At 39.7% G+C, this 133,826-nt stretch overlaps 3 protein-coding genes across 7 annotated transcripts in view; 1 reads left to right on the top strand and 2 right to left on the bottom strand.

Annotated features, from left to right (window-relative positions):
• Positions 1-4,951, bottom strand: part of CCDC171 (coiled-coil domain containing 171) — a 165,349-nt gene extending 160,398 nt beyond the window's left edge. Inside the window, exon 1 of the mRNA XM_062512985.1 lies at positions 4,789-4,951. Within this exon, the coding sequence (XP_062368969.1) occupies positions 4,789-4,835 (47 nt within the window). The 5' untranslated portion in view covers positions 4,836-4,951. The remainder of the gene's footprint in view (positions 1-4,788) is intronic.
• A 3,297-nt stretch (positions 4,952-8,248) lies between these two features.
• Positions 8,249-44,501, top strand: PSIP1 (PC4 and SRSF1 interacting protein 1). Of its 5 annotated transcripts, none has more exons than XM_062513480.1 (17): positions 8,249-8,351; positions 10,378-10,494; positions 11,417-11,493; positions 15,530-15,668; positions 21,487-21,603; positions 24,698-24,805; positions 25,617-25,679; positions 26,532-26,631; positions 28,224-28,299; positions 28,950-29,172; positions 29,778-29,896; positions 32,181-32,236; positions 33,437-33,507; positions 37,145-37,246; positions 37,895-38,114; positions 41,564-41,675; positions 43,742-44,501. In XM_062513480.1, exons 2-17 carry the CDS (start codon positions 10,423-10,425, stop codon positions 43,803-43,805), a joined length of 1,719 nt encoding a protein of 572 aa, XP_062369464.1. In that variant the 5' UTR covers positions 8,249-8,351; positions 10,378-10,422; the 3' UTR covers positions 43,806-44,501. The 5 variants fall into 5 exon arrangements, with proteins under 5 accessions (XP_062369464.1, XP_062369465.1, XP_062369463.1 ...); XM_062513481.1 differs by lacking the exon at positions 8,249-8,351 and adding an exon at positions 9,793-9,824; XM_062513479.1 differs by lacking the exon at positions 8,249-8,351 and adding an exon at positions 9,805-9,843 and having other exon boundaries at positions 10,308-10,494.
• Positions 44,502-48,663: 4,162 nt separating this feature from the next.
• On the bottom strand, positions 48,664-67,604 carry SNAPC3 (small nuclear RNA activating complex polypeptide 3). The gene is made up of 9 exons (XM_062512849.1): positions 67,381-67,604; positions 61,369-61,446; positions 60,053-60,137; positions 57,779-57,883; positions 57,116-57,265; positions 53,593-53,675; positions 52,200-52,364; positions 51,198-51,305; positions 48,664-49,507 (listed from the first exon to the last, which is right to left on the bottom strand). The coding sequence occupies exons 1-9, from the start codon at positions 67,602-67,604 to the stop codon at positions 49,360-49,362; spliced, it is 1,146 nt and encodes a 381-aa protein (XP_062368833.1). The 3' UTR covers positions 48,664-49,359.
• Between the last annotated feature and the right edge of the window lie 66,222 nt (positions 67,605-133,826).

The following is a 133,826-nucleotide window of genomic DNA, read 5'->3' on the forward strand; positions in this document are numbered from 1 at the left end:
GTCTACAGAAACTAGAAAATAAGATAGAGGAGAATCATAAGAAACTCAGGAGGGAAATTAAAGAGGACCTTCTCCAAATCTTGGCTGTACAGATCGAAAGTTCTGGCCCCAAACATAGACATCTCTCAAATGGGGAGAGAAGATACATCCCACGAGCTGAGCTGTGGTTTTTCCTCTGTGATTCTGGAGAAAACATGAAGAAGTGGGATGGAAAATCTACTGTTGCTCTAGCAAAATGGGTGCTTGAATTGCAGGACAGCAAGATGCAGAGAGGAAGTCCTACCAAAAAGGAAGCAGCTCCAGTAGCCCATAGCCAAACTGCCAGGCATGATGATGATGTCTGATCCCCTTGAAGGAACCTCCAAAACATATGCCCAGGGAAAGAAATAATAACTAGGCTTAGAGGGGTCCTGCCTCTAGCCAGGTAGAGGCTGGGGAAAACCATGTTTTTTGGACTGTGTGGATTCACTGGCCTGGCAAATCTGAGCAACAAGAATATGAGGCCTTGGTCAACACTGGTTTGCAGTGCACACACACCAAGACATGTGGAGACAGAATCTCTTTCTATCACTGGCATGGCAGGGGGATCACAGGATTTCACTTTGCTGGAAGCTGAGGTGAGTCTGACTGGAAATGAGTGGAAGAAACACCATGTTGTGACTGGCTCAGAGGCCCCACACATTTTGGGCATAGACTTCCTCCAAAATGGGTATTTCAAAGACCTATAGGGACTCAGGTGGGCTTTTGGAATAGCTGCTGTAGAGGCAGAAGGCATTAAGAAATTGAACACCTTGCTTGGACTATCAAAAAACCCATTTGCTTGAACTATCAGATATCTGCAGTGGGACTCCTGACGGTGAAGGAGCAGACAGTGCCAATTTCCACCTCCACAGTGCACCACCGGCAGTACAGGACAAATCGAGATGCCGTGATCCCCATCCACAAGATGATCCGTGAGCTGGAGGGCCAAGGGGTGGTCAGCAAAACCCACTCACCCTTCAACAGCCCCATCTGGCCTGTGCGTAAGTCTGATGGAGAATGGAGATTGACTGTGGACTATCTTGCATTGAATGAAGTGACTCCACCGCTGAGCGCTGCCGTGCCGGACATGCTGGAACTCCAGTAGGAGCTGGAGTCCAAGGCAGCAAAGTGGTACGCCACCATGGACATTGCCAATGCATTTTTCTCCATTCCTCTGGCAGCAGAGTGCAGGCCTCAGTTTGCTTTCACCTGGAGGGGCGTGCAGTACACCTGGAACCGACTGCCCCGGGGTGAAAACACAGCCACACCATCTGCCATGGACTGGTCCAGGCTGCACTGGAAAAGGGTGAAGCTCCAGAACATCTGCAATACATTGGTGACATCATTGTGTGGGGGAACACGGCAATGGAAGTATTTGAGAAAGGAGAGAAGATCATCCAGATTCTGATGGGAGCCGGTTTCGCCATCAAGAGGAGCAAAGTCAAAGGTCCTGCCCGAGAGATCCAGTTCCTGGGAGTAAAGAGGCAAGACGGGCGGCGCCAAATCCCCACTGAGGTCATCAATAAGATCACCGCGATGTCTCCACCAACCAACAAGAAGGAAACACAAGCTTTCCTAGGTGCCATAGGCTTTTGGAGAATGCACATTCCTGAGTACAGCCAGATCGTCAGCCCTCTCTACCTGGTCACCCGGAAGAAGAACGAATTCCACTGGGGCCCTGAGCAGCAGCAAGCCTTTGCCCAGATCAAGCAGGAGATCGCTCATGCTGTAGCCCTCGGCCCAGTCAGGACGGGACCAGAGGTGAAGAATGTGCTCTACTCTGCAGCCGGGAACAAGGGCTTGTCCTGGAGCCTTGGGCAGAAGGTACCTGGTGAGACCCGAGGCCAAACTCTGGGATTCTGGAGCCGAAGTTACACAGGGTCTGAAGCCAACTACACCCCAACAGAGAAGGAGATCTTGGCTGCTTATGAAGGAGTTCAAGCTGCCTCAGAAGTGATTGGCACAGAAGCACAGCTCCTCCTGGCACCCCAACTACCAGTGCTGGGGTGGATGTTTAAAGGGAAGGTCCCCTCTACCCACCACGCCACCGACGCCACATGGAGCAAGTGGATTGCCCTCATCACACAGCGCGCCCACATGGGAAACCCGAATCGCCCTGGGATTTTGGAAATAATTACAAACTGGCCAGAAGGTGAAAATTTTGGTCTCACCGACAAAGAGGACCAAGAACAAGTGACCCGGGCTGATGAAGCCCCGCCATACAACCAACTGCCAGCAGATGAAACTCACTACGCTCTTTCCACTGATGGTTCCTGTCGCATCGTGGGGATGAACCGCAAGTGGAAAGCAGCCGTATGGACACAATAGGTTGCACAAGCAGGAGGAGAAGGAGCGGGTAGATTTTGAGTTTAGTATTGCTCATTTTTGTGCTGGGAAGTGCTTTGCCTGTTAAACAAACAGGTTTTTTTCCACTTCTCTCTGAGGAAGTATTTCCTCAAACCAGTTGGGGGAGGGACTGCTTGAATCTGTTTCCTAAAGGGACCCCATTCAGAGGTTTTCTCCCTAAATTTGCCTTAAACCAGGACACAGAGAAACTTTCCTTCATTTACTATGTAGCAGCGCAATTATACTAAACCTCAGTAGTTGAAGAAGTGGTCCTGACTTCCTAACCAAAATATTCACTGAGTTTTTCTATTTCTATACAACTGGCAGGATTTTACAATCAGATTTTAAATAGTGACAAATAGCTCTCCCAGTTAGGATACACAGAATGAATTAAAGTTTACCGTAATTGTGCCGAAGATAAAACACATATCAGCTTAAAAAAATTAGAGCTATGTGCAAGACCTATAACTCTTCCCCCACAGCTACTGCAGAAAACCCTTCTGGAACTCCATGACATTGCTCCCAAATGGAGACAGAAACTACCTCTGTCATGTCTCCTATGCCCATGATGTGAGAATTCTTGCACATCAGATAGCCAGTAAGCACACCTGCAAAGATGGAGTGACTTCTACCAAAAAAACTGACAAAATAAAAAACTCCTTAACAGCAATGTAGCAGTAAGAAGCAGGCATACTTTATTTGGGCAGATGCATAAGGCAGTAGCTCCTCCTGAAGTCTTGCATGCTGAATAGAGGAAAATTTCTGTTTATATGCTATATTTTACATACATATTCACTGATTGTTCCAGAATAAAAATACATGTGATAATCACTTCCCCACTATCATTTAAGTATTTTCCCTCTCCTTTACACACACATTCTTCTGTCCTGAGGATCTCTCCAGCAGTCCATAGTGGTCAGGGACCTCAGTGTTACAGCTGACATAGTCCAGCTAGCAGGGCACTGTGGCTGGTGAACTTCCAGGTCTCCTTCTTACACAATGGCATTGTGTAGATCCACAGGCCAATGGTTTTAGGAGAACAAGCATTGTGTTAGCTCACCAGCTGTAGACAATTTATCATCTGGTAACATGACAACATCGGTGGACAAAGAAAGGGCTAGAGACAGCATTTATCTGGGCTTCTGTAAAGCTTTTGACACAGTCCTCCACACCATCCTTCTCTCTAAATTTGAGAGATGAACTTGATGAGTGGACTCATCATTGGTGGATAGGAGAATAGTTGGACAGTAGCACCCAGAGGACAGTGATTTATGGCTCAGAGTGCCAAAGGACATCAGTGATAAGTGGTGTCCCTCAGGATCCACACTGGGACCAGTGTTGTTTAGTGTCTTAATTAATGACACAGACAAAGGGATCAACTGCTCTCTGAACAAGTTTGCAGAAGACATCAAGCTGAGTGGTGCAGTTGACACATCTGAGGGACTAGGATGCCATCCAAGGGGACCTGGACAAGCTCAAGAAATAAGCCCATGGTAAGGAGGTTTACCAAGACTGAGTGCAAGGTTCCGCACCTGGGTCAGGGCAATCCCTAGCACCAACACAGACACGGGGGTGAACAGATCAGAGCAGCCTGGCCCAGAAGGACTTGGGGGTGCTGGTGGAAAAGATGCTGCAAATGACCCAGCCATGGGCACTCACAGCCCAGAAAGCCAAACATGTTCTGGCTGCATCCAAAGCAGCATGGGCTGTGGGGACAGGGAGGGGATTCTGCCCCTCTGCTCTGCTCTGTGAGACCCCACCTGCAGTGCTGCATCCAGCTCTGGGGTCCCAGGACATGGACCTGTTGGAGCATGTCCAAAGGAGGCCCAGGAAGTTAATTAGAGAGAGAGAGTACCTTTCCTGAGGTGAAGTGGTGAAAGGCTGAGGAAATTTGGTTTGTTCACCCTGGAAAAGATATAATGCTTCAAGGTGACATAATTGTGACTTTCCAGTACCCAAAGAGAGCCTACAAGAAAGATTTACAAGGGCATGTAGTGACACGATGAGAGAGAATGGCTTCAAACAAAAGGAGAGTAGGTTTATTTTAGATATTTAAAAACCCCTTTACTGTGAGGGTGGTGAGGCACTGGAACAGGTTGCCCAGAGAAGCTACAGATGCTAAATTCCTGACAGGTGCCTCAAGGCCAAGGTGAATGGGGCTCTGACCAATCTCATCTAGTGAAAAGTACCCCTGTCCAGAGCAGACAGTTCTGGAATTCAATGATCTTTGCAGTCTGTTCCAGCCCTGGCCATTCCATAATTCTAAGATCTGATGACTGTATTCACATGGCATAGCTTGCATTTATCACACTGCATCTGGTTCTTTTTCAGTTTGAATTACGTAATTTCAGGGATCTAGAAGATAAACTACAAAAACAGGAACTATATTACGAGACTTAAAAATACAGAAATTAAGCTCACCTTCTAGCTTCTGTGACAGAGTAGTTTACTGGAGAGGATGAACTCATGATGGCAAATAGGCAGCTTTTTAACCTGCATAAACTCTGGAGAATGAACTGGTGACTGTATATACATTTACTTGACAAACTTCCAAGATGATTCTTCCATATTATAAAAACATTAAAATCTGTAATAGAGACATGCTTTAGTTTATTTGGCAACATACTGAAAGAATCATTTAATACTCACAAGCAGTTAGAAAACAGTGTTACTACTACACAATAACCAACTGTAACTTTAGTTTTAGACAACTATGATAATTGTACTTCTAGTATTCTAAACTTAAACACTATAGATTAATATATACATATATAGTAACATAGCAGAATATCCCATGCCAACGTATTCAGAATACCAGTAAAAAAATATTTTGTTCACATTACATTGATCCTCCATGTCATAACAATATTACAAACTCCATTTCTCTTCAAAATAATTATACTGAAGATAAAAGCATACGCCATGATTTTATGTACTAGATTTGCTGTCTGGTAACAGACTTTACCGCAGCAAGTCTTCCAAGTGTTTCACAAACCTGGAATTTTCTATTTTAAGATTGTTCTTCAATCTACTTGAATATTGTATTTTTATTGCATTTGATGAATCAGCAATAGTTAGGACTATACAGTAGGAATACTAAATTGAACTGTAACTCCACTCACCTTTAGGAAAAAAATCATTAATTTAATGTAACAATAAAAAAGAAATCAATATAGACGACATATTTATAATGCAAGCCTTAAAAAAAATCCATTGTTTACATCAAGTTACACAGCAAACTTATTTATGATCTCTTTTCATTAATTAAAGCAAGGTAACATAAAGCATAAGCTGTATTCAACAGTTAATATTAATGAGCCATAAAGGTTTGTTTTTGAACATACCAGATGGACATTCATATTAAAGTCCAAAACAGGAAACTCACCTGGACTCTATTTTTACCATCCCTGGTTTGCAGTCACACATTCACAGAATCATAAAATAAGCTAAATTGGAAGGCATCCATTAGAATCATCGAGTCCCACTACTAAGCCTGCACAGCATGCCCCAAGAGTCACACCCCATGCCTGAGAATACTGTCCAAATGCTTCTTGAATTCTGTGAGGCTGGTGCTGCGACCACAGCCCTGGAGAGCTGTTCCAGTGCCCAACCACCCTTTGGGTGAAAAAACTTTTCAAAATACCAACCTAAACCTCCCCTGACTCAGTTTCACGCCATTCCCTCAGGTCATGTTACAGGTCACCAGAGATAAGGGATCAGAGTCTGCCCCTTCACTTCCTCATGTGGGGAAGTTGTAACTGTAAGAGGTCTCCCCTCAGTCTCCTGAAGGCTGAACAGATCAAGTGACCTCAGCCATTCCTCATAAGGATTTCACCAACCTTGTGGCCCTCCTTTCAATGGTCTCTAATATTTTAATACATTTTGTTACATTGTGGTGTCCAATAGCAGCAGTTGGTGTAATATATTAATATAAACTGATTTTATTCATTCCAGTTGCTCCACTTGAAATAAGGAGAAGAAAAAATCATTCCTGCTTCAATCTATAACTTGAACAGAAAATGCAGCAAAAATAAATGTACTTCTAAAAACTCTGAGTTGTTTGGGGTTTTTTGTTTGTTTTGTTTTTACAGAAAAGCAGTATATTCATAGAGAATAGCTAGCTGTAACCCTCGTTTTTATCAGCTTTTTATCATTTTTATCATCTACCCATCAAAATTCCCCTTGGTGTATGTGTTCATAAGACTCAAAACACAGTAACTGCCACACAATGGTCACTCAAACTCTGAGAGAAAACAACCTAGCTTTATTTCCATCTCAGATGAGAAAATAGTTGAAAATCTCATTTTCAAAGTATAAAACGTAGTATAATTTCTAGGCAGATGTTAAGTTCCATTAAATTATTGGTGACTTGCACACCGAAAACTTTACATGAGAGAAGAAAATCTCAACAAAATACTTGTAGTAACCGTACTCAACAAAAACAAAATACTTGTAGTAACTGTACTCAACAAAAATTAATTTTCTTTTTTTTCTATAAAAAAGAAAATAGGTATGCTGGTACAGGAAACTATACCTCTACCAATTGTGCCAAATTTTCACATTAAGACATAGTTCAGAACACTAAGAAACTCGTTTTTTTTACCACCCTTTTCTTACTACTTATTGCCAAAAAAATATATTTGGTTTTATACCAAAATCTGAACAGTAGAAAAAGAAAAAAAAATGGTACAACTAATTAGATGCAGCAGAAAAAAATCTGTCTCAAAACATAAGCAAAATCTCCTCTGACACATCAACACCAGTTTGAAGTTTTAGAACCTTCTGAAATTACTTTAAAGTATTTTAATCACTTTGAGGGGGAAGGGAGACAGGGAATATCTAATTACTGCTTTCTAAGCATGCTAATGATTTTGAACATGCAACATTTCTCTACTAAGATGCACATCCATGGTTTACTAGCACACAAATGGATAAATTCCAAAAGCATGCTATTTCAATTACAAAAAATAATTCAAGGGAAATGGAGTGGCTCACAAGAGCCCCACAATCAAACAAAATAGTTAAGCTTTTGCTTGAGGAGATAATATATTATTTTATTGTTACCTATAAAACTTGTGTCATATTCTCAGAAGCTTCTGAATATGCTTAACTAACTTTATGAATGCCAATGATTTAGACTGGATGTGGGGATTAATTTTTTTGTTGTGAGGGTGGTGAGGCACCGGAACAGGTTGTCCAGAGAAGCTGCGAATGCCCCCTCCCTGGCAGTATTCAAGGCCAGGCTGGATGGGGCTCTGAGCAACCTGGTTTAGTGGGAGGTGTCCCTGCCCACGATAAAGGGGTGGAACTGGAGGACCGACCTCTAAAGTCCCCTCCAGCAAATGAAATCTAACCAAGATGTACTAATTTAAAACACACAAAGCCAGGCGGAACTACCTCATCTCTTCTGCAAGCTATAAAAGCTCACCAGTTTCGGCTGAACGAGCCACTAGCTTTTCACTAAAGCAGGCTGAAAAATTTTAAGCAAGCTGAAAACCAAAGTAGCAGCACCCCTTCGCTCCGCTCGCCCCGGAGCGACGCTGGCTGAGCGCACGCTGTGCCGGCGGCTTTGGCGCTTTACCTGGCAGGAAGGGCTGAGGGAACAAGGTGAGAACCGAGCTCCAGCAGCAGCACCCCGAGGCCGCTCCGGGCAGCCGGTGCGGGAGAGAGCGCGGCCGCCGAGAAGCGCCGGGAAGCGCCGGGAAGCGCCGGGCCGTTTCCAGGTCCCGCCAGCAGGGACGCGGTCGCCGCGAGGCGCTTTCGCAACGGCAACTTCCGGCCGCGGCGGAACGTCACCAGCGGGCGGTCCGGCGGCGCGCGCAGCCCTGCACACACCGCCCGCCCGGCCCGCCGGCCCCACACCCGTTCTAGGCACCCGCAAGTCCAAAAATACAAAATGACCGACTGACGTGAGAGCCTGATTGAGATGTGCATGTCCTCAGAATCGGGGCAGCACACATCAGATTATCGAGAGAAACAAACAGGTAAATGAAATTGTGAGACTGTGGGACAAAAACGACAGCAGCATGGATGAGGGAGACTGGTAAACAAGGTTACCATTCCACTTCTGGTCGCCTCACTGCGGAAAGGGAAAAGTTCTTTGAAACATCTAGAGATTTCAAGACCTAAATGTAAACATATATGTTGTCAAACAACAGCAGCATAAGAAAGTGAGTGAATCAAATCCACCCCACCAAATCCTAGAAAAGTGGATATTACCAGTAACATGCCTGTGGTATATCCTTCAAGGTATAAATTGAAGTTTTGATAAAATGAAAAAAGGCTCCGTAATATTTTCACCCTTTTTTTTTTTAGATATACTATGACTTGCAGGTGATGCTGTGTGGGGCCATGACATAGGACTAAAGCCACAAAGAGCTGACAAGCAAGCTAATTTTTGATGTAGAACTAGAATTAGATACAACAGGACAGGCAGGCCAAAAGAAAGAAGGTAGTGGGTTTACATCTGAGATCTTCACTTTGAAAAAGAAGGGTATTTTGTGGGGAGGCTGGCAGTGGTTGATGCACTCAGGTCAGTTGACAGAAACAGGAGAGGAGGGCACGAGAGTGGCTCGAAAGGAGAGTACACGGGCAGTAGCGTCGTCTCAGTTAGTAGCAATCCTAGTTAGAAAACCAAACCAATCGACCAAACCAAACAAAATCTCCGCCAAACCCAGGAGATAATTGTGACTAAGTAGGAGGTAAGGACTCTGCTATGGACTTAATAAAACAACCATGGGTTGTTGTATGCTGGGGGAAGTGAAGACATCAAGCAAGTGCCTGAGGAGTACCTGGGCAACACGGGCAGCTTTGGGGCAGCCAGCAAAAAGGGATGAGAAGCCCGGCAAATGGACGGCTCTCCAGCAGAGGGGCGTGAGACACACAAAGGGCCCACAGGACCAGTCGCACTCGGCCGGTTTGCGAAGGGGGATGGCGCTCATTAACCACGCCATTCTGCCAGCGGCTGAGCAGGACCCACTCGCCTGTGTGCGTCCTGCCTGCAGCCCGATTGCCCCTGCTGCCGGGGGCGGTCCCACAGCCAGCTGCAGCGGCGGCACCACCTCCTACCCCTCTTTTCTTCCTCCTCGGCTACCTCCGCTCCTTCCAGCGGCGCCGCGGCCGCTCCGCCCCCACCGGAGGAGGAACGAACCACTTTTCCAACTGCGGGGAGAGGGAGCGAACGAGGGTTTTCCCTTTTCTTTCTCCAACCCTGCCTCGGGAACAGCGGGGTCTTTCTTCTCCTAACTGCCCGCACTCCCCCAGCCGTGTAGGCAGGAGCCGAGCTGTCTATCTTACGGTAGGGCGCTCGCCAAGTCCCCGCCGGCACTCCGGAGCTCCCCCGCCGGCCCGGTGCGGCGTGCCGGGTGGTACCGGCCCGCTGGCGGGAGGAGGCGGCGCGGCCGTGTTTCCCGCGGCGGGCGGAGGGCCGGGCGCCAGCGCGGTTGGGGTTGGTAGCGGTGAGCTGCACCGCCGCTGGTAAAACGGCAGGCGGGCTGGGGGGGGGGAGAGGGAGGAAAGGGGGGGGGGGGGCGGGCAGGGAGAAGAGGGTGACAGAGAGAAAAAGGGATGGAGGAGAGGATGGAGGAGAGGAGGGAGGGTGGGCGGGCGGAGTTTCTTTTCCGCGCGCTCCCCTCCCTCCCCCCTCCCGCTCCCCAGCGGCGTTCTCGCGCCATCGTGACCGCGTGCGTGAGGGGCCGAGTGGCCGGCCGGGGACGGGGGAGGTCGGGGCAAGGTGGTGGGTGGCTCTCCTGGCCGGGGGCGGCCTGGCCCTGCCCCCGGGCGGGGACTGAGACTGCGGAGTGCCCAGGTGGTCGCTTTGCAGGGGTGAAGGGCGGGCATGGCGCAGCGCACCCTAGCCAGGGGCCGCCCGCCCTTGCTGACGTACGTTCTTGTGTTGCCCTTCTGTTCGGTCCCGCGCCGGGGTGTGTTTATCCCGGCAGCGAGTGGCACCTCGTGTGGCTGAAAGTGCCTCGGTGGTTGCTAGAAGCGCAGAGCCTTTCTTTCTCTCAGTCCGGCTCGCCTGGCGGCAGTGGGGCGTCACGTCGGTGAGAAAACATGAGCCGAGATTTCAAACCCGGAGACCTGATCTTCGCCAAGATGAAAGGTTACCCCCATTGGCCGGCGAGGGTAAGGCTCCCCCTCCTCCCCCTGCCTCGTTCTCCGTGGGGTGCACTCACACACCTGTGCTGAGCAGCGCCCTCAGCTTCGCCTGTGAGGGGGGACGCGGCTGCCTTCTCGGGGGTAGAGGCGGCTTTACAGTCACATTGCAGATCTGTAACAAGTAGCCCTCTCATGTAGTCCTAATTTGTGTAACGCGGCTTTACGGGATGGAAACTGCTGTATGGTGGCGTGACGCTGGAGCTTGTGCAGGCCCCTGGAGCTATACAGAAATTATGTCCCCAAATAACTGCTCTTGGCAAAAAAGACCCCACGAATTTATGGCAAGATAGCTCCCAAGTGTCTACTGTGCTTTGTGTTAAATAGGTTAAATGTATGTGGTAAGTTATCCAGTCTTTTTTGGGGTTCTCTGTATTTCTGGGGAAAAGGCATGTGAAGTTCTGGGACTGCTGTAGGGTATTTGTTGGATGTGGGAATGGAGGTAATAAGGTACCTAAGGTGAATTGGTAGGAATTTGGTTCTTTTAAAGTTTATTACCCTTTTGGTAGTACTTCACATTTGGGCTTCCAAATGGTCAGCAGGTTATCAGGTCAGCACAAGGGTAGGAAGTCCTGGTGTTGCTTTTCCTTAAGGATGGGCAGTATGTGGATGAAATTGAAGTGTGTCTTTTACCTGTAACACATTGTCATCTCTCCTTTTAAAATAGTCATGTAAAAAGTATCTCTGTAAACTGAAAGTAATGTAATTTTCTCTTGTTGATAACAGTGGTTTTGATTCTGCTAAATTTTTTACGCACTGTTATAAAGAGTTCCTACTTTATTTCTCTGCAGCTTTTTTTATTCCTGTTTCAATGCTTAATTTTTACATATTTCTTCTAAACTGTTCTTGACTGTTACTTGATTTGAATTATAATATGCTGTGTTTTTCTTAGGTGGATGAAGTTCCTGATGGAGCAGTAAAACCTCCTATGAATAAAATGCCTATTTTCTTTTTTGGCACCCATGAGACGTAAGTCTTTTATATTTCAGGGCTGTATTTTTTTCATTTTAAAATGCTGTGACAAAAGGTTATCTTCTCTGAATGTGGTCTGTTTCAAGCTATTGTATTTATTAGTACGTCTTCCTAAATTGATCTCTTTTGTCAAGACATGATTCTCTAACATTTACTTAAGCTGTTGAAGTGAATGGTAGACCATAACCATAAAATGTATACTTTGCTCATCAGAAGAAAAAACTTGAACCTGCAGTGGTGCAGATGATTGGTTTTTCTTTCTTTCTTTCTGTAATGAGTTTAATCATAGTCCTGTATATCCTCAAAGTTCTCAATACTGTATTATTAAAGAAAGTGAAATAGGCAAAATTTGAGAAATGACAGATAATCATGTACTGAGGTGGTTTTTATTTTTTTTTTTTTCTGATGAGGTTTTTGGTTGTGGGTGGTGCTATTTTTATGAGATCTGGAGAGAGATAAGGAAGTGCAGTTAGCTTCATACCTGTCAACCTGCAAAATACTGATCTTTGAGCAGTGTTTTGAGGTGATACAATATTTGCTTTGAGAGACTGTATGTCTTCCACTTCTGAATTTAATAGAAAATATTGTGGGGCTTATGTAGTTAGGTGTTTTTGAAAATTACTGAGTTGCTTTTTTGCATGACTTGGTTGTGTTATTGTAGATTTAAGGCATCGTCAGATTCAGTGCCTCATTTGTTGTTTGAGTTGCTAAAAGAAACCCAAGCAATCTATATTGGTGTGCCTTTAGTTCTAATTAAATGTTTTTATGAATAAAAACATGCTGGATTGAAGTTGTGTAGAGAAGTTGTCCGTTTCTCACATTTTGTGGAAGGATATTGCTTTTATTCATCTTACTAAATCTATTGAAATTACTTTAATCTGGTATTTTGAATTTATCTTTAGCAAGTAGGTATCTTGCTAAGATAAGGTACATTGTTCTGTTGAGTTAAAGAGTAAGCATCCCCTACTGTTGGCATTATTTGCTATTGCTTTTCTTAAAAAGTTATTTCTCTAATGAAAAAATACCTATATGCTTGGCCCATGTATTTTTAAATTTTTTTAGCTAATCCCATCTTTCAGTAAGTCTTTTAATAACTATTTTTTTTTTAGTTTGGTTGGAGTTTTTGTGTGTGTGTGTAATTTTCTGGGTAAAGAAGAGTGCTTGGAATTTGATTCAAGGGTGCAAGATTTGTCTTGCCCATTGCTTTAATTATCGTTTTAAATGTGTTAGATTACATTTTTTTTTCTTAAATTTTTCTTGCAACCAAACTTTCTCTTCGGCAACTGCAGTGTAGTACTGCTTTGGTTCTGCTTTTGGTGAAGTGTGTGTCGTTCTGGATTGCAGTGGGGTTGAGTGTTTTAAGTTTGAAAATGCAGGTTGAATGTGAGGGAAATAACTACTCATCTCCATCTTTAAAATCGCCTGTGCATGTTTTAAAAAGTTTTATGTCCTACTTCAGATTTAGCTTCAAGCTCTTAAGAGGTGTTTGGGTTTGAAAGGTTTGCTGATCAGGGGCTTTTTTCTAGTTTGCATGAGTAATTTGGAATGTTTATGCCTCACTCTGGTGTAGTTACAAAGTTTTCCTGTGGTCTGGGTTTTGTTAGGGTCTAGGTTCCAGGTTATAACATTTAAAAAATTCATAGAATACCAGAGAAACTTCTTGCCTCTGTTTCACACACATTGCAAGGTACAGGGTGTTTCATGACCCAGCTGTCTCCCAGTATTTGTTAAGCACGTCACTTATCTTAAGATCTGCAGAATGATAATAGGTGAACCTTTTATAATTCTTGGTCTCCCTCCTTAGAGCAGATACCTGTGAATTACAACAGTAGGGAACTGATCAGGTGACAAAGAAGACTGATGTTCCATGGTGTCATTTTGTTTAGGTTTTTAAATAGTAAATAGTGACTTAACAATTTCTTGTACATTTTTAATGGGAATTAAAATACGTTTGGTTAGCTTGTTGTCTGCTGTGCTTCTCACAGCTAAGACTGACTTACACATTGTGCAGTTATATACTTTGCCTTCAGCATTTTAGCAGGCTGTGTATGTACAGTTTATCTTAATGTAAGCAGTGGCAACTCTGAAAACCCACATAATGAGTTTATTGTACTAAAACGTCCTGTTTAAAGGATGACAGGATTTCTGACTGCATGGATGGTTACAGCAAGAAAAGGAACCATGGGGGAAAAGCAAGACTTGCTTGGGAATAATTCTTACTTGACTTTTAGAAATAATGTTAATTGAGTTTATGAAATTACTGTAAATAAGTATGAACTTCGCAGTTTTTTGTTTTCTCTTGAGTTTCGTAAAAAATCTGAATGTGTCACTACCTAGGGAGCGTAATAAAATGAATACTATTTTAATAAACACTTTAATTGGGTATGTTGTGGCAGTATATCAGATCAGCACAAATTTTATTTAGTCACAGAGAAAAGGGTCATACTGAACTCGTTTCTGGACTTTCTGTATTGGGGTAATCTCTTTTCATTCAGTTTTTCTTGTAGCTTCTTCTTTATTGGTGTATGAGGATTAAACTGAAGCAGCCTAGTAACCCTCATAACCTTTTTACAGTAGCTGTTCTCGGGTGTTTTTCACTGCCTGATATGGGCAAAGGCTCAGAGACTGCAAAAATGCTTCCTTTTTGAGCACAGGGAAGAAGGCAAATTTTTTCCTAATTTTGTCTCTCCCAGTTGTTCTGTCTCCTTCCCCATCTTTTTGGTCTGGGTAAATGAGCTTTGCAGGTCCATGTTTCCCATACTGGCTGAATCCTCTAACTATCTCTTGCCAAGAGGTGGGTGATTTGCAGTCTAAGCTGATAGTGACTTACTTAATACTTCGTGCGCATAGATGAGTGTTTACTGCTGGAGTAGGAACTGCTTAAGCTTTTAATGAGATTCTATGTTTTTTTCTTTTTTCTTTCCTCTTAATGGGATGTAAGTCTGAAGTAGCTGGATTTTTTTCAGAATAATGAAGGAAATAGTGGGGTGGAGCTTAAAAGTTAAGCTCCGTCAGCCAGTACTTAAGAAAGCAAGTATCTGCAACTCTTCAAATAGTTGAATGTAATATAATTGCAATAACACGAAGTCTGGCATAGATTGAAATGGAGAATGTACTACCAAAGTGTACGTTTTTTTGTTAGCAGCAGGTGGGTTGGTACACTGAAATCCTAGCTTCAAAAGGCCATGAAAGCAGAGCAGGAATGAAATAGTCTTTGATGCTCTTCAGCATAAACCATTCTCAGAAACATGGTACCTCATTTTCCCAAGTCTAAACTTGGAGGGGCTAGTATTGAATACTGTGACTTAGTCCTATGAGAAAAGCTTTAGTTCGACAGCTTACAGTAGGGATAGGAGTGTTTTTTGTTTGTCTGGAAGAGATACACAGGCAGCATCAAGACTGTTCCAAGAGTGTCTTAAAAATAAAACAAATGTCATGATTACTTCATCAAGAAAATGACTGGGGGAGAAGCTTAAAATAAAAAAAATCTTTATTGTTTAAATTTTATAGGTCAAGTTGTGAGGTCCTATTGTTGGACCCTGAAAAACTACTGAATTAATGCTGAATTAACTACATTTTTACATAGCATTCTTAAAAATAAATGGGCAGTCAGTATATTCAGGTGGTGCTTTTTCACATCCAACACAATAAAAATACTCAAGGATGCCTTATTCTTAACGTCTAAGCATGGTTTTCTTCTGTAAGGGGACACTTGTTCTTTCTGTTTGTTTGTAAGCTACTTAGTTTTTAATTGATCCTGTTCACAGTAGCTGGTTGACTTGTTAGCTGCAGTCTTAAGATGCAGTGTTGAGCATTTCTTGCCCAGATATGCCATGCTCTGAGAAAGAGGGAAGTCTCTGTGTGGTGGTAATGGAAACCTTGGGGTGTAGCAGGCCAAAGTTTAGAAAACTAAGGACTCTAGTAGAATATTTGTTGTAGTACTAAGGAATTTGGTATTTAATAATAATTGGTGCTTACTTCTTTGGAAAGACTAACTAATTAAAATGTGAATTTTGTTCTTTCTCTCCTTAAGGGCATTTTTGGGGCCAAAGGACATATTCCCTTACTCAGAAAATAAAGATAAATATGGCAAGCCAAATAAAAGAAAGGGTTTTAATGAAGGGTTGTGGGAAATTGACAATAATCCCAAAGTGAAATTCTCTCATCAGCAGGTAAGCTATGCAGACTCTACAGATCTTTGTTGCTTTGGGGGGAGGAGGGAAAATACAGTAAGTGTTTTCATGACTCAGGGTGATGACTTATTGCTGCTGTTTAACTGCAGGTTAGACAAAATTTAATAGATTTAAAAATTTTTAAATAATGTTTCTTTTTGGTGTCTAGTATCCATAGCACAAGAAGAGATGGGGGTTGTTTAACTGGATATATATATATATATATATATATATACATATATATATATATATATATATGCTTACAACTATATATATTCCTGAAATACCTTTGTAACTGTGCAACTGTGCTTGAAAAGTGGTGGTTTTTTTGGAGTCTTAGTCACTCTGCCCTATGTATTCTAAAACCGAATTCCTATGTCCACAACTGTCCTTGTAAGATTTCAGTACATGGTCTCCTAGTGTGCAGTATTTTCGTTCTAGCAGTTGGAAGCAATGTGATGTTTGCCTTTTAGCCCCTGTCACGTGTCTTGATTCAGTTTTCATCCATCTGTAGTTCCTCGTTTCTTGCTCTTTTTGTAAGAATTCTAAGCTTAAACCAGAGCTATGCAATGCTACCCATAAAATGACCCAACTTTAATATGAAGACAAATTCTAATGCTCATTTTGTCTTTACTTGCTCTGGACATTCTGTAAGCTTTTAGTTTTGCTATGTACACTGAATGTATACTGACCTTGGCTACACTGGGTTTTCTAGGCAATGCTGCAGTAATAATAAAAGAATTGCTGTCTCCTGTTTTTATTTGCTGTTTTTGCTCAACATGCCAGGTTGCCATTTCATCACCTATTAATTCCTGCTTCGTAAGATATCCCATGTTGTGTTTCTAGTTCAAAGAAGAAGATGGATAAAGTTTCTGAAGTATTATCAGAATGTCATGTATTCCAGGTGTACACTTTCTTCTTTGGGATATGGAGAGATGTTAATCCCCACATTGCAGTAGGAAGGACTGTAATAATAAGAGACAGATTCTTTCTGCTCCTGAAAGATACAAATTGATACACCTTTTTGCTGCCCCTGTTGTGGCATTTGAAAATAGACGTTCTGTGGAGGCTTGAGGCAGTTGTGAGCTGTACCAGTCCTTCTAACTAGGTTAAAATCTGGGTATAAATAATCAACAGTAGAAAGTTTGTCTAATATTTTGTTTCACTGCAGAAATCAGTCACTTCCATTAAGCAGTGCTTTCATTAGCATCTGAGACATTCCTAGATACATATCCAATTGGGAAAAGACAGAAAACATGTTGCCAAGAGATAGGTGCAGACTGTTTTCTCAGTATAACAGCTTTTCTGAAAGATAGTTCTTTTTATCCTTTGAATTTCATTCAGGTTCTTCAGCTTCAGTGGCAGGACTTCTCAGACTGTCTTTCTTGGTCAGGTTCTGTCTAGAGCCGAAGGGTTGTCTTTGCAGTTTTTCCCCTATTTCTTTACAGAAAAGAAAGAAAAAGGTATTTTTTTCCACAGGTCATATTTAAGTCCTGTTCCTCTAAGTAGGCCATAAAATTACTGAAGAAGAAACTTCTCTTGGGATGTTTTAACTAGAGTCCTGCATCCAGTTCTGGGGTACTCAATACAAATTCAGGAGCATGAGCATGCTGGACAGAGAGACCCGTGGAAGGCCATGAATGTGATAGACTGGAGCATTTCTGCTGTAAGGAGAGGCTTAGACAGCTGGAACTGCTCAGCCCTAGTGAACTGATGTGGAATCTTCTCAATTTATACAAATATGTGAAGCAAAGATACAACGAGACTGGGTCAGACCCTTTTCAGGGGTCTGCAGTGGCAGGACCAGAAGCAAACAGCACAGACGGAAGCACCGGAGGTTCCCTATGAATATAAGGAAACTTTTTTTTTCTTTTTTTTTTTTTTTTAATTCTTCTATGAGGGTCACTGAGCACTGCTACAGGTTGCTCAGTGAGGTTGTGGAGTCTCCATTCTTAGAGACACCTAGAAGTCATCCAAACATGGTCCTGATCAGCCAGCTGTAGGTTTCCCTGCTTGGCCAGGAAGGTTGGATCAATTTGAATTACAGAAAGAATGAGGTTAAGCAGTAGATTCATGCAAATTTGCTTCTGTATTTGTCGTTTAACTGCAGACAGCTTTCCTTTTTGACAGTCTTCTCCTCTGTGCTAGGCATTATTAAAAGCTTTACTTGGAGCAAATCAAGCCCTTTAGCCAGCTTTTGTGTTTACTTGTGGGTGGTCCTTGTCAGTGCTAATAGAGTACATCTGCAAAAGGCTTTATTTAACAGCTAAGGGGTTTTTTGAGGAGTAGGACTTGGATATTTTAGTCAGGGAAGGATGTTTAAGTGCGGAATGTCCTGGTTTCCCTTGGGATAGAGTTAGTTTCCTTATTACTAGCTGGTGCAGTTCTGTTTTGCATTTGGTATGAGAATCTTGTTGAAAACACTATTTTAATTTTTACTAAGTAGTGTTTTCCTTTGTTTAGAGTAAACACTATTTAGCAGCAAATAAAAAAATCTGAGTTTTGAACATAATTCTCATACTAAATCCAAAACACAGCACTGTACCAGCTATGAAGAGGAGAATTATTTCTGTCTATCTCAGCTGAACCAGGGTCTACTGGGGAGTTTATGGGGAAGCTGCTATTTGTTTTAAGGGCGGCAGAGTGTTTGAAATCAGTTTCTGAGGCTCCACCACCTTTGCCAAAAAGAGGTATGGTGTAGGCAGCAAAACATGCGATTTGGTGCAATTTAGTTAGTTTACATATGCTTTTTGTTAATAGTTCTGTTAAAAAGAAACAAGGACAAAAAAAAAAAAAAAAGTTGGAGAAATACGCTTCTCTCCAGTCACCTCTTCTCTGGCTTTGTTGGTCCCTAGTGTCCTCTCTGCACATTTCAGTGTGTCCCCTGGGTAAGATAGTGGTGGTACAGGAGACAGTCATTTGTGGTTACTTTGTTTTTGCTGTTCCTTGTTTCTTACTCAGGTGATACAGTGTGGGCTCTTCCATGGCCTGCAGCCCTACCTGGATGTGTACCTTCTGGATCCCCTCTGCCAGTGCTTGGTGTTAAGGGAGCTTCCATGTCTGACCATCCAGGAGCCACTGTGGCAGTCACACTCACCACCACCTGAGCTGGGACTGACACTCTTTGCAGCAGACAGCTCCCGTGATCCCTTTGGGTGCCCTGCACACACCACACGCACACAGTCAGACAAGGTTTCCTTTCTGGCTGGACCCTGAGTTTCATTCAGTAGTCTCAGACAGCCAGGTCCATAAAGTAATTTAATTGTAATGCAACCACAGAATAACAACTTGAGCCGGGTGCTTCCTGGGAGGGACCCTGGTCAAAGGAAGCCTTGGACATTTATAGCTTCATAGTCTAAGCTTGGAAACGGGTCTTCCATTTGAGTCTTTGGCTCCCCATATTTCTGAGTGTCCGCTCACCTTGGCCACTGTGCCCTTTATATGCAAAGTTCAAGAACTCTTGTCTCCAGCTCCTGCCATTCACAGCTTAGTCTGCAATGACATGAGCTAGTTTCACTGAATGTACTCAACATGAGGGAGGTCCTCTGAGCTGGAGCTTGGCTTAGGCAGTGGCTTATGTGTCTCCTCTTTCAGTGTTCCTCCTTGACTCTGGCATCTCTTTTGTCTCAGAGCCCCATGTGTCCTCTGCAGGCATCTTGTTCTTAGCATGACCATCCTTCCATCCCATTTCCCCCTTCTCCCATTGCTACTTGGATGAAGGCACCATCTCTTCCCAGGTGAGGTGGGATGTTGAAGTGGGTCAGTTCGTCCCTTGGCAGCTGCCTTCCCAGTTGTAGACAGTTCAGGGCGGTGATGGACTTGGTTACACTCATGTCACCAGCAACTGCCACAAGCATGAGGGGTGAGCGTAGACAGTGAGGGATCTTTAAATTGAAGGCAGGTATTTGCTTATGAAAATTGGGACAAAAGTTAACATAGATACTGATGAGTAAATACGCTGTTTTCTCAACAATATTTTGAAGTGGAATAATGTATTACAGCCTGCAGTTGCTCTATTCAGTATTTAGGTTAATGGACACATTTCTTAAGCTGCTGTCTTGGATGTGAATGTACCTTAAGATATTCCTTGGTTACTATGTTTTATCTATATAAAACTCCTTGATTTTAAAGATTGTTAGAGCTAAGTTACACACTTTAAAAACACTGCTAGGAGGGAAGACAGTTCAGGAGTCAGAGCTTTAAAATTCAGGATGAGCAGGAAATTTTGTATTTGGGCATGCAGGAGGTGTGGTCGTATGAAGATCATGTGATCACATGAAGGTTTAAGCAAAATTGAGCTTCTAATCTGGATACAAGATGATATTAGAGGGGCAGACTTGTGAGCTCTTATTATAGAGGCATTCACTTGGAAATTTTTTTCCTCTTTTTTTTTTTTTTTTTTTCCCCTTTACTGGGCATATGTCTCAGTATGGGAGTGTTCCCTAAGCTGTCCACCCCCCTAACATGGAGGTGTGGAAATTCAAATATACCAGGAGTGAGATTAAGTGACAAGAGGTCAAGTGATGTTGATCAAAACGTTAATTCAGTTTTCTTCACTGCTAAAGAGGTGAGCAAGGAAGAGAATAGGAAAGTAGTGAAAAGCAAAGAATGACAAAAAGTGAGAAAGTAGTTGCCACCAGGAATCTGTGGCATACCGTGAAGATACTTCTTTCTTCTGTTGGTGGGCAGAGCTCTGCTGGGACTTGCCACCCACTCATTTCTGTCTCGGCTGAGCGGTGCTTTGTGGCACTGACTCAGCAGTGTCACTGCGGCGTGGGGACCCTGACAGTGGCATATGTATCGAGGTTCATGACATTCCCAGGATACACCCCTGCCCTTGGCAGTAGCACTGCCATGGATGGTCATGGCCCATTGCCACACCACATCTTCGGCTGCAGAGTGTTCTGGCACCTGGGTGTTATGGTTCACACTGTTGGCAGTTCAGGCTCGAGAAGCTGCGGACTGCTCCTGCTTTGTAAATGCTGCTATTCCCTCTGATGGACCCAAGCTGTGGCAAAATGGGTTGTTTGCTAGCAGTTCTCCACTGCATTCTTTATCTTAGTAAGGCCTTCTGAGAGACATATTTTCCATTCCATTGCCAGAACTGGAATGTTCTAAGAGCAGTATTGATACTTTGCAGATGTTTCTTGTAACTGCTAGTAAGGGAGTTGGAGGGCAGAAAGGAGATTGTAGGTTGGGCTTAAACCCGAAACCACTTCCTCAGTGGGGGAAAAAAGAGTCAGGGGGGTTCTGCCAGCTTTATTTGAAGTAGCTAGTACATAAGAGGGAGACAGCCATGCACAATGTAATGGGGGGAAAAAAAAAGAGTAATTTAGGCTTTATCTCTTCTGTTACTATGGTTTTAACTTTTAATTAATTATCTTACTGTAATCCTTTTTCTGCTTACATTTTCAGGAATAAGTAGTTAAATTACTTAGGATTGATAGTTTTATTTAAAATGCACTTCTTTATAGTAGTGTCAGAAGGTTGTATTTGACCAAGAACATTTTTTTATTATGTCTTCTCTTTCAGATATGCTAAGATATGTATTATTATACCTAAGAAAAGACATACGTTGCAATGTGGTAATGTGAAAATGAGTTGTTAGAGCATTAGAGTTTGAAAGTTTAATAAGTAAGTTGCAAATTAAAGTGAAAACAGTGGAAATTAATGAAATAAGATGTGTTTAATATTCTTGTCCTTCTAGTAAGGGGTTCCTTGACACGATGCTTTCTTCAGTAATATGTGTGGGAGAATACACCTCAGGTGAGGAGGGGATTTAAATCTCATTTTTGGTGTTTTTTTTTTTTAATTGAAGCCCCATCCAGCCATTAACACTCCTATCAATGAAACTGTTGAAGAAAGTAATCAGGAGCCTGCTGAGGGAAGTGAAGAAAAAGCAGGAGCCAAAAGGAAAAAATGTTCTGTCCCAAAAGTAAGTGATTGAATTTCTGCTTTGTTCTGCCAGAAACATTTTCAAGTCAAAACTGTATTACCAAGTCTTGACTTAAATACTTTAAAGTAACTGTGGTTTAATGTTGTAACTTTCCTGTGTTTGCTTATTTTCAGATATATTTACAGTAATGCTTTTGTCCTTCTGTTTTCCTTTTACAGTGTTCTATATGTTTCTTAAAAATTAATTTCTTCAGCCACCTGTATTTCTATTTAAACAAAATTCATACAGTACCTCCTGGGCAGAAGTTGGAAATTATAATTATAATCAAGAATTAGGTTAACTTTTCCCTTTCTGTTTTTGAAGACTTTTTCATATTATTGACAGGTATGACTGTCAGTTGTGATCATTTATATTGAAAAGCAGAACAGAGCATTAGGGTCTGTCATGGGTAAAGGGGTATTTAAGTGTGTTTGCCAGAGAAGGTTTATAAGAATCAGCTTCAATTATACCATACCCTGAATGAACTACTTAGGATACAGAGAATCTCATAGCTATATCAATTCAACTCTTAAGCCAGGAATCAATATGCAGTAGTTTATATATAGTTTAGCTTGTTTGCTTTGTAAATGTATGTATGCCTTAGAAGCCTTCCAAAACAAAATTCATTTCAGTGTGAAACATCTTTGTTTCAATTTGCTAATGCAGAACATAGTTTATACTGTAAGAGGTAAACCTTTCTAGCTTACTGTACATTTAATGATTCAGTAGTATACTGCCTTGAACTTTTCTCTCTTCTTGAATGTTCTCTTCACATGGGAATATTTCTCATATGGCATGGAAGAGATACTGTGTGTTGTCAACTCTTCTCTGTGGTTTCAAGAATGTAATTCTGTAATGACAAAAATTGTCATGCAGGATTGACATTTATGGAATATCATTTATTTGTGATTCACTTCTGGAAATTACTGCTCAACAAGATGAGCAGTGTCCTTAAAAGTCAGACTATTTTGAATAGACTTGCCTTTATTCTTGACCTCTGTTTCCATTTTGATTATTTGCCGAGATTTAATTCAGTTTTTCTTTCAGTGTTGCTGGCTCTTCTTATTCACAACTGCAACTGAAGAATTTGCATTGTGTCAGATACATAGCAAGTAGGGTTAGTGTCCAGTAGCTGTAATAGCTTAGTTATTCAAGAGTGAAAAAGTCCTTTGATGGGAGGGAAAAAAAAATTGGTCTACTGGTAAGATACTGATAGATGATGTTGAGAATTGTTTTGCTGGAGCCTGTGGAATTTTTGATTGATTATTTCTCCCAACTTCTTAATGCCTAGAGTTCCTTATTTTAGTACTTGCAAGCGTGGAATGTGAGGGCGATTTGCTATACCTTAGCAGTGTTTTGAAACACGTAATTTCCTGACAGTATTAGCAAAGCAGTGCAGCTCTTGCCTGTGCATGCTGTGTATAAAAGCATTTGTTCTTAACATTTGCTACTGTGTAGGGGAAACGTCTTTTAAACTGATTAACCAGTTTTCTTTACTCTGAATTTATGCCTCAAGCAGCATATGCTAGTGGGAATGCTGATGATGTAAACTTCCTGTTTCTCATCAAAACTGCTTTTAGGTTGTTCAGTGCTGGTACGGTGTCAGAGAAACAGGAAAACGTAGAGCCATTTAAACATAAAGATGGAATGGAAGATCCTGAACGGATCCTTTTGTATAGATATGCCTAATTAATCGTCTTAAGGCAAAATACAGAGCCAATTTTTTTTATATATATATATATATATATATACTAATGTAGCTCTAACATTCCATTAACGAGTCCTTGTACTCTGGTTTCCTTTGGTTTTAGTGAACCAATAGTTCTTCTGTCTTAAAATTGTACTCTGTAAAAAGACTCAGTGATGTTACGTATCTTCATGTAATTAGATATACTGTGTGATAGTTGCTTTGTTTGGTGTTGAAATTTTAAAAGCTAGGTACTTACAAATGGAATTTTTAAAAAGGTGCTTGACAGTGGGGTAGTAGTATTCAAACTGAGAGAACTGAATCTTAAAGACATGCAGCTCTATCAGCTGCAAGGAAGTGTTGATTATTTTCAAACAAATAATTACAAACTCTAGATTTTTCAAGTTCTAATTTCTTTCTCAAAACCAAAACTAGTATTTTAAAGGTTAAAAAAACCCAACAAAACAAGAAAAAGTGCATAAATTACAATCTCACAAATGATGAAACAACTTACTTTGTGATTTCTTTGTGGTTATTATTATTATTATTATTATTATTATTATTATTATTATTATTATTATTATTATTGTTGTTGTTATTATTATTTATTGTGTGGTGTTGTTTGGTTTCAGCTAGAATAGGGTTGGTTTTCTTCTTAGTAGCTGCAGTGCTGTGGTTTAGATTTAGTATCAGAAAAATGTTGATAGCACACTGACATTTTAGTTTTTACCAAGTAGTATTTACCCTAAACCAAAGACTTTTCAGTTTTCCATGCTCTGTCAGTGTGCAGGCACACAAGAATCTGTGAGGAAGCACAGGCACAACAGGTATCCTTAACTGATGGAAGGGTTACCGCTCAAAATCAAAGAATGGGTCAGACTGGAAGGAACTTAGTCTGGCTCCCCTTTTTGCTCAGGCAGTTATCCCAGAGTATGTTGGACAGGACTGTGTCCAGATTATTCTTGAATATCTCCAGAGAGGGAGACTGTGCAAACTCTCTGAGCAGTCTTCTACAGTGCTTGCTCATTGCACAGTAAAGAAGTTCTTTGTTATGTTGAGGTGGAACTTCTGTGCATGAGTTTGTCCCTATTGCCTTTTATGCTTGGCACTGCTGATCAGAGCCTGGATCTATCCTCTTGGCACTTTCTCTCCAGACACTTCTGCACATTGATGAGGTCCTCTGTCACCGTTTTTTGAGGTTGAACAGGCCCATCTCCCTTGGTCCTTCCTCATAAGAGGAAGTAGTCCAGTATGATTAGACTATTAATGGGTACCTAAGAAATGAATGTACTTACAGATTTAAGCTAGTTAAAGTGAAGGGCAACCTGATGGTAATTAGCATGTTCTCTTTTCGCTATAAAGTACTTTCTTATGCATTTTTTTGTCCTCTGTTGACTTGCTTTCCAGTTATCCCCTAAAGGGGATAATAACTTAACTACAGAAGCTGAAACAGAAGAAAAGGAGATGGATACTTCAAAGGAAGATGATCTACCTTCTGACAAAAACAGTAAAGAAGTGAGAGCTTTTTTCTGCATAACAGAGAACATCATAGTATTATGTTTATTGGTGTAAATCTGTTACTGAGTACTAAGACAATGCAGTTATTACTACTGTGGCAGTTTCAGGAGCTGTTTAGTTATGTAAAACTTTGTGTGTTCAGTCACATTTATACCTCTCACTGAAGCTCCCAGAAATTGAAGCTTTCATCAGAGAGGAAACTTCTAGTCTGATTTGTCTACAGGTTCAATTAAAACAGTTGGAAAACTGTATATTTTATCACCTACCACTTACGCTTACTATATTGCAAATTTACCTCTTTTAAAGACTAGATAAAGAGTCTAGATAAAAAATCACTTAGCCTGTTTATTTAGAACAGAATATTATTTAGTACTTATTTTTTTATATCTCAGGAAAAAGTCCTAAGTATTAGATAATCACAGAATTATAAAATGATTTGTGTTGGAACAGGCCTTAAAAATTACCTAGTTACAACCCCCTTGTCATTGGCAGGTACATCTTTTCCTAGACCAGGTTGCTCAGAGCCCCATCCAGCCACACCTTGAACACTGCCAGGGATGGGGCACTCAACCTCTGTGGGCAACTTGTTCCAGTGCCTCACTATCCTTACAGTAAAGAATTTCTTCATAATGTCTTAATAATTTTAGATTTTAGTAACTTAAAAGCACATAGTGTCTTCATGTACATTGCAAGAATCTTGTCTAAGCTGTGTGCCAGAGGCTTTGTTGTGTAAAAAAAAAAAAATAGAATAAATGAAATCTATTTCTGTTTTATTAAGATTCTTAGGAACATTTTTTAATCTTCACAGGATATGGTGAAAACAAATGATGCTTCTATTCCTAAAGTTGCTAGAAGAGGAAGAAAAAGAAAGGTAACAATATCTTGCTTCATGTTACTGGAATTTTTTGGATGTGGTAATACTAGATGTTATTTCCTTTCATGGACAGATTATGAATAAATTTAAGTGTTTCACATTCTGCTCCCCCTTTTCAAGCGTCTGAAAGATTCGCAAGAATGAAAGGTTTCCCAGAGTGTTTTACAAGTCTTAACTATTTTTTTACTTGATGTGGAGTATGGAGTCCTGTCTCTCCCAAACATCTCATTGCTAATAAGAAAAAACAAGATGGCTGATAAACTGCTAATAAAATAACCTGCATTGGAGCACTGAAAAATGTCTTTTGACATCTTTGTCACATTGAACTAACACCTGATTTTTGTGTTCTCTATAACCTGGGAATACAGAATTACTTTGAAAGAGACGGTTCCAGCTGCTTGCTCAGTATACGCCATGTTCTTGTGGTCACATGGCAAGCCAGAACAGGGCACTGACCCAACTAAAAACTAGAATTAAGTAGGGCAGGTCTTAATTTTGTGTTTGAAACCTTACCATCCAGAGTTACAGATGACAGCAGGGATGGGGGATGAGTATGAAGTATTGGTGACCTTAGTATGTTTGTTTCAGAAAAGTAGCATGCTGTGCCTGTACTCTAGTTGTATTTTATCCTGGACACTTAAGTTTTTGACTGTTTTCCCCATTTGGGATTGGAGAGGGTGAAGCTGTTACTTCAGAGACATTTTTTTGTGTGTACAAGCAATCATAAGATATCATATTTCCAGAAGTTTAAAGGTGTTTGTTTGAGAAAGTAATTGAGATGTTTGAGAAAGTAATTGAGATATTGGTGTTACGTGTTTTTTCTCTGGTGAAATTAATTCTTTAAATTAGTCTGAAAAACAAGCTGAAGCTGAGGAAGCAGCAGCAGGGGCCGCAGCAACTACTGGGCCAGTGTCTCCAAAAGTAAGCCCCAAAAGAGGAAGACCAGCAGGTAACTTCAGAAGAATGATTTATTTTTTTTCACCACAGAAATATTTTAGCAGAATTAATAAGGGAGTTTTCTCCTTTCCCTTAAGTACTACAGAGTATTTTTGCATGCTAAAGGCAGATTTTGCTAATGGATTGTAGGGAAAAAGTATCTCAAATTGATGAGTTCAGAACATGAATGGATTTAAATTGTTAGTATTTATGTTTAGTCTTCTAAATTAAAGACTGTTTGGTTTGGGGTCTCTGGCAGGTTTGCTGCATAAAGAGTTGTATTCATTAAAGGTCTGTAAAATACTTGAAAAAGTTACAAGATCCATAAAACAAAGATGAGAACTGGCAGAACAAGGAGCCTGTAGGTGGAGTTCAGAGGACAAGGAAAACAAAATAAGAGCTGAAGAAACATGTTCAAATGTTTAAGGTAGTCTGTGTTGATTGGTAGGCAAATAAAAAGAAAGTATAACTGATTTTTGATGTTTTGTAGAAAAGCATTCCGTGATAATACTGTAGTGCCTGTTTCTTTCAAATTAGCAATGATCTATTGTCATTTTAATGGTAAGCTTGCAGATATTCTTGGTTACTAATTACTGCTTTGGAAGACAGGTCTTGGCAGTAGTTAAGTACATTGTATGAGTACCTAGTCAAGAAAACAAATAGTTTATAGTCCTCTGTATCTGCTGACAATATAAAAACAGCAGAACTACTGTTCCATGGAATCTGTGAAGAAATTAAGTATTAATTCGTCCCCCTTTGCCATTTCATTACATTCACTAAATAGTCACTTTTAACATTTGTGGGTTTATCTTTACATTTTTTTGCTGGTTTTCACTAACTACTGTCAGTAAAAGCAGGAAAGGATCTGTAAAATGCTTTTGCCTCGTATATAAGAAATCTTTTTGAAAAATATACTACGTAGCCTTTTCTGTTGTTGATAGGATGCTTAAAAGTGATCTGTGCTAAGACCAACAACAGTTTAAACTCTGAATGTTAGGTTTTCTGACAACATAGTCACTGTGGTACTGGACAAGCATTTGAGGTTACATAAGTGCTAAGAAGGCAGGCTGTTTGTCTCACTCCTAACAATATGTGAATCTGAGGAAATGAAGAGGTTTGATCAGCACTGTAGTGTGGTGGTAGAACTTCTTGCTGGTGATTTGTTTGCCTGAAAAGGGATGGGAACCCTAAGATATGAGTAAAACTAGTGCACAACAAACAGTATAAATGAACGCATAAGTGACTGCTTTTTCATCCTCTAATGTCAGGCTTCTCATGATCTAATTTGACTCAGTTACACAACATATGAAACAAATGACAACTGTATAGATTGCAAAAAGCATGAGAATTAGTAGCCAAAGCCTATGGGTAGAAAGCATCAAAGTTTTTAATTCACCAGTCAGCTAAAAAAACTGCCAACACTTAACTTCTCAGAGATCTTGATTAAGTTTGGTATTCAATTAACTTGAATTCTGTACAGTAACAAAATTTGGGTGTATATTTTGATTTAAGCATGGCTTATATCTGTTGAGTAAGTATCTTGATACATAGACAAGGAACAGGTGGTGGCTGTGGACTAACCCGTTATTTCTGTATAACTACTAGCTTCTGAAGTAAAAGTCCCTAAACCAAGAGGGAGACCCAAGTTGGTGAAACCATCGTGTCTTTCAGAGGGTGACTTGTGAGTTTTTCTTAATATAAAGCTTCTTCATTGTCAACTGTGTTGCTCCTTTTGTTAAGAGTTTGAAAATTATTACTCCTGACAGGTTTTTGCCCCTTTAATCTTCAGTATAAGTTAATACTTGTATAGATGATTTTATAATACTAATAGAGTAATTCAAAGGACATTTCTGAAACAGGAGAGGGAAGATCTTAACTTTCCTATGTTGTCCAGTCTGTAAAAAACTCATCATATGATGGTATGCTGAGTGAATAGGCAAGATATTTATTAAGGGAAAATAAAACATCTAGCAAAAATAAAATAGCAGTTTCCTTTTTGTACATTTTTGTTTCAGATGTTTCTTTAGTTTTCCATAAATTGGCAGATGCATGGTTTTGGAATAGGAACAACTGTGTGTGGGAAGTCCACTGAGAAATAATTTCTTAGGATCTATGCGCTTAGGCCCTCCCTGTTTGCTGGGGTTTTTTTCACTCCACAGGGAGTGGGTTTTAATTTCAGAGGAAATACGATTTTTGAAGAGTCCTTACGTGAATTAACTTTGTCATTTTACTATTCTGTGGTTCAAAAACCCAGCTTCCTGAGTTAGGATGTTGTTCTTTTAAGTCACTGTATATAATGAATGTGATGCCTGAGTACTGTTCTTGTTTTAGTGTTAATGAGGAGGAGAAGGCAAAGAAAAAAGGACCAGAAGAAAAGCCCAAAAAGCAAGGGAAAAAAGATGAAGAATGTCAGAAGGAAGAGGAGAAATCAAAGAAAGAAGTTGATAAAAAGGAAGGAAAGAAAGAAGCTGAACCAAAAAGGAAAAATGTTGCAAAAGTGGGTTCTGCATCAGCTTCTGATTCTGAAGATGAAGAAGAACAAGAAGGGGACAAGGTATAATTTTGCTTTCCTGATAAATTTACTATAGAGGAAAGTAGTATCACTGGAGATCTTTCTTCAGGTTAATGCTAGATCTTAATGACGGTAGGAGTCCGGCATGGCTGGTGTAGAGATACATAGAATAAAAGTTTCAGAACTATATTTTTCTCAGATAATTATTTCAGGGACTTCTAGTATTTTTGAAGAAAAGCATCTTTTCTAAGATACCTTCTAACAAAGGATGTAAATGGCAAGAGGCTTATGGGAATTTTTTAATCTATGTTCCCTGGAAGACATATTGTTTTCCTTGGGTGCATCTGAGGAGCATGTGGCTTGAAATCACATTTTTGAAAGGTACTGTCTCTAGCCAACAATTTGTAATGTCTTCATTTTTCTGTAGATTAGTGTTGTCCTTAGCATTGTCCTCTGGTGCTTAGTATTGAAAAGAAAAAAAGGAGAAAGGATGAAGGAAATTGTGTTTAGCTTCAGGGAAAGCTGGTGTTTGTCAGGTTGCTCCTGACAAAGATATTTCAAAGGTACTTAGTTTAATCTGTTTGCAGAACAATAACTTAATAATGTTACTTTTCTCTTTCTAATCATAAAATGCCAAATGAAAACAGAAAAAAAAAGGAGGAAGAAGCTTCCCAGCAGCTCACAGAAGAAACACTGTAAGAAGCCAGCATGAGAGAGAAGTAACAGAAAGAAAGCGTAAGCAAGAGGAACAGACAGAATCTGAATTGTGAGTATATTTTAACATGTGATGCCCCAGGTTGTAGGAATATGTTTAACCTAATAGGAGGTGAAACTTCTGGAAAACTTTTGAAGTGGTATGCCCTGTGTTGTACTGTTCTCTCCTCCTGCCCTTTTTGGTTTTCTGTCTTAACTTCTTTTTGAGGGGAGGGTGAAAAGCTCCTTGAACCAAAATGTTCTGTTGTGGGAGAGTAGGAAGAATGGAACATAGAAATTAAGTGATGTCAGTTGTTCAGTGATGTAGAATCTCTAGCAGAGGACAGCTGGTGTGTTCTTTTTAGAACTAACTTAAGAATATCCATGTGAAAAGGGATCAATGTGAAAAACTGTTCAGGACAGCCATCTATTTTTCTTAAAATTTTTAGATTAAATTGGTAGGACCTGGTAGGTCTTATTAATCCATGGTTATGGATTTTTGGTGAGGTGATGGAATGGACAGGTTATCAGGAAAGCATTTCCTACTCTGTCTGACAGTTGGAACACATGCTGTCAGACAGAACAAGAAAATAATAATTAGTATTGCAAAGCCAGTTGTCTGACCAAGAACAGACTGCATTTAGATTACTCGAATCAAACATAAGAATAGAGAGACGATCCCACCAGGAACTTGGAGAGTGGGACAATAGGAAGAAATCTGACTCATTCATTATTCTGCAAGTGAATGAAGAAGCTGCACCACAAGAGCTTGATGTTCTCATCCCCACCACTGGTGGGAAGGCAGAAGAAAGGGAGAGAACAAGGTAAAACCTTGGAAGGAAGGAAGAGAATAAAGTTCCTCTTTACCTGTCTTTTTCACATTCATTAACAAAATCATAGTTTGTTTAGGTATTTCTTTTCTCATTCTCCAGCCCTTTTTGTTCTTCTTCCTGTCACTCCTCTGGAGACCTAACAAAAATACTCTTCCTACTTGTGGCAAACCTAAGGGTCTCCAGTTTCAGAGATAATAAATTGCTTTAGCATCTTTGCAGCTTTTAGTATATCACTGTTTAACACATGCTGATTTGATTTTGGGAATCCAACTGTCATACATTGATTTAGTTACAATAACCAAATTTCTACTTTTAGATAGCTATCATATTTTATGCACTGGAGGGTAGGTAGAGTTCTGTTTCAGGAAGATAAAGGGAATGCATAATTAATTTCAGTTGATGACTAATACCACAAAACTCAATATTGATTAAATGTAAAATTAATATAGGCTGATGTGTGTTTTGATTATTTTGCTTATCATTATAATTTCCATGTTCTAGTAGCTACTTCATTAGTATTTATTTAGTTAAGGTACTTTGTACACCATTCTGTATATATACAAAGTTTATCTGTACTGTTGAGATTGTGTTGCCAGTTGAAGCAGACAAGTTTTCTGTTCTTTATGAAAGAAACCTGGAAGATAAGACATGCAGGCCTACATGTGTTATGTATGCATGTTAGTACGATAGTAGCCATAGGACAATTACTCATGATATGCTGAAATGTGCAAATTCAAAAAGTAAGCTTTTAAATCTGTCAGACAAAACTGAGGGGTTGTTAAGCAGAAGTTCATGATTTTCTCTGCATAAAGAGCTCAAAAACTTGTTTCTAATATTTCTGCCTGTCTTCATCCTATAACTAAAATGGAAACAATTTTTTTGTTGTTTATTTTGAGTGTCAGCTTTTATTTTCAGTGATACAATTGTGGAAAGATCAAGGAGGTTATTACTGCCCTTGTAATAAATCTTTTTTCTGTACTATTACTTCCCTCAAGAACTTTCAAATTATTACTGATGTATTTGTGGTCAGTTGTAAGATATATATATACTGTTACAATTAATTATTTGAGAAAATAGTCATATAGGCACTGATTATGTTTAATTGATCTCTCTACAAATTCCCTGTGGTAATGGTAAATAATTTTACTCCTTTTGTCATGATAATTAAAATATTTTCTTTTTCCATCAGTTAGTTCTGTACAATGCCATTTTACCAGTTAATATGTTATGTTAATATGCAACAAAAAACAAAATACAGTTTGGAAATTATTTGGTTTTAAAATCCTTTCATTTGCAGCTTCTAGAAAAATACAGCTCTGAGTACTGAGGATTTATCAGCAGTATCCTAGCTAATTAATTTTTGTTGAATTGTTTGTCCTTAAAACCTGGGGTTTGGCTCTTTGGTTTTTGCGTGCTAGTGTTTTAGTGAGATAATACCTCAAAATACTACATCTCATCCAAAAACTTGGGGGGAAAAAAGACAGGCTTTACAACATGGTAAAAATATTTCAACATTCCTGATAGGCAGAATAAAGAAGAAGGAAAGAAGGCAGAAGTTAAGAAGATTGAGAAGAAGAGAGGTTAGTTTAAAGAATCTAAACACTAGTATTTGGTCATTTTATATTTTGAATGTAATTTCTTCCTGGATAAGATAATGTTCTGCTGAGGGTGGTTGATAATGTACTGGTGAGGGTGACTGTGTGGAATTGTGAGATGTTTGATCCATGATTTTTTTTTTTTTTCACATCTGTGAAAGAGTGCATTTCTCCCCTTCTGTGTTCTTTCTGTAGTGCAATGCAGTAGAACAGGTCTTTGCTATTCTGACTTCACTGTAATTTGAGCTTTTAAAACTCGGTCTCTTCTGTTTGTGAACACGAGAGAAAAAAAAGCTTTCATTGTTTGAAATAAATCACTTTACTTACTCTCATCATTTTTTCCTTTGTATCTTCTCATAGCACAGTACTCTGAGGGACCTCTTGAAACTATATAGTTTTACTTCTCACTCAGTAGGAGGCTTAGATTCAGAGTACTGTGGTCTTGTCTGCTGACCCATGGCTGCAGTGTGACCTTCATATGGATAAGCAATTCCTCTTTCAGTACTTCCATCTTTGAAGGCAATCCAAATCACTGTTTGTAATTCGTAGTATAGTACAAGTCCAGCGGCATGGACTCCACCCAACCCAGTGTTGCAGCAAGGGGGCAGATAGAAACTATCCAAACCCCATCCAAGATGGGTTTGACTTGAAGGAAACTGCTTGCATTATTGTTCAGAGTATGTACCAAATCCAAGCAGGCATTCAGCGTGTGAAATAGGGAATGCCATATTCATTTGTCATTCACACTTCTGAAGCATGGGTACTGGGAACATTTTACTTGGATGGATTTGGACTGTAACTTGAATCATGGCCAGTTTACTGAAAACAAACCACCAATATCCAGGTGTCTTGTCATGGAAGATCTTCCAGCTTGTTAACTTTTAATATTTATTAAAACTTCTTGTTAAGCTGACCAACAGTTACAGGGTGACAGCTGTGTTTTGGAATAGAAAATCCTTTTCAGTTGTAATTGCTAAGGAAATAATTGTGTGTGTTGCCAATAATGTTCAGTTTTAAAAACCTGTGTACTTTTTGTCTGATTGTATTTATATGTGTACCTGCATGTAGGATGCCTGCCTGTTTTCTTCTGCATGCTGTATGAGGTTCATACTTGTTTAATAACTTCTGCAAAAGCAAACTTGATGTGAATAACAAATGTTCATAAGTATTATTTTTAATCTTCAGAAACTTCAGTGGATTCTAGGCTTCAAAGGATACATGCAGAAATAAAGAATTCCCTGAAAATTGATAATCTTGTAAGTATATTTTTTAAACTGATTGATGTTTCAAAGTGCTATAAGAAATAGTTGGCATGTGTTCTTGTTTTAATTAAATGAAAGGAATTTTCTCCATATTAAAGATAACTGCTGCTTAAATGTGGTTACTGTGGGTAGTGAAAGATGAATGTCAGCAAATGAAATCTGTTTTATTTGAAAATACTACATAATAAATTATTTACCAGAACCATTCAAATAGAATTGCGTCAGATAGGACATCTGGTGCCAGATCAGCTTGCTGAGCCATCTGGAAACACCAGGACATTGGATGCAGTAGCACGATGCAAGTGATTAGGGCTGCAGTCCGCTGACTCCATTCACTGTCAGTGGAAATCTGCTGCTTGTCAGGGGGTTGGATTTGGAATGTTACTGACAGATGTTTGAGGCTTTCTTGTCCTTATGGCCGTTTATTTTGTGCTGCAGATTTTCAGGTTGGGCACCAGTGATACAGTTAGAGGACACTTTGAAAGTATCAAGCATGACTGTGTGATTCTGAGGGTGATGGTAAAGGCACAGGAGACCCAGCTGGTGATCCCTTTGTTGAGGAAAAGCCTTGCAAAGGAATGGATAGGTGTGCTAGGAGATGGCAGGATCCATCCAAAAGTGCTACCAAGGGCTGGCCAGCCTGGTTAAAGAGCATCAAACTCTAGGGACGATAGCTGAGGAGGAAATGAAGGAGTAGGATGGCAGTCAGATGTAAACAGATGTCAGCAGGGTGATGTAAACTGACCTTGTAATCAACAGAATTCCTTTGCAGAAAGGACTGAAGTGACATGACCAAAAGCATCAGCACATTGAATGAGGAACTGCTGGCAGCCCAGCATAATGAGGAAAAGTCCCATAATTTTTTTGGAATGTCAGCACAAGTGTGTTTCTCTTAGGGATGGCTGCACACCAGTACATGTAGTGTGAGGAGCAGCTGGACATCTCTTTGCAGTTGCAGTGCTGTAGTTTCATTGGTATTAGAGATTCAGGTAAAAGTGAGGTGAGCCTTGCCTAATATGCTTACAGGCTCTTTAGGAAAGATGGGTGCTTGGGAGGACAAGATGATAACTTCATGTGAGAGACCAGTTGAAATGTGTGGAGCTTTGCACTGGGACAGCTAATAAACCAACTGAGAGCTTACGGCTTAGGATTAATAGGCAAACCAAAATGAGTGACATCCTGAGAATGTCTGCTGCACATCACCTGATCAAGGAGAATAGAGAACTAAATAATCTTAAGACATTTGGGAGACACCTTTGATTCTAACTGGAAACTTAAAACATCCTGGTATTTGCCAAAGGGACATGTGGGTAACAGCAATGCTGGAAGCTTCTGGAGTTTGGTAATTGCCTAACATAAGTGACGAAGGAGCTGATGAGGCAAGACACCCTGTTAGATGTGATCCTCCAGACAGCAAAGATCTGGTCAGGCGTATGAAGGTCAGGGGCAACCTTGGCTACAGTGACTGTGATAGTGAAGTTCAGGGAGAAGGGAGCAGGATGAAAAGGATCACAGCCCTGGACTCAGGAGAGCAGACTTTGACCTCTACAGGGATCTGCTTGGAAGAATCTCTTTAGAGACCATGCTAGAGGGAAGACAGGACAAGGAGATCTGGCTCACTTTTAGGGATTACTTCCTTATCAAGGTGATTCATCTTGAAGTGTAGGAAAATATGGGTCTGCTGCTGATTGGGATAAGCAGATAGGCACTCTAGTAAAAAAGGAGATGGCTAAGGTAACCAGTGTCATCTTGACCTCAGTTTGCTTGTACAATTGTTCAGGAATCCTAGGTCCTCAGACCTAGAAGATTGAAACAAGAAAACGTTGATGCTCAGAGGGCAAAGATAAAATTAGAGAACATTTAGACAAAGTCGCAATACAGAATAAGTGGAAGAGTGCTGGAGGAGATGGATGATGTCATTGTCCATCTGCTTAATTTTGTTTTTGAGAAGTCATGGTGATAAGGGGCTGGTTCCTGGGGACTGGAAGAAAGCAAATGCCACAGTCATCTTGCAGAAGGAGGATCTAGGTTACTACAGGACAGTCAGTCTCACATTGATCCTCTGAAATGTGATGGGAGAAATCTTCCTGGACATTGTATCCAATGATATGAGGTACAGTAAGAGCTCTGAGAGTTGTCAGCGTGGGTTAATGAGATGAAATTACGGTTGACTAAAATGATGTCCTTTCGTGAGATGATCAGCTTGGTGGATGAAAGAGTGGATATGGTTTCTATTAAGATTAAAAAGGCTTTTGACACTGTCTCTCAGGGCAGCTTCAAAGACAAGAAGTCTGAACTAAAAAAGGCAGATAGAAAGGTGGGCTGAAAACTGGCTGAACAGCTGGACACAATAACCTGATCAGTGGAGTCCAGCTGCAGGCCAGTCACTAGTAGTCAATACTATTAAAATGTGTCATTAAAGACTGGGATGATGATACAAACCACACCTATAGCAAGTTTGCAAATGATACAAAACTGAAATCAAAGGTTTGATGGAAGTTTTGCCATCCAAAGAGACTTGAACAAGCTGGGGAGATGGGCCAACAGGAACTTCATCAACTTCAATGCCAGTACTGCACCTGTGGAGTGATAACCACGTGCCTCCGGCACAGCCTGGGGACTGAGTGGCTGAATAGCAGCTTGTCATAAAATGACCTAGGGGTATTGGTGGACACCAAGCTTTGCATGAGCCACCAATACAGTTCTGCAGCTAAAGTGCCCAGCAGCTTTCTGGGCTGCATTAGTGAGAGAGTTGCCAGAAAGTGGAAGTTCCCTAGAACAATAGAGGTATTGACTTACTTTAGGGAGCCCAGTATAGGGCCACAAAGATGGATTAAGGGCTTGGAGCGTGTATTGAAAAAGCAGAGGCCAAAAATCTCTCAGAGTTGGGAGTTTTCAGTCTGGCAAAAATACAAAGGTAAGAAAATAAGCATTAATGATGAATTATGGCAGTATGAAGAGCAGCAGCCTGTTCCAGCTACGGAAACAACAGAGTTGTTCTCAGTGTTGGAGGCAGGGTTCTGCTAGTGAGGGGAGAGGAACTGCCATGTGCTAGACTTAATCACTACCAGCCTGCTCCAGTGGAGGTGCCACTGCAGAGCAAGGCTGAGCCCCTCGGACTGGATGGTGGTGCATCTGTGAAAACTTAAAAAGAGGGCAAAGCATACTGGGAGGCAAGAAGTGTATGAGGACAGTTTCCTGTGTATAACTGCATGCTAGTGGAGTGTATAACTGCAGTCCATTTAAGGGGCTTTCCTGCCTTTTCAGTAGTTAATCACTTGGGAAAAATTGTGCATGGTAGAGCCTGACTTTGGTGGACAGCTTCAAGCATAGAAGTACTAGAATCATGAAAGCAGCATAAAGCTTGCTTTATGTATGTTGAAAGCATAAATTCTTGTTAAATGTTACCATTTAGTCAAACATAATCTGCCTTTTATGGGAGAAGCTAAGAGACAACAGGTGTTAAATTTTTGTTGCCAAGTTTGACTATATAAATTGCTTTCAAATTAAGTACATAGTCAAATTAAGGATATTATAGGAAGGTGTCGCTGAGCACAGAAGTTAGATTGGTATGGCTAATTAAAGATTACTAACATGTAAGTCATCAGACTAATTTCTTGTTTATATGCAGGATGTGAACAGGTGTATTGAGGCTCTTGATGAGCTTGCATCCCTTCAAGTCACAATGCAGCAAGCTCAGAAACATACAGAAATGATCCTGACTCTCAAGAAGGTGAGATTTCTTTAATGTTGGTTAAAGTAAAGTGTGTTTTCTTAAATTGATACCAGCTTTATTTACTGTTGGAGTACTCTGTCTAGTCTGGATCCCTGCAGATCAGGAGTGATGCAGAGAGACTGGAGAGGGCCCAGAGGAGGGCTATCAGGAAGATCAGAGGGCTAGAGAACCTGCCCTATAACATCACATTATTCCAGCAGTTTAAAGGGTTGCTGCAAAAAGGGGTTTCAAGGCTTTAGTCTTCACCAGAAAACATATGGGGAAGATGTAGGGCAATGGATACAAGTTGCACTGGGAAAGGTTTTATTTTGATACTAAAAAGCCTTTCTTTTTTTTTACAGTAAGAACAGTTGTTTTACTGTAACAACCTCCTCAGGGATGCCTTAGAGTTCCATCACTAAAGGTTTTCAAGATGTGATGGGATCAAGGGTGCTTGATAATGTGATCCAGGCTCCCCTTCCCGTGAAGGGTAGGACTGGGAGGTCTTTTGAAGTCCCTCCCAATTGGCAGTTCAGTGTTTCTGTGACACTTCAAGTGCAAAAATCTATTATTTCGTTGGTTAAACAAAGAGTTTAAGCTAGCATGTAATGAAATTACACAGACTAAAGGACCTAAGTGGAATTTGTTTTATTGTGTTGATTTCAGATTCGGAAATTTAAAATCAGCCAAGTTATCATGGAGAAATCTACAATGCTATATAACAAGTTCAAGACCATGTTTCTGGTTGGGGAAGGAGATTCTGTTCTTTCCCAAGTACTAAATAAATCACTTGCTGAGCAAAAGCAGCATGAAGAAGCTAATAAAACCAAAGAACAGGGGAAGAAAGGATCAAACAAAAAAACTGAAAAGGAGAAAGACCAAACAGGTAAGTCACTGTGGCTTTATTTTCTTGTCACATAAAAGATTTAGTCTCCATTAATTTCTGTGCCAGCTTCAAAATATCCTTGATGTAGAAGTTTCACCAGTCTATGAAAACCTTTTCATATCTGAAGTTGTCAAGGACAATTCTGCTACAAATAGCTTTTAATTTCAATGTAACATCTACCATGGCCATTTTATCTCAGTTGTCTAAAGGAAATGGCTTTTGCAAAGATTAAGTCATGCAAAGTTAATGTCTGTGAATTATCTAACTTGATAACGATACAGAATTTTTAAGAAACCCAAATCATTAAATATGAGGTAGAACAACATACTACCACTGTTGCGCTTTAACCCAACCCAGCAGCCAAGCCCCTCATAGCCACTTGCTCACTCCTCCACCAGTAGGATCAGGGAGAGAATCAGAACTGTAAAAGGAAGAAAACTTACAGGTTGAGATAAAGAGAGTTTAATGGGGAAAGCAAAAGCTATCTAGATAAAAACAAACCAAGGAATTAATTCAGTACTTCCCATGGGCAGGCAGCTGTTCAGCCATCCCCATGAGAGCAGGGCCCCCTCACACATAAAACAAACCATCACTCAAATATACTCCTCCATCCTTCCCTTCTACTTCACACTTCATACTAAGCATGATACCGTATGATGTGGAATGTCTCTTTGGTCAGTTTGGGTCACCTCTCTTGGTTGTGTCACCTCCCATGCACTTCTTCCCTCGTGTGGGAACATGAAAAGGCACTGTCTGTGTGTAAGCCCTGCTCAGAAGTAAGAAAAACATCTCTGTATTACCAACTTCATGTTCAGCACAAATCCAGACACAAGCCCCATACTTGAGAAGGTGGCAACTGCACCACTTAATTAGTGGCTTGTCATTTTCTTCTGTCTTCACTCAGACTCGGGATTAAAAACATAAAGAAGACAAATTTTCTCATGTTCGGACTTGATTATTTATTAAATCTTACCTACAGTACAGAGAGTTCTGAAACACTTTTAGCTACCAGCTAAAAGCTAGCAAAATGCAGGTCAATCCAGCTAGTTGCAAGGTCTTTTAAAGCTAAACAGTCCTTTAGAGAATTAACACCTACATTATTTATACTTTTGATCGAATAACCAAGCTCCTGTGACCCACAGTACAACACTAGCTATCCAACCAGAAACTACTACCTGAAATCATGAAGAAGAAGGAAGAAGACAGAAAAGAGACAACACCCAAAATCCTCCATCTTGTCCCATACCTATTACTATATTCTAAAACCTTCAAATTCGAAACCCTTCACCATGTGAAGTATGTGAAATCACATACTTCTATTCTGGCTACACACCTGTGACTTCACTCCATCACTCAAATTTGGAAGCTTTCTCTAAGGCCTCAGGTCAAAAACAGTGTTCTCCTGGGGGTCAGTGTCAGAAAGCACAGAAAGTTCAAAACTCCCAGGTTTCTGGGTTCCAACACATACCACCATGAAGAAAATTACCCCAGCCAGAAACAACATAATCTTCTATTCCTCCAGTAGCTTTTTTGTACCTAAGTTTCTGCCACTGAGGGAGAACTTTGAAACTGCTTTGTTTCCTTCATTAGCCTCTTTCTATATCATGCATGCTCTACCATGTGTAGCAGCAACTTTCAACCACTTCAGTGTTAATTCCCTCATGCAACTTCAGTAGTTCAGCCTAACAGTAAATAAATACATTCTTCTGCCGTAAATGATTATTTATGCTCTTAACAGTGCGGTTCCACATCAATCATGAGCACCTGTACAGCAGAATATCAAAAGCTTTCCATAGTAAGTGTGCTCAATAATAGCTTTAAATCAGTACTAAAATAGATAATTTTTTTTAAATAGAGGAACAAAGTGATACAGACATACTGGAAAGCTATTTTGCAGTGTAGGAGTTCTACCTATTTATTCAAATTATTTAGATCCTTAGTCTCCACAAGCATCTCACAGAAACTACATTTATTTTGAAATTGAATTCTGAGAGCAGAACTGTTTTGTTTGGGTTGTTTTTCAGAAAACCATTTATAAATTACACCACTGAGATCAAGTGGGTGGTGTAACTGAGCAAGTTACTGTGACTGAGGTGCCAAGGATTCAACACAGCTATAGTAGAAATGTCACTTTACTTGTAATTGCTGAAAAAGCAAGGATGATTTTAAAATCCAACTACTTTCTGATGAGACAATGTATGATGAAATAGAGGTTCCACACAGATCTTTCCTCGAACCAGTGATTGGCACAACTGACACTTTAACAAAGAAGTTACACTGAGACTTCCTGGGCATAGTCTGGCTAGTGAAGGCACTCTAGATAAGGTTAACACAACTTCGGCAGAACACAGTGAAATACCATCTTGTTGCCTATAGAGAAGGGGAAGTTGTTTTATCAGAATAGAGGAATATTTTATGGAAGTAATTTTTACTTCGTTTTCTGTCAAAATAAACTCTTGATTCTCACATGCATTCCTTTGCCCTTTTAAAAAATGAACTGCTGAGCCCTGACTATCTTCACAATGGTAGTCGGTACAGAATGACGCTGTAATGGATGGTACTTAATGTAAAGCATCAGATTATCTGCTTTGTAAACAAGGGAATTTACTGTTTTATCAAATTCCTCCTGTGGCCTTTGAGTTCAGAACTGATTATGAGCAAGTGTAAACAGATAAACTGTACAAATTCAGATGAATAGCATCTTGTATTTTTTTTCTTACTGTAGCTGAGTATTTTAATAGAAGAGTTCTTTTATAAATCTGAAACTTCAGTAAAATGGACCGTCAGTCCAGAGAGTGATGTTCCTCAACAATTCACACAAAATTCAGTGGCTTGTAGTACCACAGCAAAACATGTAGTAATCATAGAAATTGTATTAAGATGTAAATATTTCTGCACTGACTTCACTAAATACACCTAGCTAGTGCTGTTTTCCTGCTTGAAAAATCCATGCTATCATTAAACACTTATATAACTTGTATTTTGATTATACATAATTTGTTGGGGTTTTTTTATTACTTTTATTATTTTTTAATTACTCTTAATCAAGGGTAAATGAGATGTGATGGAACTAAAAGTTACATGACCTGGTTAGAGTGGTAAAAGAATTTAATACTGAAGTATAGTCTCTCACTGCTCAGAATACAAACAAGCATTAAGCCTATGATGTGTAGCCTAGCAAGCACAGGAAGAACTTGAAATTGCATGAAAAATGCAAACTGTTCAATTCCCATTGCTAAAATCATAGGATGGGGCACATTGCATGGAATGTTCAGAAGTTGAAGCCGTATCAGTTTGTGTCTTTTGAATTGTTTCAGCTTTCTGGGTATCAAGGTGAGGGGAAAATATTTATAGTGTTTTATTTGATTAAGGTAAAGAAATTATCGGAGGCTATTATAATACAGTTTTATTCCCTGCAAGTACCATTTTTCTGCTCTTTCATTTTAAAGGTTCAAAGATTCTGAATGGAGGGTCTGAAGCCCAGGACACCAACCAGTCACAACACAATGGAGAAAATGGTGAAGAAAAGAAAGATAGGCATGAAGTTGGCAGTAAGAAAAAGTGAGTTAATAACCTTATTGAGCTGAGGATCTGTTCTGCTCTAATTTAGTCATGTAAAATAGAAAAGCAGTAGATTGAAGTCACTTAACCATGCTGAGGTACTGTTTTCTTGACAGAGCTTGCTCTCAACTTTAGAGTAACAGCACACAAATATTCTGTTAAAGTTTTGAAAGGATATTTTAAATGTTATTTTGCCTGCCACTGTGGTGGAGGCTTAAAAAACATTACAGGATGTCCTACTATTGGAGACAATCAGCATGTGGTGGATCAGGGCAAAGTAAAAGCTTTTTCCATATTTTAGGCTATTAAGTTGGAAGAAAAGGAAGCCTGAAATCTTACAGAAACTAATGAGATTTATTAATTTTTTTTTGTGAATTCATATATTGTCATCAGTAGATAAGCCACTTCAAATAATTTTCTACAATTTGGCTATAGAATTCACCAGCAGTCTGAATACTTTATAGAGGTGGGTGCACTTACCATTTAAAACACAAAGCCATAAGAAAGCTTGAATTTGTCTGACATTAAGTATTTAAACCTTGGTGTCAGTGAAAAAAAATACGTTTTGTAAACAGAAACAACAAGCAATTAATCTCTTAGAGAAACACTTTATAGGAAGTGGAAATAGCCCAAAATTACCCTAGAGTCGAACTGTTTTGTTGAAGTACACTTGGTTTTCTCCAGGCACTCTGCACCTTGCACTCAGAGATTCTTTTTGTTCAGCAGTATGTATTGGAGCAAGCTCCTGTCATCTTGTCCTGGTTTAGGGCAAATTTGGGAGGAAATTTGTTGGATTAGATTATAGACTATCTTCATGCACATGTAGGAGAAACTGGAGCTGCCTGACATTCTTTTCACTATCTGCCAAGTTAAAATCATACAAAAGAGTGGAATATTGCCTGTTATTTACAGGAAGGTAAACTTAAACACAACAAAACAAAAAACCTTAAGATGAAAATGTATCTGGCATTTACTGTGAGGCGGCCTCAGAAGTACTGAAGTGGATTTGGGAGTTTTCAACCAGTTATGCGGAATACTTACTTGGTCTGAACAAGCATCATGCTGCAGGAACATAGTGGAGTTACAAGTGTAGGTTCTCACACAGGTTATATTATACTCCTCTGCTTAAACGAATTAAATAAATATTTCTGTCAAGTGTGTGTGGTGTTTGCTGTGCCTTTGAACTCTACACTCTAATGATCTTAAACTTTGATAAAGAAACCAACTTTCCAAAAAAGTACTGTATGACTGCTTGTACACAGGGTCTGTGAACTTACTGTTAGCTAACAGCAGCAAAAACAGATTTTTAAATAAACTCCTTGCAAATACAGTGCATGTTGAGAAATGCATCCACATGTCTGAATTCAAGCTCCAGACTCCCCAGCATACAAACTTCCTTTCATTCATTATTTTTTGTATATTTTTATTTGTAATATAGTGTTTCCTAGAACTGAAAAACAAGTATACAAAATAATTAATGTCCAAAACACCTGTGGCTCAGTCCAAGCAAAGAGCTGGTAAACCTCTCAAAATCACAGGACTGTATTCAGTTCTGAACATTTCTTCCTCTGCTAGAGGGAAGACATGTCTGTACCTTTCTGAAGATGTAATTTAGAAATTTTTGAAAGAATTCTCCAACTTAAAATTTCTGATCTGATTGGCACTTGAACATTTTTAGGGTGTTTTTGGTAAAAACACATACTGCTCTCCATGAGGTTACCTCCGTGTTCAGGGACACGGTGGATTTCAGCAGCAGGAGGTAAGGCATGTTAAGTTAGAGCGTTTTTTCCACGAACTGACAGTACAAATACAAACAGAGCTCTTAATGACCGCCCTTCACAGCCCATCACATACATCAATAGTGATGCCTCTCCCTGCCAGCTTAGCTTTAGATTTGAGCTTGTTGGTGTAACATACAGCTAGTATCACTAAAAGCCTCAGTTCTGCAAACTTCATGTACTGCTGAGTGTTCATCAGCATTGCTTGCTCTAGACTGTGCAGTCACCTGGAATAACTCTTGCTTGCTGCCTTTGTATGTGGTCAATAACATTTTATTTTGTTTCTAGGACATGTGGTGAAGAGAGAGAGCTTGAAAAGCCAGCAGATGATTCTGTCTTTGAAAACAAATGACATCACTGGAGTTTGGTTGTTTGTTTTTTTTTTTAATTACAAATTAAAGAGGATTGTTAAGTTTTGCATTTGAAATCTATAGACTGCTGAAATTCTAAATAATTTTATAAGCATAGTATTTTGAAGTTAAATTTTGTGGAATAAAAGCCCCTTTAATCTTGGTTTAAAAGTATTTAAACACTTTCGCCAAGTTATGTCCAGTATTAACAGGTAACACATTTCAAAATATTAAAATCCCAGTTAGAAAATGCTTACATGTTACAGGAGTTAGAGTTGTAGTATATTTTTAACTTACTACTGTATGTTTGTCTAGTTAATAGCAGGAAAAAGTGTAAATACTTCTAACTCTCCAGTTGCTTTATTTGTATAAAACCTCTCTTCCTATGATACTGACCTCTGCAGTTTTTCAACTCTTGTTGGGGATGTCTTTTCACTGTGTTTTGTAGGAGTTGAAAACGGCATTTTTATAGCTGTTACAATGTTTAATGTATGAGTATACGTCATTGTTTGTTTGGTTTTTTTTAAATAAGCTTAGTTCTATTCTTGCAAAATACGTTGTGCCAATTTACTGCAATGTGACTTTTATAGTTTGCTTTTGGTATAGTATACTGAAAAGAAGTGTGTTCTCACAGAACCTGTTGATGCAGAATGGCTGGAAAACACTGTCTTGAATGATTTATTAATTAAAGAATTTTAAACTGATTAAGGCATCCTTGTATAGACAGAACCATTCATAGGAAAAACATGAGTCTGGTTTTAGTACTGTTTCGATTTTACTGCTTTGGCATTAACTTGGGGACCTCTAACTAGAATTTTAATAGAAACACTGGTAAAGTGTTTTAATTCCTGGAGGCATGAAAGGGAATAGAACAGGTACAAACCTCTCAGAAGAGTGTTTCTTAAAACACAGACTTTGCCCAATTCTACAACAACTTGTATGTGGTATTTACAGAGGACAGCCTGGTTAGAAATTAGAGTCTGAAAATCCTGAGAATACACACAGAACATGCTGAGTTGAAGGGGACCCACAAGGATCATCAATCCCAATTCCTGGCCCTGCACAGGACACCCCAAGAGTCACCATGTGCCTGAGAATACTGTCCAAATACTTCTTGAACACTGTCATTACTGAGATCAGTTTCCTGGGGAGCTGTCTCAGTGCCCAACCACCCTCTGGGGAAAGAACGTTTTCTGAATATCCAGAATCTAAACCTCCCCTGACACAACTTCAGGCCATTCCCCTGGGTTCTGTCACAGATCACAGAGAAAAGATTGGTGCTTGCCTGCTCCTATTCCCCTTGATTCACTAGGTGTGTTACCTTGTCATAAACGGAAATCAGGTTTGATAAACAGAACCTTCCCATCATGAAACTATACTAGTTCTGACTTCAGGTAATTTCAAGAAGTCACAGAATAATCTGCTCCATAATTTTACCAGTCACTGAAGTGAGACTGATAGGTCTTTAGTTTTCAGGGTCATCCTTCTCACCCTTCTTGAAAACTGGAACGTTAGCCAGATTTCAGTTGATTGGGACCTCTCCAAACTCCCAAAACCATTCAAAAGTCATTGTGCGACCTTGCAGTGACATCAAACAGCTCCTTTGAGTACTCTTGGATGAATCCCATCAAGCTCCAAAGACACAAAAAGGGATCCTGCACAGCAGGGTCCACTAGTATTTGACCATTCTTACAGTCCTGGTCCTCCATCTCAGGACACTGGGATCCATCCCAATGCCCCATAACCCATATGAAAGAGAGAGGCAAAGAAGCCATTAACATCTCTGATTTCTCTGTGTCCCTGTTGGTGAGTGACCATCCCGATCCTGTAGGTAAGGGCCAATGTCTTTTCTGAACTGCCTTTTGCTATTGTTATATTAAAAAACCCAGCCTCTTTTTATTGTGCCCACAGTTCTGGAGAGCTTCAACTCCAGTTGAGCTTTGACTACATTAATGTTCTCCCTACAGTGGGGAGTACCATCTCTGTATTCCACACTCCCTGTCCTTGCTTCACCAAGCACACACCTTCTTGGTCTGCCTGGACTCAGAATATCCCTACTCAGATAACCTGGCCTCTCTCTTTGCCAGGTTGCCTTCTGGCACTTTGAGGTGGATTGCTCCAGTCTTTGAATAGCTTTCAGATCTTGAAGACAATACCTGAAGTAAAACCTGCAAGTTCAATCACCATGGCAGCTCCAGTGTGAAACTGTCTTTGGCAGTTAGCCACAATGATTGGTCTCCACAGACTGACTTTTGGGAATCTCTAGCACTTCACAACAGACTGATGTCAAGGGGAATGACTGACATGGCTGTACAGCTTGACCATCAGATAAGCAGCGTTCTCATTCAGTTTACAAATAGATGTTAGTTACTATATGCTGAATTTTGCAGATTTCCACATTCCAGCTAGTCATAAGGTGTTCTTTATTGAAACCTCAAGAAACTCAAACAAACTTCCACTTTTACCCTTGAAAGTATTTCTGTAAAGATGTTACTGAAAATCCTCACATAAAGCATTTCTCAATTTTGACCATTCCTTTTTATCAAATCTTACACCAATAAAAAAAAGGAAAAAAAGCACTCATATTTGACAAGGATGCTGAATTGCCACATCCACCTAGTTTTGACATTAAGTATTGATAACCTAACTCATCTGTACAACTGTTTCAGAAATAATGGGTCACAGTACCACTGCTTCAGAGTTGAGATTGGATGCAGAGATGAAGATCCTGACTGTATGATGCAATCACTCTGGCAATACAGCTGCTTGGGCTTTTGCTGCCTAAATTTACTACCCATTAACTAACCAGAAATAACCTAAATTTGCAAAGTCTGATATGACTGTAGAAAGGGTCATCTCACCTTCAAAGATGCCTGAGTGGCCCTAAACTCTGTTTCTTGAAATGTATAAGAGCTGAGACTGACTGGGCAGTCACTTAAATGTCTCACAAGGAATAAGGCTGGTTCTTTCTTAAGAAAAATGCACAGCTATGCACAAAATTTAAAGCAGAGTTAAGTTTATCAACAGCATCCCTACTTCAAGAATGGAGTTTACTACAGCTTAAAATACTGTGCAGCCGTGTTGAGTTGCTCATCATTCAAGTACACATGGGACTCTCATAGTAATGTTACAAGTGCCTGGATAGCAGTGGGAAGTGCTATAGCACTGTCTATATGAGTCATGTTTTGCTTTGGAATTTCATACTAACAGTAAAATCAGAGGGACCTCCCCTCTTCCTCAGAGGGGAAATAGTTTTGTATCACCTTGTCAGCAAGGCAAAAACTTTCATTAGGGAGAAAATCTTTAAGACATTTAGGAAGTTTGAAATAATTTGTAAAGGATCATACTGCCTCATCACTGAGTGTTTAATAAAAAAACATCAAATCCAAAAGCCAATTTCAGAGTCGGGTTAATGTTTTTGAGATTCAACTAGTAACACACAGACAAGGGATTATTAAAATAATTTTTTTCTCATTTTTTGTCATGATGTAATAAACCTGCTTGGATGCTTTCATCATCAATCACAGCATTTAATAAGATGTTAAATATCCAGCTGGTGTCATAGAGATGTAGCTACAAATGGGCACTGTAAACAATGCTGTATTTCACTCAGAGGACTCATTCACAAAGATTTCTCAAAACAAGACCAGATGCAGTTGTCCTGTGAGTTTCTGGCATCTTTAAAATCTATGACTTAGTATAACCTTTTTGTTCCATTTGTCATTTATGATGAATCGCTGAACATGAAATTGGACCAAGTCATACAAACAGCAAGCTTCTAATACGATTCTTCTCTGTTTTGTAGTTAAGTGCTGAATGTTCTCAACTCCCACACCCAGACTCTGACTAGCTTCTCTCCGCCTTACTAAAAGTATTGGACAGGCTCACTAAAATTTCTTAATCTGCAGGGACACCAATTTTGAAATATATTTGACCTTAACTTTTTATTTAGAAGATAAATGGGTTGTATGAGAGACAGTGTATTTGAGGCAAATGAATTTAATGAAGGAGTAAACTCAGTATTTTGCCACTCCCTTCTCTCTTATGGCTAAAGAAAAAAAATGCCCCCATGAAAAAACTACCAGTTGCTGCTTTAGAACTCAAGCTAGCCCTCTGTGTGGTCCCCAGTCCAATACTGAAGAGGACTGGGAAGTCTGTATATTTATGGGAGACACCTGAAAGAGGAAGAGATGGGGAATGATAAGGAGTAGCAACTTGTGAGGAAAATGCTGAAGTTGCAACCAGAGCTGTATAGTAGAGGACCTTTAAAGCAGCTTCTGCAGCAACACAAAGTGGCCCAGCGCCAGCAGTAGGACTTGTTGCAGTTGTGATGGGCAGGGCATTCACTTTGCTGCAGATTCCTGAAGGATTTGAGAATGATCACCACCTGCTTTTACAAGTTCGTTAAAATACAAAGGCCAACAGCTGGCTGGTTTACAAGTCAGGAAAAACCCCTCCACTTCTTTTTGTTGTTCCTAAATAAAGAATGGATTTATATTCACAACTTAATACATCACCAGAAAGCAGTAAGATATGGGAGTGATCAGTGGAGTCCTGCAAGTTCTTCGGATACCTTTTTTTCAAGACATCTAAGATAATCAAGTCAACAGTGGCAGAATCTGCAGCCACAGGACCTGAGAAGGATTCAGTTTGTCACTTTTCTGTATGTGGATTGTCAGAGTAGGCTGTCTTCCCCCAGCTAGAACTAGCTGAAGTTTTCAAAACAAAAGCACTAGTGCTAACTTCCCTAAACAACAAAGATCTCCACTAATATCCTCTTAATTCCAGAAGACTTCAAAATAAAAAGAATATCTGTCTTGACAGAGTTTCAGTTTACCAAGAGACTAAGAACTACAAAATCAACACATTTTAATAAAATGAAACATTATTTAAAATAACAGAATGATACTAAAAGAATGTGCACAATGAACACTGCATACACTGTAAACAGTTGACAAAATTATTTAAAAGGCAGGATACAATTCAGTAATGGTGAAATGTAGTTTCTTCTTTACAGAATCAGTCCTCAGAGTCAGAAACCAGGGACAGCGAAAACCTTCAGATGCAAGCTTTCATTTGTAAGAAAGACCCAAGAGTTTAACCAGCATTCTGAGCTTCTCTCCCAGAAACATTCTCCTCCCTGCAAATTCAGTGCCATCCACCTGAGTTTTCAAGGTAAGATATATACAGACCATGTTCTCATCCTCAGAGGTTTACAGAGCCTTGGATGCATAGAGCTTCTCAAAATCATGGTCTTTTGCCAGGTACTCTCAAACATCCACATTTTACAGTCCATAGCATCCAAATGACTGTAACATTGTAAAAGTGTTACTATATTTTTCCATGCCAACGTATCTGTAAAATCATACTTACTCACAAAAACACACGAGATAAACGTCAAGTGTAAAGGGCTTGTTCCAGCTCACAGGAAAGGATTACATGCCTAACCTGAAACCCAGCAGAAGGCTCAGACCTCAAGCTGTCCAGTGGTTTTAACAGCCAGAGCAACAGATTCAACAATATCATTCACTGAATTAATCCTGGTGTATGTCAATTTCAATTGAAAATCCCAGGATCAACATAAGGATATGCAAGAAACTCCCCCAGTTTATTGCCTTCTGCATCATAATGGAGCATCCGAAAACAAACATCACAGAAGAAACAAGGATCCTCGGGTGCCAGACTGTCTCTGTTGGTTACCCACCTGCAGGTTACAAAACACAAGGGAGTTTTTTTGAGTGCAACACACTTGTGGCAAACATCTCAATATTTTACTCAGGACCAGGGATGGCAGCAACAAACATCAGTAATGATTTTATATACCCAAGGTACTACCTATATTGCTTATCTCCCATCCCATGGATACAAATAATTTCCAAATTCCACACCCATTCTGCGTCAATCCCAGCAGCTACAGAAGCACTTCCTGAGAAACTCCTCAAACCTGTGTAGCTGCTACAGTGCATTAAAAAAAACCCAAAAAACCAGGAATCTTCTGTCCACCCTGTGGCTATCTAAGTCATAAAAGATAAATCTCTTTATTCCCTTAATGCAAGAAACTTAAATGGAACAGACATGTACTGACCCAGGCTCCCCTGAGTAATCAAAACCATTTGAGAGTCTAAAAGCAGGACCCAAACGATGCAGACAAGGTATGGATTGCAGTACACTCCAGCAAGCACTGAAGTTAACATGAACACAAGTTAACATGCACAAGGAGGGCTTGCCATATCACTGAGTAATTAATTTTTGATAGTATTCAAGAGGCCATGACAGCTGAAGGCCTCTGGTGATTAGAGATGCTATCTGCACAGATTAGAACACACTGGTAGCCAGCCAAAGCAGCTCTGCTGTCTATGGTTTAGCATGTCCCCACCTAAGCTTAGTGCTTAATCCTGGTTTTAATTTAATGCATTTACATCACCTCTGGTAATGCCCTCCCCATCCCATCTTTCCCCCATATTGACCCTTTGGCTCCACCTCCCCTTATGGCCAAATGCCTCACAGATTACAGGCCCTTGTGAAGGCATCCTCAGGACTCTGCTAGGAAGCTAGGGTGGACTCCCATCTCATGGGGAATTGGCTCTTTGCCTGATTCCAGAGAAGTCTAAAGCCAAACAAACAAGACAACAAAGACACAGTTGCTGTGTCAAACAGAGGCTGAAAGCATAAGCTCTCCTGAGGGAAAAAAAGGCAACCAGTGTCTTTGCAAATAAATCATTCATATCTATAAAATCAGGGAGCCTAGCTTAGTCTTTAGAGACATTTCTACTGTTTATTGAAAGTCTGTCTCATATCTAAATGAATAGCACTGAAGTGTATAAAGAGCACCAAATTAATATTCTGCTCTTTGAAGTGCAGAAAATCACAAAGAGTTCCTTTAAGAACAGCTGCAGAGCACACAGTTTTCAAGCAGAGGTTAGGAGTTTCCTGTGGTGAAAGTTAAATGCCTTTTAAAAATTTCTAGATTTCATTATATTAGAGTTGAACAGATCTATACCTCCGCAGATGCTAGCTTAAACAAAAGTGCCGTATGATTTCCGGTAAATTAATTTGAAAAACATCTTGCAAAGGAAGAACATGCAGCATTTTCCTACAAAAGCGGGATTTTCAAAAGTAATTTATGAGATAGCCAAACTCTAGATATGGAAAAGAACATGAGCCAAATAGTTAATCTCTTACTCATTTAGTTCTTTTGGAACTCCTGAATCAATTTTAAATGAACACTATCTGCGGGAAGACTTTTCCCAGTTAGGGAGGTCAACTGCTTGGAGAGTGAAGATAATCATTATGAAACATACACAGATCTTTGATTTTTACTATTTTTTTTAAGTTAGTAGCAGCACATAGAAAGACCTAATTAAGACAACAATAGCATCATGAATGTAGCATACCTTGCTGTATACATCTTGCAAACAAAGCATTTTTTGGTACATAGCCAATGTTTCTTGACTAGCAAGGGATATAGATTCCTATCCAGACAGTCATCATGATGGATAAGCCTTGAAGGAAATAAATAGATATGACACATACAATAAAGGTGTTGTCTTACTGAAATTTATCTGAACGCAAGCATGCACATTGAAGATAAGGCATGATTTAAATTCCTATGTAAACTATGACTAGATGTCTGCTTAGCATTTCTTGACACAGATGAAGATCTTGAGATAGACCGCTAGTTGCACCATCTGTGGATTTTATGGTCACAAGTAAATGCAGTTTGTACAGTAACTCAGAAGTCTTCAGACCATCTCCTTCCTGTGGTCTTTTTAAACCTTCTATCTCCTATACAGACTAACAAGTTATTGTCAGGTGAATCTTCATATCATCTATGTGTAACATCCGTGTTTTTCTCTGGATTATGTTCCTTTTGGAAAGCACAATGTATTATCAATACTTTAATAAATCAGGCTCCTGCAAACAGAAAATTACTCAGCCCACTATTTCCATTCCTCTATTCTCTTTTCAGTTCCTGCCCCTCAGCTTCAAGTTCAAGCTAATAGTCCAGTTGAGTCCAGCCACAGCCTACAACACTGCTCCCTGGTGCTCTAGAATGTAAATCTGTATGTATGTATGTAAATCTGCCACACATTAGCTCTACATAGAAAGATCTTGACACTGGTGGTTGCCACTCCTATTATACAGCAGTCACAGCTCACTACTTACAAAGTGGTCTTTATATGCAAATTAAAAAGAAAAAAGCAAGGAAGATTACTCTCCTTCTTTCGGAGATACTCCCATGTATATGGAAGAAAAATTTAAAGTCATCAGAAGGCAGCAGAATAATCATAAAGCAAATAAGATAGTCTAACAAACATTCAGCATTAATGTCTGAAGTTTGTCTGGAGAAGGCTTACTTTCATTTGCCTAAGGACTCCCAAAGAATAGTAACTTACCTTATATCTGTGATTATAACGATGTGTTCACAGTTCCCTTGGTGGCAGTAAAGGTATGGAAAGCCAATTTTGAGGGATAAGTCATTAAATACATAGTCCTCCATCTTAACAGACTGAAGATTTTCATAGCCTCTGTCATGAGATTCTGACCACTCTATAATTGTTCTGAAAACAGAAAGGTCATCAGCATAGTAAAACTATGAACCATGAATGCAGAGAAAAAGACACCTTGGGGACATGCAAAACTCTTCACTGAGACATGGTTAAAGGATGGAAATCAAAGCAGTTCACAACATTTTGTCATAATTTAAGGTGATTTCACAGCAATACTACAATACCACAGAACTGTTCACTGCTCTTATGGAATATCTGCCTTCCAGTCCTCACCAGTCAGCCTCCTGAGGAGTTTTAGTCAGTGTATGCTCCCGATGGCAGCTATCCAGGTCAGACTGTCCGCAGCACAATACTGCTTAAGTAGTAAGTCTTCCAAGAATTCAAGTTACTTGCAGGTCATTTTGCCCCCTTGGTCAATAACTTCATTTTAAAGTATTAAAAAGCTCTTTTTTAATATTGTTTTTGTCTAGGAGAAACACAAAGCTGACAAGTGCAGTTACATTTCCAAAATTTAGCAGTGGAAGGGAACTGGACAGTAAATTTCTTTTTGGCACACTCCTGTACACAAGGCATCTAATTCTACAAGCTGTGTATGCTATGACAAGCCCTTCTGTGAAGACCATTGTTCAGAAACAAAGACAAGAAGTAAAATACTAATTTCCTTGAAGTCATACACAAAGTCTGGCAGAACAAGAGGTTCTAACAAGGTCAGCTCTTCCATACCAGCCATTTTAAACATTTTGATCTCCTAAATCTCACTAGTGTAACAGCAAGAACCATACCTCCTGAAAATACCAGATTTCTTTTCTGATCACACACCCCATGTTGACTTTACAATAAAGGTATTCAGTACATTTTCAAGACTGAGCAGGACAACCACTGCCACACAGCTGAATTTGTTGTCTTTCTGACCCATTTGCTACCTTACAAGCAAATCTTTGATTGCCATCACAAGCAGGGAAGGTACTTTAAAAAAAAAGTACAAAATGCCACCTGTCACTTTATACAGAAATCCCATCTCAACAAAGGAAAACAGGACCTGCAGGTTAAAAAAATGCATTCACACTCTTTTCAAGAGGGAAGCAAATGGAAGGAGTAAGTAGAGCAAGTAAAGTTAAACTTCTCTGTAAACACCAATTAGTCATGGGAAAACAGTAGGAAAAGTCCATTCTAGCTTAATACTCTAGCCATTCTAGTATCTGTAACACCACAAGTCATAAACGAAATGAATTTTATGCTCCTTAAGGTTTTCCTTAACCAATATCTAGAAATACCATACCTGCTCAGATCTCTGCACTCTGGGTATCTTTTGTCGTTATAGAAGATGCCTTCAAAGTAGAAGAAGGCAGATTTGTAGAGATCCTGAGAGAGAGAGAGAAGTCTCCCTTAGTGTTATGAGAGAATTAACACCTTAAACAAGAACACATCAAAAATCCAAGCATTTTAGCTGTCTAAATTACATTAAGAGACCTCATTCTACAGGTGTCTAAGAAAACTTCTGCTGTGATTGTTGATGCTGATGTGACAACTAGGCTCATATGATTGCAACTACGCAGCTACTCTGCTATTGTCCTCAAGCCATTGCACATTACTTTAATGTTCTTATTTCTGTCCCCATTATAGAAGTTATGGACTTCTATAAAAACACAGAACAAGAACATCGGGATCACTGCAGTAATTCAGTAAATTGCCAGGAACTCACTTTAACAAATAATAGTATTTTAAAAAGTTAGCAAGATGCAGTGTGTTTACTTTGGGTGGCTACCAGGTAACTACCCAGCTGCTCTCTCACTCCTCTTTCTTAACAGGACTGGGGTAACAAAATAAGACAGGCAAGCTCATGGTTCAGGTAAAGGCCATTTAATGAAAAAAAAAAAAAGTTGCATGCAGAAGCAAAGCAAAAGAAAATAAGATTTATTCCCTTTTTCTCATCAGCAACTGATGGTCAGGTATTGAAATAAGCTGCTTGGAGAAGTGGTGAAATCACCATCCCTGGGCATACTGAAAAGGTGTGTGGCGCTTGGATTTATGGTTTAGAGAACACAGTGATGGCACATTAATGTTTAGCTTAGCTTCTGGAGTTGATTTGGCATCTGGTGACTCTTGCACTGTTGATATGAGTGCCATAAACTATTAATTATCTTTGACAGAAGAGAATGTTACAAATGGACTAAGTGTGACAAACTTTATAATTAAGGAAGAATTTTGAAGGATGATAGATTTTCCTGTGAGACCCTAGAAGTGAGGTGACTGGACCTTCCAGAATTCCCTGTGTGACTTGTTTATGCAGATGTGACTAGGAGGTGCTCTCGTGTAGCTGTGCATGTGTTCATGTGTGTTAGTGTGTGTGAAAGGAATACGGCTTCAAGAATTCTCCATCATTTCACTAAGAAGTACTTTGTGTTCTGATCAAATGCACAGAGAGTTAACTTGGTATGGAGTTAACTTTCCTCACAGCAGCCACTGTGCATGCTCAGCATTTTTGGCAAGGGGGAGTTGATAATACAGCAGTGTTTTGACTACTGCTGAGCAGTGCTGGAGCTGCTTGCACAGCTTCAAGGCTGTCTCTTCAGGTCTCCCCAAGAGCAGTGGGCTGGGGCTGGATGAGAGGCTGAGAGGGAATGTAGCTGGGACAGCTGACCCAAAGGACATCCCATGTCACATGATGCTGCAGTCAGCAATAAGACCTGGAAGAAATGAGGAAGGGGCTATTCATGGAGAAAGCATTTGTCTTCCAAAGCAGCCACTATGCATGCTGGCCCCAGGAAGTGGTTGGAAAAGAATCATAGAATCATTAAGGTTGTAAAAGACCTCTAAGATCATCAAGTCCAACTATTAACCTAGAATCACCATGTTCACGCAAGTGCCACATCCACATATTTTTGAACACTTCCATGGCTGATGATTCCACAACTGCCCTGGGTAGCCTGTTCCAATGTCTGACCACCCTTGCAGTGAAGAAATCTTTCCTAATATCCAATCTAAACCTTCTTTGGTGCAGTTTGAGGCCATCTCCTCTCATCCTCTCTTGTTACCCAGGAGAAATGACCCCCAACCTGGCTAAACCCTCCTCACGCTCCTTTCAGATAGTTGTAAGAGAGTGATAACGTCTCTCTTGAGCCTTCATTTCTCCCTCAGCCACTCTTCAAGGACTCTAAATAAAGATTTTCCCTCTTTATTCTAAATAGGAAAACCATGGACAAGCAGGCAAATCTCCATCACCAGACTAGTCTGGGCATGTTCATTTGTGCCCAGAGGTCTCTGAGCTATTAACTCAAGGCTGTCAAACCACAGAAAAAGCAGATACCAGGATGAAAGACAGCATTTCTCAGATGACCTGCATGAAGACACTGTGGTTGGAATGCGTTTACATTCAGACTCTTTGATTCACTTCTGTCTGTTACTGCTACACTTTCTGCTGCTGACACAAACCTGGAATAAGTGGCTGATACACCAGTTGATCCTGTTGCCAGCCAGAGGGATCTTAACAGCCCAGAGAAATGGGCAAACAGGAACTTGATGAGGTTTAGCCAGGAGAATTCCAAGGTCTTGCCACTGGGGATAAACAAGCTGATGCTCCACTGTATGGTAAGGGTCACTCAGCTGGAGAGCAGCTAGGCAAAAAGGACCTGGGGATGCTTGTGGATCCCAAATTGAACAAGAGCCAACAATGAGTCCTTGCAGCAAAGACAGCAGATGGAGGAGATGGGATCCTGTGCTGCATTAGATAAAATACCTCTAGCAGGTCAAGGGAGGCAATCCTTCAGATCTCCTCAGCCCTAGTGAGACCATACCTAAAGGCCAGTCTTCAGCTCTTCAACCTAAAGGCTGCTCAGTATAAGAAAGACATGGACATACTGAGTCCCACAAGGGCCATGAAGACAAGGGGACTGCAGCATATCTCCTTAAAGGAGTGACTGAGGGAGCTGTGAGTTAGAACCCTGAAGAGAAAGCTCAGGAAGGGGAATCTTATTAACATACACAGTACCTCTAAGGAGGGCGCAAAGAGGATGGAGCCAGGCTCAATTTAGTGATCCCAAGTGATAGGATCAGAGTCAATAAGCACAAACTGAAACACACGCATTTGCCCTGAAACTCAAGAAACACTTCTTTACTGACACAGGTGACTGAACACTGACAGAGATTGTCCAGGGATGTTGTGCAACCTCCATCCTTGGAGATATGGAAAAAACATCAGGACATGGTCATGGACAACCAGCTGTAGGTGGCCTTGCTTCAGCAGAAGGAGTAGACCAGATGACCTCCACAAGTCCCTTTCAACCTCAACCATTCTATTACATGACATATATGTCTTTTAATGTACGATCAAAGTGATCCAATTCCAGTATTTTCAACCAGATTACTTGTTTTGACCATATCCAGAGAATACATAGCAACTTTGGGAGGGAAGAATAATTTTCATCCCTACATTTAATCAGCATCCAGTTACAAACAACAAAGCATAGTGGGATGGTGTAGCTTATTATTATTAGAGGGATTAAGCTATTACTTCTAGCGTTTCAGAATACAGCTCAGAATCAAATCAGTCCACAGGAACAGTTCTAAACTCACTGCTTGTGTTTCTATTTCCTAGCAGTAGCAATGATGATGTTTTTCTCGATATTGCACAAAACAGATCATCTTGGTAATGCTGCTATGAAGTATTCATTTGCAGTGCAACCAACAGGCAGAACCAATGCAGCTGAATTTAGTGAATTTAGTTAACAAAACAAAGCTTGGCCTCCCTCTCTATGTTTTCAAGACTCCTATACATGTAGAGGGTTCCACATAGAAAGTTTTACCTTGCTGATGTGCTCTGGTGCTTGATCTGGCTGACTGCTGAACTCACCACCTATCTGGAGGTCGCTGACGCAAGAAATCGAGTCTCTTAGCTCAGTGAGCTTCTGGCTGCCCAGTACAAGGACTATTTGGTAGGGTTTGTGATCTTTATGCTACAAAGAACAGAGCATACAAACTTCAGATAAATTGTAACTTGTCAGCATCAGCACTGCTCTTCATTTGACAGCTTAAGGTCATTACTGGAAGCATCTGGCACATCACTTCTCTGAACAGCATCTTGCCACAGCCTCTCCTAAGACTGACACTTAATAGTTGTATTCAGAAACTCAAAAGTCACATTCTCCATCGGAAACTGCAGAAAATACAGCAAGTCTGAGCTCACTTATCCCAAATCCAGAATGAGTATTTTAGTTCTCCTGTATTTAGTTTCAGGTTTTGAGCTTCCTGCAAAATAAATTAACCACTGTGGTATTACTGTAAATGTTCTGTCATGTAAACCACTAACAGAATAAAAGCCAGATTCTGAAAGAGCCTTAAGAAATTACCAGAGTTGAAGAGTTTACCAGATGTCTTCAGGAGACCCACTAATTCTAACAGCTTGGGAGAGCAAGATTTTACCTGAATAGGAAAGAATCAGAATACAACCCAGAGAAATTCACACCAACCTTCTGAAATATAACAGGATAAAAGATGTTCAGAGTTAAAAGTAATTCTCCCTCCTCAATTAGATCTGTCGGATTGTCTGGCCTCTTTCCAGTTGCATGTGACTCCTGGAAAAACATACAGACACATGCATATATTTATACGTTATATTGGTAACCATATATATCTATATATATCTATATATATCTATATATATCTATATATATCTATATATATCTATCTATATATATATCTATATATCTATCTATCTATCTATATATCTATATATATATATATATATATATATAAAATAAACCCTGGGTATATATGATAAGCCTTGGGTAACAGTCCGAGAAATGCTGAGAAATGTTAACCCATTTTTGACTATGTAACCTTCTGAATTGAAAACAGCCTACTTCCTCCAATGTGGAAAGGTGAGAAACTGTTTCAATTACTGATTTCAAGCATGTTCCTTCATTTCTCAGCTTTGTTGCAAGACAGCTGGCTGCTCCTTGGCTATTGAGAGGCCACGCATAAAAGAATTAGAGGCTGCTGTCATTCTGCCCTCATGGAACCCAGCTGCTACCAACTTTCACCACTTAATGCTTTGAAATGTTTTTGGAATGCTTTCATATGTAAAGGGGGATTGCAACCCTTAACTTGGGAAACACTAACCTAGAAAATATACACAGAATGAAATATATGAAAATTACAGTCAGTGTAACACTTCCTCTTTTTAGGAACACTAGACATAGCTGGAGGCCACAATTTATCCAAAATTCAAACCCAAAACACAGCACTGCCCTTGCCATAGTACTGTGTTTTAGAAAAGAAGTAAATGCATCCCTACATTTTCATCCTGCTTTGTGTTTAAGACACAGCCCAGCTGTGAAAATGAGGGAGGGTACTTTTCTGTGGCTGTTTCCTCCTTTTTCAACAAATCAAGAGAGGATACTTCCTGCACAAAACCTCCCCTCAGCATGGAGTATTCCTCAGATTTAGTAACAGGAACTTGTACTCCTGTGAGACACAGAGATACTTGTGCTCTCTGCCTTGCGCCTGTCTTCTTTATGTGACACATTCCAAACTCATGTTTCTTACTGCTCTGCTCCAGTAGGAAGGCATCATGGTCCCAAACACAGAATCACAGCTCTGACACAGCTTGCTTAAAGAATACAACAAATGACAATGTGCTCATTCTTCAGAAACAGCAGTAAGACACCATACATTGAAACCCTTTATGAAGGTTTCTGTTGCTAATATTTTCTAATATATTCCTTGGGCTAAGAGCTCAGCAGAGTAGTTGTATCATGGTGTTTACATAATGAGCCTGGGTCTCTGAACAGCTGAAACATGATGACTCACAACAGACTAACTCATGATTGACCAGGAAACCTCAAGAGAAAAACAAGCCTAATAGTCACAAGAGGTTTTTTTCCCCACTCCACTTCTGTCCCTAATTTTTACAGCAACAATGGCTTGACTCCAGCACTTCAATGTCCCTGAGAGTTCCAAGAATGTGCATATGTGGTGCTTAGGAACACAGTTTGGTGGTGGATCTGGCAGTGTAAAGGTAATGGCTGGGCTCAGTGATCCTAAAGGTCTTTAACCTTAATGATTCTATGAACATTTATGAAATAAGGTTTTCCTGTTTAGGACTTCAATGGTTATGAAGAAATAATTTTTTAAAAAAGTATTAAGCATAGTTTAAAAATTCCAATGAGGCTTTTGAGGGGTTGGTGACTACACTCTTGGTTCCTGGCAGCTCAGAATGGCTGAAAAACTTGGGCTACAAAACTCAGAATTAGTAATTTACCACCGCTGTGCTGCTACTGTTTTCTTCTTTCAGCCCTACTGAAACTATCTTACAATCATTCACACACTGAAGCTTAGTTTCCTACAGTGGACTCCAGCAGCAAATTCATTACACATTTTGTCTAGCTCTGTGTCTAGCTGTAAGTTCACAGCACCTAAAAGAAGCAGTCATATAGTGGTAACGAGTGGAATTCCTCCTTAAGTACATCCAGTGTTAATAGACAGTTAAGAGCATACTTCCAGTCCTATCTTTCTATAAAATGTCTTTATCTTTAATCATTACCTGCAAACTTGTATCTGCAAACAATTACAGTGTACATTTCAGAATAAAAAAGAAAATAAAATAGAACAGAAAAATAGAAAAAAAAAATAGAAATAGAAAAAAATAGAAAAATAGAAAAGTAGAAAAAGAGACTAGAAAAGCTATCAGAAGTTGTATTATTTGGCTGTCTTGAGAGCCTATAAGATGACAGGCAACTTACCATCTCATAGGTAAGAGTTTCTTGTCTGCAAGCCCGATCCACAATAATTGTTTCTTCTCTCCTCTCTAAGGCTTTCTTTCTAATTCTGAGGGGCAGGAACACAAAATGTTGTTCAACAATTTCCATGTAAAATTTCAAGAATTTCATATTTTTTAATGACACAAGCTACTAAAGAGCAGCTTTCAAAGAGAAAGATTCCTGTCCATCTTAATGGCACAGACTAACTTAAAATACTCTTCTTCTGACTCTCATAAAACCTGATAGTACACAGGCCAGCTTGTGGATTTCAGCTTGTGGGCTTTTTCCCCCTTATGTACAAATGACAGGTTGTTTGTGAGTAATTTTACAGTCAAAATAAAAACCAGAAAATTGTTGTCAGAAGAGGCTGTCCTAGGACAAAACACTTTGTGATCTTTGAGGAAGCTGTTTCAACAATTCTTTCTGCTTCAAAAAAAATTGAATTCATGTTCAAGCAAAACACAAGGAAAAAACAACACATAAATATTCTTTCTCAGCCCCATAGCATAGACACTTCAGAAAAACCCAAAAGCAAACTTTCATTATCATTTGTAGAAGAAAGAGTATTTTAAGTAGAATACCTACTAAAATACATGTATTTAACCACTGCATGAACACCCAATCCTTAATATCCAGGCCAAGTTTACTTACCCTCCAGATGTTCACAAGGATCTTCAGTAACAATCAGGCTTAACACTGATCACAGTCTAAACACATTTCTTTACATTAGTACTATGTAAAGTACAGCAAAGGCCTGAACTAGACAAGTTTGACAGCTGGTAGAAACCTTACATATATTGGTTAACCTCTGAAATGCAACAGTAGTATCAATGAATTCCATGAACAAAAGAAAATTCAACAAAACACAGTGGGTTCACATAAAGAGGTTATCTGGATACAGCATCAGTACTTACAGTCTGGCTGTTACAGTGTGACTGAGAGTTATTAGAGGTATGAGACAGGTGGGTTTTTTTGGAGGAAACTCACACACAATTGTTGAATGCCCCTGCACACACCAAACTTAGACAGTACTTCAGAAGCACCTAGGTCCAGAAATCCTTTCCCAATAAGAAAGATGGCATATTCTGTATATCTTAATAAAAAAATCCTAAGCAACATTCAATCAGAACACTCACTGACCACATCATAAGCTGGTGGTTTCCACCCTTACAGTATTTTTGTGCCATGCTTCAGAAAGCATTGCCTGTAAAGGGAAGAAGCAGCCAGCCATATTTCCATGCTGATTTTCCACCCCACCCCAAATAAGGGTACCATGAGAGAGCACTGTAACAGCATACCGAAGAGTGAGCAGACTGCTGTCTTCAGGAATAACATCTGGGTCCTCTTCTTTTTCAGAAGACATTAACATATCGATACTAGAACAATAAAAAAATAACATACAGAATCATGGAATCATAGAACAGTTTGGTTAGAAGGGACCTTAAAAGATCATCTAGCTCCACTCCCCCCAGCAGCATTGGCAGGGACACCTTTCACTGGACCAGGTTGCTCATGGGCACACCCAGCCTGGTCTTGAACACTTCCAGGGATGGAGCATCCACAAATTCTCTGGGAAACCTGTTCCACTGCCTCACCACTCTACACAGTAAACAAATTATTCCTGATATCTAATCTAAATCTAGAGCTCTTTGGACATGGCAGTGATTTCTCACAGTCTGTGTAGAAGTATGAGAGGCAGGAATCTGAAGGAGTTTCCCCATTTATAAGTTGCCATTTCAGGTTATGCACTGCAGCACACCAGATAAAGAGGAATCATCATACGAACATCCCTTCCTCTGCAGTCCTTCCCAGAAGCAGTTTTCATTAATCCCAATAGAATGTTATCCAGATTAAAAATAATCTGAGGGGAAAAAATATTTTAAACAAATTCAAATGCTTTGAATAAGACTCAATTGCTTCTGTCTCTCCACTTATGCAGACTATATAGAGGCAGGGCTTACTCTAGTGCCTAAGTCCACCTGCAGTTTGAATCCCAGCAAACTCTTGTACAAACCCATCTCTTTATGGGACAAAACTACCACCAACAAAGTCCAGGAAAACCTTTTGGACTGTACCATTTATCCCCAATAGCATTTATGATTTCATTATATTCTTTCTCACTATAATCCCATCATATTCCCCATGTCAACAATAATATCACTACAGTAATAAATAATGCTTTGGAGTGAAACTGCAAATAGGAATACAAAGTAATTGAGAAGTAGAAGTCTGGAATCAACTGTTATCAGGTGACAATAAGCAAAAGTCAGAGACAAAATTTTGATTGTGGACAGATGGCTTTGTTCTGATGAGCCAATAAGTCACTCTGTATTGACAGTAATAACAGTGTATTGTTATTTAGTTACTTACCATTCAGCAACATTCAGAAAGTTTTAAACTTCCTGTTTCACAGTTTTCATCTCAAACAGAAAATATTTTTTTTAAAGTTGAAAATGGGATTCTTTCAGAAACACCATTCTAAAAGGAAATTTGCACTAATGAGCCACAACCTTCTGGAAACAGAATTAAGGGGTGAATCCTGCGTTAAATGTAGACTGAAACACAGCTGAGAAATAATAATTTAACTAACAGAAAGATGGAGAACAGCACTTTGGAGAACACAGTCCAACCATTAGCCTTTTAGATGGGACTGTTCTCCAGGCAGCACAAAGCTGTATTATGAGCAGCCCACATAATTAAGTATATTCCCCTGACACATAAATCATATCACATAAATCATATCAAAATTGACAAAATAACCAAATTATTTATCCAAAGTCTTCCAGCACATTGATCAGTGATCCCATTCACCAAAGAGCCCAAGTCACTTGAATATGTACCATTCTGAGGAAATCACTTTGTATTCAGTTCTTTAAACACCACAGGTATTATAGGCAGGACCTGAAAATGTCTATTACTTACCACTGTGAAGTTTCACTTGCATCAAAGGTGACAGTTTCCCATTTCCTTTCTGTGCCAGAATCCACCAACAATATGTCAGAACTTAGTAACATCCCCAGAAGAGCTGCTACAAGCAGATGCTATGTAGAATAATTGATATTAAAACTGCTTTCTTTTTTTTTCCTTGTAAGGACTGAAAGCTAGCTAGTATAAAGGAATACTGACATTAAACCACTGACAAGTTTAATGGAACCTTGCAAGCACTGGTACTGCCACTTCTCACTCCTGAGAAGTCAGAAAGCCTCAATTTCTAAAGGAAAAGCGGAGCACCTTTTTTTAGTATTAAAAATCAATCTAATAATTAGTTAGATATGTATTTGTATCACATGCACTGAAGCCTGAAAGGTTTTGCTGTGTGGCCTTACACACAGGCCATGCTAGAGCTCCCCCTGTGTAACTCCACTGCTACCAGTGGAACCACATAAGTAACACTTAAGTCTATGGTCCTCAGGAAACCAGGCCTTAAAAACGGGAAGTATATGCTGATCCCTCCATAAATTAAGGCTGAGTCAGTGTCATATTTAGACCTAAGACACAGAAGTGCATGCAATACAGAGTTTGCACTAGGAACACCTCACACCTGACTGCCACAATCTTGGGATCCTACTGAGTCCCCACAGAGACTATTCTCTGCATGCATGACAAATTCACTTAGTGCACACAGTTTATACAATAGAGGGGAAAACACTGGCCATGCTGTTTAATGGAAACCAAGGTGAAGTGTAGGATAGTAATGAGAAACAGTAGGTGAAAGTGTTATTGAAAAAAGTCAAATGCAAAGTGTTAGATGAATTTATGTCCCCTACAAAGATATTTTAAGGTGATCAAAAATAAAAAGGCCAAAGACAACTCTCTGGAAATGTAGACTTGGAAACAGATTACCAATGAAGCCTTTAATCACTGTGACTTTACTTTTCCCAGAATATTCTAGCAGCACAGTGAGTGTTCTCTTTTAGAAATTCAAAGAAATTTTAGTATTTGGCCTGATATTTCATAATAAGCAGATAAAGCATTCATATTACTCTTTATATTGCACATATTTTAAAGGTAGTACTTTCATCACCTTTGAGACACTAATACCACAAGACGCTAAATACTAATACATTAAGACGTTAATGCTAGCTTAATGCAGCTTTATAACACATCCCAAGAGATATTTACAACTACCCCTTCTAATAAAACAAGAAGGTGAATTAGGGCTGAAGTTGAATAAGGTACCTGCAGGCCTCACCTCCCCTGACCTACCTAAAACCCACAGTGATTTGAGGCTTAGCCTACCCTATACATGCACACAACAAATCATACTGAAGACAAAACAGAAAAACAAAACTCATCATCTCCAACATCCAAGGACTTCAGTCACTCAAGCACCAATTACAAATACCAAGGTAAACTTTGCTTACAGACTCCTGAGGCATTTGAATACCTAGAATTCTATTCTTTTGATACCTTGGTTTTTAATTACTGATGGAATTACTAATGGAACCTTCCAGATAAAGAAACAGCTTTATACCTTTTTAAGATCTGATGAAAACACAAGCAATCTCTATAATGATTATCAGCATACAACTTGAGCAATATGCAAAGCATTCTTACTGAGTCAAATGCAAGTGAGTGAAGACACAATTTTTTCCTACATTCTGTTTGCAGGAATGTATTACATGAAGAAAATACAATAAAATAATAATAATTAATAATAATAATAAAACAAAAACAAACAAGTAAAACAACAACAAAAAATGAACCAACAAATAAACCAAAAGAAACAAACAAACAATTAAAACAAAATAAAACAAAACCCCCAAAAAACCCAACCAAAAAAAAACAACAAACCCAAAAACCAAACCAAGAAAAAAAACCCCAAACCAACCAAAGAGAAAAAAACCCAGAGCAACCACATTGCACTGGGGTGCCCAAAGCATTTAAACATTGTACCATTTCTCCTCACCAGAAGACTCTACATTGTCAGGAATATTAAATGTACACTATGTCACTACTCTAAAAAAAATTTAACAATGTATACTGAAAACATCCTGAACTCACGAAAAATTATTTTAATCCAACACTATTTTAAAAATAGATGGAGATCCACATCTTCCTCCCTTCTACACAAAGAAAACCTACTTAATTTGTCAGAAGTTTCCTTAGAAGTAGTTTAGGGTCAGAAAAATCTGTGTTTATATCCATTATGTGTTCCTTTCAGCAGTTTTACTTACACCAGTAATAAATATGATCCCAGGATATCATAGAACAGATCTTGGGATAGCTCAGTGTTCTCATCTCTCCTCAAGGGAGGAACATGAGCAGCTCAGAGCAGGTGAGTGAAAGTGATCAGAGGTAGCAATTTGAGGTTGCCCAATGTTATGAAAATACTCAAGAGGCTAGGGCTATTTAATTTAAAAGCAAAAGCACATGGAGATTACGGATTGGGATTTCCAGCCCGAACAGTGGAAAGGTCACACACCAAGATGTGCAGGTTTAGATTCATTCTCCTGCAAAGCCAACAAAAGGCTGCCACCTGAACAGTTCTCTCCCCTTCTTAGATCACCAGTCCTTCTTCTCCTCCCAAATGACCACTGTTCACAGTACACTCAGTCTCAAACAGCACTGCTCTAACACCAGCATTAATTGCACAGCATTGTTCTAACACCAGCAAATGCAGAGAGCAAGTGAAATTCAGCAGGTGGAAACTGAAGAAAGTGGAACAGAAGAAAAAAAGTGGAAGGAATGTGGGGGAATACAAAGAAACCACAGGAAAAACTCCTTGGAATTCAAATGAAAACTGTAACAGACAGGATCAGGCAACAGAGTTGCCACAAAGAGTAAGGCACACAGCACAGGAGCATCAGGGACCATCTACACTGGAAGAGCTTAATTGTTACAGTTTCTGCCACTTCAGGATACTTTTTTTTTTTTTTAAACCAACATCATCTTCTATTTTTACTAAGTCTAGTAATGGTAAAAATTTATGCTAGTCACCAGAACTGAGACAGCTGAAACACAAACATCTACAGATGAGAACTCTGGCAATGTCTTCCTCACTGATGGACGACAAATAAATTGCCGACTGTAATGCTTTCTACAGGGATTACTGCCTGAAATCAGGTCTCTTCTACAGGTGAAGGACAATTCTCACTATCCATATGACCTGAAAGCCTTCCAGCCACAATACGTTAGATGCTGCTGCTGCTTCAACACCCACAAAGTACTTACATAGCTCCGACTTCACCACCAGCCCTGAGAAAAACAAGTCAGAGGAGGCTAAGGACCAAGAGACATTCAACAGGGAATATATGCTGCCAGCTACCTGAACTACTCCAAAAGATGTTTTTAAGGGATTCAAACTAGAAGACAGTAGGCTTAAATTAGTATTGGGAAGTTTTCTGCTGTGAGGGTGTTCAGGTACTGGAACAGGTTGCCCAGAGAAGCTGTGGATGCCCATCCCTGGCAGTGTTCAAGGTCAGGCTAGATGGGGCTTTGAGCAATCTGCTCCAGTGAAAGATGTCCCTGCCCATGGAAGGGGGATTGGAGATATTGGAGATATTATCTTGGAGATTCAAGATAATCTTTGAAGTTACTTCCAACCCAAAGCATTCTGTGATTTTATGATTCTTTGTTAATACAAACAGATGCTTGGCTTATTTGTTCATATAAGGCATGTGTTTCATTGTTTAACTGGGGTCTTCTAAAACCATGAAGATGTTCCATACCTTTAAGTACTTAACCAGTACCATGTTGCTAAATGTTAACCCAATTAACTTTAAGCTCCAAACTGTTCAAATTCACAGATAAAACACAGTTTCCACCACTGGAGCACTACCCTCCAGAAAGACTGTTTACCTTCAGGGCATATTCTGTCAGAGAATATGAACAGAGATGTTGGTGACCAACTCTTCATAAGGAACTGTGCTACAAGATAAGGAGTATTCAGAACAAATGAAAATGGGGCAAGTTTAGGTTGGGTACTAGGGAGAAATTCTTTACTGTGAGAGTGGTGAGGCACTGGAACAGGTTGTCCACAGAAGCTGTGGATGCTGGAGCTCTGGCAGTGTTCAAGGCCAGGCTGGATGTCCCTGGACATGGCATGGCCTTAAAGGTCCGCTCCAAACCCCTGACCGTCTATGATTCTGTATTTACTCAGGAAATAGAAGCAAACACGTAGCACAGACCCGGAAGAGACTGCTCTGAAGAGGCATTTCCCGAGCACCGTCCGCCTCTCTTGAGGAAGCGCCGCGGCGTCAGGCGGCAGCGCCGACCACCTCCCCCGCACCAGCGCCGAGCGAGGCCACCGGCATCCCCCTCGCACCGGAGCCGTAAACCCCGGCCTGGAGACAGCCGGGCTCCCCCACCTGCAGACGGCGCGCAGCTCGGCCGCCGTGCCCGGCGCGCAGCCCAGCGCCGCCGCCACGGCCGCGTCCGCCTCCTCCTGCTCCTCCTCCGCCGCCAGCGAGAGGTCGGCCGGCCCCAGCACCCGCCGCCAGCCGAGGCCCAGGGTGCCCACGCGGAACGCCCGCGTGTACAGCTCCGCCGACTCGTAGTCGGGCACCGCCGCCGCCATGGCTCCCTCCGCCATGGCCGCCGGGCCCGCCCTGCGCCCGGCCCCGCCACACGCGTCACGGGCCGGGGCGGCCCAGCCGGGCGGAGCGGAGCGGCGTGAGGGACTCCGCGTGACCGGGAAAGCGGCCGGGGAGCTTCTCCTGCCAGGCGGGAGCGACCGGGCAGCGTTCGCTAGGGACAAAACACACCCCCCAAAAAAGAGAAAACAAACCAGAAACAATTTCTCAATTAATTAAAAAACGCACCGCGTCCATTGTTCTAGAGCGGTACAAACACTTTCAGACAAAATCACAGAATCTGTGTGAGAACACAGATCTGTGAGATCGAGTCCAGCCTGTGATCGAACCTTGTCACGTAGACTGCCAGAACTAAGTGCCACATCCAGTCTTTCCTTAAACACCAGAAGGGACAATGACACCCCCACCTACCTCCCTGGGCAACCCACTCCAAAGCCCAATCAGCCTTTCTGTGAAGGATTTCTTTCTAATGTCCTACCTAGACCTCTGGCACAGCTTAAGACTGTCCTCTCATTCCACCACTTGTTATCTGGGGAAAAAGACCAATCCCCACCTGGCTACAAGATCCTTTAATATGCTTTTTCTCGTAGCAAAGTGAAAACTTAATGCTTTGGCACAATGAACATGGCTAATGAGATACATAACCTTTTACCTGACTAACACTGCTCCTACTAACACTTAAAATGGATATATATGTGCCAACCATCTGGGAATTTCCCCCTGAAGTAGTGTGAGGAAGCTGCAGGAGCACAACCTGCTAAGGAAGATGACAGAAGTAAAGCTGGGTTGCCCTAACCTGATACTCCTGATGCACATACCCATTGAACCACAGCCTCTGCACTTGCTTCGAGACAAAATATTAATGGAATCAGAGAATCAAAGTATGGTTTGAGTCCAAACTGGTTTGAGTAGCAACTAGATGTTAATGATCACCTAGTTCAGCCCTCACTGCTGTGAACACGGATACCTTCCAGTAGAACAGGTCGCTCAAAGCCCAGTCCCACCTGGTCTTGGACAGTGCCAGGGTTGGGGCATCCACAATTTTTCTGGGTACCCTGCTCCAGTGCCTAGCCTTCACAGTGAAGAAGTTCATCCTAACATCTAATCTAAACTTGCCTTCTTTCAGATTAAAACCATTATCTCCTGTCTTGCCACTATCTGCCTTTATAAAAACTCCTTTTCCTTTTCATAAGTCCCCTTGAGGTACTGGAAGGCCAAAGCAAAATCTCTCTGAAGCCTTCCTTTCTCCATAGAGACCAACTACAAACAACTCCAGCTATCTCAGCTATTCCTCTTACTTCTCTAACTAGAAAAATAATGCTGGGAAGTGAGATGTATTATCAGATGGTGTTGAAGCAAGGGGTGAAGATAAGACCCAAAAAATTCATGAAAGGAGGCTGGGTTTTTGCATGCTGTATGGAATAGGCAGAATGCTGAGAGAAGGTTATGAGATTTACCTGCTAGTTTCATGGAGCAAAGTAATATAGGGGGAGTTAAGAATGTAAGAAAGCTCAGCCAGAGCATATTTTCCTTTGTTTAGCAATTAAAATGAAGTCTAAAGCCCTTATACCTCTCCCAGTTATAATTAGACTTGCATTGCATTTCAATGCTGAATTATTTTATTAGCTCTCATTAACCTCTGCCTCTTAATTGTAGTTATTATTCCTCATTATGAAAGTTTTGCTAAGCTTCATTCTTCCTGTGAGTATAGACAGTCTCTCTTTCCTTCCTCAGTTACACCCTCTGCTTTCTTCATCCATTACCTTTGTGCTTCATGACACTCCTCCTCTTTGGAAGATGCTCTTGATTAAGGGCTGTTGCCCTCACTTCCTGTTGTATCCTCCCTGAAACCTATGAGTTGTCCTGTGAGGAAACTCATTCCAGTTTCCAAGGCCATGTCTGCCTTATTATGTTTGTTGTGATTGTCTATGGTCTGTTTGTTTTATGAACATACCTTTTCCCTTTGTGCTCTTGCAACATTACCTGAAATTTGAAAACACCCCATCACTTATCTGGTGCAGCCACATCTAGGGTGGAAGTGACAGGGCTGTATTGATCTAAGCATGGTGTTGACAGAAACAGGTGGGAGGAATTTCAGCCAAGAGGTGCAAGATTAAAACCTACTCTTCCAGAAATTTATCAGGGAATTTTAGTGTTCATAGAAAGGAAATAAGATATTTGTTTCAAAAACCTTCCTTGGAAAACCAAACACTGTGGAAATGAGTGGACAGGGTGGTGGGGGGTTTTGTTTGCTTGTTTTTGTAAAACCATGTGAAAATGGCATCATAGAATTCCCCAGCAGCAGAAGGGTGGTCACTGCCAACCACAGCACTGTCACTGAAGGGAGCGAGGTTTGGAAGGAACTAGAGCCTGCTGTGTTGTAATTATTCATGCTTTTGGACATCTCCCATGGACTTTTCAGTTAGATATATGAATTTCCCTCACTGCCTCTCTACCTTCTCCTCATGGTGGATTTGATTTTGGAGTTCTTCTGCATTCATTAAAAAAATCCAAGCCTGTAAAGTACACAGACCTCAAGCAGGAAGACTGAATAAGAAGCTCAAGGAACAGCTAAGTCAAAAATACCAAAGCTGGTAATTTTTAACCATGAATGGATAATAGGTTTTCTGTTTTGTTTCCAAACTTCAATACTAAGCAATCATATACTTATAAAGCCACTCCACTCACTCCAAATCCTCTTAAGAACAAAGAGAGCTGTTTATTTTTATAGCTTGGAATTAATCTGCCCTTTATATACCAGGCATAAGGCACATGGGCATTTCAAGGTTTCCAAGAAGTATTTACTTTTCTCTGCTGGAAAGACTTCAATAATTCAACAATAAAGCAATAAAGGATGTATGAACAACTCAAGGAGTGTAAACTTTGCAGGTATTAGGCTGAAGTGTGGAGATCCAAAGAGCATTGAAAGTACACTGAGATAGAGAAGTGAAGACAATACAAAAGTCAACTGGAAAACAAACTAATAGAAGTACTGTACTTGCAAGAGGAATCAAGAAAAATTGTAACTAATGTGCTCTTAAAGTAGGTAGCCTGTATTTTGTAATACTGTGGTATCCTGTGAGTTTGAAAGACTAATTTTCAGAGCTTTCACATTCACAATTACAGCTACAGCCTGTAAACACTGAGGATATAGAGCAACTTTGAAAAGCTAATCATAAATGGTCCAGTGAATCTACGGTAAACCCCTGAGTTCCAGGCTAGCCTTTTAACACAAGAAATACCCTTCATTCCTTTCTTGATTCACACAACTCCAGAAGCGCATAAGTTTTTATGAAGGTAATCACATTCCATGGCAGTATGGAATAGTACTTCCTCTAACAGACATAGTCTTAATATAATGATATAGCAATGCTTATTAAAGGGTATTTGTGGATTAATCATAAATAAAATTTTATTCTAGTTTCAGCCCTGTCTCATATCACTGAATTTATTGGGCTTCCACTCCAATCCAGAAAAATCATAATGATCATCATTTAAGTTCCAGCAGGAGTATCATGACTAACAAACATAGGGTTTGTAGATACTCCAAAAATACCTTTGGCAAGCTGGTGTTGAATGTTATTTTTATTCAGTGTTTTAGAATTAGCTTTTTCCTTGTTTGTTACACTAAGATTGAGCTCTATGTTATCATTGTACCTTAGCAGATAAGGAACACTGTCACAGTTTCTTAAGCACTGGCTATGTCAGCACAGCAATTACAAAACTATGCAGAGGGCTGTAATTTTGGAAGATGAGCTTTCAGCAGTTGTCAGGTTTTTTTTTGTCATGCGCTCTACTTCTGGCCTTTGTTCTGAGGATGCTGCTGACTTCTGGACAGCAGCACCCAAAGAATTGATCAAACCCAGTTGAAAGCACTCCCCAAATGCTTCTAAGCAAGGATTTTTTAACTTGGCCTATGCTAAACTGTAATGTTTATAGTATAACCTCACACAGGGTTCCATCAGACAGTTGTTCCCACCAGGAATGAGAACAAAAGGGAAGGCTAAGAAACATCTGTCCTGTCACAGCTTCCAAAATTCCCATGACAATGAAGAGTGGTCTAGATATGTAACAATCTTTGCATCAAAGACTCTGAAAGTCAGCCAATAGCATCTTTTACTGTTACACCTGAACAAGAATGTTGCATTCTTAAAATGTAGCTATAGTTGGGACAAAACGTGTTTTACATTATTTTTACAATAAATACAATAAAATATTAATGCATAGTAACCCATCATAATGGCTTTACATATATCTTTGTTTAAACATGAAAAACTGCAGGCAGTTTGAAAGCTGTGTAACTGAAATATAATTCTGTCCGAAGACAGATGTTTAACTCACTTCTGGTTCAGTTCACATTTGGTTCAGATGATTTTTGCATCTCTTCTCAAAAGTGAGAGCATTTCCCAGGGGTAGCATATTGTTTTGCCAGAGTATATAGTATGTAATTTTGCTCTCACTCAAGGTAAACAGAAACAACTGAAAAAACCCAAACCAAATGAAAACAAAAGAAGAAGGAAATGTATGTTATTGGTAACTTCTGAATTTTTTCGTGTCTGAATACTGCTCTTACATAACTTAATTGAGAATCAAATGAGTGCAGGATGCTTTCATCTCATCAATGTTGAGTAGTCAGAATTATTTCCCACAAGAGTTTTCATCTATCTCTAATGCTTGTTCTTGCCATTGAAACAGATGAAAGTTGAAGAAGAAAAGCTTAAGAGAAAGATGATGATAGAGATGCATATAATCTAAACCTGATCAAACAGGGGTTTAATTTTCAGATGTTGCTGAACCACATTATTCTGGCAACTGAATTTGGATAGACTATTGGAATAAGCAATGAAGTCAGCCATTAGGGACATTAAATTTAAAAATTGTAAGATACAGGATCTGCCTTGGTGGGATTTCTTTTCAAGGTTCACACTATACATATACATGTATACATATACATTTACTATATACATTTTTCTTCCAGGAAATTTCTGTCAAAATTTTTCCATCACCAAAAGTTCAAGTCTTCTTTTCAGAAAATTCGATCTGAATCTCAATGACAGTTAAGAAGACTTCACTTTCTAAGGCCAAACTACAGGTTTATGGCATAGGAATCTTTTATGAGCCCAGCTAAGTCACATATCTAACAGAAGACTAAGAAAAAGTTTACTAGTACAGTTTTACATACCAGTTTACCTAAGAAGGTGAAATAGTACAGAAAAGGCACAGATTTACAGGGAAAAGTTGCACTACAACAAAATTACTTAACCTTTTTCCAGGGTCAACTGTGTTCTTTTACAAGACCTAAGGAACTATAAACTTCTTCCAGGCACTTTTTCTCTTCTAGTTGAAGTATTTCCTACTCAAAGCATGTAAAGATTTTTTGGGACATCAAGCAGGACTATAGCTGAGCTTCTGCAAGATGTCTTACCTGATCCATCTTCTCCCTTTGGCTGAAGACTTAGTAACAATCTTTCACTTGCAAATTTTCATTTGCGTAATGTGCAACTGTCCCCTCTAATTCTGAACTTTTGTTTGAAGACTATAGAGGGAACATCCTCACACAGATATATAATTCATTGCTGGAGTGTTTAATTTCTGTTTTATAGGTTTGGAGGGCTGATTACAGAAATACACAATATTTCTCTGGAAAAAAGTAGTTTATCTTTCAAAGAAAAGCAAGATGCATTTAACATCAGTGCAAATTTCAATGTCTTGGAAATACAGAAGACTTTATCTATCTGATAAAATTCCCTGTTTTGAACTGTTATAGTTTAGCCGTGAAACCTAAAGAAATGAGCTCATTTCAACTAACTTGCCTAGAAAGAGTAGCCTAGAAATTTAGTAGGAAATATCCTTCTGTCTTTGACTTCAGAAATGTTTTTCAATCCACCAGCTGGGTAATTTCTATAGTTATGTTATGCTAGAGTCACCCAATATTAATCTGACCACTCTGGCATAGTTTGAAAAAAATTAATGGAAGAAAAGGAAAGAAATTGTTCTGAATAGAGACTGACTTAGAGACTGACCCCAAACCTCCAAATGAGTGTTTGGAATGGTTGCAGCATTTTTATGGAAGAAGACGGTGAACTAACAGACATATTATCTCCAGTTGAAAAGCATTGAAACACCATAAATTTTGTTATTCTTTTATGGTTAAGGTGTCCATTCAAAGACATGGGTGTAGTCTATAGATTAAATTATAGTTATTGTTTTTCTATCTTTCAAATCTAAATATAGATCTCTCTGTTGGTCTTTAGAATATTTTCTTCATCTCATTAGGGAATTAGGGAACAAACTTATTATTTCTTGTTGTTTTGTTTTTTGTTTTTTCTTCGTAACTACCTTTTTCTCCTCCAAGAACCTTAGTCATACTCAAGGACCCCATTTTGTCCTGTACACAGAACAAATACAGAGAAGAGCACAGGACTATAGTGCCTATTTATTGAGTAGACAGCTGTAACACAGTGTTCTGCCCACAGTGACAGCAGTCACATCCTACTGAATAGTTCCTCCATATTCCAGACCTATTCACGCATGACAATGATTGTTCTTGATGGCACCTGAGGGTCTTGTCCCCATCTTACCCTTTGTACCATCTCCATAGATTACTCCAGCAACAATTTTTGTGGAATTTAAAGGGCTTTCTATTATACCAGGTGATGATACAACCTCCTTGTTGAAAATCGGCTGTTGCCATTTCTTGAGAATTGTACCAATGGATGTTCAATTTCGCCAGGATGAATGCCAGAGTCTGTTCATGTATATTTGTTCTCCCCCTGTGAGGAGTCAGTGAACAGAGTACATTCCGTACAGTGTTTTGGTCAATAGTGTCTGCATCTGGCATAAGTTGTGTGTAAATTTTTTGGTTTGCTTTGCAGGGTACTACTTTTGGCTTCTTGCTTTCTGCCTGATGCTCTTATGATGAAGTTTTTCTGAGGTAGATCAATGCTGTGTTTTCTTTTCTTTTGTGTCAACCATTGAGACATCCTGAGAAGGGAGAGATAAAGTAATATAGTATTTTTTAGGTAACAAAGCTGACTGGAAGAATTCTTCTTCAAGCAGGTTCGGGCAAAAACACCTTTTGTGTGGTTATAGTTTTGCTTAGTAAACTCCATTGAAGCTGTCAGGCTCTGGTTAGATCAGTGAGAGGCTTCCTAGCTATCAACATGAAGGCAAGCCAGTTTGCCTGTACAAAGATATATTGCCTTGGATCCTGAAGGGACATCCAGAGAAAGGTGTTTCAAGCCTCTAAGGATGTTTCTTGTGCTGCACTACTCATGGTCTTTGTCCCTTACATCCATCCATTAAAGTATATTAAGGTATATTATCCTTATATCCAGACTGGCAAATCTGATTTGTCTTGAGTAGCTGAATAGATGTGATGGAGTGTTCTACTCTGTATAGCACCCAAAACTCAAAATAGCGACAAGTTACCAATAAGCAGTGCTGTCACAAGAAAACTGCTTTCTATCTCACTAGTAAACAGTATATAAAATCAGAGGGCTTGGGAAAAATCACTCGTCTTCTGAAAAGTCAGGGCTAACACAGATTGTAATGGTAACAGTAGCCAAATAACATTCTACAGTATACTGGTTCTTCCTCTGGCATAAGAAGTAGCCCTAAAATTGTGAATGATTTGTAAAAACTTTTTGGTTGAAGGTGGCTACTTCAAAGAGTGAAATGTTGCTGGGGCAAGAACACAAATTCCCATCATAGCATGTTCTGCTGAGAACTTATGACTTCTGGTCCTGATTATTAACAACTGCCCTGTGAGACTTTTCAGTATTCTCGTATCCAGACAACCACAGGAAGAAAAATTTCAGCTATGGGTGGTTATTCCAAATGGAACTACATTCCTGTAAGTTTCAGTGTCATTGCATGGAACTGAAAGCATCTGTTTTTCCATGCTGATTTTTTTTCCATAAATTTGTTAAATATAAACCTCACTGAGTGATTTTTCACACCTTGTAGTTAAAGAATGTACTGACTTGGGCTGGGGTATAGTTAATTTTTTTTCACAGTGGCTAGTATGGAGCCATGTTTTGGATTTGTGCCAGAAACAGTGTTGAGATGTTTTTGTTAATACTGAGAGCCAAGGTCTTTTCCCTTTTTCATACTCCTCTGCTGGTGAGAAGACGGGGAATGCCCGGGAAGTTGGGAGGAGACACAGTCGGGACAGCTGACCCCAGCTGGCCAAGAGGATATTCCTGACCACATTGTATCATGCCCAATACATGAAATGGGAGGAAGAAGTATAAGAAAGTGGGAGGACATTTGGAGTGGTGGTGTTTATCTTCCCAGGTAACCAGCATGCACAATGGAGCCCTGTTTTCCTGAAGATGACTGAACATGGGAAGTGATGAATTAATTTCTTGTTTTGCTTTGTTTGCATGTACACCCTTTGCTATACCTATTTTTCACCTATGTTTTTATCTCAAACCATGAGTTTTCTAGCTTTGACAGTTCTGATTCTCCTCCCAATCATGCTGATGGGGAAATGAGCAAGATGCTTTGTGGTGCTCAGTTGCCAGCTGGGGTTAAACCACAAGCATAAAAGTGAGTTTTGAAGCATTGTGATTTTTTTCCTGCTTGCAATGTATTTTGTTTCATCTGTGGCCTTCTCTAGAATTCTGTGTTAAATCCATCATGCCAATCATCCTCTTCATATATTGCTGCGGTTCAGGTTACTAGAAAGATTGTCTCACTTCTCCTTATGGTATGACATGAAAATTACATCCCACTTCATTATTAAAAATATCAGCTGTGTGAGGCAGATAGACTGTTCATGCTGCCAAGCAAATTAATTTGCCCCTTTAGAGTAGTATAAAAGTAAACCTTGATGTCTTTTGAACAAAATACACAGTAACCTCCTTCAACACAGGCTTCCCACTCCATTGCCAACAACATAATTTCCAATCTGCTAAATAAAGCCCAGCTGTTAGTGACATGACTGGCAATAATCACAGACATTTTTCATTGTGCAGGCATAATTCAGGGAGGTACATTGCAATCAGAAACTGGAAGTTATTCTTCTAAACAAATCTATTGAATGCCAGTGATGATAATTATTAGTGATTACTCACCAACTGCAAATGTGTTCTAGATTTAGGCATTCTAAAATAGGGATAGCATGGCAGTTTTTCACATGGATATGAAGGTTAAATTTTTTATTTTAACATCTAACGATGACTCTTTGTTAGGAAAAAAAGTAGTATTCAGTAGCTGAAATCCGGACTGCCTAAGTTTAATACTGTTTTATATTTACTTAAAAGGCACATAGTATTTCAAGCTGAAAAAAAAAAAAATAACACTAGGAGGCAGAGGAGGAAGTGTTGCCTAAAGCCTGTTAAAATAAAGAATGTCAGCTGAAAAATGAAACAATCTTTCTAGTAGAAGAGATTTAGACTAGGTCAAAGGAAAAGGGGAAGTAGTTATAATTCATACCCTGGAAGCAATGCTGCCTGACATTTTTGGAAGAAATCAGATCTTTTGTGAGACCAGATGGCACAGCTGGAACCTGAATTGGCAGTCCATTTGAATAATTTGAAAGCTGTTTTTAATTCCTGTGGGTTTTGTTGCTGTTGTTGTTGCATTCTTTCCTTGGAACATGGAGCTCATCTTACTGTGTGATCAGAGCAGCACTACTGTCAAGGAAAGGGAGAGAAGAGAAAGGCATGAGGAGGAGGAATGCAGTTTTCAATTACTGTGTTTAAATGCACTGTTCAATCACTCTGGGGAGGCCTAATTAGGAAAAGAATTCAAAGAGAGCATTCTCTCTGTGCACCTCTTTTCATTGATCATGCAGGTAAGCTTTGTAGATGTTACAGATAATTTTGAACATTAAATAGTGTGTTGAAAAGTTGCTTCAATTTCTTACCAATGGTAATTTTGAGACTTAAGTGATGCTTCAATTAATAAGATTTTCTACAACTAATAAAATTTAATAACTATCTCTTATTGTTGTGCAAATAAATTTGTATTCTGTTAAATGGACAATTTCAACTAACCGAATTCTTTGAGAGTTACTGTATATAACTAGTCACTCTGATATAAGCAGTATGAACAGTAACATGTTTTTATATGGTTTGTGCTCTCAAAGTACTCTTCTTGGCTGCATTTGTACTGCCACTTCTGTGGTTCCCAGGATGTCTGCTGTCTGCATTCCCTGTGCCAATGTGCCCTCTGGACAGCAGCTGGCTCAGCCTTGCTCTCTATCATACAGGACTTCTTAACTGATGGTGCTCTCCATATCATCCTCTGTGCCATGGACCAACCCAGCAATGCAAGGGAAAGGAACAAATAAACCCCCACTGTTTGGTCAACTGCTTCACTGCACTCTTGTGTGTTTCGCATTATGAAAAAAAAAACTTTGTGCTGCAGAAACCTCACATGATGGCACCTTATTTTTGTAGCCAGTACAATTAAATGAATTGGTGCTATCTCAGTTGTCCTAGGTGTTTATGGTGTCCCCATACCAGAAACATAAACTTAAACCACACATTTAAGTTAGGTTAAAGTACTACTGCTGCTCCCTAGGAGACATTTGATTATTCTTAGCTAGTAAGGATGCATCTGTGGTTTGACTGACCCAAGGAAAAACTGTCAGTAGTACAAGAGTCTCTGTGGTCTCCTCACCTGCCACAGCTCTCAGTGAGAGGAATATGTAGTTTTAAGCCAAGACTAATCTGGAGATAAGCCCATTGACCTTTCGAGGTTGTGCTATCTGTATACTGACTATTATAGGCAGGTTCTGTATATATATTCCAGGTAACTATATGGTCTTATGTGGTTATGCAAATACTGGGACAGTATCAAACCTAATGACACCCTGCTTATACAAGTCAGTCTTGTTAGCCCATGTTCTAGCATGGTGGCAGGAAAGCCTGGGCAGACAGCACAATGTCATCCAGTCAGTATGTACCTGGACAGGCAGTAGAACTAGTTACTCAAGCTTCATACTTGTTATCTATCTTCTGTCTTGTCTTTCCTATCCATCTGCCTTTTTATGTGGCTGCACTGCACTGCTCTGCCTTGTTTTTATTTATGGATTACCTTGCATACTGGCTCAAGAAGGCATAAAATCTTGCGAATACTTGAGACATTTCCTATTCCATCTTTGTAAGAAAATTCCAAAACCTAAATCTGAAGGCCTTATTTGTAGTCAGTAAAGAAAACATGATCAGACACACCATTCTTAAGCTTCAACTTGCTGGATCGATAATTTATTGTAATTAAAAACTTTAATTCAAAAAATTAAAAAGATTTTTTTAAGGACTACAAATATATGCCCTTTTACTGAGTAATCATTGCTTCAGTGGGGAATAAAAAGCCTGAAAATATATGCTTGGCTTCTCAGCATGACCTAGTGTGGTTCACAGCCATCTGTGTTTACAGTAAGACATCGCCCACATGCATTAGTCTGTAAACAGTATCAAACACCAAAGTTTTCCTTTTTTTTCTCTTTCATTTTCCATATATATTCATCTCTTCAGTGTGTCTCCATATAGGCATAAGCATCTGCAAACACCTTTTTTGAGGTCTAAGCAATCTAATAGTTCTCTGAGCTAGTTCTTTGAAGATGCCTTTACAATATTAGTAAATGAAAGAATTGCTAGTTGGTTGTTGTTACTACTATGAGAGCATTTATTAGCTGCCTATAACTCTACCTGGTCCTTTAGCAGTGGCTGCATATTGAGACAGCCAGTGGATGTTCAAGACCCAGTCAAAGTGTCAATGAGAAAAACTCACAAGTTTCCCAAGTGCATGAGGAGTGCTTGGGGACACCTCCATTTGGCATCTGGGAACTCTCTATCTCTCCATGTTGGTTGACTTCAGATTGTCAGCAAACTGTCTTACAAATCAGTGCTGGTACCAGGAACAGCCACAAAAATTATTTTTCAACTGGTATATTTCTGCTAGCCTTATATAGATATTTGTGAATGTGATTATGCAAAAGGCCATGGAGGTCATGGGCAAAGAATGGAATTCAGATCAAGTTCGGACTTAGAATTTTTTATAAGTGTCTTGGTTTAGCTTTTTCGGGTTTCCCAGCCAATGCACCAAAGATGTTAGTTTGGGTTTGCCAGTTTTTAATAGATTTACTTTTTGTTGTGAAATAGCATGAGGAGTAGCAACAAAGTAGGTCCATAAACTTAACAGGGGATAAAGAAAAACTTTATTAACAACACAAAGGAACATAATAATAATAATAAAAAATTCAGAATAGATCTTCAGACTACTCCCTCCTTCCTTTTTTCACACTTTAACAACATACAGAGACATTTCAGTCAATTCCTTACTTAAATAATTTTTTTCAGTTCACTTTAGGGAGAGGAGTTTCTTCTTGTTTAGCTGTAAGGATCTTTTATCAAGAGAGGAAATAACCAGTTCTCTCCTGACTCTATTGTTTCCATGAACAACAGCCGCCCGGGATCTGCTATCATGAATGTCCTCTCACTTGACAGCCTCTCTAAAGCTGAGCTGTGGGCCATGTTAAAAAGTCATGGGGTATTACTTTTAAGGATGAGCTACTTAAAGGGAAAAGTTCTCTTCAGCTCACTTCTCTCTGTTCATACTTCATTCCCAGGAACAGAGATCCCTTTTTCCCTCGGGGCAAAGGATTCTTCAAAAACTTCACACCTTTACTCCGCCCCCCTATGTCTCTTTTTTTTCATGGTTTAAAGGAATTTTTTTTCATGTAGTACAGTCCACTCCTATAACTTACAAAAAGATTTTTCAGCCAACCTTCATGGTGTTTCCTCAGTCTCCTTCCATCTAAAAACTTAGCTTTTGCTTCATTGACTTTGGTGTATCCTTTCTGTTCTTCTTCCTCTCACCCAAGGAAGGATGGAAAGTCTGTAAGTCTTATCTGAGCATTGGAAAAGTTAAAATCTCACCCAGAAGTTGCAGGGGCTGTTCCAGGCCATGCCGGAGCTGTGTCAGGATCTCAGGGTGCCCAGGCCGTGCTGGGTGGGACCAGACAAAAACCGCAGAGTCCACGCAGAGGAGAAATGGGTGCCAAGGCCGTGTGTCCATGGCTTTCCCCCGGCGCTGCCCGCCCCCAGCTCCAGCCGCAGCCCGGGGGTTCTCCCTCTGCCCTGCCCAGCACACAAAGCCCTGGGGGCTCTCCCGAACCGGGCCCGGCTGCCTCCCCCCAGCCCGTGAGGGCGGCCGGGCGGGCTCGGCCACCCCAGGGCTGCTCCGAGCCGGGACAGGGCAGGGCAGGGCCCCCCCGAGCCACGGACACACCGGGAAAAGGGCCAGGATCCCAGCAATGGGCTCGGCTTCTTTTGGCTATCGGGGCTCCTGGTTGGAAACGGGGCCCGGCAGCTCCCGAGCCCAGCCCTGCCCGGCCCGGCCCGGGTCGGTGTTACCTTGTGAGAGGATGGAAATGAACCAGAGCTTTCCCGGGGTTTATTTGCTTCAAATGTGATTCACGGAGAGAACCGACTTCTCCAAGTGGTTTCTCAGGCTGTCAGCAACTAAACCAGCCTCCAGCTGGTCCCATCAATTCACAGAGGAAGTTCTCGTGGAGAAAAACTTCCTAGTATCCCTTTCCCTCAGGTGCTTCAAGGTAAAACCAGTGCAATAAGGTGTGAAGAGCTCTCCCACATTTCAGGTATCATACAGGAACAGATTTGTAGAACATGTAAAGAACAGCTGTTCCTACCGTCTTATGACCTCCAGGACAAGAAAATACTCTTGGGCTTATCCCTGTTCATAAAAGACACATTGTCCACATCTAACAAAATTAAATTGACTCAACAGGAAAGGAAGTTCCATGGTTGTTGAAAAGATGAAGAAATTCCAGCATATTCTTATATCACAGAATTAATGGCCATGTACAGCTCCTGAAGCAGTCTTGGGATTGTCCTGCATTCCTATCCTATTCACTGCAAAACCACTCCCACTACCAGAGGGTGAATTGCTGCTGTCATGGAAGACAAGGCATTTGGTGAGAGGGAATCTGAATGCAAAACATCTCTGTGACAAAGTGTTTGTAAATGCATATTATGCATGGTGGAATGGGGAGCAACTCACTGATTACTGTCAGCCAACTTTTACACTTTTTAATGAAGTTTTTTGAGACCTCCAGTCATTGACTGATCTGATTTGAAAGGTCAAGGTTTTGGACAGCACTGCAGACTCTGTTGCCTGCTTGCCACTTGCTTCACTTCCTTGAAATGATAAGAATAATGTAACTGCTCTGCTTAAACCTTAACTATTTCTTGTCCCCCAAATGTACTGAGAATAAAGCACTATGAATCTAATGAAATATGAGAACTACTTGGAAATTATCTTAAATGCTTGGTTAAATAAAGCAAATATGCCACAAATCTTGGGCAGATACAAGGGCACGTGATAGTTGGGTAGGCAGACGGGATAGAGAAAAGGACATCTCAAACTAATGTAAGCAAATTACAGTAAAGAAATCTATGATTATTTACAACATTTTAGGTAACAAAATAACTAGTGTAATGGAGAATGAGAAAGCCTACTGGACTTCACCAGAAAATTGCTTTGCAGTTTCAACAAGTAAAAATGTTTGGATGGGTAGTCATATAATAACTAACTCACTTTGCATTCATATCTCACAGTATGTTGTATGGGGCCCTGTATTCTGAGGATGAGTTGGTACTTCTTGTACTGGAGTTGAAAAGGCCTGCCCTGGCTTCGTAATGTGATACTGAATTATTTCTCAGAGTGTACACCCTGAAGAAATAGTGAACTGTAAAAATTCAAAAGTAAAATCAGGTCTTTTAAAAGTAAGAAATTAGATTGGATCAGTTCACAAAAACTTTGAAGTATTCAAAACTTTGCCTTCTAAGTGAGAAAAAAAGAGAAAATGTTTCTTCTTTTTCTTAGTAATTATTATGTTCTTCATTTAAAAATTAATTTTGGAAGCATTTTAAGCTTATCAATATAGAAACTAGAAGCAGGCAAAATATCTGGTCCATTCATGTGTTACATTCTGCTGCAACACAGAAAACCAAATCTATTCTGTCCTCTTAGAAAATCTTCTTGTTTAATAAAAGTAGTTTTGTGTTTTTCAATGGAAACTGTAAATACTGTGAAAAGTCTGAGCTGTTTCTTTATCAGTATGAACCTTAATTTTCTTATCAAAAAACTGTTCTCTCATAACTGATAGGAATACAAATCACCTTGTCTCCCAAAGGACCTCATATCCTGCTACAAGAACATAGTATTTTTTTTTGGCCAGCCAATTTATTTCTGAGATGAAGTCTTCTCCTCTTATCTGTGTGTAAACCAAACTTGGAACACTGAGAAAACATTCTCTTTAGGGCTTATATACAGCCTATTAGTCCCTGACTACATGCTCTTCAACATTTGGTATTTTGCTGATGCTTGAACAGAAAATTTTCATTAGATTATATGTGGCCAGTAAACAAAATGCTCATTTGGGAAATAACTATCCTTTATTTCATGTTCTGACATCTCCTGGACTTGTGTCACACCAGCTGAGGGCATTAATCAAGCCAGAATTACTTGAGAGAATTTATCTTCATTACAGACAGATGCATCCATATGAATTCCATCCATCTAAGAGAATTTCTAAAGGTTTCATGGTTTTTCAAGTCAAAGTAAATGCCTACCCCTAATACACTAATTTCCCTATCAGGGTGTGCATGTGGCCTCTAGTCAACACAAGGCTAAACCAAATATTTTCCCAAAGAGCATAGGTACAAGAAGGATGTCTACAAAATGTATTAGCTCATTTGTTTCAGAAGCCCACAATTAGCTACAAAAAGACCGTAAATTCACCAGATGCTTGCTTTTTCTGCATAGTCCTCCACAAATCTACTTATCCTCAGCTCCCTTTGTGACGTATTTATCTTCATTTCTCAGTTCTTTCAGATAATCTGCCAAATCATTGGATAAGTGAGCTTTCACAAAGTAATATGTTAACATTTTGATACAGAATGCATATTTTCAACCCCAATAGAGGAACAGTGGAAAAGTGGTGCTCATCAGAGTGGCACGTAAGCATATTCATTTGGACACATCATCCTAACATGATTACTGGACTCTTGATTAGAGCCAGATCAGATACAACATTACATTTTACAATGTAAAATGTGGAAAAGGCAGGCTTAGATACATCTATAACTCTACCTATACTCTAAATCTATTAATATATTCTAACTAATAAAGTAAATTGAAATATTTTCAAGAAATTTGTTGAACAAGTCTTGCATTTTTAGAGCTTCTAAAATAACAGGTGGTTTGAATGAACTAATTAAATAATGGATGCAGTTAAAATTCAAAATAAACTTAGGAAACTTGAAACTTACAGTGCTTTTATTTAAGTTACTAATGAATACTGTTCACTCTAATAAATATTAGTCAGAGAATACACCAACTCACATTATTCTTATGTGTCTCTCTGTCCACTGGCTAACATAGAATTTTGAAGCCAGAACAGTTAAATTTAACCTTCAAGAGCTCTTACTAATACACTAACCAAATGCTGTGATGTACAGAACAAGGTGTATGTTCTCAGATGAGACACCTTAGGCTTTTCTCAGCTAAATGTAGGCATTTACATTAGAGACAGTTCGTAGACAATCTGCACCAAAATCTCTTCACAGAAGAGGTACCAGACCTAGCATTAGAGTAGGAGCTTCTGAACATGCCAGCTTTGTCATGACAATAGGAAGAAATCATGCCTGTTTTGTAGGTCTGTGTTTTTTAGTAAATGAATCTATAACATGGATAGTTATATTAACAACAATTAACAACAGTTGAAATACAAGTATGTAAATAAATAAATCATTAAATTTATTTTCCAACAGTGTGAAGGGAGGGCCTTTGAATACAATTTACCAACATGCTCTCTGAGTGAGGATCCTTTTTCTTTGTAGGAAGAAGAACACTGGTTTGTATATGTGGCATTTTGGATTTTGTCTCACTGATTTTATTTTGGTGGGGGGAAGGAAGGGGTTGCTTTCAGGCATTTTCATTCCCTGATGACTTGGACACATAGCAACCATCTGTTCAGCTGGTTCAATCCTGAACATGTTGTCTTCAGAGCAATGAAAGAACAACAAAATGAATAGACAAAAGATGTGATATATTTTCTGGCAAGCATATCTTCGAAAACTTTTGTTATTAAGGCAAAGAACATTTCTGTAAGGTGCAGTTACAGCTTTTCCCATTGCTTTTCAAATAGTACAGTATGTGATGAAAAGACACATGGAAAGGACTCAGCTACATAAGAAATATAATTTCAAAGATATCTTTTTCTCAGTTATTGCAGGATTTACAGGAAAGCTGCTCCATTTCTTGAAGCTAATAAAAGTACTGAATGACAAAACACAATTTAGATTGTTAATAGAACCAAAGATTTCAAAGGGGAATAAAAGAGCCAATTAAAAATTAACCTTGGTGCAGCAATGCAGGCACATCCTTAAGGGATGTTTATCCTTATGGGTTTATTTAACAAGACATTCTGCAGGAAAGTGCATTTACAATATGGCATTCAAGCATCATGACACTAACACCAAGCATCATGTTAGTGTCGGGGTAATGTTGGCACATTAATTTAATTTATTTCCTAAACAAGTACCATAATTTAGTGTGGCTTCTTTTATATCTTAAAAAAAGAACAGTTGGATGAAAACAGTCACAGAGGTAATTTATGACCTCTATTAATCTATAGTTGCGTGAAAATGCACTTTGACAAGAGGCTGGGAAAAAGAACATCAAAATACTTCCAATGAAATGAAATGTGATCATGAACAGGAAGAGGTTTAGAGATAAGAGTGGGAGAAGTACAGAGAATATCTTGCTGAAATAGCAGGAAACTGCTGAGTGGAGTGGAGTGGAGTGGAGTGGAGAGGAGAGGAGAGGAGAGGAGAGGAGAGGAGAGGAGAGGAGAGGAGAGGAGAGGAGAGGAGAGGAGAGGAGAGGAGAGGAGAGGAGAGGAGAGGAGAGGAGAGGAGAGGAGAGGAGAGGAGAGGAGAGGAGAGGAGAGGAGAGGAGAGGAGAGGAGAGGAGAGGAGAGGAGAGGAGAGGAGAGGAGAGGAGGGGAGGGGAGGGGAGGGGAGGGGAGGGGAGGGGAGGGGAGGGGAGGGGAGGGGAGGGGAGGGGAGGGGAGGGGAGGGGAGGGGAGGGGAGGGGAGGGGAGGGGAGGGGAGGGGAGGGGAGGGGAGGGGAGGGGAGGGGAGGGGAGGGGAGGGGAGGGGAGGGGAGGGGAGGGGAGGGGAGACTACAAAGAATCGAGATCAAGATATATAACTTCCGTCAGTTGTAGGAGAGGAAAGGGTTAATCATCTGACCTGATGTAAGGCATTATAGGGGAGGCTTCTTAATCCCCTGATAGAAAATGCTTTTACTTGAATAAATGAGCAGAAGAGGAGATAAACAGAAAATCAAGCATACAAAAACTTAGAAAAACAAAGGGAATTTCTCGTTTCTCTTCTGGGTGGGGGAAAGGGAATGTGCTGGGATGGAATAGAACAGAATGTCAGAGAGTGGGAGTGGGGTGGAAAAGGATAAGAATGTTGAGAAGAGAGAATGTTGACCAGTAAAGTTAGGAGGTGTGTAGGTGATGGGATGCCTACATGCACTCTGAAATCTATTGAAAAACCAGGAAGATTTTTGGTTTAGTTGCCTAAAATTAGAGAAAACAGAGAGACTTTTAAGCCTTCTAAAAGATAATTATTTGGTGGGGGTTTTTTTTGTTGTTGTTATTGTTGTTTATTGGTGTTCTGCTTGGATTTCCAGTTTCCTCATGTATCATCATGCAGAGTCTGACCACCTAGTACTCTGAGGTTTTGCTTAGAGGTCTGTGCTTACGTGGTGTATTAGCTGCTCTTAAAGTGTGTGTCTAGTGCAACCTTCTCTAATCTCAAGCTTGGCTGTACATTCAGCAGAGGCTGGATCAAGTATTCTGTGACTTACACAGTTGTGAAAGCTGTGCGTTGGCTGTGGATAAATCCAAGCTTGACTCCACCTGGAGCAGGAGAAATGTATGTCAATGTTGGGGGGTATTTTTTGTTTCTAGGGCTAGAAAGTTTAAGTAGTCTTTCTTAGTGGCATCTTTCTCCCTTAGGCATGGTTTTCCCTTAGGAAGCTTATAAGAGCATACAGAAAATAATCCAAATATAGTCCATAAATTAGAGATGGCACCTGTAGAAATGTTGCTAGAAACTATTATGCAAACAATGTGTAGATACATTGGTAAAAGTACTAGAAGCTGCCTGAAATCTGTGTGAGTTAATTGCATTATGCTTTCACCAAGGATCACTTACACAACCTGGCTTAGGTATACAGAAGTAAGTCACATGGTGACCAAGGTAAACCTCTGCACCATGTCCAAAGTTCATTGTTGTCCCTATCCTGGCTTTGTAAAAGAGGCAGGGCTTCACTGAACAGAGGAGACTTTCTCAGGTATCTTGTTCAAGATCCTGTTTGTGCTGAAAGGCCTAATCATTCTCTCCCAGTCTTGGGGTTTTGTATGCCTTTCCACCTCTGCAATATTTGCTTCATGCTAGTATGGTGAATGAAGGCAAATATGTCTGACAAAAAGAAGAGGCTTTACTTTCAGGTGGACACCATTTTTAAATATGGAAACAAGACCTGGGAGTTTGAAACTACTCTGGCTCTCTAAAACAAGGTCTAGCAGAGTATGAAAGTCTAAGTATTCAAATAAAATTTCTGTATGTATATATTTGTGAAAGAAAACAACACCTAGGTTCTTCACTTCCAAATAAAATTCTTGAGAGGTCTAACAAAGAGGATTTAGATGAAGCAGCTTACTGCCAGTAGAACACTTTCTCTCCTACACGTAACAACTCAGTACTTTAGGCTTTACTAGAAGTCCATATCTGTAGTCTGCAGAGCATGAGTACTCCAGGCAGTAGTACTGCCTCCATGCATACCAAGAGTTTTGGAAAGCCAGCTTTCATGTCTGTCATAAAAATTGTGTGTTGATGTGTTGGTTCAGCTCCTTAGTTCAGCCCTTTTGGGGTTTTGTTGGGGCTCAAGGTCAGACTACATGTTTTGAGCTTACTGACTTGCGTTACTCTAGTGCCTTTAATTGTTGCATTTACTTAGTGTGCTGTTTTGCTTCTTGCTACACCCTCCTTTCAGCTGGGTGTGGGAAAATGGGTCCTGGGACTGAGACTTAATACTCCTCCTAGAGTTTAGGGCAAAACCTGAGACTTGTTCTTGCAGGATTAGGTAGTGTGTGTGTGTGTGTGTTTGTGTGTGTGTGTGCAGAAATTGAATTTATATTAGAATCTACCTTAGCCTCCTCATACCACTACATATATGCATCAGTGCACTCTCATGTGGTTTAATTTTGAAGGGATTACTGCTGTTGCTATAGTAATGGCTGAAATACTGTTTGTGTCACAGACTAGCTCAGCTTGTGGAAAGAAATAATATTTTCATACTGGTTCCCATCAAGAAGAGGTGTTGCCTCACCTCAATTGGCAAAATAAGTGCTGGTTAAAAAAACCCTAATTGCCTAGAGGTTATGGCATGGTAGTTGTAATCCAAAGGGAAATACACCGTCAGCAATTTTCTGCTCTTGGCTGTTATGTCTTTTCTTCTTTTTTTTTTTTTTAATGAAATAGTATCTCTGACAAGTTGATTCAGATACATATGTCTGTGGTTTACCTTTTTTCATTTTTAATTTTTTTTGCTAGCTTCTAACTGAGCAGTAGAAGAACGCAGTACTTACTGCAGCAGTAAGAAATTTATCTTGATCTTGACAGGTGCTCCTCAAATATGCTGATTCTGACTTTCTCAAAAAAATATTTCACAGAGTGTTTTTGTGGGTAGAGTCACATACAGTTTGTACTGCTCAGAGTACTCACTTTTGTAATAGGTAGTTTATGAAACAGTACTTCTGGAACTAGGTGGGAGTTGGCTTCTGCCTTGTTCACTTGCCCTAGCTCCATCAGGGAACCTGCTAATTGTTTAATGAGTGTTATTTACAGCTCTGCTGTTTGTTTGAGTCTAAGACAGTGTAACCCTACTGGAAAATAGCTGTAGGACTGCTAGGGCAATTTCCTAGACTTCTTTTACAGAGAGCCTATTCTCAAGGACTATTTTCTAGTCCTCAAGAAAACAGTATCAGAACCAAGCGTTTATACTGAGGTGGATTTTATTCTTCTACATTATCTAATCATGAGGGGTAGAATAGGACTCCTCATCCTTGTAAGATCTGTATTTAACTGATTACTTTTCCAAACTGTCCCATGAATTTTTATAATGAGGTAAATTCACAGTGAATAGCTATACTGTGAAAGGATACACTAGAAGAGTTACCAAATATCCAAACAGTGTTAACACACAGAAGCATGCAAGTGATGGCTGGGAAAATGGGGAAAACGTAGGCAGACTTTTTCTGTGTGAGAATTCATCCAGCTATACCTGACATAGGAGAACAGACCCTCAAGGTCTTGCCTCCTCTGTCAGATCACAGCAAAATCCTTTCAGCACATCCACTGGAATGTTCCCTGGATGCTCTTTGAAAGATTAGTAATCAGCTCATAATCTTCCTAATTCTTGCTGAAAGACACCTACAGTCAGATGGATAGAAACTAGAGCTGGCTGAGAACTGCTGCAGGCTTCTCAGAGGATTAAGACTTATTACTTCTTGTACATATTCCTTCAGAAGTGGTGAGTTTGGTTTTGTTTATTTTTTCACAAATGGAAAACCGTAAGAGGAATTTACAAGGATTTTCTTTAATGCTTACATTTCAAGTGAGAAGGGAAGGAATTATTAAACTTAATTAAAGCCAGCTAGGGTGTGGTTTTAAGATGTCCTTTTTTATTATTATTACAATGACTAGTAAAAGCAAGCACTGTGGAAGCTTGTAAAAGACCAAGCAAAACTAACTAATTGTTCTGCCATTCCCAGGGCTTGTATTCAGACTTCAGTAGCAATTTTCATGCCTTAGCTACCTCGATCAGACACAATTTGATGTAGTCATCTCTTCCACAATTATTTTAGTGCACATCTTTTTTCTGATTGGAGAAAAGCCATTGATATATATACAGCACTAAATCTGCCCAAGATTATAAGTGAACTAAAGAACTTGGTGGGGAAGAAAGAATACAATAATATAAATGAAACCTATCAAGAGCTAATTTTGACAAAATGGTGATGAACTAGTCCTTGATCTTGAGCTTGCTGAATATATTAACTGAACCTCCAACTCACAGAGCTATGTCTTCCACACAAAGTAACCACCCATGACATAACACTTCTGCACATTAATGGGATTTCCCCAACCTAACTTCAGAAATGTTAGTGCTGTAGTCCATTAACAGCCTCTACAAGAACTTAAGTGATCATGCTAAGGTTTTATTCTTTGTTGCTAGTGCAACTTCTTAGACGTGTGGCTTTACAGAATGGCATAGTAGTTCTCATCCAGTCCTTATGTATTAGTTATCCTACACACATACTAAATATCCCATACTATTCTGTTAAATAACAATAGTGACTAAAAACTGGGTTTGAAATGGAGGCAGTATGCTGCTCTAAGCTAAAGGATACCTCAAAGGGATTGTCTTAGGAGTTGAAAAACAGAAAGGGAATCATGTCTTCAAAAGAGAATGATCACTTGTAGAATAATTCATGTGAACAGCATAAAAAAAGGCTTCAGGTGGAGCTGACATGTGGGCAGACATGACTGTGCTGTGAGTCAAATACAAAGCATGTATGAGCCTGTCTGCTGCTTTTGCACAACTGATATATTTCATGTGCTTCAATTCAAACCTGGAAAAATATTAATTGGAGTATCTTCCAACAAGCTACCAGTGAAGAAACTCATCCAAGTACAACAGGAGTATGGAAGCGTATCTGTGGTACCCTACCTGAATTTTGCAGGAAAGATGAATATATACTGTGTTCCCAAATCTTGCAAAAAGCTTAGACTGTATCTACCTCCTGGTTAGCTGAATCTCTTAATTATCTTTCTTTCTTAATCTCTCCCTGGTTCTAATGAAAGCCAGACTATCAAAACAATATGTATTTTTAACAAGGGCTACGACAGAACTAACCAGTAGGAAGTGGGCATCACGCTACCTGCCTTTTAGCTGGCATTGACCTCAGCTGGCAAAAAACAGAAAAGTGGAAACTGGTAGATTTTGAGCAAAGAGCATTACGATACTGTGAACTGAAGACAGGACAAAGCAAAGTGGGGGAGCCTAACAGTTCTCAGAGAGCTGGCTGCTTGGTGACCTTTCTTTGCAAGTGATAACCAGCACGGTGATGAAGCCATTCTTGCCCAGGCCACTGTGAGCTGAAGGACTGTAAGCACAAGTTTTTCTCGGACATTAGATACTGAGTACCTGTGGCTCACCGACAACATCGGAGCGGCAGGGTCTGCACGCAGTGCAGAGGGCCCCTTCGGACGCGAGCACAGCCCGCGCCGCCCTTCCCCGGAGCAGCCGGCCGGGCGGCACGGCAGATCCCGGCGGAGGCTGCTGGCGCCCGGCACAGACCGCCAGTCCGCCACCGCTGTTTCACGGGTGCTGAACCCGTCCGTGCTGCTATTGAGGTAACCCGGGCAGTAGAAGGGCACCTTGGGAACAACTGCGAGAAGCTCCGGGACACCTCGTTCAATAAAGCCGTTCACGGCGGCGCGAAGCCGCAGGGTGGCTGCAGGCGCGGCTGTAGGATGAAGGAAGGACAGGGGTCTCGACAAGAGTTTGGGACGACGCTGCGCTTGCTCCGACCTGTCCAGCCGCACTCTCCGATGGCCCCGGTGCCGCGGCCCCGGGACCTGCCACGCCGCCCCGGCCCACAGGCAGCGCGGGCGGTGTGGCGGGGCCGGCCGCCAACGGCCAGCGGGGCGCGACCGGCGGGGGCGGGTCCTGCCATGCAAACGAGGGGGCGCGGCCGCCGGAGCCGCGGGGCGGCCGGGGCGGGAGGAGGCGGCGAGCGCAGCCCCGGACGGACCGGGCAGGAGCAGCGGGGCCGAGTCAGACCGGGCCGGATCGAGCGGAGAGCGGCCGGGAAGGGCGAGGGGTGGCACCGCCGCTGGGCCGTGAGCAGTGGACGAGGTGCGGCGGCCGCAAAGGTCTTTCGCGGCGGGCAGCGGAGAGGGAACATGGCGAGCGTAGGAAACGGCACGGAAGAGAGCCGTGGCGGCGAGGAGGTAAACGGAGGGCCACTGCCGAGGGGTCCGGGCGGGCGGGCAGCGAGCGGCCGTCCCCGCCGGCGCGGCGGCGGAGATGCGGGCAGGGGCTCCGCTGCACCGGCCGTCCTAGTCGCCCACCTGCTCCGCGCTAGGGGCTGATGGGCGGATGGCCGGACAGGATAGGGGCAGGCCTGGGCGCCGGTCTAGGGGCGAGTCCGTCGCCTGGAGTTGGGGAGAGTTGTACCGGCAGCGTGGCCGTAGGCGGTCCCGTCCTGCATCTATCTCCTTTGCTTTATTTTTCTTTTCTTTTTTTTTTAATTATTTATTTAAATAATTTTTAAAATTTTATTTTTTAATTTTTTTTTTCTTGAACCCAAGCTCCTGCCCCGCTCCGTGCGAGCGTGCCGTGCCGCGCCGCGCTGCCGCTCCAGCGCGCGTCCCTCCCGGCGGGCGGGCGGGCGCGGCCCCGCACACGGGGTCGCGGGACAGGTGTGCGGGCAGCGGCCAGCCCCGGCTCTGCACAGCGGCCGAGGCCTCGCTGTCCCGTCGGAATGTCCCAGAGGGCCCCGTGTGCGTGGGGTCTTCCATGGGCACTTTTTCTGTCTATGAAATGCAGTCGGTCAGAGCTGTAGTTGATGCGAGATGCATCAAAGATGTTTATTATTTCGCCCTTGTTTTATTAAAGGTCCTTCAAACAGCCCAGTGAGAAATCCCTTCAAACGGTCGCTTGAACTTGAAGAGTTTCCTTGTTACACTGTCAGTCTAGGAGAGCACGGTAGCAGGATTCCTTGACAACACCTCTCGGAAACTGGTGATTGTAAAGTATTGTCCTAGATGTGCTTTTGAGAACAGCGCTGCCTAACTGAGGCAGTTTTAACTGGAGCATGCTTTTAAACCCAGATCGAAGTCCTGGCACACGTGTCTGGGAATATAAACTTGAATTTTGACTGCACAGTCTAGAATGAACGATTTTAGTGTTGTATGCATCCAGCAGCTTCTTCATGAAGATTGGCAAGGCAGATCTGCTCAAATTTTGCTGAAGATGATTTATGAATGAGTACATAATGTGTTGGGTTTTATTCAGTGCCCAGTGTTTGAGGTGTGGCAGTGTTTTGTGGGATGGGGCAAGTGACTAATGCCTGCGTAGGACTTGCTATGCTGTGTAGCTCAGTGGAACTAGCTTGTTCTTGTTCTTGGTTAGAGAATGGGAATATATGTTAGCCTGCATTTCAGAGCGTGCTGTGAAAGTTTCTGCTTCCTAAGGTTATATGTGGCAGCAGTGAAGAGGATGTGAAATGTGAGAAATTCATTGTGTACCAGAGTTAATCGCTGCAAAATGATAAAGCCACCTCTGTGAAGATGAGATTTTTTTTCCCAGAGTAGGGAGATAAAAGTTACTAACTGCCTCTTGCAGCTCTCAGTGAGTAAATAGTTGGAATTCACAATTGTTAAAACAGGTATTCAACAACTTTGTTGTAGCCCAGCTGTTCTATGTGAACAGCAGGAAAGAATATACTTCATTGAGTTTGGTGTTAAATGTTACTGCTTTTTAGAGGAAAAGAAGCTTCCGTGCAAAAAAAAAAAGTAGGCATAAAAGCCCATGAAAGAGGTATTATTTGAGTAATACTTTGCAAAAAATGTAAAGTTTTTTCAGTATAAGCATAAAAAACCTCATGCTCTTTGCGTGTGCTTGATTTGCTTAGTGCTTGATTCTTTGGAGTCTGAAACAGATCTGTAGTGGTAATGCAGAAAGTACTTCAATTTTTCCTGGTCAGATTCCAGAGTTCAGGAGGAGAGGGCAGATGGGTATCCTGAGGATGGTCATTGCTTTTGTAGCAGAAGTTGTCTGGACCGCTGTAGGCTGTCTTTGCCTACAGGTTCAGTATAGTCTCTTTACTAAGAAGCTTGTGATTTTGTGCACATGGTAATTGCTTTTAAGTGTTGTACGGGTCTTTTTGATATTTGCAGTGGCTGTGATGCTGAGAAACAGTGGTCGCAGAACACCTCTATAAGCCTTTTTCTTATGAGATATATTCATCTAAATAGTATTGTTTACATAGAACATGATAGATGGGAGCTCTGCTTCCTGATTTAAGTGTACATGCTTTATACTATATGAACATAGCTTTTAGCATAGAAATTTGCTCTGCAGGGACTTGTGAATACTTCATCACCCCTGAAGCTTTGAAGAGGAATATGTTGAGCTAAACCTTGAAGTTGTTTCCTACTTAAAAGTGCATAGACAAGCAAGAATCCTTCTCCTAAAGTCCAAGCATAAGGTTCCAGGTAGCTGTCCCCTGCTGTAGTCTGTCCCTGAATAAAATTTTTTTTCCTGATGTTCCTTGCAGCTCAAGGAAGTGCCAGATACCATGGGGTTTTTGTTTGATTCGTTGTTTTTCTTTTTGTTTGTTTGTTTGGGGTTTTGTGGGGTTTTTTGATGATGTATATCTCATTGTCCTGCACCTGTGGCTTTCCAGTGGGAACAGTGAGAAAATGGTATGAATTGTAAATAAATCTCTGGATTTTTTTATAACCCAACTAATGCAAGTGTATCAATCCATTGGTGTTCTTTATATAAAGGAAAAGAAAATCACAAAGAGGAGCCAGAGACCTAGGACTAAGGGGCTGTAGAAATGAAGTAGTGTTGTGGGTATGCCATCTGGGAAAGCAAATAGTTGTTAAACTCAGGATTTTCCGGAGTGCAGTGTTGCTTCTGTGGTGTTGAAGTGTGCTTGTGGTCATTCTCTACTAGGAAGCAGTTTCCTGATTACTGTGTGATCCAAGTGTTCACCTGTGGTGTGGCCCGTTGTGAACTCAAACACAATATACCATCAACACTTAACTGCTCTGTGACACTGAATTCACCCCCTAAAAGAATTCATACTGGTATTCCTTTAGAATGGGTTGGAAATCTAGGACAGATATACTTCATGTTAAGGGCAGAATAGCATTCCTAGCCACTGGAGAGTCTTGAAGCAAAACTTTAATTCTTCTCCCCATCCCGATCCCTCTTCCCATCCCTCCCCCCACCACTGTCTAAAGATTACTTAAAATAGCGGGCCAGATCTGCTTCCCATTAAGTTCACTCTTTGCTGCCCTGGTTTTTCAAAGTCTTAAATCCAGCTTAATTGGTTACTTGGGGATTCCCTCTTAATTAAAAAAAAATTAACCCACAAACCCAAGTGAGGTCCTTGAGCATCTGAGGGTTGTGGCTAGACAGGAAGGTTTATGATCAAGAAGCATCTAGATGCTGAAAGAATTCCTTGCTTGGCCAAAGGGAGCCAGACTAAGGATTATTTACAGATCTGAAGGTGGTTTGGTGCCCTTGCTGTGGTAAACTCTAAGGCTTTGTTCTGACTTCAGCTGGGATAGAGTTAATTGGTGCAATGCTGTGTTTTGGATTTATTGTGAGAATCCTTTAAATAACAGTGATTTTTAGTTATTGCTAAGTAGTGCTTGCCCTAAACCAAGAACTTTCTCAGTGTCTCGTGCAGTACCATCAGCCAGGTGCACAAAAAGCTGTCAGGGGGCATGGCCAGGATGGGTTGCCTGAATGGCCAAAGTTATATTCCACACCCTTGAACATCATGCCCAGTATATGCCTGGGGACAGTCTGGGTGTCAGTCAGGTGGTGAGAAAGTGTATTGTGCATCACTTCTTTCTCTTGGATTTTACTCCATTCTCTTTCCCCCTTTCTATGCTGTTTACTTTATTTTAATTATTAAACTCTCTTTATCTCAGCCCAATGATTTTTACCTTTTCTGCCCAATCTTACTCACATCTCACTGGCAAGAGGGGAGAGCAAATGAGTGGCTGTGTGATGCTTGGTTGCTGACAGGTGTTAAACTAGTCTTTTGCTTGTGCCCAATAGGAGGTATGATAAGTTCAGGTAATAACAAATCTGACTGGTACATGTTAGAACCAATTTTTGAAAGCATTCATTGTATTAGTGACATGTGAGGAAAACAGACATGCTGCTCCCCATTGTAAGGAGAAAACCTGTGCATCCAAAGCTCAGCGGGAGTTGAAGATGGCCAGGATTGTCAGAACAATAAAAAAAATAGATTCTTTTCTTTGATGTCTTGGTAGCAAAAGCCAGTGCAGAAATGACGTTGGGCCATTACTTCACATGATCACTTCACAAACAGGGACATAGAAAAAGGCAGAGATGTTTAATGCTTTCTTTGCCTCTCTTGTCAACACTGAAAATGGGCTTAGGGTGCTGGGACACACTTAAATTGGAGGACCATGGTTATGAGAATGAAAAACTGGCTGAATCCCCAGGAGTCTGTGAGGCCAGATGGGATTCAGCCAGGAGTACTCAAAAGAGTTGGATGATGTCATTCATCACAAGATCTCTTTCAATAATTTTGGATGGTTTTGGGAATATGGAGAGGTCAGGCTCTGGAGAGCCAGGCAATCTGGCTAACGTTTTCCCAAGAGAAGGGACTACATAGGTGATCTTGGCAACTACAGTCCTCTCAGTCTCACTTCAGTGACTGGTAAAAGTGTGGAGAGGATTAATTTGGGAATTACTGAAAAACACCTGAATGCAGGTATTGGTCAGAGCCAGTATGGCTTCATGCAGGGAAAGTTCTACTCAGTACCCTCAGAGGAAGAGAAGGTCTTTAAAATATCAAGAAAGTGTCAGTCTCTAACTCCAGTGACAGACATTGCACTTGAAACAACACAGGCATCAGTCACTTGTATAAACAAGGAGAAATAAACACGGAGTCTGATCATAGTAAAGTGGGGTGAAGCAGGGCTATTGCCAGAGTAGGAGGAAAAGGCAGAAAAGAGACAACAGTTCAATACCTGTCCCTGAGTGAACTGTGGAATATGTGAAGAGGCTTCAGCCATGGTCCAGATGAGCATATTGTTACCTGCCTGCTCTGGTGCTGCAATAAAAGGCCTAGTAGTTGGAATTTTAGGTAGGGAAGCAGGTGGGATTTCTTTCTACAGAAGGAGGCATTAACAAGGCAGTTAGGAATAGGATACAAGTCATCAGCCTCTGAAGGGGACTTTATCAAGTGTGAAAGAGAGGCATCCCTTAAAGTGAAAGGTTATATGCCCCCCAGGCAAGTGGGCCACTACCTCCAGTACCTGAGGGAATCGGCCATGCTTGAGATGATTTATTATGACCCAAACAATGTGCAGTTGCCTACAGGTCTAGTTGAAATCCAGTGCACATGATCCATGGTGGTGGTAATATGAGTGGAGTGCACCATGCACCATTGTTGTGTGCCAGTTTGTTGGTGGTCATGAGATAAAGCTGGGTATCTGGGGAGACAAAGAGGCTGTGGTGGTGGGCAAAGTGGCTTGCCAGCTCTGGCAGCACTAGTCCCTATAGACTTTGTTGTGCCATTGAAAAATGGGAAAAACTGTTCCAAGAGTTCCAGCAACAACAACAAAAAAAGATCCTACTCCCAATCTGTATGGCTCAGTATCTCTGCTATTAACAGTAAGTGTTCTGCTCAAGAGAGAGGATGTAGAGGGTGGACACAGTGGGTTGCTCTGTGTTTTTTATCTTGGGGGTCACAGAGTAAGCATGAGAAGGTGGGATAGAAGACCTGCCTTCAACCCTAGAGGCATTGGTACCTGAGCTGTAGGAAAAACAATTCCAAGTGTTGTTTTTTATTTTTTTTTTAAACCAGGAAAGTTGTTCCTCCAGTCTCCAGTAGGCAGTTTAGCAGAGTGGAAGGTCTTATCTTACTCCTAATTTTTTGGGAAGAAATTCTGATCTTGTTTTCTTTATATGAAGTAAGTGGACAATCCAGTGGCCAGGAGTGGAGGGGGCCTGCTCCAGGCAGGTGGAGTAGAGGGGCAACTATGTTCATTGGAGTTGGTGGATCCAATGGCATAGCATGTCAGACCTTTGGGTGCATAAGGCTTTAGCGGACACCAGTGCACAGTCAAGCTATAAAGAGTCAGAACCCATTTGTACTTTTGGAGTGACAAGGGCATCCCAGTAGCAGACTGTGTTGAAGGCTGAAATGAGCTTGACTGGGAGTGAAAAGGCAAAAGCACCTTACTGTGATGGCCTCAGGGGTCTCGTGCATCCTTGGCACAGGCTACCTCAGGAGAGTGCATTTCAAGGGCCCCAGAGGGTACCAGCGGGCTTTTGGTGTCTCTGCCTAGTGCTGGTGGAGACACCATGATTCTCACCCAGAAGCTGATCAGTTGTCTCCAGAGCAGAGGAGTCATCAGCAGGACCTGCTTTTACCCTCTGATAGCACCATACAAGCAGTTAAGTCTAAGGGGGACTGGAGTCTGACAGTAGATTCCTGTGGCTTCAATGAAGTCATGCTGCCTCCAAATGCTGCTGTACTGGACATGGTGGGACTTCACCAAGTCCAGTAGGCAGCCAAGTGGTGCCACAACTAATGCTGTTAATGTATTTTTCTCAGTCCCTTTGGCAGCAGGGTGTATAGACCACAATTCACTTTCACTTGGAGAGGTGTCAGGTATATCTGGAACTGACTGCCCCAGGATAGAAACACAGCCCTGCTGGGGGGTGGGAGATGTGGGGTGTCATGGGGTGAGAGATCATCTGTGTGGTATTTAGTTGTCAGCTTAGTTGTAGGTACAAAGCATGACAAGCTTGTATTAAGGACAGCTTGGCCATTTCAGCTAATCTGTGCCTCATCTCTAAACTAAGCTATTAAGGAAAATTTAGGTAATGAAGGTCTTATGATGCATGTTGTACTCTCTTGAACTGCCCAAGCAGGGATAAACACTACATAGGCTGGCTTTACCAGCCTGGACTGTTTATCTTCAGAGCTAATTTCAAATGAACCCAGCATCGTCTTTACTTCAAAAGCTGGTTAGTACTTGGTTTAAGTACTCAACAGTTTCATCCACTGCTGCAGCAGCTGCTGCACTTGTGATGGAAAAATTGCTAGTGGTATGCTTATTTACATCTGTAGGTTAATATAATAATGCACTTTAGAATAAATTATAGAATGGCAGTGCTGGCTATTTTCTCTCTCATGTTCATGCTGAGGATTCTTCATCAGTCTTAGTGGTGAGAGACTCTGGTAGCTGCATTTCTACAGAGACTTCAAGAAACTTGAAGCAAGCTAGTGTGATGCCTTTTTCACTTTAAAACCTAGAATGTGTTGGAAATACGGAGTTGGGAAGTGGCAGTGGGGTTGTTTCCTCTCTTGAAGGATAATTTTTTTTTTTAAACTTCCTCATCTGACTTGTACGGTTGTGTTTCTTTGAGAAGTAGACTTTGCTCAACTGAAGAATGTAAAATTTGTGTTCCTCGTGTCTGCTTTTTCCAAAGTGTTGTGCTTTAGCACATGGCTCATCTGGTTCTGTGTTGATCTTTCTTACTGTCAGAGCACATATGCATCTAAGATAAGGACCATTCAATTTCAGCAGCACAGATGAAAAACTAAACATGACTAGTAATTTCTTTTTTGTTAAATAAAATATCTCCTTCCAAGATTCTGAAGTTCTTAAATTCAAATAAAACTTTGCTTTACTTAAAGGTACTGTGAAAGGCCCTGTGTTTCCTTGTGACTACTGTTCAAAATAAGGATATGCACTCCTATTTTATGCTCCCTATTTTGTTCTGAGATGGCTTACTTTTATTTTTTGCACTTTCCCATTTCTTATTTGTTTCCTAGAGTCATGCATTTGTGCTCCTTGGTTGACTGCGACCAAATTTGAAAGTTGAATAGCTAAAAAAACCAAGTCTTTATTGATTTACTGCAGGGAAAAAGGAGTATGCAGTATTCCAATTAAATTTTCCATCCACAACTCTAGAAGGACAGTTCTGTTTCTTCCACAACCTATATGGAAAAACAATTATTTCTCATATATAAGCTTAAAGGGGGATGGTTTACTTCTTGTAGTTCCAGTCAATCTATGTTAGGATTATGACTTTGTGGAAACATGTGTGGTTCTGCAAATGTTTGTTCTCTGTTTGCTGACATATTGGGATTGATGCCAGTATTCTTGGAAAAACCTCTAGACCTGATGAGCTTGTCAAAACTGCTAGAAGTTGATGCCTCGGCTTGGAAAAAGGTCTTTGCAGGGCCACTCTCTTGGCGAAGACGTTGCGTGTTGAAAGAAGAAAAGGTGAATGTGAATGCTTCTTGACAGACCATGCACTTCTTAGCAGCATGGACCAGGATGACTCAACACAGGAGTAGGTGATAGGTATGCCTGATCTTATACCTCCTGTCTTAAGTAAATCTCCTGTAACTTGCTGAACTGTAGGGATGCATTTGAAACTTCCCTTGCTGTTGCAACTAGTAGGGCTTTCTTCTGTGTGACACCAGCGCAGGAAGTGGAGATAAGATCATAGTTGTTGGTGACAGGCTGGCAGGAATACAGCCCAGCTCACCATGCCCATCTGGTGGGTAGTAATTTTAACGAATAATGTTTCTTCTGGATTAATAGAAAGAGTATTATATTAGAGGGAACAGAAATGATTGATCACTGCACTCATTTTGAAAAGGGAGCAAGACTGTGCAGCTAAAGACTTCAGGAGCAGTCTGAGAGTTGGAAACATGCTGCTGTTAGTGTGTGTTCTGATTAGAGCCTGGACATGGCCAAGACCTGTGTGCCACAGTTGGTGAAGTGTCTGCTTAAATAGTCAGAAATGTGAGAATTTGTGAGAGCTAAAAATTTCTGCTGCTTTTCTAAGCCTTCTCAGGTTCAAAAAAAGATTTCTGCTAAGTCAACAGCAAGTAAGTATCACAGACGTGGACTTATGCTCAAACACCAAGTGCTAATGGTAAAATTTTATCAAGCAAGTAAAGACTTGCTTGCCATCTTATTCTGGAGTAATGAAGTAGTGCTGTTAGCGCATACGAACTAACTAACTAAGATAACACCAAGGCAAGATAATACAATATCTTAGTAGCAATGGTGTTTTTTGTTACAATGCAGTGCATTTGTCATGCTTTAATTCCAGTTCTCTTATGCATTCACTTGCAATAGAGTGGTGCGTAAACTTTTGCAAGCCAGTGTTTGGGTGGGCAGCATACCTTTGATTTCTTGTTATCCCCAGAAGTCAACCTCACAAACACTCTTGCTCTCCAGAAATCCTCTTATTGGAGGGTGTATGAGGACAGTCTGTCATCCAGAGAGGAGGTTTGTGGAAAATCTGTTTCTGAAAATAATTGTGTGGCTGGCAACTCTTGGCAATGCTGGTTCTTCTGAAAAGTGTAGTGTTGGGTACGTGAGTAGGAATACTTGTCTGTAGCCAGTAGTAGGTTACAGGAAAGGAAAAAGTATTAATATTATTTTTAGTGGAGTGAAGTGGGGTTATAGTGATGATAGAATATATCACATTGACTTTTATTTTCACCAAGAAATACTGGACTAAGATAAGACATTTTATCTGGATTCTGTCCCTTAGGACTGGTGTTACTAGCTGCCCCACTGGATTTGGTTAGACTTAATGACTTCATGGCCATGTAATTTTTTTTGTTTGTTTTGTTTTTGTTTTTTTTTTTTTGGTGGGTTTTTGTTTTTGTGTTTGGGATTTTGTTTGTTTTTGGTGTTCTTTTGTTTCTTTGTTTTCAGTTTTGTTTGCTTTTTTCCTTTTTCTGCAAACTTACTAGAGCTAGAAAATACTTAATATTTTTATTGTTTATTTTTTATTTTTCTCTCTAGTATGTGTACTAATTTATGGTTTAACGGCTGTTTTAAGGTCCTGTGGCAAAACCTGAGCTTGCCACTGGAAATATGGTGGAGAAGTAGAATTTCCAGCTGTGGATTCCGTAAATCTATCTTTTTTTAGGTGAGGGTTATGTTTTAAGCCCAGCTGACAGCTCACACAGCCACTTGCTCACTCCCTCCCCAATGGGATTGGGGACAAAATCAGAATGGTAAAAGGTAGAGAACCCATGGGTTGAGATAAAGGCAGTTTAATAGGAAAGCAAAAGCTGTGCACACAAGGCAGGCAAGACAAGGAATTAATTGACTGCTTCCCTGGGCAGGCGGGTGTTCAGCCGTCTCCAGGAGAGCAGAGCTCCATCACAGGTGACAGTGACTTGGGAAGACAAATGCCACCACTCCATAGAGTCCCCTGCCTTCTTCTCCTTCCCCTCTACATGCTAAACATGTTCATCTACATGATGCCATGTGGTCTGGAATATTCCTCTTGGAATATTGGTCATCTTGGGTCACCTGCCTCTGCTATGTCCCCTCCCAACCTCCCATGCCCCCCCAACTTTCTCCCCAGACTGGAATACAAAAAGCAGAATATGTCTTGGCTGTGTGTAAACCCCTCTTAGCAATAACCAAAATATCTCTATATTATTAACTCTTGTGTTCAGCACAAATCCAATACACAGCCTTATACCAGCCACTGTGAAGGAAATCAACTACCCCAGCCAAAATGAGCAGAGTGAGGCATCTTACACACAAGTTCTAGCTTAGCTGGCTAGAAGGAGCTGAAGAAACAAAAATGGAAGTATTCCACATTTTTAACAAAACCCTCCCACCTTAATTTGGGGAAACGATAATTTGTTATGGAAACAATTTAAAATAATAATGTTGAGAAAATTTATATATAGTACAGGATGTGAAACTTAAGTGCTTTTTGACTTTTTTGATCAACTGTAGCATAACTGAATACTTCATGAAGTGCAGATTTTTTGGCTCTTCCCAGTAAGAAAAGTATTTTGAAAAGTAATTCTGTTAACTGCACTGGGGAGAACAGTAGTGTTTGAGCCATTTTAGTCTAAATATAATGTTATTGTTAATAGATGATAAAGATGTAATCTTATAATGTTAATTATTATCTTCCTTGTCAAGAGAAGTGTGAAAAGCTTAGGAACTGAAGTTTGGAGACAAAGCAGTCTGCCTAAATTTAAGTATATGGTTTAGACCACAGGTCCAAAGGCTTGGTAGTTTAAGCATATTGGCAAAGAATATTTAAGTCTGTGTCATGTCCAGATGGAGAATCTTAGCAGGAAAAACATGTACAGCTCTGGGAAATCCAGTTAAATATACCTGCCTGTATAGTCCTACTTGACACCACTGAGGTTAGCTGGCTCTGTTGGTGTGGTTTACCAAGCTTAAGCAAAGTTTTCTTAAATCCACGGGAAAGAGATATTCAGTAGCTCAGTGTCTGTTTTTTAATGTCACTTGGGTTAAAGTGTCGTGTATGGTTATAGCTTTGGAAGATATGGGGTAGCTTCTTGTCATTCACTTCTACAAGATGGCATACTTGGTTTGTTGCTTTGCCAAAGTGCTGTATCTTCTGCTAAATGTGAGCTATGTAATTTCAAGTTTTGCAGGGTTGAAGGGATGGCCAAAATTGTATAGTTATGCTTCGGTGTGAACATATTTCTCAGCAAGTGACAACAAAGGATTCATAAAATTCAAGTTAAAAAAAATTACGGTAGGCTGTTTAAAAGTCCATTTTACTTATTTGAACGGTGAGATTTTTAGCTGCTGAGTTCCTTAAGTTATGTTTGGAGTGGAAGTGCAAGTAAATGCAAGTTTTCCCAGCTTTGTTCTGTATTGTGTACTGGAAACCGAAATACAGGGTCATGTCAGTGTCACAAATCAGGTCCCAGGTAGGAGGGTCTTCCTGAAAATAGTGCTCTGTCTTTATTCTCTCCTGCAGTTCAGAGTTCCACTGTGAAAGATTCCTCCCAACAGCTTTCTCAGTGGTTGTTGTGGATTTGTACACTGGAGCACTGAAAAAGTGCATGTAAATTTTAAACAGTAATGTGCGTGAGTGAAGAGGAGGATGCTCAAGTCTCTAAGGGAAAGTAGGCAAGAAGTTACTGGATAGATTGATGAAGAGCTCTGTGTTCATGGTGCCATGCATTGGGGATTTCATGCTGAATCAGCCAGGATTTTCACCTTAGAGGAATAGTAAACAAAACATGATGGAGACAAAGACTAGAGATTGCGTGTCTTATGTGCTTTCTCTGAATGGTTCAGTTGCAACATGTAGTTTCTGGTCCTGTGTTAGCTAAGTTGCTCTACAGAAAGCAGCTTGTCTTGGCCAGTGGGGTTTGTACAGTTGCTTTGAATTCCTGTCAGTGTTTCTGTGTGTGTGTTCTGGTGGAGTAGAGAAAGGAAGTCACATGACATCACTGAAAGAGCTGACATCCAGTGTGGCTAATATTTGGCTTAGGTTCTTTTTATTTTTTAAACCCACAGAACATGTTGCTTTGTATTTGATGTTTCTGGAAGTCCTCTTGTTTTAGGAGGACAGGTGGAGTGCAAGAAGAAGAAGCTGAGGTTGCATCTTGTGATGGGAATGAAGGATATAGGGCTTGCTTTCACAGTTGTCTCTGAAACATGTTCCTTCTTGTCCTTGACTGAAAGTTGTCTGATCCTTTTTCTTTGTTTTAGGTCTGGTCTTTGCTGTAGATGAGGTAAAGCTGTTTTATGCTGGGAAGGTAAACTCTCTATTAGTTTTGTGGTTTGTATCTTTTTAGATCATACCTTAGCACTTGGTCTCTTCAGTTTATGCATATGAGATCTGGTAGCTACTGACCTTAGATTTTAATAGTTGTGGAATTTGGCCTAAATGGTATCTTTCTAACATTAAAAAATACTCACCCTTTGTGAAGTGTTTGTATGGTCAGAAGAAGTAATTTAAATGTGAAATTTCAAAAACTTTTACAACAGCATCCGAAGATTGATAGCAGCTTTCTAGTATATAATGAGTACAGGCTAAAGTCAAATTAGATAAGGATATCAGAAATAGGTAGAGATCAGCCATGACATTTGTAGTTTCCTGGCAGCCTGCAAAAATTGTCTGTCTGATGCTTTGCTTTCCATAATTTAAAAGAAGTTCTCTGCACCTCATGAAACATGTTTGATTTCTTCTGTTCTGTGTCTCTGGGGACTGGCGGGAGGAGGAAGCGTGCAAGGCAAGGTTTGGTGCTTTGGATTGAACCATGCTGTGGTTGGGCAGGATTTCCTCTGGCAGTGTGTGAGTCACGAGAGCCAGAGACACTCGCTGCAGTGTGGGCTTGCAGTAGCAGAACCAGTGCTCTGATTGCCCATGAGTACTCAGAAGCAGGAGGAGGAGGAGGAGGAAGTGTGTGTGGATGAACAATTGCCTAAAGGCAATGTAAACTTACAGTTGTGGTAAAGTGACCCTTTGGGTAGGAGTGACAAATCTGGTAGCAACTGTGCATTAATCCTGTCCTTGTTATTACGTGCAGCTAGAATTTTCAAAGGCTATAAATTCCCCATGACCTCAGTAAGCTGTATGAGGGGTGTGCATGCTGGGGGGTGGAACTACAGCTGTCTATCAAATGTCTATCAAGTGTTAAAACTTCTGACTGGGAAACACGTGCTGCTTTCAGTGCACCTATGTACTCCATTTGGTGTCTCTCTTCTGGATCCTGCAGCTGTCTGGCAATGCCTGAAGTATTATGCTCTGCTTGGGGATGGATTGGATTAAGAATTGATGTTGGAGGAGTTGTGACAGAAGAAGGAAAGCTGTAAATTTTCATAGACACACTTGGCACATTACCAAAATTTAGGGGAGCATTAATAGGCTAACTATTGCTTTATATTAATCAAATTTTTATGTTATTTGTAGGGTTTTTCTCTTTTATTTTCTTGGTAAGAATTATTGTAACTTCAAATGAGAACGTGTTCTTTTTGTGTTTGCCTGTAAGTACCCCAGGAAAAAGCTAACACTTTAGCTTACCGTCTGGTTAAGTCAAGATCCGATTCTGCTTAGTATAACTTAATGTGACATTTGGTCTGAATGTGACAGTGTATTTCTGTGTTAGGTGTTTGTTTTTTTTTTTTTCTGGTGGAAAGAACAAACTCTCAAGAATGCATATATAAATCAGTTAATAATTAGTTAATTTTATATTAGTAATGAAGTTAAATTGCCACAACGTTGAGATAATGCTTTTCTGTTAATGAAAATTTATAAAATGTTTTCCAGAAGAGATGGAAGACAGTCGTGCACAGAGAGAACAAGCTGTGCTCTGAACAAAAGTCACTGCTTTTATCTTCTGTTACAACTCCTTTTAACTCGAGGTAATGTTGACTTCTAAAGGTCTTTTCTGTTGCTGCAGTTAGTACTGCTAATGGATCAGAAAATACAGGGACTTTGAAGTTCTGAAGTAAGAACAACTTTATAAAAAATAAGATTGTTGGAATTACTGTTACTGCAGCAAGATCTGCTTTTAAAGGAAACAAACCAGTTAAAAAAATAACTTAAATTGCTTTTTACTATAAAAAAGAACCTTGTGGTGCTAAATATGCAGGACCTGTTGTCTCATACTTTACAAATGAGTGACCAGCTGTATAGTCAAGAGAGTATTTAATCTGAGGAAGATAGGAGAAGGTTAAAATCTAAGATGTTCACTTTAATGCTTCTTTAATATTTTTTTGTTAGTTATAGGCAAAGCTGGCCTTTATTACTTATAGGGAAATTGTTTTTAATCTGAGGTAAAGCTGTTCTATTCCCCAGCTTGGGGTCATCTCTGGAAAGTATTAATACCACCAGTGGCAAGGAGTATGTCTTTAATGAGACTTACTTAGGATTGTTGATGACATTGTAGTTCATAAGCATTCTGGAACACTGTCAAAATATCCCTCTAGCTGTAATTTGATTTTGTCTGGGTAGTCTATATTAAGTGCATGGTGAACCATAGTTAGGGGTTTTCCAGGTAGACCTCTATTGGAAGCAGTAAGTATCAAGGATCTTTACATGAAATTGTTTAGTGAAGTCCAGCACAACACAATGTACTCTTCCTCTTAGCTGTATATATTTTACTTTAGTGGGAAGTAGACTCCACAGTATCTGTTTCTTATGTTGATTCAAGACTGTCTCTTAATTGTAATTGCAGCTTGACTTTCACTATGTCTTTGTGTTTGATCCATCCTGATATGTGTGAGTTTTGTGTGACTAAAAACTGTCAGGTTCTGCCTCATCAGTTACATCACAAATGTTGAAGGTGGGAATGAAGGCAAGAAGGTTAGACAAGACTCCTAAACAGACCTACACCCTTGTGAGACAGGAAGCATGATATTCCACCTCCAAGAAGAGCTCTGTTTTCTGGTGTTTGTTAAATGGATATTCATATAATGTTTTTCTTTATTCTTGACATAACTTTTGTTTTGTTTGGCAGGTTGTGTTGACTCAAGTGAGGGCAAAAAGTATCTTTTACTTCTTATCTACTGATACCCTATCTCTTGAAGTAATAACATTTTGTTACCAGCAACCTGTCTTTGATCTAGTAATCCTTTGACTACACTGAGCTAAAGCTTCTGTGAATGTTACTCAGTCAGGGAAAGCTAAACTTGATGAGAGAGAGCCAGTTCTGAACAAGAATAGGTGATAAGTCACTGGCTGGGAAATATTAACCTTGCCAGACTGGAAAACACCAGGCTCTTTGGTTTGAGTTGCAGTGTGGTTAGTGACTTTCACTCATGCTGATGTTGCTCATGCATTGACTGTCTACAAGCATAATAAGAGACAAAACACTTGTTCTGTTTCTGCTGCTCTACCTTCAGTGTCTGAAAGTACTCTCTTGTTTGTGTCTCTGAAATTACGTTGTATCTACCTCATTTACTGCATGAAAAATAGTAATTGAATAGTCTTATTTGAATGCCCACAGCAGTTTACCAGAAGTTTATTGTTAAGTTGTGTGGCTGAAAGTTGGACAGTATCAGATTGGTCTTGCAGCAGTGGTATCTCATCCATGTTTTTGTCCAGTGTCCTGGAAAATACAGCTGTAGCTAGTACTTACTGGTTATGGTGTTTGAATTATAAGGACTAGAAAGATGTAGCAGAACTCTGGCTAACTTTATAAACATAATAAATAGCATCCTAAAATTCTTTTTGATTTCAGTAGGGTTTTATGCAATTTCTGTGGGATGACTGAATGATGGTACAAGATTTTACAAATACTAATGAGCTTGACATAAAGCTTTTGCAATACTTAGAGGTTTGTCTACTGCAAAAATAATTAATTTGATTGAATAAACTTTCTTATGGCTAGGAAGGACAAACTTAGTGTTTTCCCTTGTTTAGGGTTTTGAGAAGAATGCTTGTGTATTTTTTTCTGTCTTCACAGGCTCCTTAGTTGCCTTTGCATTCTTCTCAAATCTCTCTTCCTACAATATGAAAAGGAATATGTATGCAGACAAGGTGGCTGTATGTATTTGCATTTCAGTTTAGGATTGCTTAGTGATCAGTTTTGTATAATGGAGTTAACCAAGAATAGAATCATATGCAATATTGGTAGAGATTTTCTATGAGGAGTGCACTTTGGTGCAAATGTACTGAATATTGAATTCTTGGTTAAATATGTGGTTTATTTGTTCTGCTGCATTTTGGTTCATCTTTTTCTGGTACCACTTTCAAACAAATAGAAACTATATGGCATTCCTTTGGTCTTGGGGATGACCAAGGAGGTTTGTGTGAGACAGACAAAAAGGTTAATCAGCTAGGAAGATCAAAGCTTTATTGCAGCAGTGAAATTCTATGCTGCTCCCATGTTCTTCTGCCCCTTGGAAGTGTTTTCTGTTCAGAAACAACTGCAGGTTGAGTAGCAAGAAGGTGCCACTGTAAACAGGAAACTTGTCTTATGTTTAGCCAGCTTTTAACTGAAACTCTATTCTCCTTTCTTGCGCAGCATGTTGGATATGAATCTGAACATGGATAAGTGCTGACAACAGCCATTTGTATGTGAATTAGAGTAAAGCAGTCATAATGCTTTACTTGGTGAACGTGTAACTGAATCCGCTGATTTCCATTTTTCAGTCATGAGAGGTGCCTTTTAAAACAGTAGAAGCTTGTTTGGTTGTTCACAGCAGGTGAGAGTGATGTCAGTTTATTAAAATGTGACTGCCTGGTGCCCTAACTTTACAAGTAGGTTCAGGAAAACCATCTTGAGGCTGCCTCTGGTGAGCAGCCAGCCTGACTGACAACATCTGACTTCAGTTCCTTTGGTTGAGGTTTGTTCTTGGTCCTGCCCTGGTTTATACAGTATAGCTATCTAAGAATTGTCTGGCTTGTGTGCAGCTGAAGGCGGAGTAGGAATTGTCCACTTTCTATAACATTAGCTGCTCTAAATTTCAGCAGTTGTTTCTGTTGAAAATGTCCTTTCCCTGTAAAAAAAATGGAGGGTAGGTTTTTTAAGACTCAATTTTCTTGTATCTTGTAGAAATTTTTAGGTGAACAGCAGCATCAAAAGGCCAGTACTTTCCAGACTCTAATGGAGAAATCTTTATTCTTGTGGTTACTGGCATCTAATTTTTGAGCTAAATGACAGTGAAAATTGTTTTAATTTTTAATTGTTCATCAGCTCTTTAGTTAACCTAACTTCTAGTTTTACCAGTTCCTTTTTTCTTCTTGGTGTGTGGATGTGTTTCTAGAGTTGTGGTGTTTTATTTTGATGTCTTGGTTTTTTTTGTGGTTTGGTTTTAGTTTTTTTTGGGTTTTTTTTTTTTTTTTTTTTTTTTTGTTAAAGCGTGACTCCCAACCACATCTTGAATGTGGCATGTTCTATTTAGATGAGAGTGAATAAGTAAGTCTGAATTGCCAAGTCTGATCTTTGGCTTCTGACTACTGAAGTTCTTCATCTGCAGTGGAAAACATTGCTTTGTCAAATCAACCATTTTCTGTCCACACAGCTCTCTGGAAAAACACTGGTGTTTTAGGCAAATCATCTTGAGAATTTTTAAAAAGCAAATGAGTTATATTTATAGTTCAAACCAATAAATCTGAAATAATATGTAACTACAAAAAAATGTGCATTTTTTTTCTTTTAGAGAAATGAATTTCACTTTTTACTTTTCATGTGAAAATTGGTTGGACTGTGTAGAGCAGAACTTGTGCATTTCCATTCCATTCTTGCTGCCTCAAGGCTATTTCTGTCTCTGGCAAGGGGAAATAATTTTCCTGTTTTGTAACAGCTTCATCATCTCCTTCCCCTTCAACTGAGTGCTATTATGTCTTTCTGTTCCTAGGCTATTAATTGTTAATACCAGGATCTGGTGTTGAAGTGTCAAATAAAGCATGTGTAGGTGACAGAGATGAGGAGCTGGAGATATAATTTCCTCCCTCTACTTCCCCAAGTTGTTTCTCTTCCAAGACAACATTGAAATTATGTTTCTCTCTTATGTTTGGGGTTTTTTTTGACAGTAAATATAAATATGTGGTTTAACTTTTGTTTTATTTTCTGCTGGTTTGTAGAGTCTGCTATTTTCTGTACAAAATTGCTATGAAGTCTAATGAAAAAGTAGCTAAAAAGTTAGGATTTTTAAGCCCTTTATAATGCAGAGTATTGTCAGTTCTGCAGAAATGTTAGGAAGTGAAAAGCATCTTGTATTTCTGAGATGAAACCTAAATTTTATTTGGATCATCAAAATACTTACTCTTTACATCAATACTTTATGAACTAGCTGAATATATGCGACAAATTAGTTTCTGGGTCCTGCTGTAATGCTGGGTATTTTTGTTTCTTAGCATATGAGGAAAATACGCAATCCTGAATTGTGTTTTCTCATGCAACTGCCCATTAAGCAACAGTTGAATTCTGTGGCACTGTCACCCAGTTGTTAATGTGCAGGAAAGGTGTCTATAAGAAATTATGTTTCATAAGTCAAATTCTCAGGAATGCTTTTTTTAGTTCCTGCAGGTACTGTCTTCAGTTTTTAGATGTATGTGGCTGTGTCACCCTGCTTAACTGCAGATGAATCAAACCCAGTTTATGTAGCTGAATGTATTTATTTTGGACTGAGCAGTCTTACAGGATAAACTTCTGTAATTTAAAACTGGTGAGTTGCTCTGTTGTTCAGCTCCATCACTCTTTCATGTGAAGTAATAATTTCTGATATTTGATGCTTTAGAGGATTGTCCACGAAAATCAGATTTATTAACTGATGTGCAACAAGCTAGTAGTTACATGAGGGAGACATGGATTATTTATTTATTTCAGAGTTGCACAAGCCTGGGTGCTCAGTGGCTTTCCACAAGTCAAGCATGAACTTCCAGACTTCCCATGCCGTTATTTACACTCAGAGTCCAGTGTTAGCAACCTCCCAAGTACAGACCCTCTATTTTAGTGATTGCCATACAAGTTGCGTAATCACAGGGATGTGTCTTCACCTGAGCAAGGGTCATCTTGACTTGTACATCTGGGAGTTTAGCTAATTGTGTTGCTGTTCTTTATTTTCCAGCTTCTGTTAGCTGTTCTCAGTTCAGTCAGATCAACTAAGGGGAGAGATAGTGTTCTGTTCTTTGGTACCCTTGAGTAATGTTTTAAGGATCTTTTGTATTGCTGTAATGTTCAGTAAGTTTTATATGTGCAGTGATTTTAAGTTATCACTTCTTTGGACTTGGAATGTAAAATTCTTAGCCAGCAGTTTCTTTGAATGATTTTTTTATTGCAGTCCCAGCTAAGGCTAAGGAGAAACAAATATTGGCAGAATTTCATAACAAAAACATTTGATAATAGAAGTGTGTGGTGACTGCTGGCTTAGAGAACTCTTTGGAAACTGGTTTCCTTGTTGAAATGAAGACCATATAGAACTGTTTCTCAGTTCATATTATGAACATTGTAGGTCAGTTTCTTCATATACCTTGCCCATTGTCTTCCCATGGTTGCATGTTTTTCCTGTGTTCAGTATTACGAAGGGAAAAGATACATACTACCAGAGTCAACGTACATACTAGTGCTGCTTTGGCTGAGTCTGACAGCCTTTAGCCAGGGTCAAGAGGAAGCCTCTCCTGTGATTTTAGAAAGCTGATTCTGAGCTTGTCAGCTAAGTTTAATTTAAAATCCCTTAAATCCTGTGAATCCACATACAGAAAGATAATTTTAACATGAAAATTTTAAAGTGAAAGGTGTGTTATCCTTCCTTTTTGTTTGAGAAATTTTTGACCACTTAATGAAGCCTTTTTTTCTCTTAATGTAGATTCCAGTCGCCAGCTTCCAAACTGGTAACTGAGCTTTCCATGGGCAGCTGCTGGCAGTGAGTAGGTAGAGCAACATACCTGAGGCCGGAGACTGTGTCTCCTGTGCATCATTTTCACCTATCATTGATTTCTTTTTAAAGAAGGAGAATAGTGTGGGACTGAATTACAGAAGACAAAAGAGTAAAGAGTAGTTAGATGTACCCATATTTGAACAGAACTTTTGACAAAAGCATCTCAAGAGTACATATGCTTTCTGAATATGCAGCTGAGTTCATAGATTCCTGTGCTTTGCAATATCTTAATATGTGGGCCTCCCAAGAAGGATGTTACTGATAAGTTTATGGTTTTTCAATTCACCTTAAAACTGTTGTTTCTTTAATACTGGCAAAATAAAGCTGTGACAAGGCCTAGTAATGTGGTACAGCAATAGTATTAAATTCTGGGCAGGAATTCATGATCATTTGATGTAATCTCATTTATCTGTTGTATTAATAAAGACCCTTATTCACATTATGCATTTATTTTTGAGATAACACTTTTAGTGGAGCTTTTTTTTCCTTTGCCCAGTTGGTATGGACTCCAAGTTGTGGTTGGTATATCTAGATACTATTTGGTTTAGTTTTCTGAAGTTACATTGTTTTCAGTGGGGAGAATCTAGAATCTAGAGAATCCTAGCTACACTAGGAGAAGAGCAGTGTTTAAATGCTTAGCTTGATAAAATGTTTAGTGAACTTAAAGCAACAATTTAGGAGTCACAGGATATAGTCAGAAGTTAGAGTTGATTTATGATGAATGTGGAAGAAAGTAGAGTTCACATTTGATGGTAGAATGTCTGATAAGCAGTGCAAGAAGTTGTTTCTTCTATCTTCCAGTGCGTTCGAACAAATGCATAGATACTGATAGATGTTCTGTATTAGTTGTAGAAACCTCTCCTTACATGCTGCTTTTTTGAGGCTTAAGAGTTGAAGTATCAGCTGTGAGTGGTTTCTGCTCTCATTGCTGGAGTGCAGGAGCTCTTCCCTTTTTCTGCATTAGTACACTATGTGCATTTATATCTCTGTGTCACTTAGACTTTCTTTCCTTCACAAAACATTAGTATCTCTTAGTTACGTAAACTTAATTGTTTTTAAGCCTGCTTGCATCTTGAAAAGGATGCATTATAAAGATTTAAAGAAATAATGTAATTGTCAAACAAAAACAAATACTGTGATTCAAGAAACATAATTTTGAGACAGCTTTATTTTGCTAAATCATGTGCGAATGATTTTCTGAAATCTGTGGAAACATCTGAGTCATGCCATCTAGTGGCAGTTTTAAGTATATTTGTTTGTTTTAAGTTCTTGGATGTATGTATACTCTGGAAAAAGTGCACTAAATCTGTGGATTGCAGCATTAACCAGCATTGTACTGAGCAAGATAGTTGTTAAACTGTTTCTCTTGGCACTAGCTAATGTGTTCATTTTTTTTTTATGAGTAGAATGTCTGAAAAAAAGAATCTTTGTTGTCCTTATAGTGGTTTTAACTACTATTCATATTTCCTGAAGATATGTGCAGTATATATATCCTGTGGACAGGACACCATTATAACAAGGACATACTGGAGCAGGAACTTTGGGACCTGCTGCAGTACAGACCTGGATCAGGTGAAGGAAATGAGTGAAGGACTGCATCCACCTCTGTCTCTTCAGCCATGTAAATAATGGAAATGGTGTTCTGTGTTAAAGAGGAGACCTGCAGTCTTGAAGGAGCCTGCTGTGGCCAATGCCTGACAATGCCCTTCATTGGTGCAAAGGAAAAACACTTCCCTTGCTTTGCTGTAGACTGAAATGAACAAGCACCTCTGGAAACTGTTGTGGCATCTCAACTGTGTTAGCTGCAACTTGCACCACTGGAATGAGCACTTGAAAATAGAAACTTTACTAGGCCTTAATTGAATGCACAAGAATGTGTCTGCCCATGTTTTTGGATTTCCTTCCATAATCTGAAGAATAGACAAACTTTATCAATCACTTGATTTTATTATTTTGTATTGACATATATTTTATGGATACATGTACACATTTGTATATTAAATACAGCCTTAGGCCTTTAAGATACTGTGTGTTTTATGAAACACTTCACTCAATTTTTATTTTGAACTCATGAATTAAACAAAGTCTACATGGGATTGAGGAAATCAGACTGGTATTTGGAACAGCGATCTACTGAAAATCACAGAATTGCCAGACTCAATTTAGACCTGGAATACCCAGAGTTGCTAGTGGCTGGAAAAGTGTGATGTGGACAGGGATATGTGAGGGAGGGCTTTTGCCCATTTGTCCTTACAACACACTTCTAGAAACCGGTTTTACAAACTGGATACAGAAATAAATAGTCTCTGAGCTGAACTGTTCTGCTCATTTTTACATTTGTGCATTTATTCCTTTATTTCAATTTGAAATTTGAACAACATTGAAAGAGCTTTGAATCTAGGTGCGGAGAAATAACTTCTAGATTTCTGGGCTAAGCTATTCACATAACTGCTTTTAATGTGTGAGCTGGCTGTATGTACACGCTGTCATGCATTCCAGACCTCTTGTATGTGCTCTAGCCAACCTGCATATCAGGTATATGCACAGAACACTTTTGTTTCATGTGTAGGTACACTGTTCAGCTAGTGCATCCTGAGTACATCACATGTGCTACGCAAACTCCATTTCCTTCTGTGATTTGCATGGTGGAAGTTTAGAATCTAAAAAGGAAAAAGATCTTTGGTTTAATTTAGCTGTAGTCTGATGTAGTAATCCCATAGGAAATCTCTCTGTATAATGATTTGCAGTGAAAGCTTAGCAAACAGTCAGTAGACTGTGAATATTCTGATGATTACTTCTGTTGCAGAAGTGCTATCTGGTAATGATAAATTTCTGCTTTGTAACAAAACATGTACACATCAGATTGAAACTTTTTTTTTCTTCTGCAGGAAAACTTTGAAGATGCCTATGAAAACATCCCTGTGTAAGTAGAATTTTTTAAAATGTGTGTTTGTTAAATCTCCTTATACAGAAATGGAATACTGTGTGCACATCATTCCAGGGAAACAATTTTATATGCACTGACTACTTTCACATTTTTCAGAACATTTAAAGTCCTCAAGGCTTGAGAAACTGAGGTGTAATTAGGTTGATGTATGTGATGAAATATTTGTCAAAAAATGTGAAAATTGTAAAGAATTAAAATAGGAAATCTAGTAACTTAGTTGCATACTGACAGCTCCAGACATTTTTGCATGGTGAAAAAATAGTCACTTAACATTATTGGGAAAACTTTGGATCACACATTATGCAAGACCATCTAAGCAAGATTTTCAAATGGAAATTGCTGTGTCTTAAAATGTACTGCTGCACAGATGTTTTCCCCTAATGAAGTGAGTTACAGTCACTTCTCTGGTGTAAAATCTCATGCAAAAGCAACACCTTTGTTTAACTGTGATGAAAACACATTATGTTGTTTGTGTTTTTAGTTTTTCTCTAGGATTTTATTGCATCTTTGTGCCATGAAGCACATGAGATGGGGACTTCTCCTGACACCCTTCTATTGCTAAAACGCCTCTAGACCCAGCAGTGGGTTTGGACTAAACTTCATGGCCAGAACATCCATGGTCTTGGCAAATTGTATTTTACGTAGAGTAGTAAGATCTGATCTGTGCAGAACTGAGAACAATTAAACATTGTTTCCTGACACTCAGAAGGAAACAAGAACCTTCTATGTTCAAGTTGAGAATTCTTCATCTTAATGATGATTTATTCTTCCTTTGAGTGCCTAGCAGTTTGTGTATGATTGAGTAACTTACCTCTTCGGCCACTGTTTTCCCCTGGGACAGGGACAAGAGTAAATACTGTATAAGAATATTTGTCCAATATTCATTGCTTCTATGAGAAAGTGCTTTTGTTTTTTTCTATCGATGTCTGAGCTGGGCATGGTTGTTTATTTTTGGCATGCAGAGCTTTGATTTGTTTTTCCTGAGTGTCTCCTCTATGTTCATAGCTGTTTTACAGGTACAGTTTTTATAACAGAAATAAGGATGTAAGTTTATTCTGGCTGGTATTGCTTCCATTTGCAATAAGCATTATATAGAAGAGTCAATGAAAGATGATAGAGTATTAAGGGGACAAAAAATTTTGTTGTTACTTAACATCACATTGAACATAGTGAATGTGAATATTTTTTTGTATCTGGCCAGGATTCTTCATTGGATTTGACTCTCCTTTCTCAAATTCTTTTGAAGATATGGCTATTTAAAAAAAAATATGCCTAAGGATCTGAAAAAAATCTTGGAATGTTTTCTCAGAGTCTTCAGTCTTACCTTTCTTGATTTGATTGTTTTCAAATGGTGCTAGGAGTTTGCATGATGGAAAGCCTTTTGTAAATCTAATGCCATACTGGTCGTTCCTGACCCTTTTCTATGAATAGAGAATTAATTGTAGTTTTTTCATTACAGTTTTGAAACAATGAATGGTCAGAGGTTTAACCTTCTCAGAAGCTGTCTCTATTTTTTTGATTTAGCTGCTGACAACATTCACTTTCATAATTTTTGTGTGTCAGTGTTTTATTCTTTCTTATTTTGAATAGGAAGTAGCATTGTTAGAGCTCTGTGATGATATGCCTGGCATTGGTTTGTTGCCGTTAGTTATATCCAAAACTAAAATTAACTAAAATTAGTTAAATCCAACTTTTTAAAAATTGAGCCTTTTTTATAAGGAGTTGTGTTAACAAAACTAAAGTATACTTTTGAGATCAGTTTTGTTTCAGATTCTGTCAGATCATTATGTTGGTTTCAAGAATTGGGAAAGAACGTGTAACAGGCAGATCTTCACAGTATTTCATACACCACTCTGCACTTCTTAGCATAAAATATGTATAGAGTAACAGGGTTCTGTATTTTGCACTGCTAGATGCTAGTGGATGGTTTTGCTAATCCAGTTTGACTCTTTTATTTTTTAAATATTATTGCTTACCTATAGATTGTGCAGGTTAGATGTTGATAGGGTGATGAGTTACCTCAATATGGTAAAATCCTTCCCTAAGTCTCGTGTACTGACTGTCATACCTGAGGACAGGCCCAGGACAGAAATCAGTCTTTGTTCCAGTGGTTTAAATGTTCTCTGTTCAGACTGTTTTGTCATCTTCTACTCATGGTAGCTACTATAGATAAAAGCAGCAACTCCAAAACATGTAATGATCATAAAGTATTTGCTTTGTAGAAACAGGAAGAAACCTTAATAATAGAGTTATTTAGTGTAAATTTTATTCACTGGTGCTAAAGCTGAAAAAAGGCTATTACAGTAGGTCACTCTGCTGTTTTACTTAAAGCAAGTACTAGCATTTGATATCTTCTCTGCCAACAAAAGTAACTGAGTTTTCAAAGTACTGGTTAGATAGTAACACTTGATAGACCATCTTCAACCTTCCAAAGATAATAGGTGGAGTGTATGCCAAAGTAAATTCACCATTACCCCTTTGTCTTAACTCGGAACTAGTTTGATTGGCATATTCTGTTGTAAAAAGAACTGGAGGTAAGGTCTGATTTCTGTTGCAGAAATTGAAGCCTCTGCCAAGAAATTCTGTGGTGCTAGGCTGCTTTTTACCATTTTTCCACTGGAGTTCCTGCTTCTGAGTTTTGGGCTGGGCAGATGTTTGACAAAGTTACTTAATGCTTGCCAGGCATCTACAGGTTCAAAAACATTAGTAGATGGAACAGATTTCTGTATGGTTTACTTTTTTATTTAATGCTCATTAAAAATGCCTCAATACCTAAATCTTACTGTGGAAAAACTACAACATTAGTTTTAGTCCCTCCAAACAAGATAATTCTCTACTTCTTTGTATTTTTTTCAATTTATTTCTGCTACCATAATTTTTACTGAAATTATTCTGAAAATCTCTTTGTAGAATGCAGATATTCATGTTTTCTCTTGCTAGACTGTAATTTTCGAAATTATATTGTCTTTACCTTTACAACTAGATTGAAAGTGATTTGAGTTTTCAACAGTTTTTAACCATCACTGTATTATGCTTAGCATGTATTGACTTAGCCACTGCTATTTCGATTTCTGTATGCATTTTACCCTCTGAAGTTCTCCACTTGTTTAGTACATATATGAAATATGAATTCTATTGGTATTCCTGTCTCTCTCATTTTACTTACTGTTCCTTAAATTGTCATCTGTATGTGAAAGGAAAAATTAGCCATGAAGTTGCTGTTTGTCCATGCTATCTTCCTTAGGTTGCCATGCAGTCTTTATCTTTGAGGTAAAGGCAAAGATAGTGCCTTTATTTACTACTCCAGTATCAGATTATGGAAATTAATAGCAGCATTTAGAGCAACTGTATTATGACAGCTGTGTGGGTATGTTTATAAAAGATGCTTCGTAGTTGTCTTTGGTAAGAAACACAGTAGTCTGCCTGACTGCTGCAAGCAGCGCATATGCAGAGGAAGTCTTCATGTTGTGCTATTTTTAGAGAAATTTCAGACACCAGACCCCGAATTATGTCATCAGTGGAAAGATAGCGAGATCTCATTTAAACACATCTAAAACATGAAGTATTGAAAAAAAGTGGGAGCTTGCATTCTGTAAGCAAAGCAGACCGATGATTTTTAATCAAGAATGAAACTCTTGGGATTTTTTTGTCTTTATCAATTTCAGCAAAAAGAGACATACTTCATTGCCTCTCTTTTGCATTTTCTTCGCCTACCTAAAGCTGTGTACTGTTAATCCTTGATCCTACCAAAGCAGCTCTGTGTGGTATTACTGGGGTGATAGATTAAGGGCCAGAAGTGTTTAAGGAAGCTAGAGCAGGTTATCCTTGTAATCTTAGATGTGTAGTTAAGATTTCAGTTACACCTGCACATGTGAGTGAATGAAATTGAACAGATAAGGAGCTGGCTCTAAATTCGAATTTTAATTCAGGAAGCCAGCGACTTTTAGGACCTGTTTCTGTCTTCATAAGTTTAAACTCCCATTCTGACATTGTCTTGAGATGGTGAGAAGCAGGTGTGACAATTTAAATTATCAAGATTTTATTTTCTTATGTTTGACCCTCAAGGTTAGTGGAAAAAAATTCCAGTAAAGGCAGCTTTTGTGTCTAGAAGTTAATAGTTTCATAGCTGCATAAGTATAAAAATACTTAGCTGCTTTAGCTATATAGTAGCACATATACACACATACATATATGCACATATATACACTTTATATTGTGAGGTTTAAGATTTGAAACAGCAGTAATGTTTCAGCCTTATATCAGCAGCCTTATGTCTCTAATCTTTCCCCACCCCCAAAAGTTCTAAGATTATAAATTTTTAAACTTTAAGAGGTTTTCATTAGACAATAAGTATGTCATTATTGACAAATATTCATTTCTGCTGCACCTTTTGCTTTGTGCTCTAAGATTTCTCTGTGTTTATATTTCAGTAGAAGACCTCAGGCTATACTGTGCTGTTGTTTGTATTGGTATCTTCTGTTCACTTTGAAATGTGTGTTTCTGCTTGTGTTCATAGCCCCTTAGAAAGTGACGAGGGGAGGTAGACAAAAACCTGAAGCCAGACAAACCATTTCAGAGACTGTAAAAGAAGTACAGTGTACTCAGAAGTTTTTAACACCCTGAAATTCTTTCTGCAAGCCTTTGCTGAAAGGCTGTTGTACAGAAAAATACCACAGCATGTTTTTCTGTTATCCCATGTTCACCAAAAGAAATCTGTCTTAATTGAACTTAAATATTTCTTTGCTTCTCTATGGCTTGTTCTTGCATTATGAAGTAATTAACATTGTGGCTTTAAACTCATATTGTATTTTTAGGGTGGGGCTTTCTGGAGATTTCTGGAATATATTTAAGTATCATGTTGGAATCTTGATATGCTGGAATGCATGATCAGATCTGTATTTTCTTTCTTTAAACATCTTTTAGGAAAGTAATGTTTATTCTGCATAACACTACTTGTAGCCCTGCAGCTCAAGAATTGCCTTCTCTGAAGTTCTGAGACTTGGAAAGTCATGTAGACTTTTGTATTGGTGGTACAACCATTAAGATATAAGTGCTTTAGATAAGAAACTGAAAGATAAGTATTTAACTCACTGATAAAGAAAATGAATTAATTGGTCAGATGTTGAGAGGTAGGATTGTTTTCAGGGAAATGGATTGAAACCCAGATTTGCCTGTTTGTTAATTTAAGATATCAAAAAAAAAAAAAATCCTGTTTTTCAATTGTTCTGGTTTGGTTGTGTCATGTCCACCTCTTCCCTAATGATTAAATGCTGTCACAGAGTGTTTTGGGAACCAATCTGAGTGCAAGGTGTAGTGAATGTGTATTAGTTCATTTTCCTTTAAGTCCATCCAGGGGAAAACTTCTGAGCATGGATTGATACTTGCAGACAGAAGACTTTTTTTTTTTTCTTTTTTTCTTTTTTTTTTTTTGTCACCTTTGTGGAAATGTTCTCCTGACTTGCTCATCTTTTTCTAGAAAATAGTTTCTGGGCCGTCAAATGTGGACTGTCTGAAACTTACGCTGTGTTAAGAACAGAACACTGTATGTTTTGTGGGGAAATTTAATTGACTTCGGTGTGACTGTGCAACCTTGATTGAAACTTGTCTACTCTTCATGTATAGGCAAGGTCACAGAAATTCTGGCACTTTTGCTTTCTCTACCCCTAATATTGTTAGTACATTAACTGACAATATGCATATAAGCACTGCTTCAAGTGACATGGTGGAGAATTTGGGTGTATATCTCTGAACTCCTTAATCTTTCACACTCCTGGGTCAAATTTTATGAAAAGGTAGAATGTCCTGATTTTAAGGGTGCTGTTGTCCATAAATTACAGGTGTCAATCTCATCTCTTTGAAAGGTTTTCAACATTACGAAACCTTTTTCACCTGATCATAGCCCTTGGTACCCACAAGTGTTGTAGGAAATAGTGTGCCATTCTTTCCCAGTATGTTACAAGTGTAAGAATGTTTTAACAAAAGTAAATTGTTTAAATAAATTGATGTGAAGTATTACTGTTGATACTACTTAACATGCACCTGAAATAAGTAAATGCAAACCTGTGGCTTCCTGCATTTTGCTTTAAAAGATTTGGGACGTTTTTGTGAGTAAATCTCAGTTCATAACAGTAAACATAGCTAGAAGTAGGTGCTATTAGTCCTGTTGGTACAGCTTTAAAGAATACCTTTTGAAGGTAATAGTGGAGAACACAGTTTAATTTTCTGCTGCTTAGCTCCCATGTACTGAGCTTTCATCGTATCTCATCTGCAGAGATTAGACCAAGGGGATGAAACTATCTATGTTGTAGCTGTTTTGCTTTTGACTCCTGCTTTCTGCTATTACAGCTGATATTTGTGAAGAGAACTGTTTGTTAACAGCTCTCTGTGTTAATGATTTTTTCTGGTCATGGAACTCTATCTAAAACTTTGGATTTCTGCGGGAAAAAATGTCAAAGGGTTAATTAAAGAAAGTGATATTTGAGTACTGTCAAATAAAGAAAATCAAACATGAGCTATTTTTCTTCGGTGCTGCTTGCTGTCAACTCTCGTATATTTGATCTAGTTTTCCTGCAGTTGCTGTAACATACTTTACTGCAGTTTCATTAGCATCCTTTTCCTTTTCTGTCTGACTTTAATTGTGGCTTCTTTCTTTTATATTCAGGAAATACTAAGGTGACTCCCTTTTTGTCTTTAAATATAAATTACTTTGCGTTCCTCATGTCTCCATTTTCCCCTTGCAGTTAGGAGTGATGGATTAGAATTAGGCTGCAGCACAGATTGGGAGAATCTCCCAGCATCCTCTTCCTGCAGAGGCATCAGCTTCCAGCATTGACTGTAGCTGCTGCCACTCTCACTGACATTTCTTTTGAATTCGGCTATGGAGAGTGCCTCTGTTGCCAGCTGCAGGCATGGAAACTTTTATTCTTTTTGCTTGATAACTCATTAATGAAACCTCATGGATATTGAGATATAAAACAGACTCACTTTTCTTTTTATGCTTTTCTTTGTTCTTTTTATTTTCCTTTTTTTTTTTTTTTTTTTTTTTTGGTGTGTGTGTGCACGGTGGGAAAAGAGTGAAAGAAGCAGCACTTATTTTTGCATAAGGGACTATATTTACATACCTGAAGTTAACCCAATTAATCCTGTAAGTACATTATCTCTGCCTAATAGTCCTTGAAATCATGAATGTGGTAGTAAGATTTATGGGATTTTGTCTGTGAAAATTTGCTTTGCAATGTTTGTCGACCTAAAACAATGGGTTTTTTATATAGATTTCCTTGAAGATAAAGGAAAAACAATATATTCACAATGGGATTATGAAATAATTGTTTCTCCTCTGCACTTTGCTGAGGTGAACAATGCTTCAGTGGGCAGAAGCTTCTCTGCTGATGTCAGTGCTTTATCAGCTCAGATACTGGAGGTTGTAGAACACTGCAAGGTGTGTATTTTGGGATGCCGTTCTTTAAAATGTGGTAATTTAAGGATGGTATCAGACTTACAGTTACTTTTTCCATTTATAGACTATGTCTTCTGATCCTGGTAGCTGTGCTGATTTAACCATTTGAGGTTATATATAATTTTTTACTTAAACATAAATGATATATTTCATGGGATGCTGTGCAGTGCTGTCAAAGTATTAAATGTTAAGTATAATGCAGTGTTTTTAGAGACTTTAGTTATTTCAGAATACTTCCAGCATAGGCTGTGAGTTCACTATGTAATAAATTCAAGTAAATCAGTTTGAAGTTTAGGAAGGGTGTCTTGCTAGGATCATGGTGTCCTAATTGTCTCTTTGGATCTGGGCCAATGTTTGTGTGACGCAGTGTTAGTCCCAAACATCTGGCCTGATCTGGTGTCCTACTTGCAGCATGATTTTTTTTTCTTTTTTTCCACAGCAAGATAAGTGAAATTTTTATTCATTTCATGTAAAACTGCCTGTGAGCTGTCATTATTATTCATAAATGCCTGCTCTTCAAGGAGGCTCTTTTTTAAACTGTTTTCTAGTCAGCATGCTGTATTTAGACCTGCTTTCTAGAAGAAATGTTGTACAGATCAAAATTATGTATTTTTTATGGTGGACATCTGTTTGTCTGTATTTGCATGCTGTATATTACATTTTGGCAGTATCGCTCTCTGCTGTATTCAGGTGATTATTTTTGTACACTGTAGTGCATGCATTGACCTCATCCTGATTATTTGATACAAACTATTAGTCTGATAAGGATTATTCAAACATAGTAAATTCTCAGTTTACCTGCAAAGATCTCATGTTAAAACTTACATCTAAAAATACTGTCTAACCACTGAATTCCCTTAAATAAATCTGATAACTTTCTACAGTGCTGTGTATTCCTATTAGTGTTGAGCAGAAGAGTGTAAATTAGATTTTTCTTCTACCTGCAAACCAGTACTGACACTTGATTTTTTTCTGCCTTCTCAGTAAGATTGTGGTCAATTCCAAATGCCTGTGATCTGATTTTGTCGGCAGTTTTTATAATTACATCCATTTTGTGTCAAATGCTGGAGTGGTTTGATATGTTTAAATAGGATTATTTTGTAATCATTTTAGTGATCAGATGAGCTGTGTATGCCTATTCAGGTGGGTAAACAGTTGTCTAAGGAGCTGGCATGTCTTGCTTTCATGATATGGCTGAGTCCTAGTGGGAAATTTGGGTCTCCCTTTCTGTCCATGTGTAGTGCAATCTGCTGTTGAACTGAATAACTTTGGTGTCAGATAAAACTTCTGATGTTTCTCAGATGATAAAAACCCCTGACTTTCAAAATAAATTGATTATTGGCTTACTGAATCTGAATAATGATCAATCAAAAACTGAAATATTTGGCTATGCGCATGTTTCTTTTCAAAAATACAAATAATATAATAAAATGGCTAGAAATGTAGCTCGTGTTATTTTCAGAGTAGTAGACTGTTGGCAGTGGTGGGTTGATGGTGAGCCAGCAGGATGAGCTTCATCTTGGCACTCTATCCTATGGCAATTTACATTCAAGCAGATGGTCAACTTCACCTTGATTTTCTTCCTTTGTCCTTATTCTTTTGCTTAGTTGCAGCTATAGAGTAAGATGTAAGGATACACCAATCAGTATTTTCTTGTGGTGTTCAGATGCTGCATTGATAATAGATATGTAGATAAGCAAAATCCATGTTTTAAGTAAGGCAGATACTAGGAAAGTTCCTTATCTCATCACCCCTCCCCATTCCCTCAATCATTGACATGTTTGGAAGTTAAACCTCTTGTTCAATTTCTTGTAATCAATTGTTAGATTCCTATGAGGCAGCACTGTGGGCTGTTTTCTGACTAGAAGGCAATTCAGTGCATGCCCTCTTAAGTTGGAGACAAACAAAACTTACTTACAGAATGTAAAGCAAATAAACATTATTAGTTTCCTGGCACATGGTGGTGTGACATGTAAATTTCAAGGTCAGATGAAACTTTTAAGAATGAATATTTGTTTGTATAGAAAGTTTTTGTTTATTTGATGGTCTTTCAATGCATTTCATTTGTAGGACAGGATTGCAAATATTTCTGCTGCTGTGAGCAGTAATAACTACTAAAATAGAACATTTTCCTTGTAGGTATCTGTTTAGTGTAGAAGAGATAAGACTGGAACTTCTAGCTCTGAAAAGAAAGAGAGGAAAAACACTTTTCCTAAAATACTAGCAGGTTTCCCCTGTCCCTAGCTTCTGGTCTGTATGTCAGAGCTGTATCTGCCATCCTTGCCCTTGCTTTGATCTTACATTACATGTAATATTATACCTATTAATGTATAGCAATGTATCAGTTAAAATCCTCTCTTAATGAAATTCCCATAGTCTGTGGGAAGCTGTCAGCTTGACTGGTTTTTGTCAATGCTAAGGTATAGATAAAAACTGTAAAGTCACTCTCAACTCATTTTGGTGCATATTATCTTAATAATTTTTGGTTTTCAATAGGAGCAGCTGCCTCTTTTTTTCTCCTTCAGTTGCCTCTTCCCTTTTCACTGTTTTTCCACAGCTGTTCCTTTTGAAAAATAGTTTTCAGTGCTTTCTCTATGTATACAAATGTGTAATATCAGCTAGCTACTGTTTCTTTTTGCTCTGCATCTTCTTTTCTTCCACAGCTGTAAGGTGCGGGAGAAGAAATAATTTTGAAAATCCCAACAATAAACAAAACCCCAAAACAATGAAACAACAGCCCCAGTGCAATCAAAGGAAAGGAAAATGACCTAATGGTGAGATGGCTTGATCATTCAAAGGATTGTATAGGCAGATCCACTGGTACTGCAGCAATGATCCAGAAATTCATGGATACAGATTAATGACTAGCTGGCTAAATGCTGCTGTTTCACAGTCAGGTAGTGTTGAGGAGGAAGGTGCAACACCACGGATCTGAATTGCTTTCTGCCATTGTGTTTGCATTACCAGCTCTGTGGGTGGATAGGTGTCTCCAAAAATTCAAATGGAAGCTAGTACCAAGGAAAGACTTCGGTAACAGCAGTGCTGTTTCACTCTCTGCTATAGAATTAGATTTCAAATGCAGTGTAAGGAAGTCCTAAGGGAGGAATAAGTGAAAAGAAGTGTATTACTGTGACGATTTTGCCTGAATAATAAGCTATGTAACATAATGTAATTTAAACAAAATGATCGTTTAGGGGGTGTGTGTCAGTTGTGTGTTTTCTGGTGGCTTTTTTTAGAATTATTTTTGTTTGTTTCTTTCTTTCTTTATTTTCAGAAATTGCCTGATGTTGAATGCATTTTATTATAGTGGACTTTTGAAGTAATTTCTGCCAGTTAGCAAATTTGACTAGCACAATACAGCATAGTTTTGCTGCCAGTTGAGTTTTTTAAATGAATGTTCAGCATGCAGAATATTGTATGCATTGCTCTAGTTCTGAAACAGTGAAGGTAGTGAGACTTCAAAGGAATGAAGTCCACCTTGCATTCGCAAGAAATTTATTTCCATGCTTACCATAAATATTGTGCTTACCTAAAATTCATGCTTCTCATAAAAAGGGGTGTGTGCATCATTAAGGCAGAATTGGGTGTGTGTAGTGGATTTAATACATGGGTAAAATAAGTTGCTGTTTACTATACCGACCAGTTGGTTGAAGTTTTCAGACTTTCTGTATTAATGGTAATAGCCTAGGATAGGAAAGACTTTATATAAATTGTAAATACTTTAAAATGCCTAGTGGTATGCCTTAAGGCATTTTTCTTATGGCATTTAGCTATTTTTCTGTTGTGTGATTGTAAGTGGTGTTGAAGACTGAGTTTTAGATTAAATGGTAAAAGAGTTTGCTACAGTTTTTCTGTTTTCATTGAAAAAAAAGTTGATCACATAATTTTATGTTTATCCAGGATTACTTCAAACTAACACAAAAGGTGTAAGAATCCTTTTTGTTCATAAACTGGATGTGATTTTCCACTTAAAAATACTCTGATCCCTTTAATGTCAAGGATGTAATAGGCTTTAATATCGTAGCAGCAAGAAATGTTCAACTGTGAGACAGGTTACTCAATTTGAGTCTGCATTTCTGAGTTATTCTCTAGGTGAGAGTTAGGCATAGTGTGCCTATAGGTGAAAGAATAAAATTCAGCTTCATGAGGCTTGCTGGATGCCCTTCAGAGGCTGAGTCTTGTTCCTGTCCAACAAGATACTGAAAGACATGTACCAGCTCTTGCATAGTGTGGGATTGAGGTGTGTTTCTGCATATGTCAGTAGTCCTCAAAATAACTCGCATTCTTGAGAATTCCTTAGTTTCAGATTTGATACAGGAATTGTTCCTGAAGGTCATGCATTTCTGCTTGTATGTGCTTAAAACCAAATCATACATAAGTCTCTCACATGTGAGATTTAAGAGTAATCCCTTGTATAAGAAAATCCAACACAACTAAAAAGCTCTTTCCATTTGCTTTTTTGAACAGTGATTTGTGTTACCTTCAGCCATCCTTCAGTCAAAGATCTAGAATATAAAATGTAGACCTAATAGAATATCTCAGTAGAATTTTGTAACAAGTTATTTTGCTTCATTTTTTGATGCTCTTGGAGGGCATTTGCCATGAGAAGTAGTATAACCACTGCTCTGTGGTAGGTAGGTACTCCTGCAAGTATCTCACCTTTTGTTTGATGACTTAATGTTGCAGCTCTGCAAATAACAAAAAAAAAAGTGATAGTGTATAATACTGTTCCTTAAGAAGGGATTGAAACTAAATTTTTGGCACAGCACTAGACAGAAAATTGAAGTATTACTGTTAGCTTATTTGAGTGATGTATAAGAGGGACAAGGTGCAAAAGCCATTTTTCTTTTCAAATTACAAACTTAGTGGTGAGGAGTCCAATGCTTTCAAAATGTGAAGAAAGTTATTTGAAGAAATATTTCCAGATAGCAGAAATAATATCTGTGTTTTCTATGTGGTTGCTCAGATGCAGTGAATACACATGGATGTATGCTACTGTTAATGTGAAAATAGTTCCGGTTGAACATTTCAGATCTTTGCAGTTGCTAGCTGTGCGTATAAAAACATCAAATGCAGCCTTAAAATAGATATTTCAAGGACAAAACATTAAAAAAAAATGAGGAGATAAGCAATTTTGCAAGCTATTCAGACTTCGGAGACTGCCCTGTATTTTAAGGAACATTAAATAGGTACTAAGAACCATACTTCGCTGGTGTTTCCTTAAATAAACATTGTAGAGATGTTTCCTGTTATCCACAGACAGACACAGTTTGCATTTTTTGCTTAAAGTTTATTGAAAGAATAGGACACCTTACAGAGTTGTTGACTCACAAAAGGAATTGACACATGTTGGTGGAAGATAAAGTATTTTAAGAAATTAAGATACATGGGGTTTTTACTAGTATTTTACAGAGCTAGGCAGAAAGAAAGTATCTCTGCCAAAGTAAAGGATGACTCTTTCCGCTTCACTGAGACCTGAGTAACAGCAGACTAAGAAAGGACTTCCAGTATTTGAGGACTGACAGAAATCAACAACAAAGAACCTGTTTGTTAACAATTTCATTTTTCATAATGTATGCTTTTTAAATGTCACAGAATTAAAGATGTTAGTATTTTTGTCCTAGTGACATACTTATAGTGTGAAGTATAGTTTAAAATTAAAACACAGCAAAAAGAAGGATGCCCAGAACAGACTTTTGCTACAGTAATGCGAGGTGTCTGGGTCAATTGAATCTAAAAAAAAGAGTAGTAATGTGGTGGTGACAGTTTTTCAAATGTTAGGGATCTTTGCTATGTAGTAAAACCAGCCTAGAAGTCATCAAGTGCATTTTGGCAATGTAAAGCTATGCAAGACATGAATATGAAGTGATGATTGAGTACATCTGTGACCTGTGAATTGTGACCTTTAATACTGTAGTTTTAGTACAGCTTTTGATGTTGGCTGGAGGCAAGTCTTCCAAAGAGTCAGTGGGTTCCAGCCCTCACTCATAGAGCTGGATTTCAGTTTTTGTGCTAAGCACACATGGAAGTACACAGCACAGGGCCACATGTGGAAGAAGCATAGTGTGGTCTGCACATAGTCCCCTTGATACATGGAGGAAATGGAAGAGGGATCCTATCAAGTAAAAGGCTTTAAAATTACCACTGTTATTGCTTTAAAATTACCACATTCCAAGGGATCAGTAAAGTTGAAGTAGAGCAGTGTACAAAAATACCCAGAGCCTTCTAGCCAAGAAAATGGAACTATGGAATAGATTCTACTGAGCCTCAAGCGTTATTTACCATTAAAAAGTTGTGGTTGTTTAAGACTGACAAGATAGTTAGGTACTCTTTTTCATATGGTAGAACATAAACGGTTCAATATTGAGTTTTCTTGAACCAATTTATTGCTGCAACGGGAAGGATCTACTTCACAAAGTATATAACATTCTGTATAGTGACAGTACCAGATTTTGACAACATATGATGATGACTTAACAGTCTTCTTGCAGAAGACAAGAGGCAACTGAAAGCAATCCATTTTAATGCTGCTTTGTCATCATTAGTTTGGCAGCAAATACTCTAGCAGATGCTTGCATAAATGTTGCTCAAGAAGAGTACTGTAGCTGGTAGCTTCTTGGTGCCTTACCTGTTGATACTGCAGTTCACACATGACGTGATTATTATTTAAGTTTATGGAAGTAAATGCCACTAATGTGCTTTTCTTCTGATTAAGTTTCTGTAAATGTTAAGGATCACTTGTTTCATAAAGTACTTACGCTCTGGGAAAATGTTACCTTAATTGTAATGCATGTTGTTTTCTTGATACTTATACTCAAAATAGCATTCTCTCCATCTCCCCTGGAGGACTTTATTTTTACTCTTTTAATTTGTCAGATTTGCATCTTAATATGATTACCTTAAAACTTTTATTGCTATTTTAATTTTTTGTGGTCTTTATTACTTAAAATTTTGCTGTATTCCCACTAATAACTACAGATGTTTTTCAGTAACTGTAGTGAGACTTCCATTGATAAGAATAGCTGGCAATTCAATGTTGTTTATCAGATAAGGCTGATTATTTTGGCTGTGTTGTAAAAAGAGCCAACAAAATGTTTTAGGAGTTTAAAAGCTAAGTTCTTCAATCCCTATTCATGCTAAGTGTTGTTTGAACATTTGAGTCTAGCTGATGTTAATAAAGTGACTTGGGACTCAGTCCCCATTATGTAATATAGAAGGCAGAAAGCTTTGGTGGACTACAGGTAATTTTTTTTTCTGCAGTTCTCCTATTTCTGTGTCTGGAATCCCATTCCAAGAGTTGGGAAATCACTGGACCTGGGGTGATTGCTAAAAGCTTACTAAAATTTCTGCAAATACAAAGACAGTCACATATACCAAGTTGAACATTAACTTCAGCTATATAATGGCTTTTCAGGAATACTCTTACACAGAGCCATGAGATGTCATTGAGAGAGATGGATGTCATTGCCTAACTCATTACTCATGTTTACATAACTATTAAATTAAATACTGACACAGTGACTTTTCCTTTGTTTTAGGCTAGGAGTTATGCTCTCATTTTATACTAATCTGTAGAGCAGGGGAAAAAAGGAAAGGAACTTAAGGCTATAAACTGTTTTGAGATTTTAAATTAATGATGTCCTTGTTCTGTGTACAGCTTGAGTATTGTCATCCTAAGTGATTATTCCAATATATCTGAGGGTTTTCAGGTTATATACTTATGCTTTGTTTCCATTGTTGTTCCAAGTAGTTTGTTAGAAGAATCTACTTAAAGTTGCTAATAATTAACTTGCTTATCAACAGTATATCCCCATTGAATTTGAATAATTTCATGAGTAGTTTAGCACCAAGCTCAAGGTACACAAACTGTTGCTGGAATTAACAACATTTCCTCTTTCTTCCTAAAAGAAGTTTGAAATAGTAGTGAAAGAAAAACTTAAATGCTATGTGTTGGGGGAAGGAATGTCAGGACTGTAACACTGTAGTATGTTATTCTCCTTGTAATTGCATGTTATTGTCTTTGTGTAACATTCAATATAGCACATTTTTCTGTTCCTATTTATTTCATTTTCAGTGATTGAGATTGTACTGGTTTTGGCTGGGGTAGCTTCACAGTGGCTGGTACGGGCCTGTGTTTTGGATTTGTGCTGAACATGGGGTCAGTAATACAGAGATGTTTTTGTACTGTGAGCAGGGCTTACACAGAGCTGAGGTGTTTTCTGCTTTCTGTAATGCCACAGTGGTTGGGAGGTTGGGAGGGCACACAATAGGGATAGCCAACATGGACTTCAGAGGTGCAGATCCTGCCTGACCCACCTGGTGGATGCAGGGAAGGCTGTGGATGTTGTGTACCTGGACTTCAGCAAGGCCTTTAACACCATTTCCCACAGCAGACTCCTGTAAAAGCTGCAGCTCAAGGCTTGAACAGGAGCATTCTGTGCTGGGTTAAGAATTGTCTGGATGGCCGGGCCCAGAGAGTGGTGAATGGTGCTGCATCCAGCTGGTGGCTGCTCACCAGGGGTGTCCCACAGGGCCCAGTCCTGTTTAATATGTTAATTGATGATCTGGATGGAGAGATTGAGGCTACCGTCAGCAAATTCACAGATGCCACCTCATTGGGTGCAAGTATTGATCTGCTGGGGGGTAGGAGGGCTCTGCAGAGGGACCTAGACAGGCTGGATTGATGGGCGGAGTGCAACAAAATGAAGTTTAACAAGACCAAGTGCCAGGTGCTTCACTTTGGCCTCAAGAGCCAGGGGCCCATGCAGCACTACAGGCTGGGGTAGAGTGACTGGATAGTGGTGTAGCAGAAATGGATCTTGGAGGAGTGATTAACAGCAGCTGAACACGAGCCAGCTGTGCCCAGGTGGCCAACAAAGCATCCTGTCCTGTGCCAGGAATAAGGTGGCCAGCAGGATTGTCTCCCTGTGCTCAGCACTGGTGAGGCCACACCTTCAGTGCTGTGTCCAGTGCCGGGCCCCTCCATTCAAGAAGGATGTTGGAGTGTGTTAAGAGATGTGCAATGGAGTTGATGAAAAGTCTGGAGAACAAGTGCTATGTGGTGTGTCTGAGGGAGCTGGGGTTGTTTAGCCTGGAGAGGAAGAGGCTCAGGGGTGACCTTATCACTCTCTATGACTGCCTGAAAGGAACCTGCAGCCAGGTGAGGATCAGTCTCTTCTCACACTCAACCAGTGATATGACAAGGGGACGTAGTCCTAAGCTACACCAGGGGAGGTCCAGGTCAGACATTGGGAAAAATTTCTTCACATGAAAGAGTGAGTTGGCATTGGAGTGGGCTGCTCAGAAGGTGGTGGAGTCACCATCCTTGGAGGTAGGTGTTTAGGAATCAAGACTGGATGTGACATTTAGTGCCATGATCTAGCTGACACAGTGGTGTTTGGTCATTGGACTTGATGATCTCAAAGGCCTTTTTCGACCTAGTTAATTCTATGTGATTCTGCAATTCAGGTGACCCAAACTGACCAAAGGGATATTCCAGACCATATGACATCATGCTCAGTTTATAAAGTGTGGGGAGAAGGAAGAAGGGTGGGACATTCAGAATTCTCAGAATTGACATTCAGTGTTTGTCTTTCTATGCCACCATTATGTGTAGTGGAGCTCTGCTATCCTGGAGATGGCTGAGTACCTGCCTGACCATGGGAAGTTGAGTTGATTCCTTGTATTGCTTTGTTTGTCTGTACAGCTTTTGTTTTTCCAATCAAATTGCCGTTACCTCAACCCACAAATTTTCTAGCTTTTACCCTTCCAATTCCCTCCCTGATCCTACACCCAGTGTGAGAGTGAGTGAGCAACTGCATGGGGCTTGGCTGTTGACTGGGATTAAACCATAAGAGTCTCTTTTGGTGCTCAGTATGAGACACAGAGGATTGAGATCAGGACAGATCTTCCTAGAAAGTGTTAAAATAAAATTTTTATAAACATTCATTTTATTGGTTTAATAGTTGCTGGTTACAATGTGGATTTATTTGCTCTCATACTTGTGGAATTTTGTCTGTATTATAGCAATAATTCCTTACTTGCAGTACATGCTGTGTGTTGTGCATTTTATGGGATGGGTTTATCACATGATAGTGTTGCTGGTCACCAGTCTGGTGTGGCTGTATTCAGTATTGCAGGCACCTTCGTGAATCACCTACTGGGAGCAATTAATAATCAATCACACTTTAGTTTTTTGATTCCTCAGAGGAGCAACCTATGGGAGAGATATCATTCTCCTCCCTTTTTTCCTTCCTGGTCTTCTAGGCTGGTTACAGTAACCAAGATTTTAAAGATTGTTGAATATTTTTTGACTGCCCTTGAAATCAGGCCAGGTTTTCTTGCTAGGAACCAGCATGTAATAACATCTGCCGAAAAGCTGGATAGTTGAGAATGGCAGGGTGTTTGGGGTTGTATGGGCCAGTACCTAGGTCAGTGAGCACCTGCAGTGTGCTTGCACCTTACTCCTGAACAAGTGCAGAATCCAGAAAAACTAGTAAAACATTGAAAAAACCTGTTCTGTCACGATGTTCAGCACTGCTTAGTACCAGCAGGAGGAAAAGAAGGTCTCTGTGAGAGAAATGACTGCAGACCCTGCAGCTGTTTCAGCCACCTGAAAGACATTGTCACTGCTCCACTCCCACCACCTGTGGCGCTTCCACTGTAACCACTGAAGCAGAGAATCAACATGGGCTGGTGTCAGTGGCCCCTGCACAGTAGCAGAAGAAACGTACATGAAAATCACCCAGTCAAAATGCTTCAACAAAAACAGTCAAGGACAAGGAGAGTGAAGATGGTGAAGCAGAACCATCACAAGGGTGATTTTTCAGAGCCATTATCAAAGCCATCACAGAGTCCAGAAGAGGAGGTAAGAGACGTGACTTGATCCCTGTTCCTGAGTGAGCTCTGGGAAACACAAAAAAAGATGTCAGCAGTCATCTGTCAGTATATTACTTCCTGTCTAGTCTGCTGGTGAGACAATGGAACCAACAGTGTGGAATGAGAGAGTAAGGAAGCCAGGCTGGGATCACTTGCTAAGGATCCAGACATTGACAAAGCAATGGGGAAAAAGGCACAAGTCTTTAGTCTCTGGAGGTGATTCTTATCAAGTGTGAGGGGCAAAGGTACCCCTATAGAGATGATATTCCATGTAATTTAGGCAGATGGACTGCAATAGAGAAAGTGACTCAATTCCTAAGGGAATTAGCTATTCAAGAAATTATGTATTTTGATGTCGACAATGGCCAGGTCCCCCACAGATCCAGACCACATCTCATGTCATTTACCCATGTTGCAGAAATTTTTACAGAGTGTAGCAAGGACACATGAAACCCGTTGACAGCAGTAATTTGGAAATATGATGCACTACCAGCAGCAGTTGAGGCAATTTGGCAACTCAGATAAGATGAAGGCAGTAATCTTTCCTCCATTATTGCTTCCTACATTATCTGTGGAGATGCTAGCCGATGAACTGACTCAGAAACTCCAGCCATTCAGAAGGGAATATGTCATATTCCCCATCTGTCAGCCTGTATTTCAATAACCAGGTTTATTGGACTGTGTGGATTTGATGGCCTGGCAAAGCAGCCCCACAGGAGTACAAGGCTTTAGTAGACACTGGTACACAGTGTACCGTAATGTCATCTAGGTACATGGGGTGGAATCTATTTGGATTTCTGGGGTGACAGAGGGATCTGAACAGCTGTCGGTATTGGAGGCTGAGAGTAGCCTAACTGGCATGAGT

The sequence above is a fragment of the Cinclus cinclus genome, chromosome Z (assembly GCF_963662255.1).
Source record: "Cinclus cinclus chromosome Z, bCinCin1.1, whole genome shotgun sequence".
Taxonomy (NCBI): domain Eukaryota; kingdom Metazoa; phylum Chordata; class Aves; order Passeriformes; family Cinclidae; genus Cinclus; species Cinclus cinclus.

What these genes read in the sequence shown, in the direction of transcription:
- SNAPC3 (XM_062512849.1), bottom strand. Translation starts at nt 67,604, where the DNA reads ATGGCGGAGGGAGCCATGGCGGCGGCGGTGCCCGACTACGAGTCGGCG. An exon ending in GAGCTGCGCGCCGTCTGCAG is followed by an intron (nt 61,447 to 67,380) that starts GTGGGGGAGCCC and finishes TTATTGTTCTAG; the next exon opens with TATCGATATGTTAATGTCTT. An exon ending in TGCAAGATGTATACAGCAAG is followed by an intron (nt 49,508 to 51,197) that starts GTATGCTACATT and finishes TGTAACCTGCAG; the next exon opens with GTGGGTAACCAACAGAGACA.
- PSIP1 (XM_062513480.1), top strand. Translation starts at nt 10,423, where the DNA reads ATGAGCCGAGATTTCAAACCCGGAGACCTGATCTTCGCCAAGATGAAA. An exon ending in ACCCCCATTGGCCGGCGAGG is followed by an intron (nt 10,495 to 11,416) that starts GTAAGGCTCCCC and finishes TGTTTTTCTTAG; the next exon opens with GTGGATGAAGTTCCTGATGG. An exon ending in GAAGAGGAAGAAAAAGAAAG is followed by an intron (nt 25,680 to 26,531) that starts GTAACAATATCT and finishes TCTTTAAATTAG; the next exon opens with TCTGAAAAACAAGCTGAAGC.